General features: G+C 42.0%; 1 protein-coding gene across 2 annotated transcripts; it reads right to left on the bottom strand.

The window, feature by feature from the left end:
* Nucleotides 1–45,380: 45,380 nt before the first annotated feature.
* Nucleotides 45,381–122,981, bottom strand: dnajc10 (DnaJ (Hsp40) homolog, subfamily C, member 10). 2 transcript variants are annotated; one of them, XM_067987681.1, is made up of 23 exons: nucleotides 122,874–122,981; nucleotides 109,071–109,455; nucleotides 106,138–106,300; nucleotides 96,714–96,764; nucleotides 95,418–95,500; nucleotides 95,165–95,296; nucleotides 94,719–94,812; nucleotides 93,993–94,070; nucleotides 93,307–93,350; nucleotides 91,762–91,893; nucleotides 86,343–86,432; nucleotides 86,133–86,246; nucleotides 83,741–83,855; nucleotides 82,854–82,981; nucleotides 67,561–67,677; nucleotides 65,741–65,842; nucleotides 65,496–65,651; nucleotides 63,527–63,660; nucleotides 54,513–54,566; nucleotides 53,116–53,263; nucleotides 50,365–50,487; nucleotides 49,719–49,835; nucleotides 45,381–47,266 (listed from the first exon to the last, which is right to left on the bottom strand). In XM_067987681.1, the coding sequence occupies exons 2-23, from the start codon at nucleotides 109,287–109,289 to the stop codon at nucleotides 47,255–47,257; spliced, it is 2,406 nt and encodes an 801-aa protein (XP_067843782.1). In that variant the 5' UTR covers nucleotides 109,290–109,455; nucleotides 122,874–122,981; the 3' UTR covers nucleotides 45,381–47,254. The 2 variants fall into 2 exon arrangements, with proteins under 2 accessions (XP_067843782.1, XP_067843783.1); XM_067987682.1 differs by lacking the exons at nucleotides 82,854–82,981; nucleotides 83,741–83,855.
* Nucleotides 122,982–144,179: the final 21,198 nt, after the last annotated feature.

Here is a 144,179-nt window from a genome sequence, read left to right as displayed (position 1 = left end):
CATTGAGGAAAAAAAGCCAATACATTGTTTGTAATGTGAAAGAAGGCACAACACTGAACCTTTTCAATTTGTTAAGGCACAATACAAAGTGTAGGATTACTGAGGAGAGTTAACAGAGCTCAGATTAGCCGTAGCCCCCCCATTGATCACTCACTCAAAAGACCAGCAGGGTAGGAAAGAGTGAGATTTAGCATTCTTGCCAGGAAAACAATGACATTACTATATTGCCAATGAATTGTGATGATTTAGTTTCCAACCACTTAAGAACTTTAGCTCCTGAGATAAGGGTTCAAAGTCTGAATACTCATCCACAAAGGCCATTAACAGTAAGGCTAATTAAGAGAATTTTCCAAGGAGCATGTGCCTCCAAAATAAAATGTTATCCAACATTGCTTTCCCTTTGCAAGCCACCTGTCAGCTACAAAACAGGGTTGTGGCTTTTTTTGTGACTATCACAACTAGCTCTGATCAGCTGGCAGTAGGTGAGATTCAAGTAGGATGTGCTGAATATCTGTCAACACCCCCTCCCCCTACCCCCTGCGACTGAACACTACGTTTTGATATAGTGCTCCATCTAGTAGCTTGGCTAAGAACTGATCAAAGCCACCCAACTGAGATTGGCGAATTAAAATTGCAGGCAGCCTAGAACACAACCTATGACCTTTTGTTTGGCAGACAAGTTCTTTGTTGCTTTCTGCAATGATACAAATTTTACAAATTATAGTATAGTGGAACTCAAATATTTTCAATGTTCTTTATTTTCAAAGCTATTTGCTTCACTTCTTTAATTCCTCCTTCATCTCACACCATTCTTTGAATAAAAGGAAGGGCAGAACTGCTCCTGGGTCTCTGACATCTTTTGATCCAGCTGCTAAAGGGTGAGTGAGAACAATGCACCTTTCTCCTAATAATCTCTTGCTCTTTCTGGGATGCATCTAACTTTTCTTTCCTTCCTGATGCCTCTCTAGACAATACGAGTAAAATTCATCTGAAACCAGGAATTCAGTGTCTGGAAAATCACAGTGGAAAACATAATTTCTTGTGACTCAATGGGGTAAATTTCAATCCCCAAGAACAGGTGGGTGGGAGGGTAAAATAACAGCTTTTTGGAGGGGACCGCATCCTGGCTCTAACTCGTTCACTTTTTAACCCAGGCAGGTTTAAATGTGTTTGGGCAGCAGACACCAGGAAGTCCCGTCCCCACTTAAAGCCGGTGGGCCGATACTTAAAAGGGCAATGCACCTCATTGAAATACTTGAGATACTTAATATTTTGTGCATTGGAACATTAAAATGAATTTAATCTTACCTGTTCGGGTTTCCCATCGCTTCCAAATCACATCAGGTGAAAGCAGGTGAGAAGAGCCGGATCCATGAGGTGAGTGCCTTTATTGAATTGCTTGTGGGCCTAGAAGAGCAGGAGTGCTTCATCCAAGCCCAACAAGCTCACCTGGCCGACAGGAACCCTGCAAATGGCCGCCGCCCCCCATGGTGGATCCCCACCTACCTCCGACTCTTCACCTGACCTCCAGCAACCTCCGATCTTCTTCCCGACCCCCCCCCCCCCCCCCCCTGCCAACCAATCTCTTCCCGGCCCACGATCCCTCCCTCCCTCCAATCCCTGGCTGTGGCCTGCTGCCGGAGACCTTCCTGCTCGATAGCTAGCCAGCACGTCAATCAGGCTGGCTGCCGGGTGCGAAACCCGCCAACTTACCTTCCGGATTTCGTACCTGAAAACGGTACCCCCCACCCCCCCGCTCCCTTCCTGGCTGGAAGTGAAAATTCTGCCTATGTATCAGTGTCATTGGGTTACTCTATGGAACCTGCTTATAGTGATCACAGACATGAGCCAAACTCAGTTTAGATTGAAAAGAGGGTCAGTTGGAGAACTCTTGCCTCACCATCACCTCTCTCGACCCCTCCACTCTCTCTCATTTGCTTTCTCACTGCTTGTCCGAAATCCAGTACTGGATGAGCAAAAATTTCCTCCAACTAAATATTTGGTAGACCGGAGCCAAGAACTGTTGGGTTGGGGGCGGGTGGGAGTTGAAAACAGTTCTTTTTTGGGTCGCAACCGCAACCCGGCTTTATTTGAGGGTTTAACATCGGCGCGGAAAAGTACAGGCTTTGCATTGGGAAAGCAAAGTTGGAAAATTTTGTGGTTGTGATCCAAAAAGACAACTATTTTCAACTCTACAACTCAGGACTACATGCATGCTAAACAGCAGAAGCAACAAGAAAAGGGTACGGTAGCATAGTGGTTATGTTACTGGACTAATAATCCAGAAGCCTAAACTACAATCCCGCCACAGCAGCTGGCAAATTTAAATTCAATTAATTAAATAAAAATCTGGAATTAAAATACTAGCATCAGTGATGGTGGCCATGAAACTACCGGATAGTTGTATAAACCCATCTGGTTTAGGGAAGGAAACCTACCGTCCTTACCCGGTCTGGCCAAAATGTGACTCCAGACCCACTGCAATGTGGTTGATTCTTAATTGCCCTCTGAAATGGCCTAGCAAGCCACTCAGTTGTAAAATCTCACAACGAAAAGTCATAATAAGAATAAAACCGGATGGACCACTAGGCACCAGACACGACAACGGCAAACCAAGCCCAGTCAGCCCTGTGAGGTCCTCCTCACTAACATCTGGGGACTTGTGCCAAAATTGGCAGGACAGACCCACCAGAGGTACAGTGATATACAGTCATGGAGGGAGTGGCCCTGGGAGTCCTCAACATTGACTCTGGATCTCATGGCATCAGGTCAAACATGGGCAAGGAAACCTCCTGCTGATTACCAACTACTGTCCTCCTCCATGTTGAGCACCACTTGGAGGAAGCACTGAGGGTAGCAAGGGCACAAAATGTACTCTGGGTGGGGGACTTCAATGTCCATCACCAAAAGTGGCTCGGTAGCACCACTGGTGGCCGAGTCCTGAAGGACATAGCTGCCAGACTGGGCCTGCGGCAGGTGGTGAGTGAACCAAAACGAGGGGAAAAACTTACTTGACCTCGTCCTCACCAATCCACCTGTTGCAAATGCATCTGTCCATGACAGTATTGGTAGGAGTGACTACCGCACAGTCCTTGTGGAGACGAAGTCACATCTTTGCACTGAGGACACCATCCAACGTGTTGTGTGGCACTACCACCGTGCTAAATGAGATAGATTCAGAACAGATCTAGCAGCTCAAAACTGGGCATCCATGAAGCACTGTGGGGAAGCAGCAGAATTGTATTCCAGCCCAATATGTAACCTCATGGCCCGGCATATTCCTCATTCTACCATTACCAACAAGCCAGGGGATCAACCCTGTTTCAATGAGGAGTGTAGAAGAGCATGCCAGGAGCAGCACCAGGCGTACCTAAAAATGAGGTGCCAACATGGTGAAGCTACAACTCAGGACTACATGCATGCTAAACAGCGGAAGCAACATGCTATAGACAGAGCTAAGCAATTCCACAACCAACGGATCAGATCAAAGCTCTGCAGTCCTGCCACATCCAGTCGTGAATGGTGGTGGACAACTAAGGGGGGGAGGAGGAGGCTCTGCAAACATACCCATCCTCAATGATGGCGGAGTCCAGCACGTGAGTGCAAAAGACAAGGCTGAAGCGTTTGCAACCATTTTCAGCCAGAAGTGCCGAGTGGATGATCCATCTCGGCCTCCTCCCGATATCCCCACCATCACAGAAGCCAGTCTTCAGCCAATTCGATTCACTCCACGTGATATCAAGAAACGGCTGAGTGCACTGGATGCAGCAAAGGCTATGGGCCCTGACAACATCCCAGATGTAGTGCTGAAGACTTGTGCTCCAGAACCAGCTGCGCCTCTAGCCAAGCTGTTCCAGTACAGCTACAACACTGGCATCTACCCGACAATGTAGAAAATTGCCCAGGTATGTCCTGTCCACAAAAAGCAGGACAAATCCAATCCGGCCAATTACCGCCCCATCAGTCTACTCTCAATCATCAGCAAAGTGATGGAAGGTGTCATCGACAGTGCTATCAAGTGGCACTTACTCACCAATAACCTGCTCACCGATGCTCAGTTTGGGTTCCGCCAGGACCACTCGGCTCCATACCTCATTACAGCCTTGGTTCAAACATGGACAAAAGAGCTGAATTCCAGAGGTGAGGTGAGAGTGACTGCGCTTGACATCAAGCCAGCATTTGACCGAGTGTGGCACCAAGGAGCCCTAGAAAAATTAAAGTCAATGGGAATGAGGGGGAAAACTCTCCAGTGGCTGGAGTCATACCGAGCACAAAGGAAGATGGTAGTCGTTGTTGGAGGCCAATCATCTCAGCCCCAGGACATTGCTGCAGGAGTTCCTCAGGGTAGTGTCCTAGGCTCAACCGTCTTCAGCTGCTTCATCAATGACCTTCCCTCCATCATAAGGTCAGAAATGGGGATGTTTGCTGATGATTGCACAGTGTTCAGTTCCATTCGCAACCCCTCAAATAATGAAGCAGTCCGAGCCCGCATGCAGCAAGACCTGGACAACATCCAGGCTTGGGCTCATAAGTGGCAAGTAACAATCACGCCAGATAAGTGCCAGGCAATGACCATCTCCAACAAGAGAGAGTCTAACCACCTCCCCTTGATATTCAATGGCATTACCATCGCCGAATCCCCACCATCAACATATTGGGGGTCACCATTGACCAGATACCTAACTGGACCAGCCATATAAATACAGTGGCTACGAGAGCAGGTCAGAGGCTGGGTATTCTGCGGCGAGTGACTCACCTCCTGACTCCCCAAAGCCTTTCCACCATCTACAAGGCACAAGTCAGGAGTGTGATGGAATACTCTCCACTTGCTTGGATGAGTGCAGCTCCAACAACACTCAAGAAGCTCGACACCATCCAAGATAAAGCATCCCGCTTGATTGGCACCCCATCCACCACCCTAAACATTCACCCCCTTCACCACTGGCGCACTGTGGCTGCAGTGTGTACCATCCACAGGATGCACTGCAGCAACTCGCCAAGGCTTCTTCAACAGCACCTCCTAAACCCGCGACCTCTACCACCTAGAAGGACAAGAGCAGCAGGCACATGGGAACAACACCACCTGCACGTTCCCCTCCAAGTCACACACCATCCCGACTTGGAAATATATCGCCGTTCCTTCATTGTCGCTGGGTCAAAATCCTGGAACTCCCTTCCTAACAGCACAGTGGGAGAACCATCACCACACGGACTGCAGCGGTTCAAGAAGGCGGCTCACCATCACCTTCTGAAGGGCAATTAGGGATGGGCAATTAATGCCGGCCTCGCCAGCGACGCCCACATCCCATGAACGAATAAAAAAAATGCTATCGACAGAGCTAAGCGATTCCACAACCAACGGATCAGATCAAAGCTCTGCAGTCCTGCCACATCCAGTCCTGAATGGTGGTGGACAATTGAACAACTAACAGGAGGAGGCTCTGTAAACATCCCCATCCTCAATGGTGGCGGAATCCAGCACATGAGTGCAAAAGACAAGGCTGAAGCATTTGCAACTATCTTCAGCCAGAAGTGCCGAGTGGATGATCCATCTCGGCCTCCTCCTAATATCCCCACCATCACAGAAGCCAGTTTTAAGCCTATTCAATTCACTCCACGTGATTTCAAGAAAGAGCTGAGTGCACTGGATACAGCAAAAGCTATGGGCCCCGACAACATACCGGCTGTAGTGCTGAAGACTTGTGCTCCAGAACTAGCCGCGCCTCTAGCCAAGCTGTTCCAGTACAGCTACAACACTGGCATCTACCCGACAATGTGGAAAATTGCCCAGGTATGTCCTGTCCACAAAAAGCAGGACAAATCCAATCCGGCCAATTACCGCCCCATCAGTCTACTCTCAATCATCAGCAAAGTGATGGAAGGTGTCATCGACAGTGCTATCAAGTGGCACTTACTCACCAATAACCTGCTCACTGATGCTCAGTTTGGGTTCCGCCAGGACCACTCAGCTCCAGACCTCATTACAGCCTTGGTTCAAACATGGACAAAAGAGCTGAATTGCAGAGGTGAGGTGAGAGTGACTGCCCTTGACATCAAGGCAGCATTTGACCGAGTGTGGCACCAAGCAGCCCTAGTAAAATTGAAGTCAATGGGAATGAGGGGGAAAACTCTCCAGTGGCTGGAGTCATACCTGGCACAAAGGAAGATGGTAGTGGTTGTTGGAGGCCAATCATCTCAGCCCCAGGACATTGCTGCAGAAGTTCCTCAGGGCAGTGTCCTAGGCCCAACCATCTTCAGCTGCTTCATCAATGACCTTCCCTCCATCATAAGGTCAGAAATGGGGATGTGTGCTGATGATTGCACAGTGTTCAGTTCCATTCGCAACCCCTCAAATAATGAAGCAGTCCGTGCCCGCATGCAGCAAGACCTGGACAACATCCAGGCTTGGGCTGATAAGTGGCAAGTAACATTCGCGCCAGACAAGTGCCAGGCAATGACCATCTCCATCAAGAGAGAGAGTCTAACCACCTCCGCTTGACATTCAACGGCATTACCATCGCTGAATTCCCCCACCATCAACATCCTGGGGGTCACCATTGACCAGAAACTTAACTGGACCAGCCATATAAAGACTGTGGCTACAAGTGCAGGTCAGAGGCTGGGTATTCTGCGGCGAGTGACTCACCTCCTGACTCCCCATAGCCTTTCCACCATCTACAAGGCACAAGTCAGGAGTGTGATGGAATACTCTCCACTTGCCTGGATGAGTGCAGCTCCAACAACACTCAAGAAGCTCGATACCACCCAGGACAAAGCAGCCCGCTTGATTGACACCCCATCCACCACCCTAAACATTCACTCCCTTCACCACCGGCACGCAGTGGCTGCAGTGTGTACCATCCACAAGATGCACTGCAGCAACTCGCCAAGGTTTCTTCGACAGCATCTCCCAAACCCGCGACCTCTACCACCTAGAAGGACAAGGGCAGCAGGCACCTGGGAACAACCCCACCTGCACATTCCCCTCCAAGTCACACACTATCCCGACTTGGAAATATATCGCCATTCCTTCATCATCGCTGGCTCAAAATCCTGGAACACTCTACCTAACAGCACTGTGGGAGAACCTTCACCATACGGACTGCAGCGGTTCAAGAAAGCGGCTCACCACCACCTTCTGAAGGCCAATTAGGGATGGGCAATAAATGCTGGCCTCACCAGTGATGCCCACATCCTATGAATGAATAAAAAAAAACTCCCACCTGCCCCCAACCCACCTGTTCTTGGGGTTTAAAATCACCCCCATTGTCTTTGGTCCCTGCTACAAACTCCATTCCCTAGCCACCGACTCCATCCCTCTCCCTGGTCACTGTCTGAGGCTGAACCAGGCTGTTCGCAACCATGGCATCCTGTTTGACCCTGAGATGAGCTTCCGACCACATATCTGCTCCATCACCAAGACCGCCTACTTCCATCTCTGTAACGTCCCCCTTCTCTGTCCCTGCCTCAGCTGATCTGTTGCTGAAACCCTCATCCATGCCTTTGTTACCTCTAGACTCCACTAGTCCAAAGCTTTCCTGGCTGGCCTCCCATCTTCCATCCTTCATAAATTTGAGCTCATCGAAATCTCCGTTGCTCGTATCCTAACTCGCACCAAGTCCCGTTTACCAGTTACCCCGTGCTCACTGACCTACATTGGTTCCCAGTGCGGGAGCACCTCGATTTTAAAATTCTCATCCTTGTTTTCAAATCCCTCCATGGTCTCGCCCCTCCCTATCTCTGTAACCTTCTCCAGCCCTACAACCCTCTGAGATCTCTGCACTCCTCCAATTGTTCTCTTGTACGCATCCCCGATTTTAAATCGTTCCACCACTGACAGCCGTGCATTCAGCTGCCTGGGCTCAAAGCTCTAGAATTCCCTCCCTAAACCTCTCTGCCTCTTTCTCCTCCTTTAAGACTCTCCTTAAAACCTACCTCTTTGACCTGTCCTAATATCTCCTTATATGGTTCAATGTCAAATTTTGTTTGTTAATGCTCCTGTGAAGCGCCTTAGGACGTGTAAAACGCGCTATATAAACACAAGCTTTTGCTGCTGTTGTTGAATCAGGAATGTTCCCATTACATTATACCATGCTTTCCCCACAGGTGGATAGCAGGTCTCAGTGCCCCATAATGGCCTGCATTTGATGAATATCCATTTTCTATGGGTGCTGAGAATTTATCAGCCCTCAGACCTATTATCAACAAAAAGGCCAACATAATTCATCCTGTAACTTTTAAACTAAATTAATTCTCAGCAAACCAATAATAATGTCAATCATTTCAAAAGTCTTTTATGGTGAAGGATTTGTTATAACTTTTCATTCTCTGTAATGGAATGAACTCTGGAGGAAAATAAAATTTTTCAGAAGATTAAAGTTTAATTTAAAATTTTGTTGAATCCGTTTCATTGGAATAGTTTAAATGTCTGCTGTTTAAAAATTTTGTGAGCAACTAAAGCACCAGTGCTCACACACTAGAAACTTAGGCCAAAACCATAATTTTAGAAAATAAAGTAACTAGAGAAACTGAAAATACTGTACAACCAAACACATTCCAGATAAATAAATAATTATTTGCTATGTGGATTATAAATTTCTGCATAGTTATTGAATTATGAAAGCTGACACATATATTGCTACATTCTAGCTCCAGAAGAGTCACTTATTCTTCTATTTTTTGAGGATGGAATTCCTTTTTAAAGTATTTTTTCCCCTTATGCTTCTATCAGTTTCCCAGATGCACATACCATTTCTTGACAAGAGGGCAGGTGGGAAAGTTGCTCCCACCATTTGTCAGTGCTACTTAGAAACCAAACTGTACAAGGCGCACAAAGGCTTGAGGCATTTTTCTCTCTTATTTCTCTTATGGGAAAATTCTCAGTCTCTATCTGTCATTTATCTAATGCAATATGTCTGAAATCAGGAAAATATTGTGTGGAGGATCTCAGATCTGAACCTGTGAACTTCCATTTCATGGTGCAGCCACTGGAGTACCACTTCACAACATGCCCCAACACCTCTGGTTAAAATGGTTTTAAGCCAGATGTTAGGCAGCATACAAGAATGGCCTAGGAAGACTCACCCTCCAATTTTCTGTCCTTTGTTGTGAGGAAGTTTTGGGCAAGATTGAAAATTAAATGAGAAACCTACATCATCTAGTACTGAGGGTAAGCAAACAGAGTATCATTATTTTATGCCATAGAACCATAGAAAAGATACAGCACAGAAGGGGGCCATTCGGCCCATCGTGTCCGCGCCGGCTCGAAGAACAGCCAGGTGCCCATTCTAATCCCACCTTCCAGCACCCGGTCAGTAGCCCTGCAGCTTACAGCATGTTAGGTGCAGGTCCAGGTACTTTTTAAAAGAGTTGAGGGTCCCTGCCTCTACCACCAATTCGGGCAATGAATTCCATACCCCCACCACCCTCTGGGTAAAAAAGTTTTTCCTCATGTCCCCTCTAATCCTTCCACTAATCAGCTTAAATTTATGTCCTCTAGTTCTTGAACTCTCCGCTAGGGGAAACAGGTACTTCCTGTCTACTCTATCTGGGCCCCACATAATTTTGTACACCTCAATCAAGTCACCCCTCAGCCTCCTCTGCTCCAAGGAAAAAAAACGCCAGCCTATCCAATCTCTCCTCGTAGCTGTAATTTTCAAGCCCTGGCAACATTCTTGTAAATTTTTTATACACTCTCTCCAGAGCAATTACATCCTTCCTGTAATGTGGTGACCAGAACTGCGCACAATACTCCAGCTGTGGCCCTACCAGCATTTTATACAGTTCCATCATTACATCCCTGCTTTTGTATTCTATACCTCGGCTAATAATGGAGAGCATTCCATATGCCTTCTTCACAACCTTATCTACCTGTACTGCCACTTTCAGGGACCTGTGCACATGCACTTCAAGGTCTCTCACTTCCTCTACCCCTCTCAATATATTCCCGTTTACTGCGTGTTCCCTTTTACTGTTTGCCCTCCCTAAGTGCATTACCTCACACTTTTCTGGGTTGAACTCCATTTGCCACTTTTCCGCCCACTCCACCAACCCATTGATATCTTCTTGGAGTCTATAGCTATCCTCTTCACTATCAACTACACAGCCAATTTTTGTGTCGTCTGCAAATTTGCCAATCATGCCCCCTACATTCAAGTCCAAATCATTAATATATACCACAAACAGCATGGGACCCAACACTGAGCCCTGTGGCACACCACTGGAAACAGATTTCCATTTGCAAAGACATCCATCGACTTTTACCCTTTGTTTCCTCTTACTGAGCCAATTTTGGATCAATTCACCACATTTCCCTGTATCCCATGGGCTTTTACCTTTCTGACCAGTCTGCCATGTAGGACCTTGTCAAATGCCCTACTAAAATCCATGTAGACAACATCCACTGTACTACCCTCATCAATCCTCCTTGTCACTTCCTCAAAGAATTTAATCAGATTTGTTAGGCATGACCTTCCCTGAACAAATCCATGCTGACTATCCCTGATTAAACCATGCCATTGAATCACCCTGACTGATTCATACATACTTCTAAAATCGTCATTTATAGATTAGATACATAAGAGTTTCAAGACAAAATAAGACCAAGGTCCATCTAGTTTGCCTCCTACCATCCTGGTAGTTGCATGGTACAACACTAATGGAGTTGTTGACTAATCATGGCATTCAATATCTAACAATTGGTCTACAATAGATCCAGGAAAGGACAACCCCCAATGATGGAAAGCTTTGGAAACCATAGGTCTAAAGTCATCTATTCCTCCCAGGCATGCTACACTTACATATATGTCTCAAATTACTCATGTCTCGTATCTCAAAATATTATTTTCTGAAAATGTATCTAATTTGCATTTGAATGAATCAATACTATCTGCTTCCACCATCTCCCTGGGGAGTCTGTTCCATAGATTTACTACTTGCTCGCTGAAATAATGTTTCCGCAGATTAGTTTTGAATTTACCTCCTTCAAACACAAGCTACGTTCTCTGGTTCTACTGTTCTGGACAAGGTGAAACAGCTTGTCATAGTCTACAGTTTCTACTCCCTTTAGAATGCTAAAAACAGCAACCAGATCGCCTCTCAATTTTCTCTTTTCTAGTGAGTTCATGCCCAATTTATGTAATCGCTCCTCATAATTCAATCATTCTGGTTGCGTTCTTCTGTATCCTCAATAGCTGCAACATACTTTCTGCACTGCGGCATCAAGAACTGTACAGAGTCATTATTTCGGCTCAATACTGACCTTTTAATACACCCCAATATTTGATTTGCTTTACTCACTGCCACCGAACATTGTTGCTATAGCTTCAATTTATTGTCAATCAGGGCCCCCAGGTCTCTTAATATTTTCCATACACATTACTTTCGGTCCATTTAAGTAATAGACCCTTCCTGGATTGTTTGTCCCCATGTGATGCACCTTGCTTTTCTCTACATTGAATTTTATCTGTCACCTGTCTGCCCAATGCCCAAGTGTAATTTTGTTGAATTAAGCAAAGTAGTCTGTGTTTAGGTATAGTGACTGGTTTGGGTTAAACTTTGAGCCGGAACAGATCTTCAAAAATCAATGGCAAACTTAATTACAATCACTTGTCTCAAAGTTTCCATTCCAAAGTTGTATGAACGCTGCTATGTTAAAATAAATCAGTTTTTTGTTCAAAGTCAAACCAAGCAACTTCAATTTGGCTTGGCCTACTTCAATTGACCAAATGCAGATTTTCTCTTTGATTTTGGCTCAGGTTTGCATTTGTCATTGATTTATTTGTTTGCAATCAGTAATTAGCACTATGCCTGAGACCAGAAAAATCTTCACACAGTAACATTTGGACATAAATATGAAGTGACTATTTCAAATAGTAGTAAAAGTGAAAATCATTCTCCAATTGAAAGATGAACAACTGATTTCACAATTTTTTTTGACAAAATCAAATTGAGCTTTGTTAATAAGTTAGTTCTTTCTGTTGGTGATAAATGTGTACAAAATGAAACTTACTCGAAAACTACATTTCAAAAGAAAAAAATCCATGAGAAATGTATAAAATAATTTATTGTATAAAAAAAGTACTTTACAGATTCCTTAGCAAATTACTTACAGCTACTGGTTATTTAGGAAGTTGGCTTATTTTAGTCAGGTCTACCATCTAATTATGGGATAATTCTCTCATCCCTTATGGTTGCGAATGAGGAAAGTAAGAACTAAGGATAATTACACTAAATGTATCATGACCAAATGGGCCCTATCACTATAAGCAGATTCCAGCTCTTATTTTCTGCTGCAAATCCATATCAGCTTGTATTTGTCAAAATTAAGCTGTAACCTAGTTCAGTTTAAGCTCAGTACATTAACTACCTATACTTCAGACCCACACTTGGGTAAGATAAACAATTTGGTCTTTTCACTGGTGTAGCTAAAGTAATTAAGCCTGTGAAAAATTAAAATTCTTTATACTGACCCATTGCGGGGTTCTAGTTATAGCTTTCTTTACCATCTTTGTTCCACTGACTCAATGCAGAAAGACCAAAACTTGCATAATATAATTTTATTTTAGACGCTAAAGTTAGCAGCTACTAAAAATTTTATTTACTTGAAAATGCTACTGGCAGTAATTCCAGCGAAGTGACAAGGTACCATTTACAAAAAAGTCATATAAAAGTACTTCCAGAAGTGCAATTGAATGGTATCTGTTCTCAGAAATAGATTTCAGCCATACAGAAAATGTGGTATATCTGGCAATGTTTGTGAATAGTGTCATTTTGGATATTACCAAAATGGCTAGTTCTGCAATAAGTGTAGTTGCAGTGGAAAGGCCTAGAATTTAGAATCTAGATGAGGAACCAAAAACTGATAAAAACTATAATTAAAAAGAGAACAGTTATTTAAGGTCAGATCTGACTGTAGTATGTTCTCCCCTATTTGCTATTGGTTTCTGTTTAAGGTCATGTTATATCCTGAATAACTCATGTCCCACCTTGATGGTATGTGTACTCCTGCAGCACCTCAAATTTTCACTTAACTAATTGAAAATTTGAGGTTCATGTTGATCGGCTGGGAATCTAGCTATTGTTTGATTAAAAAAAGAAATTCCTTTAAAATGATGAAATGTATGTTTTCTATCTTCTTGGCTTGTTTTCTTAAGAGCTTGCGTCTGGATTGTTCCCGTATCCATTTGCCACAATATCTGCTACCGAGGAAGGTACTTGCCCTCTCTGTCTCTACCATTTTCTCTGAATCAAACAGGATTGTTCAGGAGCAACCCATTCTGCACCAATTTGGAAAAGAGGCAGAATGTGAGGAAGAATGATCGCTGTAGAATGAAACTTTTTTTTCCCCTCACAGTGAGCTTGCTTACAGACTTAAGAAAAGTCACAGATTTGCTGTGTGAAGTTTTGAAAGTTGTAAACAGAAATATTGCACCTTTGGCACCTTTATCATTGGGATTATGCAAGTTCCAGTTAACTCTTTCATTATTGTGGAGTTAATCCTGCTGAGTTCACAATAAGTTACAAAAAATACAAAATGATGTTGATTTTATAAATATTAAACAATTAATGGCCTAGAAATTGGGCATGTAGTGCCCATTTTTCAGGCACTACATGGCCTACTAAGGCCTCAAAATGGCAGGCAGGAAGTTTGCGCACAATTCCGGCCAGCAATGCGCCGGCTATCATATTGGGTAAGGACAAACAAGAGGCGTCCATTATCTACACCTGAAGCAGGTGATAGTCCCTTTGCATGTGCAAATAAGGGACCTAACGCCTGCTTAAGGTCCTTGCACCAATATTGGTTTGCCCTGAGGCAGCCAGCGCCATCGCACCTCTGAATAAAGGCCTGCGACTAAGGCCACATTTTCTCGGAATAAGTTAACTTCCAATTTATCACATTGATTTCAGGATTTTTTAATAGTATTTTGGGATCACATTCTGCAATTTAATTTATTTTCTTGTGAAAATTGAAACAAAATTGCTTCATGGATGACATACGAAAAGGCATGGTTACAGTGGGAGTGCGGTGGGATATGAATTGGTTACAACTTAAGCTGCATCTGTATGCAATATTCCATTAGTTGTATTATAGGGGGGAAACTGAAGTACACAAAAGTGTAATTCTTGCAGTGGTGGATTTAGAAATTTTTGAAGGTGAAAGTAAGTTTTGATGATGCAAAATTAATTTACGGTGGTGGGGAGGGAAGGATACCCTCCAGGAAATTTTGATTTTTAATGATTTTTGGTGCACTTCCAGCTTTTTGAGGTATAATGTAATGCAGCATTTGAAGCCAAAAATAATTTGCTCTTTAAATGGTTTTATATATATTTTTCAAATATTAAAATAGAAGTAATTGTTATGAGTTACAATTGACCCTTGATTTTTGCACCATTGAGAAGGTAATACTCTGAGTATAACAAAGCAGGCCTACATTTATGCAGGTGTCATAGCGGAATAAAATATTAACATAAATAATAGGGCAGGGCAGGAAAGTAGAGTTGAGGTAGAAGATCAGCCATGATCTCATTGAATGGTAGGGCAGGCTTGAAGGGCTGTATGGCCTACTCCTGCTCCTATTTCTTATGTTCTTAATAATGGTCTGTAGACTTACTTACAGCATGAATAAATTATTGATAGACAAATAATAATTATCACCGTGAAGCCATTAAAAAAATAATCGCGATTAATCTCAATTAAAAATTTTAATCTCAGGTAATCCTGCTTTCAATCACATATTTCATAGAATCATAGAAACATACAGCACAGAAGGAGGCCATTCGGCCCATCATGCCTGTGCCGCTCTTTGAAAGAGCTATCCAATTAGTCCCACTCCCCTGCTGTTTCCCCATAGCCCTGCAAATTTTTTTCCTTTCAAGTATTTATACAATTCCTTTTTGAAAGTTACAATTGAATCTGCTTCCACCAACCTTTCAGACGGTGTATTCCAGATCACAACAACTCGCTGCATAAAACATTTTTTCCTCATGTCACCTCTGGTCCTTTTGCAAATCACCTAAAATCTGTGTCCTCTGGTTAACAACCCTCCTGCCCCTGGAGATAGTTTCACCTTACTTACTGTCGCAGACGCATCAGTCCATGACAGTATTGGTAGGAGTGACCACAGCACAATGCTTATGGAGAAGAAGTCCCATCTTCACACTGAGGACCACCATCCAACGTGTTGTGTGGCACTACCACTGTGCTAAATGGGATAGATTCAGAACAGATCTAGCAGCTCAAAACTGGGCATCCATATGGCGCTGTGAGCCATCAGCAGCAGCAGAATTATATTCCAGCCCAATATGTAACCTCATGGCCCAGCGTATTCCTCACTTTACACATTACCAACAAGCCAGGGGATCAACCCTCGTTCAATGAGGAGTGTAGAAGAGCATGCCAGGAGCAGCACGAGGCATACCTAAAAATGAGGTGCCAACCTGGTGAAGCTACAACTCAGGACTACATGCATACTAAACAGCGGAAGCAACATGCTCTCGACAGAGCTAAGCAATTCCACAACCAACAGATCAGATCAAAGCTCTGCAGTCCTGCCACATCCAGTCGTGAATGGTGGTGGACAATTAAATAACTAACGGGAGGAGGAGGCTCCGTGAACATCCCCATCCTCAATGATGGCAGAGTCCAGCATGTGAGTGCAAAAGACAAGGCTGAAGAGTTTAAAACCATCTTCATCCAAAAGTGCCGAGTGGATGATCCATCTTGGCCTCCTCCTGATATCCCCACCATCACAGAAGCCAGTCTTCAGCCAATTCGATTCCCTCCAGGTGATATCGAGAAACGGCTGTGTGCATTGGATACAGGCCCCGACAACATCCTGGCTGTAGTTCTGAAGACTTGTGCTCCAGAACTAGCCACACCTCTAGCCAAATTGTTCCAGTACAGCTACAACACTGGCATCTACACGATAATGTGGAAAATTGCGCAGGTATGTCCTGTCCGCAAAAAGCAGGACAAATCCAATCCGGCCAATTACTGCCCCATCAGTCTACTCTCAACCATTAGCAAAGTGATGGAAGGTGTCGTTGACAGTGCATTCAAGCGGCACTTACTCACCAATAACCTGCTCACCGATGCTCAGTTTGGGTTCCGCCAGGACCACTTGGCTCCAGACCTCATTACAGCCTTGGTTCAAACATGGACAAAAGAGCTGAATTCCAGAGGTGAGGTGAGAGTGACTGCCCTTGACATCAAGCCAGCATTTGACCGAGTGTGGCACCAAGGAGCCCCAGTAAAATTGAAGTCAATGGGAATCAGGGGGAAAACTCTCCAGTCGCTGGAGTCATACCTAGCACAAAGGAAGATGGTTGTTGGATACCAATCATCTCAGCCCCAGGACACTGCTGCAGGAGTTCCTCAGGGCAGTGTCCTAGGCCCAACCATCTTCAGCTGCTTCATCAATGACCTTCCCTCCATCATACGGGTCAGAAATGGGGATGTTCGCTGATGATTGCACAGTGTTCAGTTCCATTCGCAACCCCTCAAATAATGAAGCAGTCCGAGCCCGCATGCAGCAAGACCTGGACAACATCCAGGCTTGGGCTGATAAGTGGCAAGTAACATTCGTGCCAGACAAGTGCCAGGCAATGACCATCTCCAACAAGAGAGAGTCTAACCACCTCCCCAGGACATTCAACAAATTACCATCACCGAATCCCCCACCATCGACATCCTGGGGGTCACCATTGACCAGAAACTCAACTGGACCAGCCACATAAATACTGTGGTTACTAGAGCAGGTCAGAGGCTGGGTATTCTGCGGCGAGTGACTCACCTCCTGACTCCCCAAAGTCTTTCCACCATCTACAAGGCACAAGTCAGGAGTGTGATGGAATATTCTCCACTTGCCTGGATGAGTGCAGCTCCAACAACACTCAAGAAGCTCAACACCATCCAGGTGCTTGACTGCCACCCCCATCCATCACCCTAAACGTTTACTCCCTTCACCATCAGCGCACCGAGCCTGCAGTGTTTACCATCCACAGGATGCACTGCAGCAACTCGCCAAGGCTTCTTCGACAGTACCTCCCAAACCCGCAACCTCTACCACCTAGAAGGACAAGGGCAGCAGGCACATGGGAACAACATCACCTGCATCAACATCCCCTCCAAGTCACACACCATCCTGACTTGGAAATATATCGCCGTTCCTTCATCGTCACTGGGTCAAAATCCTGGAACTCCCTACCTAATAGCACTGTGGGAGAACCTTCACCACACAGACTGCAGCGGTTCAAGAAGGCAGCTCACCACCACCTTCTCAATGGCAACAAGGGATGGGCAATAAATGCTGTCCTTGCTAGCGACATCCATATCCCATGAACGAATCAAAACAAACCCAATCAAAACCGTTCATTATTTTGAACACCTCTATCAAATCTTCCCTTAATCTTCTCTGCTCTAAGGAGAACAACCCCAGCTTCTCCAGTCTCTCCACATAACTTAAGTCCCTCATCCCTGGTACCCTTCTGGTAAATCTCTTCTGTGCCCTCTCTAAGGCCTTGACATCCTTCCTGAAGTGGAGTGCCCAGATTTGATCACAATACTCCAGCTGAGGCCCAACCAGTGTTTTATAAAGGTTTAGTGTAACTTCCTTGCTTTTGTACTCTATACCTCTAAGGTCCCTTATGCTTTTTTAACAACCTTCTCAACTTGTCCTGTCCCCTTCAAAGATTTGTATATGCACCCCCCATGTCTCTCTGCACCATTTAATTTATATTGCCTCTCCTCATTTTTCCTTCTAAAATGTATTACTTCACACTAATCTGCATTAAAATTCAGCTGCCATGTGTCTACCCATTTCACCAGTCTGTCTTTGTCCTCCTGAAGTCTGTTACTATCCTCCTCATTGTTTACTACATTTCCGAGTTTCGTGTCATTTGCAAACTTTGAAATTACGCCCCCTATACCCATGTCCAAGTCATTAATACATATAAAAAGGAGCACTGGTCCCAATACCGACCCCTGGGGGACACCACTGCACACTTCCCTCAAGTCTGATAAACAACCGTTCACCACCAAATAAAGACAGAAATTTCCCAGTTGTTACAGACAGTATGGGAAGGATACAATGATGAATGAAAATGGAGTTTGGGGAGGAGAAGAACAAACGTATGATCCAGAATGAGGGGATTTCAGATTACGAATCCACTCTAAAGTTATACTGCCAATGCATTTCCATGCTTCTGAATTAGTGGGTATGATTTATTCCAGTGCTCATAACCAGTTTTGGACACCCACAAAATTCATGACAGTACTCTGCTGGTAAATGTCTGTTTGCTGATCATTTTCCCTGATGGTTATTCCTGATAACAGTGCAACTCCAGCAAAGATCACAGTCTAATTTCTAACTACACATTGAAAGTTGCTGCTTTTCAGCAAGCCTGTAAAAGATAATTGTAAGAGATTGTAAGACATTATGAGAAAAGATGAAAGAAAATGGGAAAGAAAAAGAAATAATTAAGATGAAGGAAAGCAGGTTGACAGACTATATTTTGGATAAGGTATCAGACTTTGCTTCGTGCCAACATTATCGCCTAAATTTTCTGATATGTGTACACTTGATAAGTTACCCTCTATATGCTTGTAAGGAAAGTGACGAGAAAAACTTTAACACAACACTTATCGTTGGGTTCAGGTTACCAATTCTCACTGCCTTTTGTTTCCTGCTTCTTTATCACCAAGGAATAATTTTCCAAATACACGTTGGGAGAGCCTTATCTACTGCCAGTGCAAATGGGTAAAAACATGGGCAGCATGCTTGTGATTTTCTGAGTGCACTGCTAGAGGGTGAGGTTCCCTGCTGCTAATGCATACTCGGAAAATTACCTCCCTATTCAAAATACAAATTTAATTGAATTCTACTCCCAACATGATGGCACAAATGGTAAGCATTGTACATTTCTTGTACATGCTGGCTATTTTTTGGGAGGGATTTTTAAAATTCAAAGCATTGTGATGGTTATAAATATATAGAACAGAGAAGCCAGTCTGCTGCTTGATGGGCCTGCCATACAAGGGTCCTATTGTGTCTAATAAAACAAAATGATTCAATACCATGTTATTTGCAGCCAGAGAGTTTTTTTCATGGCTTTTAAAACAACTTTCAGTTAGGAATTCATGGCTGTTTCATCTTTGGTAAATAGAGGTTATGGGAAATACATATAATCTTTGGTTAGGACAGAAGCCTTTTTGGAGAACCTGGGAACTTCTTTGAGGGCATTTTTAAAAGCTCAGAAGAAATAAGTCAGAAGACTGTATACAGCTCTAAAGCATTGTTTGTCCTTTCTTTTCCCTCGAGATCACATTCAGTTCAGGTCAGCATGACTTGAACTGAATGTAATTTCCCCAGAGTTTATAATCAGTTCATGCACTTTGGGTGATTAAATTACCTGCCTGAAACGTGTGCTGAGTTTCAGTCTAAATCTGCGGGATTCTCATGAGACATTTATACTAGCCTAAAGCAAATCTCCTGCATTGCAGACCCATACTAATCCACAGGGAAGAACTGGGAATTTTAACTTTGAAATTTGATCACAGTGAATAATTCCTCACCATTTATACTAGACTAATTGTAAATTCTCAATAAATTAAAATTTGCTGTGTATTAATGGGGTATAACAGTAATAGGAGATAATTTCATTCACAATGTATTATACATTGCTTACACTGGCAATAGGTGGAAAAGCAAACCTGACATCTTCCCAAATCAACCTCTAATTGGCAACATAAATATAGAAAAATGTGTGGTCTATGTCAGTTCTAGCATGAAGCAAACCCATCTGGATAGATTTTATGCCACAATCAATTCAGAAGCAGCACAAAATGCTATGAATATCTGTTAAATCCAAAATTCCAGTGTGGTCTCAAGGCAGCATCAGGATTGTATAAGTGGCATTGCACATTGATATTGCTTTACTTATCTCATCAGTCAAAACTATGAATGAAATGGCTAGTGTTGTGCTTTTATGAAGTATATACATAGTTGCTGAACAACTTCGTATGTTGTTAGCAAAACTCACACAGAGCTATCCTCCACGTTTGCAATGTAAATGGGGTCAGCTGTTGACACAAGGTGGTCATTTGAATTTATCAATGTTGCTTTTAGGTGACCAGTGTAAATGAGGCGAATTGCCGTGAGCTTTATCACCGATAGAGCAGAGGAAATGATAAATGTACAGTACACACAACTTCCATTCCTCTTACAGTATAATAGCTTATTCACTACATCTTGATAATCTCCATCTTGTTTCTTTCAATTCTTTAAAGATACATTTTACTCAAGTCTCTTGCAAATCTAGTCCATCTAACAGCTACAACCTCTTACATTTGATGGCTTTACCCTTAATTGTTCTTCTCTATCATCGTTCATTGTCTCACTATCTCCTTTGATCTCAAATGTAACTCCCACATTTCTTCCATTGCAAAAGATCATAGAATGGTTACAGCACAGAAGGAGGCTGTTCGGCCCATCAAGCCGATGTCGGTCCTTTGTGACAGCAATCCAGTTAGTTCCATTCACCCGCTCTTTCCCTGTAGCCTTGCAAATTTTTTCCCCTTCAAGTATTTATCCAATTCCTTTTTTGAATCCGCTTTCACCATCTTTTCAGGCAGTGCATTCCAGATCATAACTACTTGCTGCATAAAAAAGCTTTTTTTCATATCGCCTTTGGTTCTTTTGCCAATCAGCTTAAATCTGTGTCCTCTGGTTCTTGACCCTTCCGCCAATGGGAACAGTTTCTCTTTATTTACTTTATCTAAACCCTTCATGATTTTGAACACTTCTATCAAATCTCCTCTTAACCTTCTCTGCTCTAAGGAGAGAACAACCCCAGCTTCTCAAATCTATCCATGTAACTGAAGTTCCCTCACCCCTGGAACCATTCTAGTAAATCTTTTCTGCACAATTGGACACAATACTCCAGCTGTGGCCGAACCAGTGTTTTATAAAAGTTCAATGTAACTTCCTTGCTTTTGTACTCATTGCCTCTATTTATAAAGCCCAGGATCCTGTACGCTTTTTTAACTGCTTTCTCAACCTGTCCTGCTACCTTCAAAGATTTGTGCACATATACCCCCAGGTCTCTCTGTTCCTGCACCCCCTTTAGAATTGGACCATTTAATTTATATTGCCTCTCCTCTTTCTTCCTGCCAAAATGTTTCACTTCACACTTCTCTGCGCTAAATTTCATCTGCAATGCGTCCACCCAGTCCACCAGCCTGTCTATGTCCTCTTGAAGTCTCCTCACTGTTTACTGAACTTCCAAGTTTTGTGTCATCTGCAAATTTTGAAATTGTGCCCTGTACACCCAAGTCCAAGACGTTAATATATATCAAAAAAAGCAATGGTCCTAGTATGGACCCCTGGGGAACAGTATTAAAAACCTTCCTCCAGTCTGAAGACCAACAGTTCACCACTACTCTCTATTTCCTGTCACTTAGCCAATTTCGTATCCATGCTGCTACTACCCCTTTTATTCCATGGGCTTTAATTTTGCTGACAAGCCTATTATGTGGCACTTTATCAAATGCCTTTTGGTAGTCCATATACACATCATCAACTGCATTACCATCATCTACCCTCGCTGATACCTCATCAAAAAACTCAATCAAGTTAGTTAAACACGATTTGCCGTTAACAAATTCGTGCTGGCTTTCCTTTATTAATCCACACTTGTTCAACTGACTATTAATTTTGTCCTGGATTATTATTTCTAAAAGCTTTCCACCACTGAGGTTAAACTAACTGCCCTGTAGTTGTTGGGTTTATCCTTACACCTTTTTTAGAACAAGGGTGTAACATTTCCAATTCTCCAGTCCTCTGGCACCACCCCCATATCTAAGAAGAATTGGAAGATTATGGCCAGCACCTCTGCAATTTTCACCCTTACTTCCCTCAGCAACCTAGGATGCATCCCGTCCGGACTGGGTGACTTATCTACTTTAAGTACAGCCAGCCTTTCTAGTACCTCCTCTTGGTCAATTTTTAGCCCATCCAATATCTCAACCACCTCCTCTTTTACTGTGACTTTGACAGCATCTTCTTCCTTGGTAAAGACAGATGCAAAGTATTCATTTAGTACCTTAGCCATGTCCTCTGCCTCCATGTGTAGGTCTTCTTTTTGGTCCCTAACCAGCCCCTCCCCTCCTCTTACTGCCCATTTACTATTTATATGCCTATAGAAGACTTTTGTATGTGAGTTGCCAGTCTATTCTCATACTCTCTCTTTGCACCTCTCATTTCCTTTTTCACTTCTCCTCTGTACTTTCTATATTCAGCCTGATTCTCACTTGTATTATCAACCTGACATGTTGACGTCCACCCAGGATAAGTTCTATGCCGTGTCAAGCTAATGCACCCTTTCTACAGGGAAAGTGATATGTTATGCTTTGCAAAAAAGTCACTTGGCCAACTGATGGATTTGTCATATATTGCTGCTGGTGGCTCAAAAAGGTACTGTGGTTAAAAGATTAATGCAATATTGATCTTCATACACACAGGAAGTGCTGTCCTTGTGCCAGAAGTTGTCTGAAGGTCCATCTCCAAAGCTACACAACAGGTTCCCATTTGAAAAGGTAGTGATGGAAACAAATCTCCTCTGACATGATGAGCAAGGACTGTCTGGATCAGTAAATGCAGGTCCTAGGGTAAGGATGGGTGTGTGCACAACACACAAGGTGTTGTCACACCTGCCTTTCGTGTCTCCTCAAAATTACAACAACAACAACTTGCATTTATATGGCACCTTTAATGTAGTAAAACATCTCAAAGCACTTCACAGGAGCATTATCAAACATAATTTGACACTGAGCCCCATAAGGAGATATTAGGACAAGTGACCGAGGTAGGTTTTAAGGAGTGTCTTAAAAAGGAGGTAAGAGAGGTAGAGAGATTTAGGGAGGGAATTCCAGAGCAGCTGAAGGCATGGCAGCCAATGGTGGAGCAATTAAAATCAGGGATGCACAGGAGGCAAGAACTGGAGGTACACAGATATCTTGGAAGGTTGTAGGGCTGAAGGAGGTTACAGAGATAGGGAGTGGCAAGACCACGGAGGGATTTGAAAACAAGGATGAGAATTTTAAAATCAAGTCGTTCCCGGACCGGGAGCCAATGTAGGTTAGCGAACACAGGGGTGATGAGAGTTTGGGACTTGGTGCAAGTTAGGAAACGGGCAGCAGAGTTTTGGATGAGCTCAAGTTTATGGAAGGTGGAAGATGGGAGACCAGCCAGGAGAGCATTGGAATAATCAAGTCTAGAAGTAACAAAGGCATGGATGAGAGTTTCAGCAGCAGATAAGCTGAGGCAGGGGCGGAGATGGGCGATGATACGGAGATGGAAGTAGGTGGTCTTGGTGATGGAGCGGATATTTAGAATGCCAAAGAAATTTCCGCCCTGATCACTTTGCTTCCCGCAAATGAAATAGCAGCTGGAAGTAAGAGTTTTGTCGGAAAAGGAATAGTAAATAAAAGTCTTGCTGCGCAAAAAAAAATCAGGCTGAAACACAAAAAGTAATTAGAATCATAGAATGGTTACAGCACAGAAAGAGGCCATTCGGCCCGTCGAGCCCGTGCTGGCTCTCCAAGAGCAATCCAACTAGTCCCACTCCCCTGCCCTTTCCCTGTAGCCCTGCAAATTTTCTTCCTTCAAGTACTTATCCAGTTCCCTTTTGAAAGCCACGATTGAATCCGCCTCCACCACCCTTTCAGGCAGTGCATTCCAGACCATAACCACTTGCTGCATAAAAAAGTTTTTCCTCACGTTGCCTTTGGTTCTTTTGCCAATTACCTTAAATTTGTGTCCTCTGGTTCTCGATCCTTCTGCCAATGGGAACAGCTTCTCTATCTACTCTGTCTATTCATCAGTGAAAATGCAGATAAACTCTGAAAAGTGCTACTAACCTTTAAGAAGTCATCTCTTAAAGGCCAGGCCATCCAAACAGCAATGGCCCATTTTATATGGATAAAATTAACTCATGGAGAAGAGGCCTGGTAAAAAACATGTAACCCAGTGTGGGAACAATTTGCAAACGATTCACAGGTGTAATGAGGCTCACATTGGTCTGCAGAATGGCCTGACAAAAATGTAATTGCTTTTGAATTGTGAAATGCAGTGTGCTGTGAATCAGGTGCAAAAATCTGCATGCCTGTGCTGCACCATACATCCTTGATCAGCAAGGCTGTACGTTTGGAGTCTCACCTTGCAAAATTTACTGTTACGTGCCTAGCGCACTGCAGGTCTCACATTTAATGCTTTCTTATGTTCTATGTTTGGTTGAAACTAGAACTGTATGGATATTGTTGGAGTCTGTGCACCCAAAAACTTTGCTCACACATTAGTCACAAAAGGTTTATCTCTAAAGATGACTGGATATTCTTGTCTTGTATCATGCTGAATTTGAATAACAGAAAGTTTCTCTTAAAAGTAGGTGTGCTGGGAATTGAAGTTTGTGCCCCCGGGTTACAGCAGTTCTAAAAAAAACCCATAAGCTTGAATAAGAGCTGTTCTGCAAATTTCCTTCAAATCCAAAATGTTGAAGCAGGATGAGCTTGGTACTGTGACTGAATACTGAGTAACTCATGCTGAGAAAGAGAAGTTTTTTCAAACAGTCTGAATCCTAGTAGTGGTATTATCAATGTACCAATATAAGTAAAGAGGATAATTTTCATCTTTGCAACCTGGGCAGTAATCTGGCAGAGCGGATCACCCACCTATTGTAGAACCCACTCGATTTTCATCCCGTTGATTTCATGGGGTGTAAATTGAACAGGTTCGACAAGGGGTGGGAGAGTCGCTCTGGCAGATTACAGCCCAGGCAGTGGAAGTAAAAAATACCCCCAAAGATACTAAAACAGCAGAGTACAGGTACTGACACCAGTACCAAAGAGTTAGTACACAAACTAACTGTTCATTCCAGTGAATTTTCTTAAAATGGACTAGATCTCAATAATTGGTCAAATTTCACAGTGATATGGAAAGACCATCAGCTCTGTTAGGGATGAATCATTTGGCAGCAAAGGTAGGAATGGCTATATTGGAGATGGTGATTCTCCCTCAGTAAATTAAACTTTGCTGCCAATTGGATTGTGATTGCTAAAAGCAACTATTCAATTATGAGAAAATTATATCCCACTACACTGTTACCATGTATAGTTGGCACATTCTACCTCTCCAGTCTCTATAGCCTATAAATACCATATTAATTTATGTCATCATTATTAAATTAAGTGGCTGCACCATAGACATTTTTAATGAATTCCTCTAATATATTAAAGACCAGATACATCCCCACACTGTGAGGAAACAGTAACTGTATACCAGGGGCACTGACTCCAAAAAAAAACTTGGCTTCATAACCTATTACATGCATAGCTGACAAATAACACATGGAATCTTTGCTAAGTCCTTTGACAACTGGTTCCCATTACTTTGATAAAGTCTGTGGAAAAAAAAAATCAAAGCCAAAAAAAGCAAAAGGAAATCTTATTGCAGGAAAACAAAGCATAAATTAACTTTACCCTGGGTGACCACATGCCTACTAGAATTATGTTATATTAGAAGGTAGCAGCAGCAATAAATCTTTATTTAACTACGTAGTACTTTGCACAACAATTGCTGTTCAATGAAAACAAATTTTTCTATTTTAAGTTAAGTAAATTAAATATATTCTCCAAATTATTTATTTTGTCTAAACATTAATCCTCAGGGTTACACTGAGTTAGTATCATTGTACGTTAAAAATCTACTTACTCTCTTCCTTTATTAATAATATCAGTAAATACATTTCTTCAGGAAGATGCAGCATTGATTGGTTGGGCAGTAATTTAATACGTTCTCTCCTCTGAAGCATCAACACAGGTAGGATCTATGAATTAAAATGAAATGGTGATATTAGGATAGATTTTCTGATCATTTGGGCACAAAGTGGGCATAACCAACTGGAAAAAAGGCAGAGATCAGTTCTGCTGAATGCATGGAAATGAGACCACAGTGATGTAATTTCAACATCAACAAAGTTTGCCTTTTTCACTAGAGCTAAGAAGTGGTTGCCTGGGAGAGGTCTTCAAAATCATGAAGGGTTACGATAAAATAAATCATGATAGATTGTTTCCACTGGTTGGCAAGATGTTAACAAGAGGGCATAAATTTAAGTAATCATCAAAAAAAATTAGAAAAAAAATCTTTATACAGAGGGTGGTGAGAATGTGAAATTATCTGCCATAAAGCACTGTTGAAGTAGAATCCATAAATTATTTTAAAGGGGAATTAAATAGTAGCTTGAAAAGGAGAAATATTAAAAGGTATAGGGAGCAAGCAGAAGAGTAGGGTCGAACTAGATGGCTCATTTAGAGAAAACACTGGCGCAGATTCGATGGAACAAATGGCCTGTTTCCCTGTTGTAACATTTTATGATCCATCACTTTTGGTTGAAGATGCCATTTAAGTAGCACCATACAAAATAATGAGGATTGGAATACTTTTATGGGTTTGCAAAGAAGTGCATGATTTAGATTTAGAAAATAAGTTCATGAAGGGACATCAAATACAGGGGCTACAGCACAGCGTTATTTTCTCTGTACTCGAGGACTCCTTTATAGAGCCCTTTACGTATACCTGGGACACGTCAGAATTTATCCCTGAAATAGGTCAGGGATAAAAGCGTAGGACTAATTTGGCTTACTAACAAGGTTGAGAAAGGCATTAGGGAGAAAGAGAAAGCAAAGAATTTTTAAAAAATATTCAGGAAAGGAACGGATTAGGAAGAACCACATTACCACTTACTGTAGTAAAGTAGGCAAAAGTGGTCTGATTTTGTAGTGCTGGTTGGGGATAAATATTGGCCAGGACAGCAGGAAAACTCCCCAGCTCATCTTCAAATAGTACTACTGGAACTTTTATGTCCCCCAGAGAGAGCAGACGGGGCCTCAATTTAACATTTTATCCCGAAGATGGCACCTCTAGCAGTGCAGCACACCTCCAGTACTACACCGAAGTGTAGGCTAGATTATGTACTCAAGTCTTTGGAATGGGACATGAACCCACAACCTTCTGATTTAGAGCATATAACCACTGAGTCAAGGCTGGAACCTTAGGGTTAAATTTTAACCGGAAGCTGGGAAGAGAGCATGGTTGGGGGTGGGGGGGGGAGGATTTCCTGACAGGAAACCTGGAAGTATGAGTTTTCTGGACGTACTTACACTATTGACGGGGTCTGGGTCATTGGGGGTGTCATTGGGGGGAGGGGTAAATCGGTCATAAGGGGCTCAGTCATGGGGGGGTTCTGGACGTCGGTGGGGGGGGGGGTCCGGACATTTGGGGACGCTTCATTTGTTGGATTTTACAGCATTTTCCAATGTAATGGATTACATTTTTATAGTGTCAATTGTAGAAATGGGTATTGTTCAAAACCTACCAAATGTTGCACTTCTTAAAGGCCAGAGGGAAAACATGTTTAAAGGAATGAACTGAACCCAATGCTATTATGCGTACATAACCAATTTGAGTGCAGCACTGCCACGGCATGTCCACAAGACTGCTGAATACAGGCACCAGGAGGGACAACCCTCCTCCCTTTCTCTTTTCCCAATTTTGAAGTTGGTGATCCCAAAAAGCATGCCGATCTGGAAAAGTAGCAAAAGCTAACCAAGTCGTTACTTCTCAATTACAAGTAATTAAATCTCTAGTGCTCCATACCAAAGTATATAAAACATTATTTAAAGTTATGTCTCCACACTGATCATAATTTCCAGTTTTAACTCATTAAAAAATTCAGACCAATTGCAGAATAGAAATCTAAATATGCATTCATATGGGATAAATTCATGCAGTAATAATACTAATGAATGTGTTAATATACTAATAAAAGAGTCCTCTGCTATTTTAATGAAGGTATTAATCCATTTAAATTAAATGGTTTAACACCTTTGTTAAAATAGTGTACAAAGGAATGCATTAATGCTTTATCACTAATCTTGCACAGTATGGTTTCAACTCAATATTCTACAGATTTAATAAATCCATAAGTAAAGAATATCTCGCTTATGATTGGTGTGTTGCAAGTACAGCAGTTTCCATCTGGTGGTTTGTCAGCCCAAGAAGTTACTTTCACACACTTGTGCATATTTTAAGGTTCGAGACACCTAGTGCAGGAGTGTAGATACAACTGAAGGAGAGATGAGAAATCACATACCAACTTATTTCATTACACATTTATAAAACATTTATACCTAATATTTGCACCTGGTGTTTTGTACTTTAGCCCTACTACTTAACATAATTACAGATGCTCCTCGATACAACGGGGAAGGAGGGGTGCAAGGAAAACCTTGTATTCAGTGGAGAATTGAACGAGAAACTTGTTCATATAGTTTGACTTTTTAGACCTCATTTTTAAACGCTAGGATTTCATATTGATATCCGTGGTCAAAACAAGACCAAATCAGGTACTTGTAAATATATATCCATCCGTAGACACGGTAGATTGGGGGGGGATCAACTGCCACTGACCAGGATGATGTGGGGTCTTGGAGGCTCCACAGAGCTGCAGGCAATACTTATCCCTGCATTAGAGGCAGTTAGAACAGGTATAGCTCAAAATGTTTACGAATGGGATTAAGGAGCAGGGTTGACAGCAGTGGGAGGCGATAAAGAAGCTGTGACTAATTACAATTTTAATAACAAAACAGCTGGAGTCAGAGCAAGAGCGATATAAAAGTGCAAAATCTATTAGTCAAAAGTAACTCAAGGCGCTGTAGTATGATTAATGGCTGATGAATGTGACGTGTCTGAGCAGCTGCAATTTCTAACAAGAAAAACGCAGTGAAGGGCTATTCTGTGTGATGCTCCGCAGAGAGGTGTGTCCAAGATATTAATAACTCTTGATTTTCCTGAATTGGAAATAAACACTTCGAGTAAGTCAGCTGCCAACGAATGCGCCTTTACTAGATTAAAACAGAATATCGATAATCAGAAAACGTGGCGTTTAATTAGAAAATTAATCTTGACAAGAATAACAAATTTTGAATAAATTAGAAACAAAATTCTTCACATTGTATAATACAGAAAAGATTGAAATGCATAATTAGTTGTATCCTCGGCACTTTCTCTCCCATTGATCTTCATTCTATAGATAGGTGGTGCAGGTATGCTCTACCTGAATGTTGCCCCTTAATACGAGATGACCTGTTCCCTGTGCAAACAGTGAAAATAGCTGCTTATGTCACAATAGAACAGTAGTATGGTGAGGTTTTAGCAGTTCAACCATAATTTTAAAATTTGTCTTTCATGGGGTAATAAATTTAATTGGGGTTAACCCTAAAATCAAAAGGCTTTTACATTCGTTGTTTGAAAATCAGTGATCGATTGCAATGAATTAATCGTTTACTGTATTGAATTGCATAATATAAGCTCCAACTTTAAATTGATTATCAATTTCAAAACAGTTGTAGTTTTGAAAATGTAAGCTATGCAAAAATAGCATTGCATTTATAAGCATTGTGATAGGGTATGCTGTATTGAGTGGCAGCTCTAACTTGATCAACAATAAATAATAGAGACATGGACTGGTGCAGTGGATTACCCTCTGATCTTTCAATGGGATGAAAAATCTCCTGTTTGCTAACCTGTATAAAATAAGTTTACATACGAAATTGATAGGCTGGAAAAGACCAGCTGGTCCATCAAGCCTGCTCCAGACCATGATGCCTGGACCATCATGGTTCAATGCTTCTTCCCTCCCCTAACCATCCTTTTCCACTCTCCTTTCCCTCCCCCCAACCACCCAAAAAAAAATCCCATGCAATCTCTTGGGAGTGGCAAAAAACAGATTAAAAAGCTCAGGGCCAATAGGGGGAAAAATACTCTGCAAAATTCCTCTCCGACCCCCTCAGGTGATTGAAACCAGTCCAGGAAATTAGGTTGACCAAGTGTTAATCTATAAAGACACTTACCTTCTTTATAATACAATCTCTGGGCAGTCTCAACCAGTTTTTTTTTATTCGTTCATGGGATGTGGGTGTCCCTGGCAATGCCAGCATTTATTGCCCATCCCTAATTGCCCTTGAGACGGTGGTGGTGAACCGCCTTGAACCGCTGCAGTCCGTGTGGTGAAGGTCCTCCCACACTGCTGTCAGGTAGGGAGTTCCGGGATTTTGACCCAGCGACGATGAAGGAACGGCGATATATTTCCAAGTCGGGATGGTGTGCGACTTGGAGGGGAACGTGCAGGTGGTGTTGTTCCCATGTGCCTGCTGCCCTTGTCCTTCTGGGTGGTAGAGGTCGTGGGTGTGGGAGGTGCTGTCGAAGAAGCCTTGGCGAGTTGCTGCAGTGCATCCTGTGGATGGTGCACACTGCAGCCACTGTGTACCGGTGGTGAAGGGAGTGAATGTTTAGGGTGGTGGATGGGCTGCTTTGTCCTGGATGGTGTCGAGTTTCTTGAGTGTTGTTGGAGCTGCGCTCATCCAGGCAAGTGGAAAGTATTCCATCACACTCTTGACCTGTGCCTTGTAGATGGTGGAAAGACTTTGGGGAGTCAGGAGGTGAGTCACTCACCGCAGAATACCCAGCCTCTGACCTGCTCTTGTAGCCACAGTATTTATGTGGCTGGTCCAGTTAAGGTTCTGGTCAATGGTGACCCCTCAGAGTGTTGATGGTGGGGGATTCAGTGATGGTAATGCCGTTGAATGTCATGGGGAGGTGGTTAGATTTTCTCTTGTTGGTGATGGTCATTGCTTGGCACTTGTCCGGTGCGAATGTGACTTGCCACTTATCAGCCCAAGCCTGGATGTTGTCCAGGTCTTGCTGCATGCGGGCACGGAGTGCTTCATTATCTGAGGGGTTGCGAATGGAACTGAACACTGTGCAATCATCAGCGAACATCCCCATTTCTGACCTTTTGATGGAGGGAAGGTCATTGATGAAGCAGCTGAATATGGTTGGGCCCAGGACACTGCCCTGAGGAACTCCTGCAGCAATGTCCTGGGGCTGAGATGATTGGCCTCCAACAACCACTACTATCTTCCTTTGTGCTAGGTATGACTCCAGCCACTGGAGAGTTTTCCCCGATTCCCATTGACTTCAATTTTACTAGGGCTCCTTGGTGCCACACTCGGTCAAATGCTGCCTTGATGTCAAGAGCAGTTACTCTCACCTCACCTCTGGAGTCCAGTTCCTAAAAGTCTTTTCCCCACAGTCTTAAATTGACAAGATTAGACAGAAGACACAGGATGGCTGATGTGGGATAGAGAAATGGTGTGGCAGGGGATCCTTTCTAAGGCTGGGACAGAATTAAGTGGCTAATGCCAAAAGTGTTCTAAGCTTGAGCACTAGCATCCCTCATTTTGCTGAGCTCAAAATTTAGAAAAAAAAAATTAGAAGTTCATTAGTTTGTACTGCAATTGAAACTTTAAAAAGATACTTGCATGGAAAAAATTATGGCACTGGTAATGACTATCATAAGGCCTCCTGCACCATGCAGGATTTAAAGGGGGAAGAATTACAAGATATCTCCTCTGCTGTTATTAGTATCTTTTGTGACTTTCTGGTTCCACTCCTAATCCTTCCATTGCCATATTTCCCTTCATGACTCTTTTAATATGATTAACGCATTCACAGGCACTGCGCCATTTTCTTTTGATGCTAGATATAGCACTTAAATGGCTAGCAATCATCCTGTATCGTTCTCTCCCTTGCTTTACATTTATTTTACAGTATTACTGCACTGGTTTTGCTTTCCACCGAGGCTGCAGTTTATAGTGTAAATTCCTTACATTACAACAGTGACTACACTTCAAAAGTGCTTCATTGTCTGTGTGGCACTTTGAGATATCCTGAGCTCATGAAAAAATGCAAGTTTGTTAGTTCGTTCATCTTTCAAAATGCAGCCAGAATCTGAAGTTAGCGCACAACCTAATACCAGAGAGGAGCAGCAGGAGACTTGCTGGAGGAGGCAATCTCATTCTGTTTTGCTTCAGTCAGTTTAGTCTTGACATTCAAGTTTAATGTTGGTTCAGCCTTACTAACCTTGCATTGTAAATTACATAGACTTTACAGCACAGAAACAGGTCATTTGGCCCAACTGATCTGTGCCGGTGTTTGCTCAACATTATCCCACTCAGTCAGTGTATAAATCAACACTTCCAAAATCTGATTAACTGGTCATTTATTGCTATTTATGGGACCTTGCTGTGTGCAAATTGATCAGCATGTTTGCCTATAAAACAACAGTGACTATAGTTCAAAAGCAGTTCAATGGCTGTGAAGCATTTTGGGATGTCCTGAGATGTGAAAGGCATTATAAAAATGCAAGTTCATTCTTCTTTCTTAATGCTCATATGCATGCAGCGATCCAGTTAGTTTTAATTGGTTAGTGTTGACTTCATGAAAATACTCACTTCCTTTAACTCTTTGTAATATGTTACAAGAGTTCCTTACAGCATTTTAAATACTTTTTTTTCCTATGCTAAGAAATACTTTTCTGTAAATATTTAATATTGAAATTCCAAAGTGTCCTAAAGCACATAAAAGTACTGTTAGAGGTAGAAAGCTACATAAACACTTTGCACTGGTGAATGGACCACTGTTGTAATAAACTAAGGTTCTCTTTAATTTGATGGAGGAAAAAGTCGTCCTGAAAAACCCGAACAGCCTTTGACATTTGGGTGTATTCACAGTACAACTGTAGTGTCAATGCAAAATGGCTTTGCATTCCACCAATGCAGCAGTTATAGTGTAAATGCAGTCAGAATCCGTAATCCGTCAGTCTTTCAGATCGGTTAGTTGTACTATCTCGACAAATAGACAAGATCAAGTTGTAATATATAAAGCCAACTATTAAATGAATAACAATGTCCAAATGTCTGACTGAGCCATAACTATCAGGGACCAGAACAACAAGGAGGCGTTTGGGTAATCTCAACTATCCTAAAAAGATTTGAAAATACACTATACGCAATTCTTAGAAACATGACCCACTCCTCTTGCTCTTTCTCCCTATCCCTGGCTTAATTACTATAACCAATTATCACTACCATGAAATCTATTTAGCACACAGTCCAAAAATAATAAATGTACCACAAATATTGCATCACAATTCATTGGACAACAAATGGAAAATAACATAGCAGTGCCAACGAGCACCTATGACCCCTTAACAAAAAGAAAAACTTTGCAAATGCTGGAAATCTGAAGTAAAAATGGAAAATGCTGGAAATACGCAGCAGGTCAGTCAGCATCTATAACAAAAAGACATGATAAGGTTAATTCTTAAAGTTCTCCATTTCAAAATGGATGGTGGAAACAGGGAGGTGGAAACTAAAAGATAAGTAAATTATTTTAAAGTTGGGAGAAAAAAGAGCAAAGTAAAAGTTTTGTTTAAAAAAAGGATAAAGAAAGAAGGAAAAACAATAGAATATGCACTAGTAGTAATTGTGTTTTAGTAGTTTAGGCTTAATATTACAGTAATGTTCCTGATATTCGAGTAGTTTATTACCATAATGCAAATTACTGCTTTTTTCAGCATTACAGTGTACAAACTGAAAATTTACAAAACTGTTGAGGCATAGGAGAGAGGAGTATTCCTAATCCTATTGGTAGTGTAAAGGTTAATATAACAGTTAAATCAAATTCGAATTATCAGCCAGAAGGACTCATTTAAAGGTATATATAAACGTTAAATATATAGTCTTCGTTTAAACTGAACTTTTAAAGAAACCATTTAGAAAACACCAACACGTTAAAAAAATAATTTTGTGCACTGACCTATATCTTTAAGGGGAAGGAAAGTCATGGGAAATACTTTCTCTTCACACTTCAGTACTCACCAACTTTAATGAAAAAAAGTATGCAGTACTTAAAAAAAAATTTCAATTTTCTGAGCCGCAGGGAAGTCTGTTAAATCAGGCTTTCCTACCTGCTGGGCTGTTCCATAACATCGATGGGGAGCATCCCTGTGCATCTCGTAGTGATTCAGTCAGTAATGTGGTTTCCCGTGTTCTGGTAACAGGTTGTGAAGTGGTTTTCAGTTGTAAAATCGCAGTCTGTGTTGTTTCCAGTGGAACCACTGCAGGACGCTCTCCATCCATGATGTTACGGAGTGGCCCAGCAGGGATGGAATCTAACCTTGAGTGAATCCTGAGCTCAAAAAATTGATATTTAGAGAATTTAAACAAAATCATTGCATGTACCTGTGTAATGTGTTTTCCTCTATAAGATGGGGGAAGGGTGCTTTAAACAAACTTTACCTTAGATGTTCCTTCCCCTTTAAGGCTAAAAGTTTAATGTTTGCATAAACAACAGTGATATTCAAAACACAGTACAATACACTGACACTAGGGAATTGAATAGTACAAAAAAATCTTTATTGTTTCCACGTCATCGATACTTAATCAACATATTTCTTTAATGGCGAGAGACTAGGAACTCATTGTATCATAATATCATAGTAGGAATAGCACAGGAGCAGGCCATTCGGCCCATCGTGCCTGTGCTGGCTCTTTGACAGAGCTATCCTATTAGTTCCATTCCCTTGCTCTTCCTCCATAGTCCTGTAACTTTTTTCCCCTTCGAGTATTTATCCAATTCCCTTTTGAAAGTCACGATTGAATCTGCTTGCTCCATCCTTTCAGGCAATGCATTCCAAACCATTACAACTTACTGCGTAAAAAATGTTTCCTCATATCTCCTCTAGCCCTTACCGATCACTTTAAATCTGTGTTCTTTGGTTACCGGCCCTTCTGCCATTGGAAACAGTTTCTCCTTATTTACTCTATCAAAACCGTTCCTGATTTTGAACTCCTCCATCAAATCTCCACTTAACCTTCTCCGTTTTAAGGAGAACAACCCCAGCTTCTCCAGTCTCTCCACATAACTGAAGTCCCTCATCCTTGGCACCATTCTAGTAAATCTCTTCTGCACCCTCGCTAAGGTCTTGACATCCTTCCTAAAGTGTGGTGCCCAGAATTGAACACATTACTCCAGATGAGGCCTAACCAATGTTTTATAAAGGTTTAGCATAACATCCTTGCTTTTATACTCTATGCCTCTAATAATAAAGCCCAGTATGCCAAATGTTTTTTTAAACAGCCTTCTCAACTTGTCCTTCCATCTTCAAAGATTTGTGCATGTGCACCCCCAGATCTCTCTGTTCCTGCACTCCCTTTAAAATTGTGCCATTTAGTTTATATTGCCTCCCCTCATTCTTCCTACCAAATGCATCACTTCACACTTCTCTTCATTAAATTTCATCTGCCATGTGTCTGCTCATTTACCCAGCCTGTCTATGTCCTCCTGAAGTCTGTTACTACCTTCCACATTGTTTACTATGTTTGAGTTTCGTGTCATCTGCAAACTTTGAAATTATACCCTCTATACCCAAGTCCAGGTCATTAATATATATCAAAAAGAGCAGTGGTCCTAATACCTACCCCTGGGAAACACCACTGTATACTTCACTCCAATCTGAAAAACAACCAATCACCACTACTCTCTGCTTTCTGTCCCTTAGCCAATTTTGTATCCACGCTGCCATTGACCCTTTAATTCCATGGGTTTAATGTTGCTAATAAGTCTATTATGTGGTACTTTATCAAATGCCTTTTGAAAGTCCGTATACACAAAATCAAACGCACTACCCTCATCAACCCTTTCCATTACTTCATCAAAGAATTCAATCAAGTTAGTCAAACACGATTTTCCTTTAACAAATCTGTGCTGACTTTCATTTATTAGTCCATACTTTTCCAAGTGCCGATTAATTTTGTCCCGGATTATCGTGACTCAAAGTTTCCCCACCACCGACGTTAGGCTGACTGGCCTGTAATTGCCGGGTTTATCCCTCTCCCTTTTTTTGAATAGGGATATAATGTTTCCAATCCTCCAGTCCTCTGGCACCATCCCCATATCTAAGGAGGATTGGAAGATTGTGGCCAGACCCTCTGCAATTTCCACCCGTACTTCCCTCAGTAACCGAGGATACATCCTATCTGGACCGGGTGACTTTTCTACTTTGAGTACTGCCAATCTTTTAAGTACCTCCTCATTATTTTTATCCTATCCAATATTGCTACTACCTCCTCCTTTACTGCTACAATGGTAGCATTCTTTTCTCTAGTGAAGACAAATGTGAAGTATTCATTTAGTGCCATCGTTATGCCTTCTGCCTATGAAGATTTTTTTTTATCCCTAATCGATCCCAAGCTTCCTTTGACTACCCTTTTTTTTATTCGTTCATGGGATGTGGGCATCGCTGGCAACGCCAACATGTATTGCCCATCCCTAATTGCCCTTGAGAAGGTGGTGGTGAGCCACCTTGAACCGCTGCAGTCCGTGATGTGAAGGTTCTCCCACAGTGCAGTTAGGTAGGGAGTTCCAGGATTTTGACCCAGTGACGATGAAGGAACGGCGATATATTTCCAAGTCGGGATGGTGTGTGACGTGGAGGGGAACGTGCAGGTGGTGTTGTTCCCATGTGCCTGCTGCTCTTGTCCTTCTAGGTGGCAGAGGTCGCGGGTTTGGGATGTGCTGTCGAAGAAGCCTTGGCGAGTTGCTGCAGTGCATCTTGTAGACAGGACAGACTGCAGCCACGGTGCACTGGTGGTGAAGGGAGTGAATGTTTAGGTGGTGAATGAGGTGCCAATCAAGCAGGCTGCTTTGTCCTGGATGGTGTTGAGCTTTTTGAGTGTTGTTGGAGCTGCGCTCATCCAGGCAAGTGGAGAGTATTCCATCACACCCCTGACTTGTGCCTTGTAGATGCTGGAAAGGCTTTGGGGAGTCAGGAGGTGAGTCACTCGCCGCAGAATACCCAGCCTCTGACCTGCTCATGTAGCCACGGTATTTATGTCGCAGGCAAAGTTAAGTTTCTGGTTGATAGTGGGGGATTCGGTGATGGTAATGCCGTTGAATATCAAGGGGAGGTGGTTGGATTCTCTCTTGTTGGAGATGGTCATTGCCTGGCACTTGTCCGGTGCAAATGTTACTTGCCACTTATCAGCCCAAGCCTGGATGTTGTCCAGGTCTTGCTGCATGCGGGCACGGACTGCTTCATTATCTGAGGGGTTGCGAATGGAACTGAACACTGTGCAATCATCAGCGCACATCCCCATTTCTGACCTTATGATGGAGGGAAGGTCATTGATGAAGCAGCTGAAGATGGTTGAGCCTAGGACACTGCCCTGAGGAACTTCTGCAGCAATGTCCTGGGGCTGAGATGATTAGCCTCAAACAACCACTACCATCTTCCTTTGTGCTAGGTATGACTCCAGCGACTGGAAAGTTTTTCCCCTGATTCCCATTGACTTCAATTTTACTGGGGCTCCTTGGTGCCACACTCGGTCAAATGCTGCCTTGATGTCAAGGGCAGTCACTCTCACCTCACCTCTGGAATTCAGCTCTTTTGTCCATGTTTGGACCAAGGCTGTAATGAGGTCTGGAGCCGAGTGGTCCTGGCAGAACCTAAACTGAGCTTTGGTGAGCAGGTTATTGGTGAGTAAGTGCCGCTTGATAGCACTGTCAACGCCACCTTCCATCACTTTGCTGATAATTGAGAGAAGACTGATGGGGCGGTAATTGGCCGGATTGGATTTGTTTTGCTTTTTGTGGACAGGACATACCTGGACAATTTTCCACATTGTCGGGTAGATGCCAGTGTTGTAGCTGTACTGGAACAATTTGGCTAGAGGTGCGGCTAGTTCTGGAGCACGAGTCTTCAGCACTACAGCCGGTATGTTATCGGGGCCCATAGCCTTTGCTATATCCAGTGCACTCAGCAGTTTCTTGATATCACGTGGAGTGAATCAAATTGGCTGAAGACTGGCTTCTATGATGGTGGGGATATCGGGAGGAGGTCGAGATGGATCATCCACTCGACACTTCTGGCTGAAGATGGTTGCAAACGTTTCACAGCCTTGTCTTTTGCACTCATGTGTTGGGGCTCTGCCATCATTAAGGATGGAAATGTTCACTGAGCTTCCTCCTCCCGTTAGTTGTTTAATTGTCCACTACCATTCACCATGTGGCAGGACTGCAGCACTTTGATCTGATCCGTTGGTTGTGGAATCGCATAGCTCTGTCTATAGCTTCCGCTGTTTAGCATGCATGTAGTCCTGTGTTGTAGCTTCACCAGGTTGGCACCTCATATTTAGGTACGCCTGGTGCTACTCCTGGCATGCTCTTCTACACTCCTTATTGAACTAGGGTTGATCCCCTGGCTTGTTGGTAATGGTGGAGTGAGGAATATGCCGGGCTATGAAGTTACAGATTGTGCTGGAATACAATTCTGCTGCTGCTGATGGCCCACAGCGCTTCATGGATGCCCAGTTTTGAGCTGCTAGATCTGATCAGAATCTATCCCATTTAGCACGGTGATAGTGCCACACAACATGTTGGATGGTTCTTCAGTGTGAAAACGGGACTTTGTCTCCACAAGGACTGTGCGGTGGTCACTCCTACCAATACTGTTATGGACAGATGCCTCTGCAACAGGTAGATTGGTGAGGATGAGGTCAAGTAGGTATACTCTGGATTATTAATCCAAGCCTCTAGATTACCAGTCCAGTAACATAACCACTATGCTACCGTACCATTTTGCTATTTATATGTTTATAAAAGACTTTTGGGTTCCCTTTTATGTTAGCCACTAATCTATTCTCATTCTCTCCTTGCCCCTCTTATTCCCTTTTTTAGATCTCTGTACTTTCTGTCGTCAGCCTGGTTCTCTACTGTTTTATGAACCTTACATTTAGCATAAGCCTCCCTTTTCTGTTTCATTTTTATCTCTATATCTTCAGTCATCCAGGGAGCTCTAGCTTTGGATGCCCTTCCTTTCCCCCTTGTAGGGATGCGTCTACTCTGTACCTGAACCAACTCTTCCTTGAAGGCCTTGCATTGCTCAATTACTGTTTTGCTTATCAATTTTTGATTCCAATCCACCTGGGCAAGATCCTTTTTTAACTCACTGAAATTTGCCCTCCTCCAGTTAAGCATTTTCACATTTGATTGTTCCTTGTCCATAACTATTCTAAACCTAATGATATTATGATCACTGTTCCCAAATGCTGCCCCACTGAAACATGTTCCACCTGCCCCACTTCATTCCCCAGAAGCACTCTTTCCTTCCTGGTTGGGCTGGAAACACACTGTTACAGAAAGTTCTCGAACACATTTCACAAATTCTTCCCCCTCTTTGCCCTTTACACTGTTACTGTCCCAGTCTATATTGGGATAATTGAAGTCCCCCATTATCACTACTCTATAGTTATTGCATCTTTCTGAAATTTGCATGCAAATTTGCTCCTCTATCTCCTTCCCACTATTTGGTGGTCTATCGTATACACCCAGTAGTGTAATATCTCCTCTATTGTTCCTTGATTCTAACGAAATAGATTCTCTCTTTGACCCCTCAACTACATCATCCCTTTCCAGTGCTATAATAGTTTCTTTGATCAATACTGCCACCTCCCTTCCTTCTGTTTTCTTTCCTATCTTGCCTGAATACCTTATAACCAGGAATATTACATAACCAGTCTTCCCCTTCTTTGAGCCGGTCTCTGTTATTGCCACTATATCATAGTCCCATGTGGCGACTTGAGCCTGCAACTCACCGACCTTATAAACTATGCTATGTGCATTTACGCTCATGCACTTCAATCTCATATATTAGACTGCTTCGCATTCGACCCCTGTCTGATCCCTCCCATTTCTGAACTACTCTTTACTCTAGTGCCACTTGTCCCTCCCAGTTCTTTGTGCACCTTGTTTCTCCTCTCCTCTCCTCCTGGTGCCCATTCCCCCTGCCAAATCAGTTTAAACCCTCCCCCACAGCACTAGTTAACCTCCCTGTGAGGACATTGGTCCCAGCTCTGTTGAGATGCAACCCATCCATCTTGAACAGATCCCTCCTGCCCTAGAACTGGTCCCAATGCCCCAGGAATCTGAAGCCCTCCCTCTTGCACCATTGCTCCAGCCACACATTAACCTGACTTATCCTACTATTCCTATACTCACTAGCGCGTCACTGGGAGTAATCCAGAGATTACTACCTTTTCAGGTCCTCCTCTTTAACTTCCTCCCTACCTCCTGAAACTCTGACTGCCGGACCTCGACACTTTTCCTTCCTATGTCACTGGTTCCCACATGGACCACGACTTCTGGCTGTTCCCCTTCCCCCCTCAAAGTGTTCTGCACCCTCTCAGTGATGTCTTTTACCCTGGCACCAGGGAGGCAACACACCATGTGGAACTCACGTCGATAGTTGCAAAAACATCTGTAACTATCGAATCCCCTATAACAACTACATTTCTTTCTCCCCACCCCCCCCCCACCCCGTGCAGGCGAGTCTCCCACGGTGCTGTGGATTTGCTCCTGACTGCACTCCCCCGAGGCGTCAACACCCTCACTGGTATTCAACATTGAGTGTCACACTCCCAGGGGACTCATGCAATGCCTGCCTGTTCCTCCTATTCTGTCTGGTGGTCACCCACGCCCTCTCTGCCTGAACTCTCTGTAGCTGCAGGGTGACCACCTCCTGAAACATGCTTTCCATGAAACTCTCAGCTTCCCGTATGCACTGTAGTGATGCCAGCCACCCCTCAAGCTCAGAAACTCTGAGCTCGAGCAATTGGCATCACTTCTTGCACATGTGGTTTTCCAGGACACACACAGTGTTCTGGAATTTCCACATGGCACAAGATGTGCATGCGACGGACCCCAGCTGTCCTGCCATGTTTGCTAACAGTTATTTAAACTTTGTTTAGCTTTAAGGCACTTTACCGTTTATCTGTCACTAAATCACTAACCAATGAACTAAATACTTACTGACTTACCCTCGGCACTCCACCTTGCCTTGTTTTGATTCCTCATGCTGCTCCCTTTATGCTCCGCTCAGTCTTACTCTATAGTGCTTTGGTTTAAATCACTTAGCACCTCCTTCTCTTCCCCCACCCCCCCCCCCCCCCCACCCCCCACCCCCACCTAATTCTCACACTCACCAAATTCCCAGTTGAATGTCCTCATTCTGTTAGCGGTTCACTCTCTGTCTTTCCCAATCTCTATGCTCCAACTCTGGAGGAACAAAGGGATTTGGGTATCCAAGTACACAAATCACTAAAAGCTAATGCACAGGCCCAAAAAGTAATTGTTTTGTAGGAGTGAATTCAATATCTATGGGTTTAAAATACAGCATACGAACAGAAATAATTGTTCTAATCACATATCAGGAAACAAAGTTACCCATTAGAAAGTCTGGATGCAACTGGACTGCCATCTGCTGGCATACTGTGCTCCAGCTCAATATATTTAAATGTCAGGACATTTTTGTGGATATTGGATGCCATTACAGGATGCAGCAAAGAAACTGTAACAAGAACAATTGCCATGGTGTTTGATGGGAGAACAACGTGGCTTGGAGAAATTATTGAGAGTTACCAACAGGCACACTATTGATTTCCCTATCATAGGCTAATGTATGCTCCAACAATACTGATTTAGGAACTGATGGTTAACTCCACATTTAAACATCTTTACACAAGGAACAGAATTTCAAGCAACGGCACTGTTTGGGAGAGCGTCATGGGAAAGATAATGTTCTCTGCTTTTCTTTGTTTTTAGTTTAGATATAAAATCTTATATTCCTGCTATGACTATGGAAGTTAAACTTAAGTGCCAGAATACTTATGGTACTGGTCTGGTTATGACTTTGTAAAGTTTAAACAGTACAGCAACATATCTGTAATGATATAGAAGGTAGAGTTTGCAATATAGTAGCTATGCAGATCAAGTCTCAGCTTTTACAGAGGAAGGTGAAAGTTGGTCTGTAGCAGTACCCGAGAAGGATGTGGAAGAGCTGCTATTGGAGATAAGTTTTCAAAAGGAAACTGTATTACAAAGGTTAATGTGATTAAAAGTAGAAAAGTCACATGGACTGGACGGTGTGCATCCCAAAATCATGGAGGTTGCTGGAGGAGATAGTGGGAATGGGAATTGTGCCAAGGGACTGGAGGGTGCCAAATCTTACACTCTATTCAAGAAGGAGGAAATGGATAAGCTGGATAATAATAGGTCCATTAGTTTTTTCTTGATTGATGGTAATTTCTAGGTCTTGAAATTCTGGTGGAATGGCAGAGTTAAACCTGGCTGATCAGATTGGAATTTGGAAAGCAAGAGGATCTGCCAGTTTTACTCCATTTAAGTTCTGCCTTAACTTCTGCCAAAAGCGAAGGAGGATGTGCCAACCCTAGCAAGATTGCAGGTATAAAATGTGGATTTAGGGACAAGATGTCAAGTCTTGAATTACATTATTTCTATCCAAAGAATCACCCATTTAATATGCCACAATATAACATAGGTTCAAGAGTAGGCCATTCAGCCCCTCAAGCCTGTTCCGCCATTCAACTAGATCACGGCTGATCTGACCTCAACTCCATTTACTCGCCTTTGATCAACATCCTTTGATACCCTTACCCAACATAAATTTATTGATCTCGGTCTTGAAAATTTCAATTGTCCCAGATCCACATCTCTCGACCAATTTTCAATCCATATCACAAGGTTTCCTCTAATTCCTTGCCCTTTTATTTTTGCTAATAATCTTTTGTGTGGAATCTTATCAAATGATTTCTGGAAGTCCATATAGACAACATCCATAGACACTCCCCTATCCACCATGTTAGTGATATTCTGAATCATTCAACAATGAAAGGAGTGTGCTGTGCATGCCTAATATCTAGTTAATTGTAGTGAATCAGGGTCAAACAGAAACTCATGACTGTATTTCATGCTACTGAGCGTATCACATATCTGCATATGATTAACTTGACTTTAGAAGGTGGTAGCACAAACATTCATGGATTGGGCTATAAACGACCAGATTTATTAACAGCATATAGATAAGTAAATAGAAGCAAAGGGAAATAGAGACTCAACTTTAGAATATGGAAAATGGATTATCTCCTGTGATAAAACTCTATGCAAAACTGGGCTTGAAGCAAAATCCCTGACCATACCCTTACGTGGGGGTCCGCTGTTAACCTTCAATGGAGCGCCCCTCTCTTTCTCTGATGGGTTTAAAAGGACTTCTGAATTGGGGCAATCCAATGCAAAATAAACTTTCTAACTCCTTTGAAATAAAACCAGTGAACAAAGGAAATTAAATATGTAAATCTCCTGGTTGCATCAAGTTGCCAAACATACACCATCATGAATAATCACTGAGTTCCCCAGAAACTATCTCCATGACAACAACTCTGGAAACTTCCCATATTCCTTAGTCTGCATGGAAACAGCTAACTGGAAATCTATGCAAATATATCTGATCAAAAAGACCAGGAAAGACCATTGTTCATCTAATTACTTTTAATTATTTGTAGCTTTGTGGTGCAAGACATCAACACCTATACAGATAGATAGCAGGGTGCTTCTGGACAGAACAACACTAATGGCTTTGCATTTGTCAGGGAATAGCATATTAAAACCACTTTTTGTTGCTCATCAACCTCTCTTGTACTGATGTATCAGCTAGATTGGGTCATTTCTTTAAATTAATTTGGTTCTAACCCTTTATGTACCATAAACAAGAAAAATAAGTCAATAATACATAATGGACAAAAATATTTTAAATTTTTGTCACATCTGACCTTTTGCAAATCACTTCACCCTCTGTAGGAGGGTAAGGACAATCCCAAACTCCTCTTCGCCACAACCCAGCTACTTTGACATCCCCACCCACCCTGCCCACCACCTGAACCTTCCAGCTACTTAGTCCAGTGTTTGCTGACATCATAAACAAGATAAATAGAAAATTGGTAAGCAATCTAAAGTATGTCAATGATACCACAGCGATTGCAGGTACAAGAGATTATAAAAGATACTTGAGAAGGCAATTCAAACAAGTTTGTAATATTGATTGAAAATAAATGCAAAGATGAAGTTAATGCTAATCACAAAGAAAGACTATATACCGAAAAAGATATTTCCCATTACTAACAATATTTCCTGCAAATTCTTCAATATGTGGAGTATACTCCACTGCAGGGCTTCCGTAATCGGTGGGCACCGCAGGACATAAATTGTATAACTTTCATGACAATGAGATCCTGATATTTTATTTTGTGCTTCTTTTAGTTTGATTGGACCATGTGTAAGACTGTTTTATTAGTAGTGCCCTCCTCAGTTTGAGGTGTCACTTGTGGTGCTGATTTCTGCCCCGATGATACTGGGTTACCTAGTGCCACCCCTTTTGGTCCAATTCAAATAATACTCCACTGCAGGGCCTCTGTAGGTTTTTTATTGTATGTTACAATACTTCTATAAGTCCATGAAAAGAAGATAGCCCACCTTCTCAATTAAGAAAAATCTCTTCACATAAGAAAATGACCCACAATTCAAGATGGGGGCCAAGGTGAAGGGATCAGGTATTCCTGGAGCCTGCAATGAGGATTGGTATCAGCCAGTAGAAACATAAAAAAGGGGGGGGGGGGTACTAAGGATTTATTTTCCCCTCAAATGCCTAATCTTTCCCAGAAGATAGCTGCTGATCAATGTGAGCATTATTTTGGTACCAACAGATGATGAATGTTTTCTAGCACCAGCCTGTGTTGAGGGCTTCCTGATAGTAAAGAAGATGGAAAGAATTTGGTTTAAACATTAATTTAATTTGAATTCAAGCTTGATATGTGGCTTAAGTAAATGCATGGACGCTGCCACACAAAATGTTGTTCATTGTGCTCAAGATCAAACAGCACTAATGCAATAGCTCAAGTCTCTATATCAGCAAGTGCCAAGGATGTCCAACCAGAGCAGGAATGATGGCATTAGTAGGGACTGATCGATTCTATCAGGATACTGGCATATTGTATCTAGATTCCTGGAACCTTAATAATTATTTTGTGCAGGATGGCCTTCCAACCTGTTACATGGTCGTGTGTGGTGTGGGTTTTGGTGGCCAAATATAAATTAAGCAGCACCATGCCATGTAGTGCTTGGAATACAAGTATTGCTGATATCATTCACGGCCATCAGCCACCACAAAAACATAATACAGGGCTAGAGTTTTAATAGCTTCCAAATTCAAAGTCAAAGAAAAGTTTCAAACAAACAAAACATTAGAAAACCAAACCAAATATTGTACTGCCATAAGAAAATAGGTCTTCTGAGCACAACAGCAAGGTGGTTGCATACAAGGCTGCAACAGGAAAAAAACACTAAATAGGAGAAACTTTTTTTTAGTACAGGAACCTTCAGTGCCATAAGGACATCACCACTAAAAATCTCTTGCAGGGACTGCAATCCCTAATGATTCTACTTATTAGCAACTTGGCAGTCGTCTTGTAATATGGAGAATACTCAATGAGGAAGGATCAATAGCATTTATGAACCATATTCCAATTTTATTAAACTGTAACAATTATAGAAACCATTGCAAATGCAAAAATTACATAAAATACCCTGACTCTTAGTATTATGCTATCTGAACTTGCATGTAAATGGATAAAGAGTTTATATACCTTCTAGAAAAAAGCAATGCAGAATTTTCACTGGAGTTTCCATTTGGTTGTATGTACATTTATTTTCTTTACTGTGACATGAAGAACATCTTAAATGCATCGAAGTATAAAAAGTTAAAATTTAGGATAATTTTATTTCAGTGCCTTGAATGCTGCTAGGAGTTAGTAACCCTATACTGAAGTGATTTAAGGCAGGTGTGAAACATTCAATTGGGAAAAAAATGCTTCTTCAGCATGTCAACTAAACAAGAACCACAAAGTATAACAAAAATTGCACAAACACTTAAAATGCAATTCACAAAATTGTTAACAATTAATTCTGGTCAGTGTTTGCCCAATACAAAATAAGAGTGGCTTTTTCCTGAAGTCCAGATGCGATACATCAAAATAAACAACCAGGTTTATTTTTTGAATTGCTTTAGCAGTTTGTTAGTGAAATGCAACAGATTTCCAAAGATTGACCGCCTCATTTTGAAGAGTGCAACAGCCCTAAAATCTACATTTTTTCCATGGATAACATTACAAAATTCAAGTTACCACATATACCAAGAGCATTTCATTGATAGTAGAAGATTTTCCTGCACAGCAAGAAATAAGGGTTCAATTGAAGAATAACTATGCCTTCTATTACACAAGTCTCAAAACTATGTCAGAACGTCCAAAACTGCAGTAGATTTGCAATTTAAAAATTCATTATTATGCATTAGCTGCCTTTCAATTGTCAAACCTTGGGCCAGATTAAATAGAATATATGAAGTACAGACAATACATTGCAATAAAATATACTTAGAATTTATTGGAAATAGCCACAGTTAAGAATGTATTGTTTATTCAATTTGTAAGGAGTGTTTACTAATTTTACTCTGGCCTCAAAGTAAAGCTATTTCACAAACATTAAATAGGAAAACCATATACTGAATATGATTCAACAAAACCTACAGTACACTTCGAAAGCTGGCACAAATTTAACTGGGTTTCACCAGCACCAGCCAAATTATGCACTAATGTGCAATTCTCAAACTCTCAACTATTTTATTAAAATAGTCTACTAAAAGCTGAAAAATTTGGGACTCTCCAAAACAATGAAGGACACCTATGTAGGACCTCCCATATCACTTTTATTTTGTAAATCAGACCCCATGCTCTTGTTTTGGAATTCATGCACAAGTCAAAGTTCATTTGCATACAAATCAGTCTTTTCCACATAATTTAGATCAGTGCATAATATTACCAGTGATCCTTCAACTTGCTACAGTCAGCAAAACAAATTACAGAGGAGACAACTGGTAGTGAGAAGTTCCAGTTTCTCAATTCACTTATCATGTTAGCTGAATGGAGTGATGCTCCTTATATAGCGGAAATACTAAATAATCAAAAGATAGTTCAAAAATATTTTAATTTGGGATAGCAGGCCAATAAGATTTATCCTACAATCTTAAAATGATAAAATATGGAGTATCTGGGAATATATATATATATATATCCTTCACTAGCTTGACAAAGAGGAATTTACTTGTGCATATCATTCTATAGTTGTTCATCTAGTTTTATTTAAGGGTGGATAACCTAGTTTACAGAATGAGTTTAATTTCATATTCCATGAGCAAAACAGAATACAGTCTGCTGTAAAAATAAATCTATTATTTGCTTCATATATTCCGGTATTGTAATGATTTTTGTTGCCGATGTGGTTATTGGAGATTTCCAGCTGACTGTTGCACCTCTGGAAAGTAACATCCATCAATTTTATAGTTCATCCTGAAATAGGAAAAAATAATTATATTCAATGCAAGAAAAACAACATTATATGATAACAACATGTATAGATCAAATGCAATTAAAAATGGAGTGTATGTTCTTCAACAGAGGAGGAAGTGTGTGATAAATATCTTAAAATGTATGTTGAAAGGTCTCTTTGACTAGCCCTAAACCAAAGTGAACCCATCAGCTTCATAACTTGTAGGTTACTTACAATCAAACACAATATATTGGTTTTCACTTGGATCTGGTTGGAGCTGAACCCCCCCAAAAAATCTACTGGAATTATGCGGTTTTAGAAATGTGGCCTTGCCAGCTTTGCCCATATCCTGAAAACAAGTAATAAAAAAAACTAGACCTGAGCTTGTGTACTCAATTGTAAACAATTTTACAACACCAAGTTATAGTCCAGCAATTTTATTTTAAATTCACAAGCTTTCGGAGGCTTCCTCCTTCCTCAGGTGAACGTTTGTTGGAAACATTGGAAACGTTTCCAACAAACGTTCACCTGAGGAAGGAGGAAGCCTCCGAAAGCTTGTGAATTTAAAATAAAATTGCTGGACTATAACTTGGTGTTGTAAAATTGTTTACAATTGTCAACCCCAGTCCATCACTGGCATCTCCACATCATGTGTACTCAATAGAATTGTTGTCTGGTAGGTCCATTATTCTTAAAGATTTTCTCTGTTCCACAGGAAGGTGGAAATGAGAATCAAGTAATCTCCTGCTTAGAAGATTCCAACTGGGTTGATCACCCTTGCTGCAATGTAAACAGGTACTTGTAGTATCATAGTCACGCTAGCATTCATGTCAAAAAGAGAGACTTGTTCTCTACCAGAACCAGCTGGAACTTAGAGTATCTGACTTTCAATGCCCTGCCATCTCAAAGGCCAAAGTCTTATGGTAATTGAAGTACAGATACAACTGATTATGAACCAAAGTGGGTACTGCTGGACCACAACCACCTCCACCTTTCTCATTGTCAAGAGCATTTAATCTTTGGTGCTCACAATGGGAATGATCATTGTAATCTGTCCTACAGATAGTATCAGACAGAGTTTTCTTGATGGATCAGTGACATTGAGCCATACAGACCAGGAAAGTCTCAGGTTCCTGCAGCATTCTTTTGATTATGCTTCTGTGAAGTGCTTGAAATATTTTTCCATGTTAAAGGCATTATATAAATGCAAGTTGTTGTTCGATCTCTGGTCTGCATAAAGTGAACTAATCTCACCCAAGGCAGCAATCAAGCATCAGCAGCTCCTGGATAGGGAGCAATAAAAAATATGAAATCTCAAGGAACATCACTCTTCATCACTGTCTAGTCACTCCTGTTGAAATACGTGCAGGTGTGGATGTTGGGTAAGGACACCATCTCGTTCAGTTTTGATTCCTCCCATGGTCAGACAAGGTACCAACACTCACAGATACGCACCTGAATAATGGCTACTTGGGCAAGGTACTGGAGGGCTCTGGGCAAGAGAGATTGAAATCCTTTATAAGTCACTACCTTCATGAGAGGAAGAAGAGGTTGCAATTGGAGAGAGGCAGGAGGTAAACAGTATTAAATCCTGTGGGGTACAATCTTTAATCTTTTGTTTAAACTGATTTTATTAACATTTACAACTTCAAGCAATAACAATAGGTACATTAATTTAAGGTAAGAGGAGTCATTGGTACAATACTGAAAAATGTCAACATTGAACCCTGGAATCAAGGCTGTACCACTTTTTCACAACCTACACAATACCCTTGTGATCTAATTCAGTTCATTTTTATACTGTACATATATTATTGACCAAATATAAAAATGTTATTCCCATCTTGTCTGAACAATTCAATTCACTTCAGGAGTCAGGATGAAATTCCATAAACTTTGTCTTGAAAATCTTACTTATGCTTTTTCAGGAGACAAAATAAATTGGGAAGATTGTGAAAGTCTAAATTGTACGTGATTTGAAGGGAGAAGCGAGTCAATGGGCTGAATGACCTATTCTCATTCCAAAGGTTCTTAGTTATATACAAGTTCCTGTGTGCGATGACTTTACAGTAACATTACAGATAAGGTTATATTTTACCCACACACATACACCTGTTTAGAACAAGCAATGTTTGTTTGCACATCCTAATCCATTATATACAACCGGGATCCAATGATAGCTGGTTTCTTTGTAAATATCAATGTGGATAAGTGACCAAAGACTGCATTATAAAATCAAATATTTTTAAATTTGATTATCTCGCCACAATTTAGTGTGGGTTTATTTTATCAATTGTTTTTAAAAATGAAAGAGGAAATCTGCATTATTGGTAAACAATGGAGAGTTTAACTCTAATAGAATGTCCATATAAAGGTTTCTCCACTCCAAAGAATTTAAAATACTGTTCAGTTGTGGCATGACATGCCAAACTAATCTGCCATTTTTAAAAATACAGACAATACCATAATTACCTTTTTAGCTGAAAATGTGTCTTGTAACTTTGATTGAAGTTCCTCTAACCGCTTTCTCAGTAGCTGGGATATCACTTTGGCCTCTCTGCTGTTTATATATTCTCCTGCAGCATTTTTCTGTAAGGAAAACATATTACATATTTTGCTAAGCAAAATGATATATATTTGAAAAAAATGAGTTGAAAATATATTTAAGATGACAAAGTGGTGCTTGTAAGCGCCGTGGCATGCAATGACAGAACAGAAATTTGAGCCATAATTCCTCACAAAGCAAATTCTCATGTCCATCAAGCCACGCAGGGGAAGCACTCACAGGCTAGGTGTTTGCCCAAATGGAAGAAGGGAGGGAGGCAATTTTTATATTTTTTTAAAAAATAAGTTAAAACCAGATGCTCCTGTATACCTACTCCTGCTGGCTGAAATGAAGCATTGGTAGAGGTTTATGAATAGGTCACTTGTGTGCCTTTGGGTGGCAATAGTGTAGGAGGTACAGGTAAGAAACAGTTAAATAGGCTCAATGAAAAACTGAATGAGCTATCTTTCCCCATCTAGTTTGGGGTTTTGACAGGGTCAGGTGTTGAGAAATAAAGCAAAATTAAAAATGAAAACTTTCTGGATTTTTTAATAAGTTCTCTTTAATGTTTACCTTCTTTTCTCCTTGGAAGGGATAGAATTTAACCGTAGGGTATGCTCTGATGCCAGCAGTTTGACAAGTGTGTGGGTTACTCTGACAGTCCATCTTTCCTGCTTTTACTTTACCTTTGAATGACTTTAAAAAAAAAATGACAATTGTATTAAATGTACAGCCTACAATCATTTCCTTTATTTCTAGCACCAACAAAGCTGGCTGTGTAATTAGGCATATGGTTTTAAAAAAAACATATAATTTTACACATTCCAAAGGAAACCTTGCACTCTATATACCCTTGAGTATACTCGTTAGTAATTGTCCCTATTGTATTGTTAAATTGAGTGCTTGGTGATACCTTAAGTGTCAGATCACAAAATATGAAAGTAGTTACCAGATTTTTACATGAACAATTTACTTGCACATGAAGTACTAATAAACACTCATGGCTAAACAAAATTCACTTTTAATAGAAAGTTGAGTATTCATAATTGCAATTTAGGAAGTGTGAGATTTATTCCCAGCAGCCACAAAGCCTGTTCACTAATTATACTTTTAGTAATGTTTAAGGGCAAGAGGGGAAAAAAAGGCAATTGATTGGACTGGAAAAAATCCACAAATGCAGTCCAGCTGTATGGAAATGAACAGTGTATGCAACACACCATTTAATTACAAGCAAAAAAACTACTGTGGACCAATATTTGTGATTTTCACATGTGAAATTACTACAAAAATGTTACTTGGAAATTTGTATTGCAGTAATTTTTATTTCAACAACACCTCCCATATGTAGTTGATGTGAAGTGCAGAGATTAATAATGGATGGATAAACAGCTCTTAAGGTGCTTTTATAATTGTGGATATCACTGCATCCTATTTTGGGACAGTAACCTTTGTTTTTACACTTAAAGTAAGAAGTCAGTTTCTGCATAAAAGCTACATTCAGATCAATAATAGACTGACAAGGGCCAAGCATGCAGGACCAACTTCCTGTATTTACAAAACTGAAACCAGCTCCCTTGTCTAAATGGCAGAATTATAAACTCATATTTTTACTGGTCTATAATACTGCTAGTTCCTGGAACGTGAGCTTGTTTAATATCATGGGGTGCAATATACGGAAGGAGACCCACGTGCTTGCAGGCCTATGCGTAAAAGCAAATTCAAACAGAAATACTGAACACAATTTTTTTCTCATTTTTAAGGCATTAACCCTTTACTTTAAACAGATCAACCATCTTCTGTTAAAACAGTCTTTAGGAGTACACAAAGTCTTAAAGGAGTTCTGGGGAAAGGGGAGAAACAATGCTGTACTGTGATGGGGTTAAAAACTTAACTTCAGATAGATGTACTTAACACTTAAATATAATTAAGTACCTTCTAATTCCCTCTTCCAGTTTTATCAAACTGAACAACCACTTATTTGTTTAAAATGAGCGCCTCTCAATATTACAAATATAAACTGAAAGACTCAGCAATCCGTGAAGGAAAATTTGCAGGGTTCCTTACTGCAGATTTTTAATATATATATATCCACATTCAGATAAAAGTAAGGGGGTAAGTACAACATCACCCCTACCACCTGACTTTGGGGTCGATTTTGACTTTTGGGCAGCTGACCAGCCCACCTATTTGGTGGCGAAGAGGCAGCTGCGATTTTGAGGCACTGGCCTCATTTGAATTTGGCAGGGGAGCTGTGGATGCCAAACAGGCTTCCCAGCGCAGCTCGTTGCTCTTTGACCTCACTGAGGAGGGGGCGGGGGGTGGGCCGGAAATAGCCCGCAGTATTTTTGTGTATTCTGGCCATTTCCTGATCGCCTGTACACATGGGTGGAGCATTCTTGTCGCAAGCTCCACCCATATGTCCCTCAAAATTGCAATTGGGATCCTAACAATGTCATTAGGACGCCGATTTGCATGGGAATGTGGCCGACCACTTGATTCAGGCAGGTGCTTCGGTCGCCCAGCAGTGGGCCTCTGTGAAAGTTCCAGCGGGCCAATCGTCGGCATTAATGGGGCAGTAAGGCAACCAACCCCATTTTTAAGCCTCCACTGCTTCGTTAACGCCAATTTTCTCTAAGTGAAAATCAGCCCCATTATGTTCAGAATTCACTCTGAGATTGCTGAAATGCTCCAAATGACCAATTGCAAGTACGTGGCAAAATCAGAATCATAGAAAATTTACGGACCAGGAGGAGGTCATTCGGCCCACTGTGTCCGCACCGGCCGAAAATGAACCACCCAGCCTAATCCCAAAAATTGAGAGAAGTGTGCCTATTCTGAATAGCTCCACCTGCTGGATTTTGAAATTTACTTCTTTAGAAGCTTCCCTCCCAAATAGAAGAATAAAATGATATTTATTTAAACAAAGTGAACGGCCTCCAGTGCTGCACAGTTACTGAAGTGAAACAAATATGTTCACAGCAAGACTAACAATGTAGTTCTGTACAGATACAAAGCATGCCAATCAGAACTTCCAACTAACTTAATTTTCAAAATATGATCCAAATGCAAGTCACTTATCAAATCTGATAATTCTACATGATTTTGAAAAGTGTAACCCATCCTTACAATTTCATGAACCATCCTTTGCTGTATCAACTGAACAACAGAGATATAAACCAGAGACATCTCTGCAGCATACTTACCTCATTTTAGCAAAAGAATGGTGTGGAAAGACCAAAGGCTTTACCAGTCGTAATACTGTTTTGCAAAAATGTTAAGCAAAAGGAAACGCACCTTTCTAAATTTCTACTACAAGATATTTACCTTAGCTAGTAGTTCAAACTCGGGAGCAAAGTTCTGGCAAGGGCCACACCAAGGTGCATAGAAATCAATCACCCAGTGGTCCTTTCCTTTTAATACGTGGTTTGTAAAGTCTTCTGATGATAATTCTACAGAGGTTTGAGGAAGAAATCTGGACAAAGATAAAGAAAAGTTAACAATGAAAGATGTTAGTCAATTAATATGCATCATGTGGGTAAAACAAATGAATGTTTTCAACAGTTTACCCTTAATGACACTTTTCCTGTCACTTCATTGCAAGCGGAGGTACATGGGAACTTAGGAACAGGAGTAAGCCATTCAGCACCATGAGTCTGTTCTGCCATTCAACCATTTACCCGCCTTTGCTCCGTATCCCTTGATACCCTTACCTAACAAACATCTATTGATCTGTCTTGAAAATATTAATTGACCCCCAGCATCCACAGGTTTCTGAGGAAGAAAGATCCAGTTTGAAAAATTGCTTCCTTATTTCGCTCGTAAATGGCCTACCTCTAATTTTAAGGTTGTGCCCCTTGCTTTGGATTCTCACCAAAAGAAATAGTTTCTCTAAATCTACCCTATCCAATCTCTTAATCATTTTAAACACCTTGATTGGATCACGCTTCAGCCCTCTAAACTCAAGAGAATATAAACAACATTTATGCAAATTGTGCTCATAATTAAACCTTTTGGCTCCGGTATCATTCTGGGTTGTATCAATCTGCGCTGTACCCCCTCCAAGGCCAATATATCCTTCTTGAGGTGTGTTGCCGTAAACTGAATGCAGTACTCCAGGTGGGGTCTGACCAGAGCTCTGTACAACTGAAGCATCACTTCCTCCCCGTTGAGATAAAGGCCAACATTCCATTAGCCTTTATTCATGAGTTGAAAAATATTGAGTCTTCCCCAGAGTATTGTGCAGTTAACCACTTCTGAAGGATCCCGCCTGGACCAGTATTACAAACTGACCTTCTCTACAACATAGGATCACAACTCAGAATGCCGCATGTTTTTGATTTACAGAAAATAGATGTGCAAAGTTTTCCCCATACCTCAATTTGTTTAGCATTGTGTAGTCACCATACTTTAAAATAAAATGGCTACTCGCAACCATTTTGCTGGCCAAAATTACTGCATACTATGGAACACATTTCATTAAAAGCATGATAGTTTTTGAATGCAGAAATTAATTTAAAAGTACCTGTGTTATCAATAATTTAAAAACAATTCCTCCCTTTAGGATAATTGTGAGCATAGCCCATTCCTATTGTTGTTTTGAAGCACTACGGTACTAAGTTCCCACCTTCTATGGTGAATGTTTTAACTGTATTTTCAAATTATCCTATATTTCTTAACATTTAACCAAACATAGAAACATTTAACCAAACATGGAAACTTACCCTAACGCCCAAGACCCAAGTGACTGTGCATTCCTGGACCAACCACTATAGCTACTGTGGAAAGAAATAAGAAACTATTAGAAACTGTAACCTTAACCAAAAAATGGAAATAAGGTGGTGTACATTAACTGAAGTTCATACTACTTTAATTATTCAGTTACCAGAAATTGTTTCACTATTAGGTGCTGGACAGTTTATGTCTGACATCATAAACTGAACATTTTTTTTCCCAAAAAGAAAAGTTTCTGCCCAAAGTTTACTTGTGTCATGAGCTTTCCCAAATAAGGAAATGCTCCTAGGTATCCACCAGTGCCTGCTAAATCTGGTCTTTTAAAATTTGCTCAACTTTATCCCAAAGAGATCTGCCTTCATATTTCATCTTATTCCACCCATCCCTCCTTCTATATTAGGAACGTCTTGCAGGCCACAGACCTTCTCCAAACCCCTGCAGGCAACAGTTCTTCTCCCTCCCACTCTCCAAGCCAACCTCTGATTTTTTCAAACTTAAATCACAGATCCTGGACCTTCTCCGGCCTCCTCGCAGACGCAGGACTATCTCACTTTCTAACACTAGACTTCTCAGAACACAGCTTCCTCTACTCTCAAGGCCTGTCTACGTTACTTACTGGGCCCTCAGACCAACTTCTGGAGCGTCCCCAATGCCAGCTGGCACCTGGTCTCGCACCCACAGTCAGACTTCAAACCCCTGCATACCTGGATCTGGTTGTTTTGACGAAAAATTTATTGTCTGACATCCACAATGGACAAACTCCATCCACCTTTCTCTGGACTTCTTTCAAATGCACTTCCCCTCCCTTCTGCAACTGGAATCCAGTTATTGATAACGCTATAATCGTGCTATATTCCTGATCCATTGCATGCATGTAATGGCTATTGCCCTAGAACCGTGCACTCTTGCTCCCCTTCCCACCTCCTTTCAGCCCTGTCCTTGTGTCCCTCATCACTTTCCTTCCTTCCCGCACATACCCAACTCACCACTTCATGTCCTTCATGCCCTGCAGCCTCACCCTCTGCCACTCCTTCAATGAACTAATTTCAAGCTCTAATAGACCAGCTCACCGCTTCACCTCAGTAATCACCCTTACTTCTTCATTCGACACGGAGTACACCCCCCATCCGTTTAGTGTCCCAGAGCCATTTTCTAAATCTCTTCCCAATCCCACCCTCCAGCATCCTCACCCTTTCTGAGCCGCCACTGAAACTTTCTTCTCTTATTCTGCCCACCCACTGTCCCATACAATGATTCTCCAGTCATACTCTCCTGCAAAATGTCTGCTAACTCGTGAACAAGTCTCTCCCCAGCCACAATCTCATCCTGGAAGAACATTTTGATATCCTGACTCCAACTGAAATCTGGCTCACCATTTGTGATCCCCTTTCCCCTTACCAAGGCCACTCTGCTTGGCTTCATGTCACACCACGTTCCCCAGCTAAACTGCTGCAGTGGTATTCATTTCATGGTCCCACTTCAGCTTTCCCCCTCATCCTCCAGCTTTTTTTCCTCATTACAGGCATTTCATTCTCTACAACCCATTCCATCTGTCCTTCAAGGTCCTCCTTGTGTATTAGGCTCCTCCCAGAGGTCTCCAGGCACCTCCCTCACCAAAAATCTCCTCCTTTCTGTCTGTGCACTGAGTAACTCTTCATCCTGGGTGATTTCAATCTTCATTTGACCTCGCCTTCTCTTCCTCGGTCAGCTCTCTTGCCTTGCTCACCTCAACTTTACCATCCAAATTAATTCCTCCACCCACACTCTCAGATACCCGCTCAATATAGTCATCACAAGAGGTCTCTTGCTGACTAGGCTCTCTACAACCACTTCCTTATCTTCAATCTCCTATAGCCTCTCTAACTGTGACCTGCTAGCTGCAATGACATAACATAAGAAATAGGAGCAGGAGGAGGCCACATGGTCCCTCACGCCTGCTCCGCCATTCAATCAGATCATGGCTGATCTTCGACCTCAACTCCACTTTCCTGCCCGATCCCCATATCCCTTGATTCCCATAGAGTCCAGAAATCTGTCTATCTCAGCCTTGAATATATTCAATGACTCAGCGTCCACAGCCCTCTAGGGTAGAGAATTCCAAAGATTCACAACCCTGAGTGAAGAAATTTCTTCTCATCTCAGTCTTAAAAGGCCGACCCCCTTATCCTGCGACTATGCCCCCTAGTTCTAGACTCTCCAGCCAGGGGAAACAGCCTCTCAGCATCTACCACGTTAAGCCCCCTCATATTCTTATACGTTTGACATTGATGCCTCTGTTGATGTTCTCCACAATTGTCTTGCCTCCACCTTCACTGCCTTTGGCTCCCTTAGGAAGATCTTTTGCGGTCTCCCAACCTCACCACTCATTTGGTACACATCTAGCTGCACAGCCTTAAGTCAGCATTCTGTAACCTTAAATTTACATACGTGTTCATCTGACCACTAGCAGCTCTGCTTATACTGTTCATTTGTCTCTCTGATCAAAACCATTTACTACTCCAAGATCTTCATGGAGAGCAAAAAAGGTTACAAACTTCTTTTTTCCGCCTCCAGAGACCTCTCCCCACCTCCACCCTGGACTCAAAAAATGCAAGGAACTCTTAAAGGTTTTTGTGTCTGCATGTGGCTTCTGCATTTTCTGACTGGTCTCGACCGACAAACTCTCAGTCAGCCCTTCCACCCTCCATGTAACTGTGCCCTCCCTTTCCCATTATTTGCAGTTTCTTCCTCTCAGTTTACTTATCTCAACGAAACTGAATACCCAATATCATCTCCTCATTCCCATGCTTTCAGACATCTATGTCTCTTTCATCGGGTGAGTCCAATGTCTTCAAAACTAGCACCGTCACCCTCACCCCCTCCAGAAAGCCACCTTAAAGCTCTCCAACTACTGTCCCATCTCAAATCTTCATTTCTTTCCAAAGTTCTGGAACAAACAGTTGCCTTAAAACTAGACCCCTCATGCCCTCTCTGAGCTCATCTTGACCATGAGACCCACCTCCTGCTCCCTCGACCCTATTCCCACCAAACTGCTGACCACCCAACTTCCCTTCCTGGCCCCCATGTTAGCTGATATTGTTAACGGTTCCCTCTCCTCAGGTACTGCCCCCTCCCTTTCAAATCTGCCGTCATACGAACATACGAATTAAAAGCAGGAGTAGGCCATTCGGCCCCTCGAGCCTGCTCTGCCATTTGATAAGATCATGGCTGATCTGATTGCGACTTCAACCCTACTTTTCCGTCAACCTACTTTAACCTTTGACTCCCCTGTTAATCAGGAATCTATCTAACTCAGCCTTTAAAATATTCAATGATCCGGCCTCCATCGCTATCTGGGGAAAGGAGTTCCACAGACGCACGACCCTCTGCGAGAGAAGAAATTTCTCCTCATCTCCGACTTAAATGGGAGACCCCTTATCTTTACACTGTGGCCCCTAGTTCTAGTCTCTCCCACAAGGGGAAACATCCCCTCAGCATCTACCCCTTCTAGTCCCCTCAGGATCTTATATGTTTCAATAAGATCACCTCTCATTTTTCTAAACTCCAGTGTACACAGGCCCAACTTGTCCAACCTCTCCTCATAAGATAACCCCCTGATCCCAGGAATCAGTCGAGTGAACCTTCTCTGAACCGCCTCCAAAGCAATTATGTCCTTTCTTAAATAAGGAGAACAAAACTGCACACAGTATTCTAGATGTGGTCTCACCAATGCCCTGTACAACTGTAGCAAAACATCTCTACTTTTATATTCCATTCCCCTTGCAATAAATGACAACATTCCATTTGCCTTCCTAAACACTTGCTGTACCTGCATACTAACTTCTTGTGATTCATGCACTAGGACACCCAGATCTCTCTGTACCTCAGAGTTCTGCAATCTCTCTCCATTTAAATATACTGCTTTTCTATTCCTCCTGCCAAAGTGGACAAGTTCACATTTTCCCACATTATACTCCATCTGCCAAATTTTTGCCCACTCACTTAACCTATCTATATCCCTTTGCAGACTCCTTATGTCCTCTTCATAACTTACTTTCCTACCTAGCTTTGTCTCATCAGCAAATTTAGCAACCATACATTTGGTCCCTTCATCCAAGTCATTGATATAGATTGTAAATAGTTAAGGCCCAAGCACTGATCCCTGTGGCACTCCACTCGTTACATCTTGACAACCTAAAAATGACCCATTTATGCCTACTCTCTGTTTCCTGTTAGCTAACCAATCCTTTATCCATGCTAATATGTTACCCCCTACACCATGAGTTCTTATTTTGTATAGTAGCCTTTGATGTGACACCTTGTCAAAAGCCTTCTGGAAATCCAAATACACCACATCCACAGGATCCCCTTTATCCATGTTGCTTGTTACTTCCTCAAAGAACTCTAATGTCATCACATCTGTCCTCAAAAAACACTCCTTGACCCCTCTGTCCTTGCAAACTACTGGCCCATTTTCAACCTCCCTTTCCTCCCAAAGTCCTTGAACATGTTGTTGCCTCCCAAATCCGTGCCCATCTTTCCTGCAACTCCATGTTTGAATCTCTCCAATCAGGTTTCCGGCCATGCCACAGTACTGAAAGGGCCCTTATCAAAGTCACAAATGACAGCCCATGTGACTGTGACCGTGGTAAACTATCCCTCCTCATCCTTCTCGACCGGTCTGCAGCCTTTGACACGTGGACCACATCGCCTCTCCTCCGTCGTCCAGCTGGGTGGGACTGCGCTCGCCTGGTTCCATTCTTATCTATCCAGTCGTAGCCAGAGAATCACCTGCAACTCCCGCTCCTGCACTGTTAACTCTGGAGTCCCCCAAGAATGTATCCTTGGCCCCCCTCCTGTTTCTCATCTGCACACTGCCCCTCGGCGACATCATCTGAAAACAGAATGTCAGATTCCACACGTACGCTGACGACACCCAGCTCTACCTCACAACCACCTCCCTCGACCCCTCCACTGTCTTTCATTTCTCACATTGCTTGTCCGACATCCAGTACTGGATAAGAAAACTTTCCTCCAACTAAATGTTGGGAAGACTGAAACCATTGTTTTTGGTCTCCGCTGCAAACTCCGTTCCCTCACCACCAACTCCATCTCTCTCCCTGACCACTATCTGAGGCTGAACCAGACTGTTCGCAATCTTGGCGTCCTATTTGACTCTGAGATGAGCTTCCGACCACATATCCGCTCCATCGCCAATGACCACCTATTTCCACCTCCGTAACATCGTCTGTCTCCGCCCCTGCCTCAGCTCATCTGCTGCTGAAACCTTCATTCATGCCTTTGTTACCTCCAGACTGGACTATTCCAATTCTTTCCTGGCTGTCCTCCCATCTTCCACCCTCCATAAACTTGAGCTCATCCAAACTCTGCTACCGTATTCTAACTCACACCAAGTCTCGTTCTCCCACCACCCCTGTGTTCGCTGACCTACATTGGCTCCCGGTCTGGGAACGCCTCGATTTTAAAATTCTCATCCTCGTTTTCAAATCCCTCCATGGCCTCGCCCCTCCCTATCTCTGGAACCTCCTCCAGCCCTAAAATCCTCCAAGATCTCTGCCCTCCTCCAATTCTAGCCTCTAGCGCATTCCCGATTTTAATTGCTCCACCATTGGCGGCTGTGCCTTCAGCTGCCTAGGTCCTAAGCTCTGGAATTCCCTCGCTAAACTTCTCCGCCTCTCTCCCCCTTTTAAGATGTTCCTTAAAACCTACCTCTTTGACCAAGCTTTTGGTCACCTGTCCTAAAACCTCCTTACATGGCTCGGTGTCAAATTTTGTTTGATGACGCTCCTGTGAAGCGCCTTGGGATGTTTTACTACGTTAAAGGCGCTATATAAATGCAAGTTATTGTTGTTATACTGTCATCTCCCTCACTGCTGTTCACTCGTGTCCCACCAATCTGGCTACTGTCCTGTCCACAGTATGGAGACTGCATTAATCAAATTCACAGACAATATCGTGTGTGACTGCGAGTCCCTATCCCTCCTGAACCTCTCTATCATCTTTGACCGTCAGCCACACCATTCTCCTTCAACCTCTCTCTTCTGCAGTCTACCTCTGGAGCACTGCTCTCTTTTGAATCTTACCTCAATGTAGACACTATATTGCTGTTAATGGCTATGCTCGTACGGTCACCTTTACTATTTCCCAGGGGTCCATCCTTGGCCCTGTCCTCTTCACTAATTACATGCTACCCCATAATGACAATATCTGGAAGCATGGGGTCAACTTCTACATGTATGCTGATGACATCCAGTTATATGTTGTTGCCTCCTCCATTGACTCAAAGTTTGTCACATTCAACAACAATTTGCATCCATATAGTGCCTTTAACGTAGGAAAATGCCTCAAGGTGCTTCATAGGAGTGTAATCAGACGAAAATTGATATTGAGCCAAAGGATGAGATATTAGGATGGATGGCCAAAAGCTTGGTCAAAGAGATGGGTTTTAAAAGAGGAGAGGTGGAGAGGTAGAGAGGTTTAGAAAGAGAATTCCAGAGCTTAGAGCCTAGCCAGCTGAAGGCACAGCTGCCAATGGTGGGTCGAAGGGAGTGGGGGGATGCACAAGAAGCTAGAGTTGGAGGTATACAGAATTCTTGGAGGGTTGTAGAATTGGAAGAGTTTACAGAAATAGGGAGGGGCGAGGCCATTGAAGGATTTGAACACAAGGATGAGTATTTTAAAACTGAGGTGTTGGTGAACTGGGAGCCAATGTAGTTTAGTGAGCACAGGGATGATGAGTGAGCGGGATTTGGTGTGGGTTAGGATATGGGCAACAGAATTTACGGAAGGTGGAAGAGGCTGGCCAGGAGAGCATTGCAATAGTCGAGTTTGAAGCTAACAAAAGCAGGGATGAGGGTTTCAGCAGCAGATGAGCTAAGGCACAGGTGGAGATGGGAAATGTTATGGAGGTGGCAGTCGGTGGCCTTTGTGATGGGAGCGAATATAGGGTCAGAAGCTCAGCTCAGGGTCAAATAGGATGCCGAGGTTGCAAACTGTCTGGTTCAGCCTGAGACAGTGGTCAGAGAGGGGGATGGGATTGGTGGCTAGTGAATAGAATTTGTGGCAGGGGCTGAAGATGATGGCTTTGATCATCCCAATGTTTAACTAGAGGAAATTACAGCTCGTCCAGCCTTGTCTGACAACACAGAGGCAATGGAAAGGTCGAGAGGGGTGGTGGTGAGATAGGGCTGGGCAGTGTACATGTGGAACCTGACGTCATGCCTTTGGATGATGTTGCTGAGGGGCAGTGTATAGATGAGAAATAGGAGGGGGCTGAGGATAGATCCTTGGGGGACTCCAGGGGCAGGAGGAGAAGACATTGCAGGAGATTCTCTAGCTACAACTGGATAGGCAAGAGTGGAACCAGGCAAGGGCAGTCCCACACAGCTGGACAATGGAGGAGTTGCGTTGAAGGATGATGGTGTGGTCAATCGTGTCAAAGGCTGCAGAGGTTGAGAAGGATGAGGTGGGATAGTGCACCACAGTCACAGTCACACAGGATGTCATTTGTGACTTTAATTGACATTCCACATTGTCTGTAATATCAGTATCTGGAGGAGCCAAAACTTCCTCCAGCTGAATGTTGCCAAAACTGAGGGTATGCTCTTCAGCTTCTATCAGCATCTCCAAGTACCTGGCCTCAACTGCCCGGCAACCATCTCAAAGTGACTCAGGCACGGTGTCTTGCTCAACCCTGAGTTCAATTTTCTTTCCCACATTCGCTCCATTATCAAAACTGCTTTCTCCTACTTCTAAAATATTCCCTGCCTCTGCTAAATTTCTTTTTACTGATGAAATCCTAGTCCATACTTTAATTACTCCAAGGTATGACTTTTCCAGTGTCTCTCCAGCTGGCATCCCCATAGCAGCCCTCCACAATCTTCAATTCATCTGAAGTGCTGTAGCCCATAGTCATCACTTGCACTAAGTCCTATATGCCCATCATCCCATCTTCTTTAAACTCCAATGGGTCCTGGCTTCTGGAAAGCTCTATCCAATTCTCCCTGGCCACCTTCCCCCAATATTTTCAGAACTATCTTCTTGACCCTGCCTTCAATTCCCCATACTAGGTAAACGTTTACAGGCCAGTAAAGCTCCTACTCTGCCCCAATTTCAGAAGAACAAAAAATACTGCATCAGCACAGCATCTCTATTTCCAACAGCAACCATTCTTATTGTCCCTGAGTGAGAAAAAGAACTTTGTGCTGAAATTATGGGCAGTTGTGTGTTCTGGATTTGCACTCACTAGAAGATAGATTAGGACAGTCCTAAACTCAATTCACTTAGACACTTACAACCACCACTGAAGCGGAGAGGCTGTTTCCCCTGGCTGGAGAATCTAGAACTAGGGGGCATAGTCTCAGAATAAGGGGTTAGCCATTTAGGACTGAGATGAGGAGAAATTTCTTCATGCAGAGGTTGTGAATCTTTGGAATTCTTTACCCCAGAAGGCTGTGGATGCTCAGTCGTTGAGTATATTAAAGGCTGAGATCGATAGATTTTTGGACTCTAGGGGAATCAAGGGATATGGAGATTGGGTGGGAAAGTGGAGTTGAGGTCGAAGATCAGCCATAATCTTATTGAATGGCGGAGCAGGCTCGAGGGGCCGTATGGCCTACTCCTGCTCCTATTTCTTATGTTCACAACTAGTATATCTTCATACACCACTGAGTAAAAACTCTAAAACTGAATGTATAAGACGACTGGATAGTACAGTGTTAACCCACGTACTACCCAATCACCTTATACATTCAATATTATTTTGGGCAGGTAATTAGATATGTAAACATGTTCAGCACATGCCTGAAGTTAGCAGGAATCTAGAGTTAGGGAGAACAGTTTTGGGAAACTGGAAATAAATAAGGATTACCTATTGATTTGGGATTGCAATCCTCAAGCAAGCCATCACTTAGCAATGAGAGTCTCAATAAGAAGTTAAAAAATAACTATGAATTAAAGTTTTTAAAAATACACACAGATGAAAAAAAGTTTTTATAATACATACTAGTACTTGTAAGCATTATTTGTGTTCAGTGGGTAGAGTCTGATCTCTGGATAGGCCTGCACATTTTCTTTCTGACACAGAGAATAGTACTTCTGACAGTCCATGCTGCCAACATTGACTGTTCCACTCAGCATCTAAAGAGAGAAGCCATCTGCATTAGTACCTGAAAAATTTGGGAAAATTGAGTGCAGTGAGATCCAATGGATGCGTCAGTTTGAGGTAGTTGAAATTATAAGTACTTATCAAAATATACAACTCCACTAACAATCGCAATTTAAATCCAATTTTCTTGGAGGTATTGAAGTAGAACGTTTAATGTCTTCAATTTATGGTGCTCTCAAAGCCTTTCAAACAAATATGTCATCTTGCATTGAAATCGACAGACTAGATCACACCCCCCCCCCCCCCCCCCCGCCGAGTTTAATTTTTTTCCCCGGATCTCCACATGTAAGCTTATGTTGCCATATAGGAATGCCAGTTCTTCAGAATTTTCCACATGCTACAGGAGGATTTGGTTCACTATCCTATTAGTCCTGTGGAGTCATCTGTTAAACATTGTTTATGGTGATGTCATAAGCGTCACTGTCAGCACAGGCAGAATGTCTGAGCATCATATCCTTTGCTACCTGTAATCATTTGAATTACTTCAGATTCTGGACATTGCTACAGAATGTCCTGTGTTCATCAGACTATTATTTTTTTTTGAGCAAGAAAAAAAAGAGATAAAATAACGAACTGCAACTTTAACAAGGTGAAGTGGTCAGCCAGTAAAACTGACAAGACTGACTGTGTCAACCTCCATCAGGGGTTTAAATGTGTAAAGACTACCAAAGCTGACGGACAGGCACGATTTTTAAATCAAATGCCTGCTTCTGGATCATATTAACAATTGCTGACCCTGTCTTGTGTGATCTACAATGCAGAAACAGGGTCAGTTCCAACTCTTTGGCAAATTTATTCACCTTTTCGAGCATGATGAGGTTAGATAGCCCAGGAAGGTTAGCTGCTCGTGTCTGCTTGAACCATGTTGAATTCAGCTTAAACAGCAAATTTTGGTGGTCAGAACCCACGAGGTGGGAATTTAAATTTCTATTAACCAATTAATTCAAATCAAGAGGTTTGAATAAAGTGGCAAATTTTCAATGCCTATTAAAGAGACATTTTTGACATAAATTCAATTGAATTAACAGATAATTTAAATTAAGCAACTAAGAGTACACTGTATGCTTTATCTTAACTCCTCCCCATATCTTCCAAAGTCTCTCCAACTCACTAACAGTTTAAATAGCTCTATCTGCTTTGTGCCAGGATATTTTAATGAACTTGTTTGTTGCTTTTAAATCAATATGATAGTTGAGCCAATGAAGTGCAAATGTGACATAGACTTTGCATGCGTGACGCTTTCAAGTGTGACACTAAACACTGACGTAAATGTGTGTGTATATATAGTGAATGAAAGAATATTAGCAATGTTGCCATTAATGTCACATTTGCAATACAACTCATTTAATACAAAGTTACATGACTATTAATGCTCCTCAAAATAATTTAGAGGTAAAGTGTGAAATAAAAAGCAATTAAGCACTTAGTCATTCTTTGAATGAAGGTTTACTCAATGTAGTCAAATCGAAATGAACATATCCAGGTCAAATTTGGCTTTCATCATGAAATTGCATTATACCACTTCCATTTGCTTACAACGTAATTCTGGTCCAAGCATGCAATGAAATTCAAAATCAGTTTTCAAATGATTAGAATATCATTTTAATACATTTTTCCAATAAGGTTGTACCATTAACTATTAAATAGAAAGCTCATGCAAGTGATAATCAATTTACTTTGGTTTGGGAGGGAACAAGTAGTTTGAAGCAAAGTCATTCTGCAGGATTCCTCGATTGAATTGAAAATGAGATCGTAACACTCTCGAGTTACTCTTTGGGTGGGAGCAAAATGAAAAAGTTTTTCTTACCCTAGCCATCCTCTTCCATTCTGGCATCAAAGCTTGGCAAGGACCACACCATGGAGCATAGAAATCCACCATCCAAATTTCACCTTGTGCTCTTTTTGTAACTAATCCTTCGAAGTTCTCTGGCGTCAGTGCAATTACCGAGGGATTTATGAGATCCTACGCAAACAGTAAACAAAAAAAAATTAAATCAGTGGCAAAAATAAATGTTTATTAAAACAAATCACTGTTGTATAAAAATTTCATACCTGAATAAACTCCAAAAGTTCATCAGCTGTGTGATGGCCCTCATATTCGTGAACATTGGACTGGTTGAATATTAATGTTGTTGGATAAGCTCGGATACCATGCTTGAACAGCAATACAAGAATTATTAATCCTGAACTTTAAAAAAATGTTTTAATCAAGCAAAACCTCTTAAGAACCTCCTCCCCTGCCCTAGCCCTGAACCCCTATCTCTCTCTATCTCCCCACCCCCAACTCATGCATCTCCAAGCTCATTTTGTCCACATAACTCATCTCCTGTTTTCTCAAACCTGGTCCCACTAAACTGCTAACCACCCAACCTTCCTTTCTGGCCCCAATGTCAGCTGACATTGTAAATGGTTCCCTCTCCTCAGGTACTGTCTCTCTTTCAAAATTACCGTCATCACCTCCCTCCTGAAAAAACTCACCCTCGACCCTTCTGTCCTTCAAAACAACTGCACCATCTCCAACCTTTCCTCTCCAAAGTCCTTAAACGTGTTGTCACCTCCCAGATCCATGCCCATCTCTCCTGCAACTCCAATCAGATTTCTCCAATCAGCTTTAAGCACCTCCTACAGCAGGGAAACAACCCTAATCAAAATCAAGAATTACATTCTCTGTGACTAGTGTATTTTCCCTCCTCATCCTCCTTGAAGCCTTGACACAGTTGACCATGTCATCTCCCTCCAACACCTCTCCTCCATTGTCCAGCTCAGTGGGACAACCACTTTTGCCTGTTTGATTTTAGCCACAGCATCTCCAGCAATGGCTTCTCTTCCTGCTCCATTACCTCTACAGTCCTCCAAGGATCTAACCATGCGCCCCCCCCACTCTTCCTCATCTATGTGCTGCCCCTTGGCAACATCATCCAGAGACATGGAGCCAGCTTACACACGTATAATGAAGACACCTGTTCTACTTCTTTACTATCTCTCTCAACCCCTCCACTGCCTTTGAACTGTTTGTCCAACATCTAGTTTTAGATGACCTGTAATTTCCTCCAACTAAAGATTGGGAAGTCTGAAGCCATTGTCTTTGGCCCCTGCCACCAACTCCATTCTCTTGCCACCAACTCCAGTCCCCTCCTCAGCCTCTGCCTCTGTCTCTGGCTGAACCAGCTTGTTCGCAACCTTGGCTTTCTATTAAACCCTTGCTGATCTTCCTACCGCCATAACCTCTCGATCACAAAAAACGCCTACTTCCACCCCCATAACATCGACCGCCTCCGTCCCTGCCTCAGCCCATCTGCTGCTGAAACCCTCATCCATACCTTTGTCACCTCCAAACTTGACTAGTCCAATGCTCTCTTGGTCAATCTCCAATCCTCCATCAGCTCATCTAAAACTGTGCTGCCTATATTCTATTCTGCACCAAGTCCCACTCGCCCATCTCCACTGTCCTCACAGGCCTACACTGGCTCCCAGTCCTTTAATGCCTCAAATTAAAAATTCTCACTTCTCGTTTAAATCTCTACAGAAATAGGGAGGGGTAAGTCCATGAAATCTCCTCAGCCCTACAATACCCAGCCCTACCAAACTCTCTGTTCCTGACTGGCATCTCTCTCTCCCCACCATTAACTGCTGTGCCTTTAGCTGCCTTGGTCCTACACTGAGGAATTCCCTTTACAGACCCCTCTGCCTCTCCATCTCCCTCTCCTCTTTAAAACCCACCTCTTTGACCAAACTTGTGGTCACCCCTCCAAATTTCTCTTTTAATTACAACTCTGTAAAGCACTTTTGTGGACATTTTTGTATGTTAAATTCGCTATTTAAATATAATTTGTTGCTGTTAAGCAATGGTATGAAAAAATGTTCATACTTACTGTGTTACACAAACCCTCATGGATTGTACAATCCAATGTTCCAAACTTAAGCTGACCAACCAACTGTTTGGAAGCTTTTCGCAGTTCAGGCAAAAGGGCACGACAGGGAGGACACCACTGAAAATGATGAAGAAATACATTCCAGCTTTCAATCACAGATAAACATTAATATACTACAATGTGAAATATCTTACTTTGGTTGTACAACTTATTACAACTTCATGCATACAACATATATAGATGGGATCCATTAAGGTTAATTGACATTTGTGGTTTGTCAGCACATCTTTAGTGAATCTTTAATGAATTTCCTTAGCAGAATCAAAGCAAGTACATGCAAAAGTTTGCTCCATATAAATAACTGGCCTCAGAAAGGGTAACATTCTTTTTTTGTGGATTCATTCCTAGGAAAATAGATTGAAACTCTGCGTTTAGTCTAAACGCATTTTAATGGAATCCTTGACAAAGATTAGATTGAAAATATTTCTATTCTGTTTGGTCTGGGCTCAAATCCAGGTCTGGGGGCTAAAAGGACAGTTTTTTTTAAAATATAGAATTACATAGAATGTACTGCACAGAAACAGGCCATTTGGCCCAACATGTCCATGCTGGTGTTTATGCTCCACACAAGCCTCCTCCTTCCCTACTTCATCTAACCCTATCAGCATATCCTTCTATTCCTTTTGAACCTCATGTGTTTATCTAGCTCCCCCTTAAATGCATCTATGCTAGTCACTTCAACTATTCCTTGTGGTAGCGAGATCCACATTCTAACCACTCTCTGGGTAAAGAAGTTTCTCCTGAATTCCCTATTGGATTTATTAGTGACTGTCTTATATTTATGGCCCCTAGTTCTGGTCTCCCTCGCACGTGGAAACATCTCTACGTCTATCCTATTAAAGCCTTTCATAATCTTAAAGACCTCTATCAGGTCACCCCTCAGTCTTCTCTTTTCTAGAAAAAAAGAGCCACAGCCTGCTCAATCTTTCCTGATAGGTATAACCTCTCAGTTCTGGTATCTTCCTAGTAAATCTTTTTTGCACCTTCTCCAGTGCCTCTATATCCTTTTTATAACATGGAGACCAGAACTGTGCACGGTACTCCAAGTGTGATCTAAACAAGGTTCTGTACAAGTTTAACATAACTTCTCTGCTTGTCAATTCTATCTCTCTAGAAATGAACCCCAGTGCTTGGTTTGCTTTTAAAAAAAAATGGCCTTGTTAACCTGTGTCGCTACTTTTAGTGATTTGTGTATCTGTACTCCCAGATCCTTCTGCTCCTTTACCCCATTTAGACTCTTATTATCCAAGCAGTATGTGGCCCCCTATTCTTCCTACCAAAATGTAATATCTCACACTTATCTATATTCATAGAATCATAGAATGGTTACAGCACAGGAGGTGGCCATTCGGACTGTCGAGCACGAGCCAGCTCACTGCAAGAGCAATCCAGCTAGTCCCACTCCACCGCCCTTTCCTCGTAGCCTTGCAAATTTTTTTCCATCGAGTACTTATCCAATTCCCTTTTGAAAGCCACGAATGAATCCGCCTACACTACCCTTTCAGGCAGTGAATTCCAGATCCTAACCTCTCGCTGCGTAAAAAAGGTTTTCTTCATGTCACCTTTGCTTCTTTTGCCAATTGCCTTAAATCTGTGTCCTCTGGTTCTCGACCTTTCTGCCAATGGGAACAGTTTCTCTCCATCTACTCTGTCTACACCCCTCATGATTTTGAACACCTCTATCAAATCTCCTCTCAACCTTCTCGGCTTTAAGGAGAAAAACCCCAGCTTCACAAGTCTATCCATGTAACTGAAGTCTCTCATCCCTGGAACCATTCTAGTAAATCTTTTCTGCACCTCTCTAAGGTCTTCACATCCTTCCTAAAGTGCGGTGCCCAGAACTGGATGCAATACACCAGTTATGGCCGAACCAGTGTTTTCTAAAGGTTCAACATAACTTCCTTGCTTTTGCACTCTATGCCTCTATTTATAAAGCCCAGGATCCCGTATGTTTCTTTAACACTTTCTCAACCTGCCTTGCCACCTTCACCGATTTGTGCACATATTCAGCCAGGTCTCTCTGTTCCAGCACCCCCTTTAGAATTCTACCCTTTAGTTTATATTGCCTCTCCTCGTTCTTTCTACTAAAATGCATCACTTCGCACTTCTCTGCATTATATTTCATCTGCCACGTGTCCGTCCATTCCACCAGCCTGTTTATGTCCTCTTGAAGTCTATAGCTGTCCTCACTGTTCACTACGCTTCCAAGTTTTGTGTCATCTGCAAATTTTGAAATTGTGCCCTGTACACCCAAGTCCAAGTCATTAATATACATCAAGAAACCAGTGGTCCTAGTACCGACCCCTGGGGAACACCACTGTATATCTTCGTCCAGTCCGAGAAACAACCGTTCACCACTACTCTGTTTCCTGTCACTTAGCCAATTTTGTATCCATGCTGCTACTGCCCCTTTTATTCCATGGGCGTCAACTTTGCTGACAAGCCCATTATGTAGCACTTTTTCAAACGCCTTTTGGAAGTCCATATACACATCAACCGCATTGCCCTCATCACACCTCTCTGTTACCTCTTCAAAAAATTCAATCAGGTTAGTTAAACACAATTTGCCTTTACCAAATCTGTGCTGGCTTTCCTTAATTAATCCACATTTGTCCAAGTGACTGTTAATATTGTCCCCGATTATTGTTTCTAAAAGTTTCCCCACCACCGAGGTTAAACTGACTGGACTGTAGTTGCTGAGTTTATCCTTGCATCCTTTTTTGAACAAGGGTGTAACATTTGCAACTCTCCAGTCCTCTGGCACCACACCCGTATCTAAGGATGATTGGAAGATTATAACCAGTACCTTCACAATTTCCACCCTTACTTCCCTCAGCAGCCAAGGATGCATCCCATCCGGATGTGGTGACTTATCTACTTTAAGTTCTGCCAGCCTTTCTAGTACCTCCTCTTTATCAATTTTTAGCCCATCCAGTATCTCAACTACCTCCTCTTTTACTGTGACTTTGGCAGCATCTTCTTCCTTGATAAAGACAGATGCAAAGTACTCATTTAGAACCTCAGCCATCCCTTCTGCTTCCATGCATAGGTCTCCTGTTTTGTCCCTGATCAGCCTCACCCCTCCTCTTACTGCTCGTTTACTATTTATATGCCAATAGAAGACTGTTGGATTCCCTTTTATGTTAGTTGCCAGTCTATTCTCATACTCTCTCTTTGCTGCTCTTATTTCCTTTTTCACTTCCCCTCTGAACTTTCTATATTCAGCCTGGTTTTCACTGATATTATCAACCTGACATCTGTCATACGCCTCCTTTTTCTGCATCATCTTACTCTCTCTCTTTCGTCATCCAGGAAGGTCTGGCTTTGGTTGCCCTACCTTTCCCCCTCGTGGGAGTGTACCTAGACTGCACCCGAACCATCTCCTCTTTAAAGGCTGCCCATTGTTCGATTACAGTTTTGCCTGCCAATCTTTGAATCCAATTTACCCGGGCCAGATCCATTCTCAACACAGTGAAATTGGCCCTCCTCCAATTAAGTATTTTTACTCTAGATTGCTACTTGTCCTTTTCCATAGCTAATCTAAACCTTATGATACTATGATCACTGTTCCCTAAATGTTCCCCTACTGACACTTGCTCCACTTGACCCACCTCATTCCCCAGAACCAGATCCAGTAATGCCTCCATCCTCGTTGGGCTGGAAACGTACTGATCAAAAAAGTTCTCCTGAACACACTTCAGAAATTCTGCCCCCTCTCTGCCCTTTACACTTTTACTATCCCAGTCTATATTATCATAATTGAAGTCCCCCATTATCACTGCTCCGTGGCTCTTGCACCTCTCTGTAATTTCCCTGCAAATTTGCAGCTCTATATCCTTCCCACTAGTTGGTGGGCTATAGAATACACCCAGTAGTATAATGGAACCTCTATTGCTTCTTAACTCTAACCAATTAGATTCTGTCCTTGACCCCTCCAGGACATCATCTCTCTCCAGCACTGCAATATTCTCCGTACCAATACTGTCACACTCACCCCTTTCTTTCCTTCCTTTCCCTTCCCTATCTTTCCTGATCACTTTGTATCCAGGATTATTTAGTACCCAATCCTGCCCTTTTTTGAGCCAGGTCTCCGTTATCACCATGTCATCCTATTCCCATGTGGCTGTTTGTGCCTGCAGCTCACGAACCTTATTTACCATGCTTCGTACGTTTACACACATACACTGTAGACCTATCTTAGACCTTGTATTCTCTCTTAGTCTGATCCCACCTAATACCGTACTATTTCTTACTCTAGTGCTATGTGTCTCTCCCAATCCTTTGTGCACCTAGTTTCCCCTTACCAATGCTACATCCTGGTCCCCATTCCCCTGTCAAATTAGTTTAAACCCTCCCCCACAGAACAAGTGAACCTCCCCGTGAGGACACTGGTCCCAGCTCTGTTGAGTTACAACCCATCCGGCCTGTATGGGTCCCACCTCCCCCAGAACATGTCCCAATGCCCAGGAATCTATAGCCCTCCCTCCTGCACCATCTCTCCAGAAATGTATTCATCAGCTCTATCCTATTTCTATACTCACTAGCGCGTGGCACCGGGAGTAATCCGGAGATCACTACCTTTGAGGTCCTGCTTAGGAATCTCTTTCCTAGCTCCCTAAAAACTGCCTGCAGGACCTCATCCCTTTTTCTACCGATGTCGTTGGTGCCGATATGGACCACAATCTCTGGCTGTTCACCCTCCCCCTTCAGAATGTCCTGCAGCCGTTCAGTGACATCCTGGACCCTGGCACCAGGGAGGCAACGTACCATCTTGGACTCACGTCTGTGGCCACAGAAATGCCTGTCTGTTCCCCTAACTATTGAATCTCCTATCACTATTGCTTTCCCGATCATCCTCCCCATCCTCCCCACCCCCCCCCCCAAACAGTATGGAAATTCATTTGACAATTACACGCCCATTCTGCAAGTTTATTAATGTCTTCCTGTATTTTGTCTCACTCCTCCTTGGTATTAACTACACCCCCCAATTTGGTGTCGTCCACAAATTTTGAAATTGTACTTCCGATTCCCGAGTCCAACTTGTTTATGTAAATGGTGATCAACAGCAGTTCCAGCACCGATCCTTGTGGAACACCACTTCCCACCTTTTGCCAGTCTGAGTAACTACCTTTAGCCCATAATCTCTGTTTTTTGTTTTGTGTTTTGTAGCCAGCTTGCTATCCATTCTGCTACTTGTCCCCTGACTCCACATGCTCTAACCTTAGTCATGAGTCCACTATGCGGTACCTTATCGAGGGCCTTTTGAAAATCCAAATATATTACATCTACTGCATTACCCTCATCTTCCCTTAGTTACTTCTTCAAATAATTCAGTAAGCTTGGTGAAGCTTGACTTTTCCTTTTGAAATACATGCTGACTATTCTTTATTATATGATCAGTTTCTAGATGTTTTTCTGTTACATCTTTGAGTAAAGATTCCATTATCTTTCCTACCACCGACGATAAGCTAATTGGTCTATAATTCCCTGGACTGGTTCTGTCTCCCTTTTTAAATATAGAAATCACATTAGCTGTCTGCCAGTCCTCTGGCACTATTTCCTGTTCTAATGAATTTTCATCTATATGTAATAGTGCCTCTGCTATCTCTTCGCTTACTTCTTTTTATATACATGGATGCAATCCATCCGGACCAAGGGTTTTATCCTTTCTAAGTTTAAATGTCTTCAGATCTTATTTGATCATCTTCTTCTAATGTCACGCCCACCATATTAGTCTCCCTTGTAAATAGTGAGGCAAAGTAATTATTTACTATTTCTGCCATTTTGCAGTCATGACCTTCGAGTTTATCATGTGTATCCCTCAGTGGCCCAATCCCTATCCTGATTTTTCTTCTGTTATTTATGTGTCTGTAGAATACTTTACTATTTCTTTTTATATTCTTTGATAATTTAATTTCGTAGTTTCTCTTTGCCTTCCTAAATGTATTTTAAAAACTTCTTTCCTAACCTTTTCGTATTCCCTTTTGTCCTCCTCTCTTTTGTTGTCTATGTACTTAGTGTATGCCTTTTTCTTTAGTTTCAATTTTGCCCTTATTTCTTTATTCATCCATGCTGTATCATTACTGGCTAGTTTGTTCTTGCTTTTTAGTGGGATATATTTCTCCTGGACCCTTCTGATCACCGTTTTAAGTGTTTTCCACTGCTGTTCTATTTCTTTCTTTATCAGTAAATTTTCCAGTTTATTTTCCCTAGTTCCATTCTCATCCCCTGAAAATCAGCTTTTTTCCAATTTATTACTTTGGTCTTTGTCTTACTTAAGTCCTTCTCAATCTTTGTTGAGATTGCTATTGCCTAGATGTTCCTCTACGCTTACTTCTCTTATCTGTTCTGGTTCATTTCCCATTACTAGATCCAGCAGTGATTCCTCTCTTGTTGGGTTTTTTAACATATTGGATAAGAAAAGATTCCTGCACACATTGCATAAATTCCATTCCCTGTACCCCTTTACCTACCTCTTCCTACCAGTTTACTTGGGGATAGTTAAAATCTTCCATGATTATTCTATGTCCTTTACTCATTTCACATATTTGCTTACATATTTCTTCCTCCACCTCCTTTCCACTATTTGGTGGTCTGCAGTATAACCCTGTTAGCGTGATCAATCCCTTGTCTTTTATTTCAATTCAGATGGATTTTGTTTCTATCCTTCCATTAGCTATGTCCCTTTTTGCTACTGCCATTATGTTATCTCTAATTAGTACAGCTACTCCACCCCCTTCTTCCTTCCCTATTCTTTCTGATTATGTTATAGCCTGCAATATTTAGTTGCCAGTCCTGTTCTTTATGTAGCCATGTTTCAGTTATTCCTACTACATCTGGTTCCTCACTACAGATTATTGCCTCCAGTTCCCTCCGTTTTATTTTGGACACTGTGTACATTGCTGTACAGGCAGTTTAGTTCATCTTTAATAGTTGTTCCATTTACCTTAATATTAACAGTCCTTTTATACTTCTGTTTTATAACTGTATTTATTCCTTGAACATTTGTTATCTTTATTCCTTACCCTGGTCTGACCTTTACACTCATCTCCTGTTTCTTTTATCTTTAAGCTTTAGTTATTGCTCCCTCCTCCCATCTTGCTAGTTTAAAGCCTTATGCACCACCCTATTTATCCTTTCCGCTAGAACTCTGGTCCCATTCCGGTTCAGGTGGAGCTGTCCCAGCGGTACAGCTCCTTCGTGTTCTAGTACTGGTGCCAGTGTCCCATGAAATGGAACCTCTGCTTCCCACACTACTCTTTCAGTCACACATTCACCTGTGATCTGCCCATCCCTATGCCAATTAGCACATGGCTCGGGTAGTAATCCGGAGATCAGCACCCGTGAGGTCCTGTTTTTTAAAATTTAGTTCCTAACTTCTGATATTCCCTTAGCAGGACCTCCTCCTTGTTCTTCCTTATGTGATTGGTGCTGACATGGACCACGACAATTGGATCCTACCCTCCCTTTCCAACTTCCTCTCCAGTTACTCTGAGATATCTTTTACTCTTGCACCAGGTAGGCAACACGCTCTCCTGGATTCTTGGGGTCTTCTCATGCACACATTTCCCTCAAAATGTAGTACTGAATTATACCAGAAACACTCCTATTATGCATTATGGTCATACCCAGAAGGTTTAAAAAAATAACATTTTCTCGCACAGTGACTCTTAGCAAGTGGTAACAGAGAAGCCTGCTCTATTAGTACATGGCAGAAGGAGCTTAAAGACCAATCTTGCTATAAAATATTGGAGAAGAATTCAGCGTTTAATTATGTAGAGAGTAAAAATAAACATAGTAACAGTTAATGTCTCAGTTGAGTATATTGCACCTAAACAGCACCAACTATATATGTATATCTTTTTAAATACATACATATAAACAAATAAAATATGTACTTAAAAATCCCTGGACAGTCCTAGAACATTCCATTTGGTATAGAAATAAATAAAATATGGATGGTCAAAAGCAAAACGATGCTACTTTCCACACCAGTGCTTCCAACGTGCCTTCCTTTTTACTTAACTGAGGATTCCCCTCCACTGTAGTTGACAGGGTCCTCGACCGTCTCCGTTCTATTTCCCGCACTTCTGCCCTCACCCCTTCCCTTCCCTCCCAGAACCATGATAGGGTCCCCCTTGTCCTCACCTTCCACCCCACTAGTCTCCACATTCAACGTATCATCCTCCACCATCTCCACCACCAAACACATCTTCCCCTCCCCTCCCCTTTCAGTATTCCGATGGGACTGCTCCCTCTGCGACACCCTGGTCCACTCTTCCATCACCTCCAACACCCGCTCTCCTCCCCACTGCCCCTTCACCTCCTCCCTTCCTACTGTCCAGGGTCCCAAACACTCCTTCCAGGTGAAACAGCGATTCAGTTACACTTATTTCAATTTAGTATACAGTATTCGCTGCTCACAATGCGGTTTCCTCTACATTGGGTTGACCAAACGCAGACTGGGTGATCGCTTTGCTGAACACCTCCGCTCTGTTCACAAGCATGACACTGATCTGCTGGTCGCTTGCCATTTTAATTCCCCGTCCCACTCACACTCCGACCTCTTTGTCTCGGCCTCTTGCACCGTTTTGATGAAGTTCAATGTAAGCTCGAGGAACAGCATCTCATCTTCTGTTTAGGCACTTTACAACCTTCCGGACTCAACACTGATTTCAATAATTTCAGATCATAACCACTGCTCCTATTTTTCAGTCAGCCAGTGCTGGTAATGGTTCTGCTGCTGCCATTTACAGCTACTCCTGACCAATCTTATGTTTCTTAACCTGTCCCATTACCACCCTCCTTGCCTTGCACCATCATCCCTTTTGTCATTTAATCGCTCTTGCCCTCTACCCTATCACAGACCTTCCCTTTTGTTCTTTCCTCTCCTCCCCTCTTTCTCTAACTCTGTACTTGCTTAAGAACTTGAATTCTTTTAACGACTTCCAGTTCTGACGAAATTTCTTCGACCTGAAATGTTAACTCTGCTTCTTTCTCCACAGATGCTGCCTGACTTGCTGAGCTTCTCCAGCATTTTCTGTTTTTATTTCAAAATATGGATGGTGCTTTATTTATTACTATTCTAAATGAGTCCTTGAAAAATAATAGTACTGTACATCCTTCATTGAATTTTTCCACTTTTCATAAATATGACTTAAAATCCAGTGGGTTGGGGACAAAAGAGGAACCTCCCATCCCCAAATTGGAAATGCTATTTCTCATTTTTCCACAATGGAACTATGCCATCTTTCTGTTTCCTGTGATGCCATCAGTAGCGTTGTTCACACTCAAGCTGCTCACTCTAACATGAAATCTAATTTCCAAGACTACCATGTTCCTTGTTGACCCATGAACCAAAATGTAATTTATTAATAAAATTTACATGAATCATGAATTAATACATAAATGTACAAAGTCATTCGCCTGAAGAAGGCAGAAGTCTTCTATTAGTTTTAGTTCTTTATAAACTTCGAAATGTTCAAGTCGAAAACCGCCCATGAAGAGCAAGTTTTTACATTTTCTTGGGCCTAATCTCTCTGTTGAATGTACATTTCTGATTCTGCAAGCCAGGCAAAAGGATCACAGGGCATGGTTGATGGCCATCTTTACAAATACCAGGTTCTAGACTTTTCTTTAGACCTTTGTAATTAAAGAGTTTTGAAATATGGTCTTCAAATTCCTGTCACACTTCAGAAAGTGAGGATGGATATTTGGCCTGCTGGAAGCCTTATAATGGAGGAATGGCTGCAAACATTTTGTTTTATTATTTGTTATTAGAACGTGGTGGATATTGATAAGGCCACATTTAGTACCCATCGACAGTTACCCCGAGAAGGTGCTGGTGGGCCTTCTATCTCACACATAACTGAGTACTACAGCAATCACCTTCTTGACACCCTACAGGACAGCATAGCTCAATAACAGGTGGCCACAAGACATTTGATTCTACCCGTAGGTTTGGTGAACAAACTAGAATTAAAATCCAGGTGGTCTGACTATATTCCAGATTTAGGCTCAGTTCTATTCTTGACAGATAACTCCAAAAGGGTGAAGTGTGTACAGAAACGGAGTAAGACAAGGTCCCCAATCCTTTAGGAGGGTGTTCCAGAAATTGGCAGTAGTACAGGAGATAAAAGTATCTCTACTGGCTAATACCTGCCAGGAACTTAGAACATTGTATTGCACCTGATCAGAGGTAGGATTCACCCCTCCCCTTATGAGTGAACAAGTAAGTGATAAGCATATTATTTTGAATATACATCCAGTGTTCCTAATTATTTGAGGGAAATTATAATCCACATGCACTAGATTTCTGTTATCCATGGTATGTTGGGGATTGGGGTATGTCAAAAGTAATTTAACTTTGTTACTGTTTGTGGCCATCACTGGAATTTTTGAATTTCTCACTAGGGTGGCGATTAAGTGTAATGGAAATATTAATTAACTGCATGTGATTTTTCAGGGGAGGTTTTGGAAGGAATTTAGGTATGGTTTATGTTAGAAATCATATATGAACTTGGAATAGAGTGGGTTTGATGGGCCAAATTACCTTTTTTCACTCGACACTTTGCATTAGGGTTAGGGTTCAGTAATTGTAAATTATCAAATATTAAAATATTTTCTTCTTTTGGGGCATGAGGGCATAAAGAATGTTATTAGCATATAGAAGGTAGCACTAATAAGTTTTGCAAATTATTGTTAAAATTAGTACTGTTTTAGCAGGTTTTTTTTTCCAAATGTAAAAGAATGGTCACAGACAACGTCCATATGTAGTCATAGATTGCTGGTATTTAGTAAAAACTACTTTTGGAAACCAAGCATGTACTTAAATTGGCTAGCTTAGCAGGGGTTGGGAATCTGAGTGTAGATTCAATGCCCTTGACATCAAGGCAGCATTTGACCGAGTGTGGCGCCAAGGAGCCCCAGTAAAATTGAAATCAATGGGAATCAGGGGGAAAACTCTCCAGTGGCTGGAGTCATACCTAGCACAAAGGAAGATAGTAGTGGTTGTTGGAGGCCAATCATCTCAGCCCCAGGACATTGCTGCAGGAGTTCCTCAGGGCAGTGTCCTAGGCCCAACCATCTTCAGCTGCTTCATCAATGACCCTTCCCTCCATCATAAGGTCAGATATGGGGATGTCCGTTGATGATTGCAGTGTTCAGTTCCATTCGCAACTCCTCAGATAACAAAGCAGACCGTGCCCGCATGCAGCAAGACCTGGACAACATCCAGGCTTGGGCTGATAAGTGGCAAGTAACATTTGCGCCAGACAAGTGTCAGGCAATGACCATCTCCAACAAGAGAGAATCCAACCACCTCCCCTTGGACATTCAATGGCATTACCATCGCCAAAACTCCCACTATCAATATCCTGGGGGTCACCATCAACCAGAAACTTAACTGGACCAGCCACATAAATACTGTGACTACAAGAGCAGGTCACAAACTGGGTATTCTGCAGCAAGTGACTCACCTCCTGACTCCCCGAAGCCTTTCCAGCATCTCCAAGCACAAGTCAGGAGTGTGATGGAATACTCTCCACTTGCCTGGATGAGTGCAGCTCCAACAACACTCAAGAAGCTCGACACCATCCAGGACAAACAGCCTGCTTGATTGGCACCCCATCCACCACCCTAAACATTCATTCCCTCCACCACCTCCGCACAGTGGCTGCAGTGCATACCATCCACAGGATGCACTGCAGCAACTCGCCAAGGCTTCTTCGACAGCACCTCCCAAACCCACGACCTCTACCACCTAGAAGGACTAGGGCAGCAGGCACATGGGAACACCACCATCTGCACATTCCCCTCCAAGTCACACACCATCCCGACTTGGGGATTGCCGTTCCTTCATCATCACTGGGTCAAAATCCTGGAACTCCCTACCTAACAGCACTGTGGGAGAACCTTCACCACACGGACTGCAGCGGTTCAAGAAAGTGGCTCACCACCACCTTCTCAAGGGCAATTAGGGATGGGCAATAAATGCTGGCCTTGCCAGCGACGCCCATATCCCATGAATGAATTTTTTAAAAATTCAGATGGGACAGAATCAGAACTGGAGATCGAAGGCAGAAAATTAGTAACTGACTTAGGAAGGCAGAGGAAACAAAGGTTAGAAAGTACACAGCAAGGGAGCTTGGCAGTGCTTAAAGGTATATACCTCATGCAAGGAGTATAGTGAATAAAGCAAATGAGCTGAGGGCACAGATAGACACGTGGCAGTACGATAGCTTAGCTATTACAGAAACATGGCTTAAAGAGGAGCAGGAATGGCAGCTCAACGTTCCTGGTTACAGGGTTTTCAGACGAGATAGAGAAGGGGATAAAAAAGGAGGGGGTTGCAATTTTGGTTAAAGAAACAATTACAGCTGTGAGGAGGGATGACATCTTTGACAGATCATCAAATGAGGCCATATGGGTTGAGCTAAGGAACAAAAAAGCGGCAGTCACACTACTGGGAGTGTACTACAGACCCCCAAACAGTCAGCGGGAGATAGAAGAGCAAATATGTAGGCAAATTTCTGAGAAGTGCAAAAACAATAGGGCAGTAATAGTAGGGGATTTCAACTACCCTAATATTAACTGGGACATAAACAGTGTGAAGGGTATAGAGGACGCAAAATTCTTAAATTGCATTCAGGAGAATTTTTTTAGTCAGTACATAGCAAGCCAAACAAGAGAGGGGGCAGTTCTGGATTTAGTTTTAGGAAATGAGGCTGAGCAGATGGAAGGAGTATCAGTGGGAGAGCATTTTAGTGGAAGTGATCATAATTCAGTTAGTTTTAGCGTAGTTATGAAAAAGGATAAAGATAGAACAGGAGTTAAAGTTCTCAACTGGGGAAAGACCAATTTTACTAAGCTAAGAAGCGATTTAGCAAAAGTGGACTAGAAACAGCTTCCTGAAGGTAAATCAATGTTGGAGCAGTGGGAGGCATTCAAGGGGAAGATTCAAGGGGTGCAAAGTAAACATGTTCCAACAAGAAAAAGGGTGGGGCTGCCAAATCTAGAGCCCCTTGGATTAGGGTTAGGGTTAGGCACACAGGGTAAGATAAGGCAGAAAAGGAAAGCTTATGTCAAACACCGAGAACTCAATACTACAGAAAGCCTAGAGGAGTATAAAAAGTGCAGGGGTGAAATTAAAAGAGCAAAGAGAGGGCATGAAAAAATATTGGCAAGTAAAATCAAGGAAAACCCAAAGATATTTTATAAATACATTAAGAGCAAGAGGATAACTAAGGAAAGAGTACAGCCTATTAGAAATCAAAAAGGTAACCTATGCATGGAGGCGGAAGATGTTGGTATGGTTCTTAATGAATACTTTGCGTCAGTCTTTACAAAAGAGAGGAACGATGCAGACATTGTAGTTAAGGAGGAGTGTGAAATTTTGGATGGGATAAACTTAGTGAGAGAGGAAGTATTAAGGGGATTACATCTTTGAAAGTAGATAAATCACCAGGGCTGGATGAAATGTTCCCCAGGCTGTTTAAAAGAAGCAAGGGTGGAAATAGCGGAGGCTCTGACCATCATTTTCCAGTCCTCACTGGATACAGGCGAGGTGCCGGAGGATTGGAGGACTGCTAACATTGTACCATTGTTTAAAAAGGGAGCGAGGGATAGACCAAGTAATTACAGGCCAGTCAGTCTAACCTCGGTGGTGGGAAAATTATTGGAACGAATTCTGAGGGACAGGATAAACTGTTACTTAGAAAGGCACGGAGTAATCAAGGACAGTCAGCGTGGATTTGTTAAGGGGAGGTCGTGTCTGACTAACTTGATTGAATTTTTTGAGGAGGTTAACAAGGAGGACCGATGAGGGTAGTGCATTTGATGTAGTCTACATGGATTTTAAGCAAGGCTTTTGACAAGGTCCCACATGGCAGACTGGTCAAAGAAGTAGAAGCCCATGGGATCCAAGGGAGAGTGGCAAGTTGGATCCAAAATTGGCTCAATGGCAGGGATCAAAGGGTAATGGTTGACGGGTGTTTTTGTGACTGGAAGGCTGTTTCCAGTGGGGTTCCGCAGGGCTCAGTACTAGGTCCCTTGCTTTTTGTGATATATATTAATGATTTGGACTTAAATGTGGGGGCAAGATTAAGAAGTTTGCAGATGATACAAAAATTGGCCGTGTGACTGATAGTGCGGAGGAATGGTGTAGACTGCAGGAAGATATCAATGGACTGGTTAGATGGGCAGAAAAGTAGCAAATGGAATTCAATCCAGAGAAGTGTGAGGTAATGTATTTGAGGAGGGCAAACAAGGCAAAGGAGTACACAATAAGTGGGAGAATACTGAAAGGTGTAGAGGAAGTGAGGGGCCTTGGAGTACATGTCCACAGATCTCTGAAGGTAGCAGGACAGGTAGATAAGGTGGTTAAGATGGCATATGGAATACTTTCCTTTATTAGCTGAGGCACAGAATATAAGAGCAGGGAGGTTATGCTGTACTGTCTAAAACACTGGTTAGGCCAGGGCGTGAGTATTGAGTGTTCTGGTTACCACATTACAGGTAGGATGTAATTGCACTAGAGAGGGTACAGAGGAGATTGACGAGGATGTTGCCAGGACTGGAGTATTTTAGTTATGAGGAAAGATTGGATAGGCTGGTATAGTTCTCTTTGGAATAGAGGAGGTTGAGGTGTACAAAATTATGAGGGGCCTGGATAAAGTGGATAGAAAGGACTTATTTCCCTTAGCAGAGAGGTCAATAACCAGGGGGCATAGATTTAAAGTGATTAGTAGAAGGATTAGAGGGGAGCTGAGGAAAATTTTTTTCACCCAGAAGGTGGTAGAGGTCTGGAACTCACTGCCTGAAAGGATGGTAGAGGCAGAAACCCTCAACTCATTTAAAAAGTACCTGGATCTGCACCTGAAGTGCCGTGACCTACAAGGCTACGGACCAAGTGCTGGAAAGTGGGATTAGGCTGGGTGGCTCATTTTCGGCAGGCACAGACACAATGGGCCGAATGGCCTCCTTCAGTGTCGTAAATTTTCTATGATTTCTATGATTCCATGATTGAATGACGATAAAGGTAATGCAGAGATAAGGCTTGCTATACTATGGTCTTACCTGTAACTACTTCTTACAGACAATCTACTCTGTATTTACCTTGTACTACCAACCCCCCTAACACCCCGCTCCAATTTGGACCAGTACACCAGTTACAAGTACGCTTTAGATATGAGCTTATTTTCTATATTTAAAATATATTTCAAGAAAGAGCTTACTGGTGCAAAAAAATCCACAAGCCAAGGTTCTTTTTCTTTCGTTGGAAAATTCTTCGGACTAAGTGTGATAACAGGTGCATTGATGCTCTCTCTGGCAAAGGACACAATGTCGTACAGAACCTTCTTACCTTTTAGAATAAAATGCATCATGAAATAGTGTTTATCATATGAATGCAATAACATTCTATAAAACAATTACAATTTTCATATTCAGTCTTGAGAGAGGACAGTCTGGGCAGAGTACTTCTTTGTAGAAGATGTAAATGCTACACGACATGAAAAGAAAGAACTTCTTTTCAAGTCCTCAGGACATCCCAAAGTGCGACACAGCCAATGAATTACTTTTGAAGTGTAGTCACTGTTATTCTGTAGGCAAACGCAGCAGCCAATTTGCACCCAGCAGGATTCCACAAACAGCAATGAGATAAATGACCAATCTTTTTTGGTGGTATTGGTTAACAAATAAATGTTGGCCAGGATACCGAGCGAACTCTTCAAGTCACCTTCAAACAGTGCCATAGGATCTTTTCCATCCACCTGAAAGGGCACTCGGGGCCGCGGTTAAACATCTGATCCGAAAGACGGCATCTCTACAGCACGGCACTCCTTCAGTACTGCAATGAAGTGTCAGCCTGCATTATGTGCTCAAGTCCTGGACTGGGGCTTCAACCCACAACCTCCTGATATAGAGGCGAGTGTACTACCACTGAGCCAAGCTGGCACAATGCAGACCAACAAAAGGCACATTTCCTGTTGCCTATCCCAGAAATGATCTTTTACAAGTAAACTGGCCAGAACAAGAATAACTCATAGATAAAGGACAGCCAAGATGTTAAGGACATTTTGTTTTCATAGCTGCCAAGGTAACATGAGAACAGAGTCCTTACCATGATGTATTTCAAAGGCACGTGTTCCACTGCCTTTGAATATCACAATGCAAGGCTGGTGGAAATAGAGGTTTTTGCAGACGCGTGATCCTACATGGCAGTCAAAAGTTCCAACCTAAAAAAACACTACCATTAGTGTTGAGAAAGTATTCATTTTACTGTCATTTCACAATTTTAGGAATATTACTTGAATTTTGCTGGTGTCACTTTAACAAATCATATAAATCTCCAGCTTACATATAATTAAAAAATTATGTATTAACAGAAATTTTAGGCTTTTAATTATATTGCCTTTTGGACAAGGAAGCAGACAAAAATATGGCTGTGGCAACATCAACTCCACAAACAAGCAGGGAAGTTAAGTAACCCTAACTTCCCCCTCCCAACACCAATGTTCTCCCCACTTGAAGGTGTTGACTCCTTGCTAGGGTATGATTCACCAGGCGATGACAGTCATCTGGTATCTTGGTTCTTACATGCACTTCCAGTAGGGATCACTAGATATAATCACAAATGCGATTCCTGGCATTTTATCCCTCCTCAACCCATGGCCACTGAGGACCAACGTAATGCCACAACTGTAGCCCAGCTGAATTCAGTTAATTCTGCAAATACCAGGGATTGAACTTGGGTTTGGGAGCTGTACAGAAGATAGTTTACTGGATAAACCTAATAAGCCATTAAGGGAATGTTCAATCTTCCTAACTTTAGACAATTACTACTGAACATCTCAGCTATAGAAGCCAGTTGTTTGGAAGCTCTGGAAAGTCACAGGGAAGGGTGTTGCTCTTCCACTTCCATCCCCTCCCCCACCTCTTTGCCTTCAGAGAATGCCAGAAAAGGCTAGTGGAAGGCTAGAAACACCCTGCAGCATGACTGACCTGGGCAGTCTGAATAAAGGCCTGCTGTTAGCCCTTTTTCCCCCCCACTTGATGGAACAGCAATTTCCTAGAAGTCCTTGCTGCAAGTGTTTTCAAGGACAACATGAGAAGCGCATCATTGAAATAGGCAAGGGCCAGATCATAACCTTGCTGCAACTCATCAAGATCCATGTCATGCAAGAGTTTTTTTTCATTTCTCCCAGATTCGACACCAACTCCAGGACTTCTTAAAAAAAGAAACCCAGCATCTCCCCTTAGCTCAGAGCTCCATGCAGAATCATCTCCTTACCCTAATCCATCATGACAAAAAAAAACACAGCCTGTGTAGCTCATTGGCAGTAAGATCTGTCTCATACAGTGAAGGAATTGGAAAGAGGCATGGAGGCTGATTCCCATGACCTTTGCATGCAGCAGATGAAAAATCCTTCAATGAACATCCAAACTGCAAATCTGATAGTAGGTTACAGAGGCTACTGAAACCATAAATGGCCTTGCCATCTCCACCACCCCCCCCCCTTCAAAACTGACCTCATGCATACTTAGCCTACTTCCAATGGGCAAAAGGTTTATTCAGATTTTGCTTCTATCAGCAAAAAAATGTATTCTTCAGATATGGCACAATGTGACACCTCTCACAAGAAACATGTGTACTAAGTACACATCAATCTGAGTGATACACAAGCTGTTCATGGGGTGTGGTCTTCCCTTTGCAGTCCTGCTCCAGAACCCTATCCTACAGCCCAGTAGGATGAGATCCTGGGATCAGCACACCAGGGAAATACCAGTTCCCCACTGCCCAAATTAACACCCCCAGAGAATTTATTTGGTCACAAACCTCAATGACACCTAGCAGACCATTGATCCCCTTTCTGTTTGCCTTAAGCTCCCCTGTACTAAGAAACAACCCTAGCCTCATCAACCTTCAATAATGTAGCACTACCAAAATGTATAGAAAAATGCAAGATTCTCAATGTATTCATGTACTATATAATGTGCTTTATGCAGTCCAGTACAAACAAAATCAGAGTAAATAAGTCTATAAAAACATTTCACTGCAACATACTTTTAGGGTGAAAACAAATAGGGAGCTGCATTAAAGAAAGTGAATACTGTGCCCATTTGTAAAACGGTGCAATATGATTATCCTTAGATAACTGAATTTAAACATATCCTTTTCTTATTTCATTCTTCAGATATAAGCTTGTACAGCGAGTGCTGGCAATCTTTTAATTTCATTCAACATCACAACTGAGCTTGATCCTGTCCTCAGCCCATGCAGGGGTCACATAAAATGACTAGGTATGAGAACGAGTACTAATTTTATCCTCCCAAACCCAGGAGTACTGAGGCCATGCTAGCTAGAATCAAAAAACTCACCACAGATCAGGGATTGAACCTGGGACCTCATTGGTTTGTATAGCTCAGTTATTCATTGCCGTAACAGCATTGACATCAGAAAAGCAGTTTAATCATGCGTTTAATAACTATTTAACAGACTTAAGCAGCTGTACCTGGATATTGTCACTTTGTAGAAGAACCGTACTCTTTTTAAACTCATAATCACCAGGCTCTGTTCTGTCACCAAATTTAAAGAAAACCAGCCAGCGATGGTGTGCTAACTTGCTCTGGAAAAAGAAGAGCATGAAGTTGCTTTTGTTCTTTCTTTGCTACGATGAGTACATTTCTGTTCCATTATTATTCCAATTTTCGTTTGGTCATACCTGGAATGAATGTTCAGTGAGCTTCTCCAGGTCTGGTAAATACTGCATTACATCAACATAAATTTCTCTAGCATCCAGGCTATTTAGAAACTGTGGAAAAATTAACATATATGTTTAAAAAATTTTTTAAAATAGGCTGCAGAGGAGTTGTAAAAAGACAATTTACATAGGACATGACATGTAAGACAAAAATAATTGTCCCTATCCGTTAGGGACTTCTTCATTCTTCAAATGATATACACCATAGAAGTATAACCTAGATTAACAGATTCTGAAGAAACCACATGCTGAGCACACACATGAAAATGTTGTCACGACTTTGCAAATAGGTGGTGCTGCATGCAGTGAACTATTCCTGCACCATCTGCATCCTTCTGTCATCTCAAATCATCCACACATACCGTGTGAGCGTACCGAAATAATACAAATTTAGGAGGGCACTCTCTGTATAGGAGTCATAATTCCAGCTATCAGGACCATTCTGTCAAAGGGGTTGTGATGCAGTTAAGTCTGGACAATTACCTTTGGTAAATATGTAATGATTGCTTCAAGTTGTAACTTTGCATATGCTATCAATTGAAACTCAACTTGGAGATGCCCAGGAAGCATGTGTGAAAAAAGCCTCAACCTGCCACTGGGCTTCTTCACTATAAGATGGTAACAGAGTAGAATCCCTTGACAGTGTATAATCCACTCAACTATCTGCTTGGTCGTCAATTCTTAGTTACTGGTTTGTCTTGGGTACTTGCACCACAGCAAATGAATAACTGTTGAGCCTGCCAAGACTACTCTGTGCAAGAGACATTAGGCTCTAAATTGGGCCGCGTAGCGCCCGTTGTGTAGGCACTACGTGGACTCCTAAGGACCCAAAATTGCGTCTGGAATGCGTGCGCACACTTCTAGCATGACATGCGCCAGATGCCATCTTGGTAAAGGCATTTGCGCATGCGCAGATAATGAACCCTGGCAGCATGTAAAGTAGGGAGAATATGCGTTAGATCAGTGTGCAACGCTGATTTAAAGGGACAGATGCGATTTTGGAACTCAACGCTCCAGCCAATGCATTGTTTTAACCTCGCACAGCTGAACAAGTCTTAAACAGCATGGAGGAACTCCCCCCCGCACCCCCCCAACCCACCAGCGCTATTTAAAGGGATCATGCAGGAGTTACAAATTAGTTGCTGGATTATTGCTTCTGGCTGCTGATGCATTTGTAACTGTTTTTGGAGGTCTCCTGTACTCTAGGACTAGGGGAAACAGCCTAAAAGTTAGAGCCAGGACTTGAAGAAGTGAAGTTAGGAAAAGCTTCCACATGCAAAGGGAGGTAGAAGTTTGGAATGCTGTTCCACAAATGTCAATTGTTAATTTTAAATCTGAACTTGATAGATTTTAGTTAACCAAAAGTATTAAAGGATATGGGCTAAGGCGGGTATATAGAGTTAGGTCACAGATCAACCATGATCTCAATGAATGGCAGAACAGGCACGAGGGGCTAAATGGCCTACTCCTGTTCCTTTCTTTCTATGTTCCTATAATAAAGTTTCAATATTCTACAGGGAGTGGGCTGGCTAGCTGACAGGCAATAGCAAGGGCACTGGCAGAGTGACAGGAATGTTATCATCCTGAGAGAGGACAGCAGGTTCATGTTTCATGGAGCCACTGCCACTTGCTGCCTCTTGTTATGTGCTACCTTCCCCTTCAAGAAAGCGGGACGTGTGTTGGTGAATGTCCTGGTGATGTGGCTGTCATAGTTGACTAACTGCCAGTGTGTGTGACCGGTGAGTTGTGGGTGTGCGGCTTGCAACAGTGGTAATGTGTGAGGGTGAAAGGAAGCATCTGATGCGGCTAGTGGTGCAGTTGATAGGAGGTGCCACTTGACAGTTGACCTCACTCACCTTCACCACTCACATCAAAGCATTGAACTTCTTCCTGCACTGCATCCATGTTCGTGGTGCTACGCGCTTAGCATTGACCTCGTCCCCTACTGCCTTGGGAGCATATGTCTGGAGAGCCTCTTGTCCCCCCTGCAGATATAGGATGCCCTTCCTTCTGTCCACCTCTTGCACCAAGGCTTCTAGTGAATCACCAAATGGTGCACGCTCTCTCGCAAGTCCTGCACAAACTAAGATCGGTAGATTGGTGGGGTCTGACATGCAGATTGGAGGGTGTGGGATTTAGTAGTGCGCAACCTTTATTCAATGTTTTAAAATAATTCAACAGTTTGTAAACATAGGGACGGGACCCACATCTGTGTTTTACGTGTGCGATGTCCAATCTCTGCTCACTCCGTGCGGACCCATATCTTATATTTTGCAAATGTCAGAGTCCCACAAACGTTGAGCAGCTCAGTTGTTGCTCATTAAAAATTCCAGAGGTCCCATCATCACCATGTTGCACTATATTGCAGCACAGATTCACTTCCCAATTGACTTCCACCTTCCTGCAGCCACCCTGCACCTCCCCTTTAAGAAGTGCAGGCTGCCTTTAAGTGGTGCTAGCCACTCGTAATATCTGGGCCTCCTGCTGGTGAGCAGCCACTCAACAATGATGCTGGCTGGATGGATGCAGCAATCGGGTAAATCACCAGGCAGCAACGAATGTTGTGTTGCCTGCATCTCAATGACCGGGCGCGGGTTAATCGCGCACCGCGAGCCCCTGCACCTGGTTTTGGGGATCATCCAATTTAACCCCCATTGTATATTAAATCTCTGAACAGCTACACTGTGGAAATGACATTCCAGTTGAAACTTGTGCCACACATTAAAAAGAAAGGGATAATTTCTTAACACAAATTAAAGCAGGAAGTGCACTATCCCGCCACATCCTTCTTGATCTTTCTGCAGCCTTTGACATGGTTGACCATACCATCCTCCTCCAACACCTCTCTTTCATTGTCCAAATAAGTGGGACTGCCCTTGTATGTTCCACCCTATCCAGTCGTAGTCAGAGAATCTCTTGCAATGGCTTCTCTTCCCGTCCCCACACCGTTACGTTTTTTACTCCAAGGATCTATCCATGACCCCATCCTATTTCTTTTCTACAAGCTGCCCCCTCGGCGACATCATGACATCAGGTACCACATGTACGCCGATGACACCTAACTCCACCTCACCACCACCTCTCTCGACCCCTCCACTGCCTCGGTGTTATTATGATGTGTTATCAGACTGCTTGTCCTTCATCTAGTCCTGGATGAGCCACAATTTCCTCCAATTAAACATTGGGAAGACCAAAGCCATCATCTTCGGCCCCCGCCACAAACTCTGTTCCCTCGACACTGATTCCATCCCTCTCTCTGCTACTGTCTCAGGTTGATTCTGGAGGACCACTTTCTCTTCAACCAATTACATCCCAGAATGAGCAAGCAATTAGATCTCCGAATCATCTGTGCTTTTTCATTTCAGATGCAAAAACTGACCAATCACATTCGAACAAAACAATTTTCTTCAAAATATATCTGCCAAGACAGTTCCTTATCTATCCTTCTAAATACCACTAAAAGTTAAACTTATAATAAACACACAAAAACAAAGCAATAACTCAGAAAAGTTTACACCACCAGGGTTTATGAACACCCTTGACCTCAAATACACCCACCCTGCTGGAACTTCACCCCAAAGAGGAGAATTCCCCACCCCATATAGTCCCTTTCAACTTAGAAAAAGAAATGTCCCAAGCATCAAGCCAAAGAGAGGGATTACAAAGCTCTTCCAAAGAGCCGGCACGGGCTCGATGAGCCAAATGGCCTCCTTCTGTGCTGAAAACATTCTGTGATTCCATGATTATGAGGGGAGACCAAAGAGGTGGGTTTTAAAGAGGGATGTAAAGAAGGGGCGGGAGGTGAAGTGGTTTGAGGAAGGAACTCTAGAGAGTAGGACCCAGGTAACTAAGAACAGCTGCCAAAAGGTATAGCAAAGGAAGCGGGGATGCACAAGATCAGAGGAACAGAAAGTTTGGAGTGGTTGTAAGGCAGGATAAGGGTGCAGAGATAGGATGAGGCAAGGCCATGGAGGGACCTAAAAATAAGGACAAGAAGTTTGAGACATTGGCAAGAACGAGGGTGACGAGTGTGCAGGGAAGGATAAGAGCAGTGAAGTTTTGGATAAGCTGCAGTTTGTGGAGAGAGCAGCCTGATAGGCCAGCAAGGGGAGAATTAAAGTAGTTGTGTCTGGAGGTGGCAAAGGCATGAATGAGGGTTTCAACAGTAGATGGGGGGAGGTTGAAAACGGTAAGGAGGTGGAAAATGGTAAGGAGGTGAAAGTAAGCCGTCTTTATGATACAGCGGACAGGGGTATAAAAACTCAGCTTGGAGTGGAACAGGATTCTGAGCTTGCAAACACTCTGGATAAGGCCGAGTGTGTGATTGGGCAAGTTGATAGAGAATCAATGGCGAGGGAGCAGAGTTTATGGCAGGGGCCGAAAATGATGGCTATAGCCTTTAAAATAGTTACCTGCAGGATGTTATTGCTCATTCAGAAAAGAGGCAAGAGCAGTATTGAAGGAGGTGGTGGAGAAGTAGAGCTGGGTGTCATTGGCATACATGTGAAAACTGACCTGGGATAATCCCAGAATGGTGCGTAGTTTTGGTAGTGGAGAGCGAGGTCTGTCAGAACTTAATATGGTCAAGCTAAAACTGGCAGTGAATGGATAAGCCAGTTGAGCACCAGGTTTGCTCAAGTTTACACTCCTGTGATTTGAAGGAGCAGAGATGTAGACCATATCTGGGGGAATGGGAGGAATGGACGACAGCAAAGGTTTTGCAGAGAATTAAAGCATCAAAAGTGGAAATAAGGAAATGTTGAGGCGCTCAAAGGAGAAGGTGCCAGAGAAATAGGGGAGAGGCCAAAGTGGGACCTAGCTACATGGGCCATGCCACTGCTGTGTTAATTTGAACATGGAGATGGTGCAAAGTGAAGCCGGGTGGGGAGGTTTTGGAGTGGGAAAGTGTTGCCATCCACGAACAAAGTTTGGTCAATATCATAATGTTAATGCAATCATTCACAATAAGGTTGTGGATGGCAAGGGCCTCGTTAGAAAACCAACATTTGTGGAGGGGGCAGTGATTGTGGATCCCCATCACCACCAACATGTAATTCCGTAGCACCTTATATATAACAGAATGTTTCAAAATGCTTCAGAGAGGCAGATCAGACACAGCAGGAATTGGGACAAGATGATGGAGTGACTGAAGGCTTGGTTGAAGACTCTTCTAACAGGTGGCGAGATTAACGAGTAGTTTTTAAATCAAATACAAAGATCAGGTTCTGAAAATCAAAGTATTAATCTGCATTCTTCTTGAATAGTCAATTGAATAGTGCGATAGAAGTGGATTTATGTTACTAATAATGGTCAAGTCTCAAGATCTGAACACTGTCAACAGTTTTTATATATGTTTTGCAATATACATATAAATACATACCAAGATCCCATCTTTCTGTTTTATGGTCGAACCAGGTGGAAAATAAACTGTAGTACTAGTAGTTATCTCTAATTCTGTGCAAAGTTGAGCCTGAGTTGTGCAATCCATCCAGCCCACATGAACAAGTCCTTCCTAAGAATGAAACAAACACATGTTGGGTTTAATGCAGAATATGAAAAGGTTTTTAATAATCAAATGCAAAGATCAGACACTTTAAGGATTTGTTTTCTTTCTAGTTCTAGGGTTGTTCAAAATTAAACATAAATTACAAAATTCTCTGGAGTGTTTTATCAGTAAGAAACAGCAAAGTCAAAGCAGTTGAGAGCATTAACAGAACTATTTCCACCTCAGTGAGGAATTACCTTGCCTTTCTGATGATACAGCAAAGATGGGAATTAATCAACACAAATCCACATCTTACCACTTCATGCACATCACATTGGAAAGCCAACATACTGCCGAACCACACCACCTTTATTGAGGATTCTTATATTTTGTTCACCAAAGGGATGGATATCAGAACTAGATAGTACATCTCTACTTTTTGTCACAGTATAAACATGAACCAAATGCAGTAAGATTTCTGCAACTCTGTCCAACGTGTCCTAGCCGCCATCTCAGAAAAGCACCTCCCATTTGCAATGTGATATTCTACAATTTCATATCACATTAACAAGGGAGGGGGTGAACAAGTGCACGCACCAAGACTAAATCGGTTTCCAACAAAGATTGTCATTTTTAAGTACAGAAGATTCCCAATACTCACACCAGCCATTCTTACAGCCTCTACTGGATTTCATATGATCATTTAAAAGTATTTAGATAAAATATAAGATGAGGGAAATGAAAGAAGATGTGCTAGACTCTATATATTTGTAAACCAGAGGTCGAAGCTGGAAACCATGGAGAGTGAAAATACTATACTGATCCGTGCATCAGTCAGAGAACAAATTAGACAAAGTTGGTAGCTGAGATAAATTTCTCTCTGAGAACTGTGAGTCCAACAAATATAAACTTTAGATTCACATTTCTCTACAAATATTTTTGCTAATTATCTCACCTAAATTTCTGAAGGTGTTGATTGCCACTGGCTACAGTTTCACAGGCACTAGGTGTATTTCAGTACTTCACATGCAAGTCTAAAACAATGAGTGTTGGTAGGCTATTCAACTATGGGTTGCATTTCAGCAAAACCAGATTCTGTCTTCACCCAACATTCATACAAATGTGCTTTTCAACGGCAGTCAGAAGTGGGAACTGACAATTTTCTCTAGCTGAGGAGTGCTGAGACCAACTATAGAGCTCTTACCACCACCCAGCTGAGAACAGTTAAGTCAACAAGGACCAGGAATCAATCTTGCTCCACAAATTTATGTGGTTCATGCTGTCAAGATATTTTAAATCAACCTGTCTCTATCAGTGCATCAAAGAGTCAATCATGGATGGTATACTTTCAGTGAATGGAAAAACAAAACAATATTACAGAATAATAGCAAGCGCCTTAGCAAGCACATCAAGTTTTAATTTCACAAGCACTGGACTTACCAGCATTCCAGCTAACTTAAGTTGTGTCTGTGAAGACAAGCAATCTACAAAACAAAAATAGGGCATGAAAATTTCCTATATTGTTCCAAGCAACTTTTTCATGAAAAATTCATTCAGACTAAGAGATCAGTGGCAGAAGTGGTGCCAATATCAAGTTTAATATTAAGTTTAATATTTTGCTTCCCAATACCCATCTGCACATTTCTGCTTAACTCAAATTATTGCAATCACTCATCACTGGTCTCTTTCCTCCAAAATCAACTGTTTCAGACTATTCTGTTGCATTCCTACACCCAATAATTCTCATCCATGTTTCTTCTCCTCTCGCACCCGATTGTAATATCATCTCCCTCTGTTCCTGATTCATCATTTATTCAGTTCCAGATTTCACTTCCCTTATTTATTCATGTAGCTATTTAGTTAGGTTGTAATTCAATATCAGAACTGTGCACAGCTCATTGGTTTATAGCTAAGATCCGATTCCATCTGACTCAGTCAGCAGTATGGTTCAGTTAATTGCCAGAGGGCAGATATTGGACTTAAGGGAGCACAGAAAAATGGGAAAGAAGTGAAGGAAGAAGAAACTGAAAGTTTCTAACTCTATTATTCAATACCAACAACACTCATATTTGAGATTAGCTTATTCTCTCATCAGAAACATCTAGCAAAACCACTTTAGTTATTACCTCCTGTTTCAGCACAGAAAGTGACCAGCCATCCAATCCCAGAAGAGTACGCTGTATTGAAAGCACTTGCAAAATTTCCTAGCAATAAAAAATCATGGTTAAGATATATGCAACATGTAATCTTCCTGAATGATTACATTAATGTTAGTTTGGTTGCCAAATTTTGTTAAAGCAGCAATCCAGTGGTGTACCAACATGCTGGCCTACATGTAACTCTTACACTGCCCCTACAAACATTTTCATTTCCATTTTTTCTTGGACGATTTTCTCAGTCAGTGTTCTCCCATCTCCTTTCTTTACTGAGATAAGGCTCAGTAATGTTGGTTGGTCTCTAATACCCTGTCTAAGTGGTTATTATTCATATGTGACAGCAAGTGTCATCAAATTGAGCCTGATCCCATCCTTACCTGGGACTGGGGACCAAACCTGGGACTTCCCCAATCTTATGTCTAGGAGAATAGAATTTCTCAGCTTTAAGAAAGAAACAAATAAAAATGTAAATAGCTAAAGCACAGAGGTAAGGAAAGTCCCTGTTTCAATTCCTAGTCTGTGCTAAATTAGCTAACCTCAGCCACGGCAGAGATAGAGTTGCATACAATAGATCTCAGCTTCTCTCAGTTGAGGGTGAGGAAAATCAATTCTACATACACACAGTTTTTGTTATGAGCTTAAAAACCTGAAGTGTTTTTTTTATATATGCCTCATCTCAAGAGGCACAGTGATTACCTGCCCATAATTCTGTCACCTGACTTGTGACATACTTCATAGCAAATCTGACAAGTTCCTCCTTTGATCGATCTCCAAAATATTTCACTGGGTTCTACAAAAATAAAAACATTTTAGCAATTAGATTATTTAATGATTAAAGAATAGGCTATGAATATGTCTATACCATTGTTATGCAACTTTAAGTTCAGTTAAAAACTTATCACAATCATAATGTTGCAGCGTATGAATCGCAAGTTACTTCTCGTGGCAATTACACTTTCATCATACAAGTTGTTAAAAAATTACTATTTTTCTTTCTGCTAGTCTCTCGAAATTACCATGATTCACGATTGTATTGATAGTGGACAAAAACAGCTGTTTCAGTTATCTGATGTTTCACATATATGCTGGTAGAACACTATCATTTGTGGAAAAACAAGTCCAGACTCTTGTTTGATGCCTACCCCTCCTGTTTTAAAGATGTAAAGACTTGGGTAACTGGTGATTCCTTTGGAACGACACAACATCCTGTTATCCCCACAGTTGACTGCTCCAATGCGGATTACTCCATCCATCTCTTTGGCAAATTCTCTCCACTGGAGAGCAAAAACAATGCCAGTTTAAATATTTATTCTCACTGAGAAAAATGGACCATGTTAAAATGATGATTCAAAGCATTAGCTTTAACAGGTCAAATCCCATTGGCACTAAACATACCGTAGGAGCCAGATCATGGCAGTGTGAGCACCGAGGGAAGTAGAAGTTTACAAACCACAATTCTCCAGAGGTAACTGCAGCATCTATTATCAAAAGCAAAACAGCACACTTGGGTGTAACTGCATGGAAATAATGACAGCAAATTTGGTTGACAGTTTAAAAAAAGCATCCGTCAAATCTCAGCATACGAGAACTTGTTACTGGATGATTAATCGCTTTGTCCTGGACAGACCTCTTGCAGGTAATTTCCGGTTGATTTTTCAGGGTGGGGAAAAGGGAGAAGTAAACATTTTTCATCTTTTCACAAGGTAAAAAGAAAAAGGTAACTTTTGCAGAATTGAATAATATTTTAACACACCACAGAGTAGTGTTGTTATTAACAGCTCACATCTGGGTTTGTGAGAATTGATAAACCCACAATTAATAAATATCTATTACACCTCATAATTCACTAACAGAAATTCGGGAAGAAAAAAACATGTTTGGGTTCAAGACATAAAAATAATGGTCTGGATGTTTTTCCTCCGAGAGTAATTTAGAGGGCAAGTCACCCTGATCTGATATGCTGTATCTCCTAATGGCCATTAATAGAGCAGCATTAATGGAGAGCGAGGGACAGGTTACCTGCCTGCTTTCTCAGCTACGTGGTACAGGGTTTAGTGAGTAAAATCTACTGGGGAAGAAATTCAATATGAATGAGTAAAAGTAGGCCAGTCAGCATCTGTGAAGAGGACAAACAAGTTAGGGTTTCAGTCTGTGTCCTTTTGCAGGAGAGCTGGAGTCTGAAACGTTAACTTGTCTGTTCTCTTCACAGATGCTGATTGACCTGCTGCTGCTGTGTGCTTTCAGCATTTTCTGTTTTTGTTTCAGATTATCAGGATTTAGGTTTTTTGGTTTGATTTGTGAAGAAATACGGACTTTGTTCTCGGTATTTGTCATCATTTTGGATATCTCCAGTAGCAGTTTTAAAAATTAGAGGTGTATGCTGTATTCATCCAGTTTGCAAACATTTAATCACATCATTTACACAGATAAGTATAAAAATTTGACAAAAGCTGTCTTCAATATTTAAAATAACTATGATTGCAAACAAAACTGAAGTAGTGTCAGATAATTAATTCAGAAAGTTTGTTGAATGGAATAGACACACATTTAACTTGATGCACAGCATGTCCCAGTAGATGCTATAATATTTACAGCAGTTATTCAAACGTAACTAATTCCATCCAGTAGGACTGCAAATGTTCTAAAGAACGTATATATGTTTTCAGAATGAAATTCTAAAACCAAACTTACCAAAGTCTCCTTTATCCAATGTTATAATTTCAACATCTTCATCGTAAATGCCTGGGGGAGGAAAAAATAAAAAGTATGAGTAGGACCATTCAAACTCTCTTTGTTTTTGTATTTATTGATCTAAACTAAAACATATCCAGTCCATTTAGTGCTTATTTCTATAACTATATCTATTAATATTTTTAAACTGAAAAACATAAGAATATTTCATTGTTCTATAAATATTAAATATGCAGTGTTAGCATGTAAGTAGAGGATGCACAATGAGGGAGATAAATCTTTTGTACCATTTGTTACAAGAGTAAAATAGCCTCATGAAGAAAAGTTCTTAAATGTAACTTGGAAAAAACACACACACATTAAAAACAGGTAGAGAAAAACATTTCCATAGTGATGTAGATGGTCATAATTCCTACCTATATTACAATTTAGATTCCATCAAATAATTAAAAGATTATACTGAATGAGGGTCATACTGTAAGGGTGCAATTACACCATAACTGCAGCATCAGTGAGAAGTGGTTTTACTTCGTACCAACACTGCAGTTAGTGTAAATGCAGCCTGAATCCAGATTCAAGGTTCAACCTAACACTGGAGTAAAGCAAAGTGAAACTCCCTGGGGAAGGGGGTTTCAGTCCACTTCACTTTGAATTGGCTTAAGGCCTGGACACCGATTTACACTTCACACTTCACAAGTTTAGCATTGCTGCAAAGCCAAAACTATTTTGCAGTAATACTAAACCTGTGTAATGAATGTAACATAGGAGCTTGAATCCCTTTTGCTTATTTGCTATATTTTACATAAATAAAATCTGAATCATAAAAATCAAACAAAAGCTCCACCTTTCATTATATTTTTAATGTTGAACCGTTAGATACTGTATGCTTATTCAAAGACATTAGGAAGCCAGAGCAAAGGAAAATTATGCATGTTTCATCCCTAAGTTCTGTATTTTTCTTCTACATTTCTAGCAGGTGTAAGTCTAAGGCTGCTGTTTTACGAGAGGTACTAGTCCCAGACTGGCATCTATATAGCGCGATGCACAGGCAGGAGACCCAAATTATATGGTTAGCTATATTATACTGAGCTCAACGATAAAGGAACATTGCTCATGCGTGTTTGGATGTACATACAGGCCACTCCCCAGGCAGCTCATCTTTTAATGTTATGACAGCAGGTGGGAGTATCACGTCTCTCATAATGATAAAAAAGTTAGAATTTTGTAAAGTTCCCAGGCGCTCTGGTTTTGCACGGGGCTGTACGCATTTGGTGCTGTGTGCAGCCCAAGTGATGCAAGATTACCTATTGATCTCACCCCTTTTGTTTTAGTACACTCAGGAATTAGGTTGATGACCTGACTCAAATTATACTACCACTTTCACGTCAATGTGCATCCGAAACACGAAGCAAAGGCTTGAAAACTACCACCATGTTCAAAATATCTGTCAAATATTCTTGCACAATAAAATGAGTGTTTCTAGAGCAATGATTTTTATCTCAAGTTTTTTTGAAATAGCAACTATTATAAACTATCCTGCTTTCCTACTAACAGCTAGTTACTAACATAGTAGCAGTGGGTAAACTTAGACAATACAATGTCTAAGGATATATGCATCTGTTATGGGAATGTAACCAGCTGCCGGTTACATTCCCATAATGGATGGACATACCCATGTTTTCAATACATTGTGGAAGTGGCATTTGTGGCCACCTGCTATTACCATACTGCATCATTAGACAAGAATTTCATTATGTCCATATTTTACTTGGTGAATTTTAGTTCTTGCATGCTTTACGGAGAAGGTATGGCCGTGATTTGGAAACACTGGTAAAGTCACCAGGGTTTCTTCAAAATGGCCAGCTGTAGTTGTTACTTGCAAACGGATCAGTCCTGCCACATCCAGTCATGAATGGTGGTGGACAATTAAAAAACTACCGGGAGGAGGAAGCTCCGTGAACATCCCCATCCTCAATGATGGCGGAGTCCAGCATGAGAGTGCAAAAGACAAGGCTTAAGTGTTTGCAAACATCTTCAGCCAGAAGTGCCGAGCAGATGATCCATTTCGGCCTCCTCCCAAGATCCCCACCATCACAGAAGTCAGTCTTCAGCCAATTCGATTCACTCCACGTGATATCAAGAAACAGCTGAGTGCACTGGATACAGCAAAGGCTATGGGCCCCGACAACATCCCGGCTGTAGTGCTGAAGTCTTGTGTTCCAGAACTAGCTGCGCCGCTAGCCAAGCTGTTCCAGTACAGCTACAACACTAGCATCTACCCGACAAAGTGAACAATTGCCCAGGTATGCACTGTCCACAAAAAGCAAGACAAATCCAATCTGGCCAATTACCGCCCCCTCAGTCTACTCTCAATCATCAGCAAAGTGATGAAAGGTGTCGTCGACAGTGCTATCAAGCGGCACTTACTCACCAATAACCTGCTCACCGATGCTCAGTTTGGGTTCCGCCAGGACCACTCGGCTCCAGACCTCATCACAGCCTTGGTCCAAACATGGACAAAAGAGCAGAATTCCAGAGGTGAGGTGAGAATGACTGCCCTTGACATCAAGGCAGCATTTGACCAAGTGTGGCACCAAGGAGCCCTAGTAAAATTGAAGTTAATGGGAATCAGGGGGAAAACACTCCAGTGGCTGGTGTCATACCTGGCACAAACGAAGATTGTAGTGGTTGTTGGAGGCCAATTAGCTCAGCCCTAGGACATTGCTGCAGGAGTTCCTCAGGGCAGTGTCCTAGGCCCAACCATCTTCAGCTGCTTTATCAATGACCTTCCCTCCATCATAAGGTCAGCAAGTGGATGTTCGCTGATGATTGCACAGTGTTCATTTCCATTCGTAACCCCTCAGATAATGAAGCAGTCCGTGCCCGCATGCAGCAAGACCTGGACAACATCCAGGCTTAAGTGGCAAGTAACATCCGCGCCAAACAAGTGCCAGGCAATGACCATCTCCAAAAAGAGAGTCTAACCACCTCCCTTTGATATTCAATGGCATTACCATCACCGAATCCCCCACCATCAACATCCTGGGGGTCACCATTGACCAAAAACTTAACTGGACCAGCCACATAAATGCTGTGGCTACAAGAGCAGGTCAGAGACTGGGTATTCTGTGGCGAGTGACTCACCACCTGATTCCCCAAAGCCTTTCCAGCATCCACAAGGCACAAGTCAGGAGTGTGATGGAATACACTCCTCTTGTCTGAATTAGTGCAGCTCCAACAACATTCAAGAAGCTCGACACCAACCAGGACAAAGCAGCCCGCTTGATTGGCACCCCATCCACCACCTCGAACATTCACTCCCTCCAACACTGGTGCACAACAGCTGCAGTGTGTACCATCCACAGGATGCACTGCAGCAACTCGCCAAGGCTTCTTCGACAGCACCTCCCAAACCCACGACCTCTACCACCTAGAAGGACAAGGGCCGCAGGCACATGGGAACAACACCACCTGCACGTTCCCCTCCAAGTCACACACCATCCCGACTTGGAAATATATCAGCAGTCCTTCATCGTCGCTGGGTCAAAATCCTGGAACTCCCTTCCTAACAGCACTGTGGGAGAACCTTCACCACACGGAATGCAGCGGTTCAAGGCAGTGGGTCACCACCACCTTCTCAAGGGCAATTAAGGATGGGCAATAAATGCTGGCCTTTCTAGCGATGTCCACATCCCATGGATGAATTAAAAAAAATGACCACCGACCATTACCCCTGTGTAAAACGTGACATTATGTATATATTATTCTATTAATCAAAATCGCATCATAGAATAAAAAATATTTAATTTAGTTATCAATGGATATTTCATCATATGAATTTTTAGGATTCCAACATCCAAAATATTTCCCTCTCGAAATAAAATGATCACCAGGTTGCAAAGCAAATTTTAAGCTTTCCATTGTACATTTGCCAATGCTGAAAGCTGACACAATCAGAAGAAAGGAAACTGAACACCTTAGCAATGAAGTTAATGCTGCAGAAAGACTATTTAGTCCAACAATAGAATTGCCACTGGATATACCAGTAAGACCAAGACAAGAGTACAAACTAAACTCTGACCTCAATGAAAGGGAAGACATTTTATGGCTCAGGGATTTGATTGTGGAGTGCAGTGGAAGCATAATGTGCAGAAGCACCTGAAGCAAATAACAAGAACAATTTTTGATTATGGCCTATTCAGCACACAGTACATTTGTACATGCATTAATATGTACACAGCATTTCCTCACATGATGAAGGTGAACTGCTTCCCTTCCTTCCCCATGCCCACCAAGCTAAACTTCTCCCAAGGTTCCCCCCTGCCCTAGTCCTGAACTCGCATCTTTCTCTAGTTTCTCTCCTATCTCCCCTCATGCCCTCTCCGAGCTCATCTTGACCATGAGACCCACCTCCCGTTCCCTCAACCCTATTCCCCACCAAACTGCTGACCATCCAGCTTCCCTTCCTGGCCCCCATGTTAGCTGATATTGTTAATGGTGCCCTCTCCTCAAGTACTGTCCCCTCCCCTTCAAATCTGCCATCATCACCCCCTCCTAAAAAAAACCACCCTTGACCCCCGTGTCTTTGCAAACCACTGCCCCATCTCCAACCTCCCTTTCCTATCCAAAGTCCTTGAATGTGTTGTCGCCTCCCAAATCAGTGCCCACCTTTACCGCAACTCCATGTTTGAATCCTTCCAATCAGGTTTCCGCCCCTGCCACAGTACTGAAACTGCCCTTATCAAAGTCACAAATGACATCCTATGTGATTGTGACCATGGTAAACTATCCCTCCTCATCTTTCTCAACCTGTCTGCAGCCTTTGACACAAAAGTTGACCACACCATCCTACTCCAACGCCTCGCCTCCGTTGTCCAGCTGGGTGGGACTGCGCTTGCCTGGTTCCATTCTTATCTATCCAGTCATAGCCAGAGAATCACTTGCAAATGGCTTCTCTTCCCGCTCCTGCACCATTACGTCTGGAGTCCCCCAAGGATTTATCCTTGGCCCCCTCCTATATCTTATCAACATGCTGTGACCTCATCCGAAAACACAACGTCAGATTCCACATTCACACTGACGACACCCAGCTCTACCTCACCACCACCTCTCGCGACCTCTCCTTTGTCTCTCATTTGTCACATTACTTGTCCAACATGGATGAGTAAAAATTTCCCCCAACTAAATATTGGGAAGACTGAAGCTATTGTCTTTGATCCCCGCCGCAAATTCCGTTCCCTAGCCACAGACTCCATCTCTCTCCCTGGCCACTGTATGAGCCTGAACCAGACTATTCGTAACCTTGGTGTCCTATTTGACCCCGAGATGAGCGTCCAACCACATATCCGCTCCATCACCAAGACTGTCTACTTCCACCTCCATAACATCGCCCGTCTCTGCCCCTGCCTCAGCTCATCGGCTGCTGAAACCCTCATACATGCCCTTTTTTACCTTTGGACTTGACCATTCCAATATGCAGCTGGTTGGCCTCCCATCTTCCCATCTTCCACCCTCTGTAAACTTGAGCTCATCCAAAACTCTGCTGCCCGTATCCTAACTTGCACTATGTCTCGTTCCCTCATCACTCCTGTGCTCACTGATCTACATTGGCTCCTGGTCCAGGAACGCTTTGATTTTAAAATTCTCATCCTTGTTTTCAAATCCCTCCATAGCCTCACCCCTTCCTATCTCTGTAATCTCCTCCAGCCCTACAACCCTCCGAGATCTCTGTGTTCCTCCAATTCTTGCTTATTGCGCTTTCCCGACAAAGCTTTTGGTCACCTGAGCTAATAGCTCCTTATGTGGCTTGGTGTCAAATTTTGTTTGATAACGCTCCTGTGAAGCGCCGTGAGACATTTTACTACATTAAAGGCGCTACATAAATTCAAGTAGTTGTTGTTGTTTAAAGATATGATTCTAATTCTTAGTTTATGATAGAAATTGACCCTAAAATTTTTACGAAAATGATTTTAAGAGCAGCTTATCTCTGCATTAAGAAACGTTCTCAAGTTTTGCTTCTACATTTTATCACTCTGAGGAATTAGGCCCTACAGTTCTGACATACTGCAGGATATGGAGAAATATCCTGTCAAATCACATCATAAATGGGAAACAGTTAACTTGTTACTTTCAATGTCCAATATGCCAAAGCAATTTAAAAAGGGCCAAAACAGTAAAATACAAGTCTAAAGATTTAGACCACAGCTTTACAAAGCACTTGTGAGACCACTTAGAAAATTGTGCTCACTTTTGACCACCACACCATAAAAAATATGTAGTTGCAGTAGGTTATCAGAAGAGTAACAAGATTGTGTAAAATGAATAAGCTATGAGGAAAGATTAAAGAAGTTTAACTTTGAGTCTAGAAAGAGAGCATTTAGGGAGGTGAGGCAACAGAGACCATGGCAACATTTCAGAATAGGTTTGACAGGTGGTGGAAGGAAAGAGGGATAAAAGGATATGGGAACAGCGTGGGCACATGGGATTGGGAGTAATGTTGGTATGGAGAATAAACAGCAGCATGGACTGGCTGGGCTGAGCGGTCTGTGCCTGTGTTGTAATTTGTCAGTAATTCTAGGTAACACTGCAGAGCTGCCTACCACACCACCAAGAGTAATCTCCTTTACTTTTTTGTGTTCTTATTTTTTATACTGGGGGTTGGGGTGTAAAAAGAGAACAATGTTCAGTTCACTACTTTACAGTATTGGCAAACAATCCTATTTCAATATTGTGTTAGTGAATCATCTTCCTGCATGAATTTACCCAACTGTTATTTCATTTATTGACACACAAGTAATTAAAATAGTCACACGAAAAAGTCAAGCATGTCTTATAATGAAGTCAGATCTGGAAATGTAACTTATGCACCAGTACATTAGTTACATCTCCATACCTGAGTTTTATTCAAACAAATGATCTATTTAGAAAATAGAACTCAGTGTTGAAGGAGGTCTAAGCTATGAACTGTAATGCCAGACTCCGATCAAGAACAAAAAACCATACAAGCACATTATACGTTTTAACTGTATCAGACTACAGTGAAGACAGCCCAATAGGATTTAAACATAGAAGTTACAACATGGAAACAGGCCCTTCGGCCCAACATGTCCATGTCGCCCAGTTTATACCACTAAGCTAGTCCCAATTGCCTGCATGACTTACTTCCAGGTTTACTACAGCATTTTCTACAGAACCTGCCACCATTCAAGTAAGGTCAGAGTCACGCACACAGTAATACACAAAAACATACACCTTATAAAGACATCACCTTATAAAGGCGTCTCAAATATTCCGAGGTATCAAATGAAAAGTATAATGTGGGGGTGAGGTAACAACATAGCAATCACAATGTAATATTGTGATCTTTTGGGAGGAAAATAGCTCCATGGTAACTAAACAAGTTTATACAATGGATTCCTTTGATCAGCCCCATTTAGTAAAGATAAAACTATCATCTTGACTATCTGAGTGTAGCTGGTATAAATGATACCATGCGAGATATTTAAAGTCTGTTTTCCCAAGCTTTGGGATTTCAAGCATCTGATAAATGTCAGGTTATTACCACTAGTGTTGTCTTGTAAGTTGTACAGAGTAAAAACATCAAGAAATTAATTTTGAGCAACACCAAGTAACGGTGGGCACCAAGAAATGATTGAGGGTGGAGACAGGAAAGGGAAGTTGCTAAAAAGAAAGAAACTGCCGCTTAGTAATAGAGTTTGTAAATGAAATAGACCAAGAAATGAAGATTCTGTTTAATGGTAAGTATAGCTGTATCGTCCACCAAGTCATCCTCGACCCTGAGGGACTGCCAGAGGGAGAGAGAAGTATAGCCTTAGAAATCTTTAAAATCACAAGAGAGGAAATAGTGAGGAAGTTGTAGAAGCTCAAGGTAAGTAAAGCCCCAGGATCTGAACTTTAATTTCAAGATTCTGAAGGAGTTGGCTCCAGAGATTTTGAAACCCCTCACAGATATTTTCCAGAGCTCAGTGGAATCAGGTCCTAAAGGGTTGACAAGTAGCAAATGTGATACCTAATAGCAGCAAAGGACAAACTGTCAAGTTAAAGACTTGTAAGCCCTACACTGATTGTGGGGAAACTGGTTGTAACTATGATGAACGATAGTATAAGGAATAATTTTTCTATTTTCTATGTTTCTATGGGATATGGGGAAAAAGCGGGAACAGAGTACTGAGTTAGACGATCAGCATGATCATTTTGAATGGCGGTCCAGGCCCGAAGGGCCGAATGGCCTACTCTTGCTCCTATTTTCTATGTTTCTATGAATCATCTTGAGGGGCAGGAATTAGAGACAGCCAATGCAATTTTAGGAGCAGTATGTTGTATGTAACCAATTTATTGAATTTCTTTGAGAAGATTACGTATCTAATGAATATGGATAAGGCAGTGGATGTTGTATACCTGAATTTCAGAAAGACATTTGATATTGTCCTGCCTAATTGTCTACTGTATAAGGCTTGAGCCCTTGGGTTAGATGGCAATATATTGGATTGGATTAGACTAGACAGTAGAGAGTTGTTGTGCTTGGGGAATATATCTGGGGAGCAACCAGCCCTTAGTGGGTGCCAGAGCGGTTGGTGTTGGAACTGCTAGTGTTTATAATTTTTTATAAATAATTTGGAGGATGAAGTTGTGTCCAAGGTCCCTAAATTTGCAGATGACACCAAAGTAGTAGTGGCAAATGATCATCAAGATCCACAAGTCGAAAAGGATCTACAGACGTTAGGTTTGTGGGCAGAGAAGTGGCAAATACAATTTAATATGGAAAAGTTATGCAATTTGGCAGTAGAAAGGGTTGTGTGAATTATGTGCCAACTGGAGCTTGTGGTGTCCCAACAGGAAATATATCTTAGGGGTTTCAGTATAAATATCAATAAAACCATTGGTACAGTTTCCAGTTAGAAAAACAAACAGAATGCTGCTATTTATAGCTAGAGCTGTAACAAGTCATTCTAAAACTCTGTCCGGCCTTGGTGAGACTGCATCTGAAGTACCATGTACAGTTTTGGTCTCCTTATTTTAAAAAGGATATTAAGTTATTGGAGGGAGTACAAAAGAGGTCTATTGGGTTAATTCGAGATCTAAGGGGGCAGCTATGAGTATAATAGTGAATGATGATTTGATTGAAGAATTTAAGATTATGAGTTTTGGAGAATACGGATTCAGGTAAGTAAATTCAAGAACAAAGGATCACAGTTTCAAATTATGGACAACAAAATAAAATGGGATTTATTTTTCAGTAAAAGAATGATAAACATGTGAAATAGAACACCTGCAAGGGTGGTGGAACAATGACTGGGTTCAAATAGTGCCTAGAATTCAAGGTTATTAGATTTCTGTGACATGAAATGTATTTACACAAAATAGCTTCTATTGGCAGTATTATGCAAAAAAAAAATTTTCTTACCAAAATCGTAACGATAGAAGTTCCAGCTTTCGTATTGCCCACCCTGGTGATCCTGAAGGCCTTTCTCACCATATTTATCATACTTTTTTCGAAGATCCTCATCTTTTAAAACTTCATAAGCTCTATTTATTTTCAGAAAATTGTTATGTGCTTCTGGATCATTCTATTAAGACAAAAGAGTGACAAATACTCAAATTAGTCAACAATATTGGTTAACTTTGGTTGAGGAAGTTTGATGCTTAATTTTTTCTTTGTTGAATATGTTTATTCTGGAAATTGCAAACATTTGATATTATTAGATGACTGGGGTGTCTTAGACCAATGAAATCATTAATAGAAATATTCTAGTATCTATTGTACCCACCTTGATCTTTCATCAGGTTTAATGATGATAAAATAACTAATTAAGCTTCTACTAATAAGCACAGAGTAAAAACAATCAATACATTAATTCTGTGCATTACTACGATTATTGCAATTCTATACGTATTCCCAAATAGCAGTTTTCAAAACTTAAAATGTGACGGAAATGTGACATGCCTTTGACTAAATTAGCCTTACTTAAAGGATGAATTAGCTACTTTCATGAGAATTTTCTAATGGTATGCAGCAGTTGTGCATGTGCACACCCAGTGCAGGGGAAAAGGGTCTGAAAATCCTGGGATGTGGCAGTGCCCATGTGTGCCAGGACCGCGCTGCCAATTCTTTTTATATATGTGGCCATGCTACGCTGGTTTTGTAGGAGGCCATGGCACATGGACCTCATTAAGGGTTTGAAAATTATGTTAATGATGGTAGACCTTCTTTACCCTACATTTTTCCCCAGAAATGTGACATCACTCAGCCTCTGCAATTAACTCCACTCCCTTACCAGTAATTCCATTCCCTCTCTGCCAATTTGCTCAGGCTGAACCAGTCCATGTAAAACCCGTACATCCTGTTTGACCAGTGTTGAATTTCAAACTGCACATTGCAAAGATTCTGTCTCTTATGTTTTCCTTGCCTCCATTAACTACAATTCACTCAAAACTCGGCTGCCCATATATCCTATCCTGCACGAAGTCCCACTCGCCCATTACCTCTATCCTCACAGACCTACTCAGACTTGTTCTCCAGTGCACTGAATTTAAAATCATCATTTTCAAATCCCTCCATGGTTACATCCCATCCTACTTTTGCAATCTCCTCCAGCCTTAGATCCCCTCCAGCACCCATTAACCCTCCCTTCATCCCACCATTGGTGGCAGAGTTTTTAAACTGCCTCAGCCCCACTCTCTGGAACTTCCTCCCTAAACCCTTTCAGCTGTCTGCCCTTTCTATCTTAAAAGGTTTTCTTAAAATCCATCTTTTCAACCATCCTGACTCTCCCAACTTGGCTCAATGTCCATTACTTTTTATTTTCCCTTATATAAAGCACCTTGGGTCATTTTTCTCCATAAAGTCATTATGTAAATGCAATTTATTATCCTGGGGGAATGTCCTATAGTACAAGCCTGCAAAGGTATCTTAAATGATAGTGGTGTGCTGCTGTTCTGAGAAGAGGAGTCACCATGCAGTAGGCAGGGGGCTCAGACAGGTCCTGAAGAGGGCAGTGAGCCTGAGGTTGAAGAGTTGCCAACTGCACTTGAGCTTCAGTGAGGAAGGCAAATCAGATATTTAAAGCCATTTCAATTAAAGATCAAAGTTAGTACAGCACAAGCCATGTTCCAAATGGCCTGGTGTACCAAACCCGATACACATTAGTCTTTACTTGAGCTCAATCACCATACATGCAACAGAAATTTGCCCCAGTACAAATAAATTCACTGTACCAAGTGAAACATAATTCCAATAATGTATTACTCTAAATTGCTCTGTGCACTTTTTTCTCCTGATGCTTCCCCTTTGTAAGAGTGCATGGTGAATGTACTGGTTAGGCCTCAGCTGGAGTATTGTGTTGAATTCTGGGCACCACACTTTAGGCAGGATGTTCAGGCCTTAGAGGGTGCAGAAGATATTTACTAGACTGGTACCAGGGATGTAGGATTTCAGCTATATAGAGAGACTGGAGAAGCTGGGATTGATTTCCTTACAGCAGAGAAGGCTAAGAGGATATTTGCGAGAGGTGTTTAAAATCATGAACGGTTTTGATAGAGTAAATAAAGAGAAACTGATTCCAGTGGCAAAAAGGTCAGTAACCAGAGGACACAGATTTAAGGTAATTTGCAAAAGAACCAGAGACGACATGAGGAAACATTTTTTTTTATGCAGTTGTTATGATCTGGAATGCACTGCCTGAAAGGGTGGTGGAAGCAGATTCAGTAATAACTTTCAAAAGGGAATTGGATAAATACTTGAAAGGGAAAATATACAGGGCTGTGGGAAAAGAATAGGGGAGTGGGACTAATTGGATAGCTCTTTCAAAGAGCCAGCACAGGCACAATGGGCCAAATGGCCTTCTCCTGTGGCGTACCATACTATGATACTAATCCAGTGCTCCTTCGAGGTACTATCCTAGTGAGAGAAAGAAGTGAGTTGACTGGCTAGTGAGTGTCATTAAGTGGCTCCTAGGATAGAGGTGGCTCTCTATCAGCTTCAGTCAAATTCAAAATGCACAAAAAATGAAATTGGCCTCAGAAATTGGCCTGGATCATCATCCTCCAATTTTTGTAAACATGCTGACAAAAGGCACTTTAAAATATGACCACAATAATTTCATTTTTTTAATTATAGTTGAGCTATAACTTTACAAAAGAGCATTTAATTTTAGAATCTACTGTACAAATAGAGACTTTTGGGGGGAAATTTCATATCCTGCATCAGACTGCATTTTATTTTGGTGCTGAAAGGTTCTGCAAGATTTTCTTATACAGTACTTGTTAAAATTTGCAGTAATCTACCATGTATAGATGAACACTGCATTTGAAAACATGGGTCAAAATTATTCCACTTACCGGATTTTTATCAGGATGCATTGTGAGTGCAAGTTTCTTAAAGGCTTGCCTTATCTGACGATTACTTGCACTTTTCGATAAGCCAAGCAATTTATAGTAGTCCTCGTCAGTGCAAACTAGAACTGATAAATATGTTATAACAAAAAGACATAAAACTATTTTTTTTGAAGACTGTTTACAGTTCTTTGAAGCATGAAAAATGAAACTGAAATGTTCCATTTTGTAGAAGAGAATTCCAATCAACTTTGCGTGTGTCCGTTGTCTAATTACGGCACTGTGCGCATACAGTTAAATTAGTCGCACGGCTCTTGATCTTTGTTTACAAAGATATCCTTATTCTTGAGATAATTTCAGCGACAGGTTTTCATGTCTTCCAAATAACAATCTGCAAACAAAAAAATAACTTCAGTATTTACTTTATTCACCTACTTTTTGGGAAAAAAAATAGAAACACAGAAACAATCACCTGGATTTTGTACAATAAGTTGACTATACATGGTCTTATCTATTCATAAGGTTTTGGACCTCATATGTGAAAGTCCAGGACAAGTGCATTAAGCCATTCCTGCCTGCCTCTACATAACCATGGGAGGTGGGACTTAATCCAGAAGATTGATTTTGCATTCAGGAAATAACTGGTCTGATTTATTGCTTACCCTCTCCCCAATATTCAGGCAGTTATCTTAACCAGCATCAAAAGTAAAAGTTACTGGGTCGCCCAATAATTCGGTGGTAGAGGCAACAAGTAACTGAACCACATGGACTAGAAAATGTCCAGTTCAAATCCTAGGCTATACTTAGCTGATCGCAGTTCGAGTGGTAGTAAGGATACTGATTCTGGTCTCATCACCTGAGTGAGGGACCAGAAAAATAATTAGCCACGGTTCTTACTCTTGATTGCTATCCAGCAGAGCCAGAGATGCCTCAACAATATCCCCATTGTAGATAGGCTTCTGAATATTACACTCAGTCTCGGATTGTGGCAGGTCAACTGTCTGGGTAGGATCCTGAAGTATGGAGGGTAGAGAAGCAAAGGGGTGCACTTTGAGTCCAAGATTATCAGAAGCCCGGCAGGATACATGGTGCTGCCCCTTGTTGGGGCGGGCGGGGGGTGTGGTTGCAGTGAGCAATGAGAGTTGAGAGTCAAAACTATTGCTGGATTTATATCTTTGTTCTATATTGTTAAGTCTTTATGTGTTTCTTATACAAATTTTAATTTAGGATTATAGTGAATTGGTAAAGAACTATCATAACAGCTGTGTGCCACAGGAATTATTTTTGTAGACTGTAATTGAATCAGTCACAAAATTGGCCAGACCAATTAGAATTAACACTAGAGGCGGTTCTGTGATCAAACGTGGTTCTAGGATTTGAATGATTGAAAGGACAGGCTGAAGGAATAGTGGTGTCTTGTTCAATTTGGGAGGATCCTACATTAAAAAATATTATAAAAAGTGCTGTATATCATACATTTGCCACCGCCATATTTCAGTCCATTGTCCTTTAATGAAATTGGAATTATTCTCATCATTTAAATGCTTTATATTATGCACTTCATAGCGAGTAAACAATTGAGGAAATTGACGGAAAACGCTCCACACAGATGTACCAGAATTTGACAAGCCCAGGTTAATTCCAGAGTAAATACATGGCGCTCCAACACTGTGGGTAGTCTGGTGCTCACCATCCTTGATTCACTTCATAGTCATCCTCTGAAAAAGGTGCTCTTTCAGAAACATCAGAAAGTGCTTCTCAGTAAGTAATATCAGTATTTTCAGAAAATCCTTTACACTGAAGAAGAGCTGCCGATGGCGAGAGTGTGGTACTCCCCACGGTCAAAGCAGGGAGCTTACGTATCTCCGATGGCATAAGAGACCCGTATTTTCACAAGTCTCGCAAGCTGCTGTCAGATCTCCATTTATCTAGATGTGCATACAGCTGGATTCTATGGCCATATAACATTTAGGAGAACAAAATAATCAATTATACTAATATTGTTCCATATATTTTTATTTCAAAGTGTTACAGCAGGGTTAAAATATAAACTGCAGTTGGTCTTTTCTGGCTATACATAGCAACAAGCAACTGTGTAAGTATGAATCCAACTTATCCTCTAACCAATTAACTTGTTCATTTCTGTAACCGGCATAAAATCAGACTATGTCATATTCATATGTCAAAGCTTAATTTATTGATCAGATTCTCTAACAGGCCTCAACTTAAGCTGCAGCAAGAAAGATAAACTGGCGGTTGCAGTTCTTCTTTTCAGGGTCATTCTCCCAGGACTCAAATTCAAAAGTGCATGGAGTTGCTCTGCAGCGTAAATAGGCAAAAGTGAAAGAAAGCAATGACTCTGCTTATGAAAACTGAGCTATTGGATTAGAACTAGGATGAAACTCTATATACATTAGAGGCCCATAAACTGGGGATAAAGCCTGCCTGCACTTTAGTTTTGGAGTCCACATCTAAAAGTTAAGGAAAGTGTGGAACAAGACAAGACCATTTGGGCACCTGCTTCCACAGACCATCAGTAATCCACTCTATCATGGTCTTTATCTCTTCCCTTCCCCCCAGGGAACATTCTGCATAAATATTCACTGCTGCCCAAAGATTATTAAGCAAAACGTGTAACCATCCTCCTACCTCCACTATTTAGTCGTGGCTTACTGTCCTTCACAGATATCACTCCTGTGTCTCGGCAGTACAGAAAACATCACCATTTGGAGTATTTGAGAAGATTACTCTTAAATAAATAAGTCATTGAGAACAAAAAGCAAATTAACTATTCTTCAAGGACATTTGTAATCCTCCCCCAAAAAAATACACACACACATTCCTTTACAGCCTATTGTCCAGTTTTTTGATTGATCATTTACAGCACTGCACTTATTTCTTATTTGTGATTTTTATTTTAAAAAGATCAAATAAAGAAAGAACATACATTTGTATAGTGTCTTTCACAGCCTCAGGACACCCCAAAGCACATCTCAGCCATTGGAATACTTTTGAAGTACTGTCATTGTCCTTTAGTAGGCAAATGCAACAACTATTTTTCACACTGCAAGGTCCCACAAACAGCAATGAGGTAAATGACCAGATGATCTGTTTTGGTGTTGTTGGCTGAGGGACAAGTGTTGACCAGGATTCTGGAAGAATTCCCTTGCTCGTCTTCGAAAGTGTCATAAGATCTTTTACAACCACCTAAGCAGACAAGTTTAACATTTCATGCTGAAGATGGAACCTCTGGCAATGCAGCACTCCCTTAGTATTGCATTGAATTGTCAGACCAGATCACACACTGAAGTCCTGAATTGAACTGACCCTCTGTCTCAGAAGCAGGAGTACTGCCGTGGAGTCAAGGCTCTGTTGGAAACCAATTACAACATTCTCGTTTTTTAAACTGGGTGGAGAGAATGGGATTACTTCTCAAACAGCATGAAATTCTCACTTTCTATCCATTTTACATTAATCAAGTTCATACTTAACTGAACTAAGTTTAGATACTGCTGAACTGCACTCTCAGGAGGCACATCATTATGGCTGGGTATGTCACTGACATTGCTGTAGTTAGTTTACTCAGCACACAGGTGCTTTGAAACTCAGTCCAACCATGCGTTCAGATTATGTGCTGGTATCTACAATTAGCAGACCCTCAAAGAATGTGTGTTACACCGGAACAGTGCTTATAATAACAGAAGAAACGTACAGTGTTGCTTAAACTCATTAAGCCGAGACCGTGTAGGGGGGCATTAAACAGAATCTGCAGATTAACCTTGATCTCAGATCTGAGAAAATTTGTGAAGACATATTTGCAGTTGCCAACCTGAGACCATACTATCCAGTGATGTCACTGAGCATAGCTGTACAAATATTATATATGAAAAATAACAAATCAATCTGCTTTAATATTGTGCAGAATTACTTTTTGCCAGATACTCAGTACATTGTCTCAAATAAGTGCCACCAATAGTATTTTACCTTAATATTTAAAGTCCTCAAAAAATACTTTCTCTGGATATTTCCTAAATTTGGAAGGATAAAATCCAGCTCTGTGTTTTTCGGATTAAGTGGACATACTGTGAATTTGAAAATGTCTCCTGCCAACCATTACACTTTACTAAAACCTCAGTGAAACATGCAGACTAGATATACAATTTGTTAAACTGAAGCACACAGGCAAACTGTTGACAGGCAACTCACTAAATTTACATTGATGTTTTGCTGCCAAAAGCAGCCGGTCTTTGGTGGCAAGCCAGCAACCTAAAGAAGCTGTCACCTTCAGATCAACCTGAAACGTTAACACTGTTTTTCACTCTCCACAGCTGCTGCCTGACCTGCTGAGTGTTTTCCAGAATTTTGTTTTTATTTCAAATTTCCAGCATCCGCAGTATTTTACTTTTGTTTTACCATATATGGAGAGCTTTTTTTGGATGCCTGCAGAGCCAGTGCCATTCCCGAAAGCATACAAACAGATTTGACTTACCATTGCAAGCTGCCATGCTCTCTAGCTGCCGAGAGGCAGTTTGGCTTTCAGTCGCCTGTAAGTTAGCTGGAGGATCTCAAGTTCCGGGTTTCGGAGCTTGAGCATGGGCTGGCGTCACTGCAGTGCATCTGCGATACTGAGAGCTACGTGGATAGAACGTGTCAGGAGGTAGTCACCAAGCAGCTTAAGAGAGTGCAGGCAGACAGGGAATGGGTGACCTCCAGACAGACAAGCAGGACCAGGCAGGTAATGCATTAGTTCCCGGAGTGCATCTCGTTCTCTAACCAGTATTTAGGGTGAGGGCAATGGTTCCTCTGGGGAGTACAGCCAGAGTCAAGTCCACAACACCAAGGGTGGCTCAGCTGTACAGCAGGGGGGGGGGGGGGGGAGGGGAGGAGAGGAGAAGGAAGATCACAAAAGCAATAATGATAGGGGATTCAATAGTTAAGGGAGCAGACAGGCATTTCTGCAGCTACAGACATGAGTCCAGGATGGTATGTTGCCTCCCAGATGCCAGGATCCAGGATGTCACTGAGCGGCTGCAGAAGAGTATGAAGGGGGAGGGTGAACAGCCAGAGGTCGTGGTCCATATCGGTACCAATAACATAGGCAGAAAGAGGAATGAGGTCCTGTAGGCAGATTTTACGGAGCTAGGAAAGAGATTAACAAGCAGGACCTCAAAGGAAGTAATCTCCGGATTACTCCCGATGCCACACGCTAGTGAGTATAGAAATAGGAGGAAAGAGCAGATGAATGTGTGGCCGGAGAGATGGTGCAGGAGGGAGGGCTTTAAATTCCTGGGGCATTGGAACCAGTTCTGGGGGAGGTGGGACCTGAACAGGTTGCACCTCAACAGAGCTGGGACCAATGTCCTCGTGGGGAGGTTCACTAGTGCTGTGGGAGTGGGTTTAAACTCATTTGGCAGGGGGATGGGCACCAGGATGTAGCATTGGAAAGGGGAAACTAGGTGCACGAAGGATTGGGAGAGACACATAGCACTAGAGTAAGAAATAGTACAGTATTAGGTGGGATCAGAATAAGAGAGAATACGAGAAGGTCTAAGATAGGTCTACAGTGCATGTGAGTAAATGCACAAAGTAGGGTAATAAGGTTGGTGAACTGCAGGTGCAAATAGCCACATGGAAATATGATGTGGTGATAACGGAGACCTGGCTCAAAAAAGGGCAGGACTGGTACTAAATATTCCTGGATTCAAAGTGTTCAGGAAAGTTAGGGAGGGAAGGTGACAGTATTGATTAAGAAGAAAATTGCAGTGCTGGAGGGAAGGGATGTCTTGGGGTGGGGGGGGGGGGGGTCAAGGACAGAATCTATTTGGTTAGAGATAAGAAACAATAGAGTTGCCATTACACTACTGGATCTATTCTATAGCCCACCTACTAGTGGGAAGGATATAGAGGAGTGAATTTGCAGAGAAATTACAGAGAGATATACAAGAGCCATAGGGTAGTGATATTGGGGACTTCAATTATCCTAATATAGACTGGGATAGTAATAGTGTAAATGGCAGAGAGGGGGAAGAATTTCTGAAGTGTGTTCAGGAGAACTTTCTTGATCAGCATGAGAAAGGAGATATTGCTGGATCTGGTTCTGGGGAATGAGGTGGATCAAGTGGAACAAGTGTCAGTGGGGGAACATTTAGGGAACAGTGATCATAGTATCATAAGGTTTAGATTAGCTATGGAAAAGGACAAGTAGCAATCTAGAGTAAAAATACTTAATTGGAGGAGGGCCAATTTCACTGGGTTGAGAATAGATCTGGCCCAGGTAAATTGGATTCAAAGATTGGCAGGCAAAACTGTAATCGAACAATGGGCAGCCTTTAAAGAGGAGATGGTTCGGGTGCAGTCTAGGTACACTCCCACGAGGGGGAAAGGTAGGGCAACAAAAGCCAGAGCTCCCTGGATGATGAAAGAGATAGAGAGTAAGATGATGCAGAAAAAGGAGGCGTATGACAGATGTCAGGTTGATAATATCAGTGAAAACCAGGCTGAATATAGAAAGTTCAGAGGGGAAGTGAAAAAGGAAATAAGAGCAGTAAAGAGAGAGTATGAGAATAGGCTGGCAACTAACATAAAAGGGAATCCAAAAGTTTTCTATTGGCATGTAAATAGTAAACGGGTAGTAAGGAGGGGCGAGGCCGATTAAGGATCAAAAAGGAGATCTATGCATGGAGGCAGAGGGCATGGCTGAGGTACTAAATGAGTACTTTGCATCTGTCTTTACCAAGGAAGAAGATGCTGCCAAAGTCACAGTAGAAGGAGTTAATTGAGATACTGGATCGGCTAAAAATTGATAAAAAGAGGAGGTACTAGGAAGATTAGCTGTACTTAAAGTAGATAAGTCACCAGGATGGGATACATCGTAGGTTGCTGAAGGAAGTAAGGGTGGAAATTGCAGAGGTACTGGCCATAATCTTCCAATCATCCTTAGATACAGGCGTGGTGCCAGAGGACTGGAGAACTGCAAGGTTACACCCTTGTTCAAAAAAGGGTGTAAGGATAAACCCAGCAACTACAGGCCTGTCAGTTTAACCTTGGTGGTGGGGAAACTTTTAGAAACGATAATCTGGGATAAAATTAACAGTCACTTGGACAAGTGTGGATACATACGACCATACATATGAACATACGAATTATGAGCAGGATTAGGCGATTCAGCCCCTCGAGCCTGCTCTGCCATTTGATAAGATCCTGATCTGATTGTGACCTCAACCCTACTTTCTCGTCTACCTACTATAACCTTTGACTCCCTTGTTAATCAGGAATCTATCTAACTCAGCCTTAAAAATATTCAATGACCCTGCCTCCACCGCTCTCTGGGGAAGGAAGTTCCACAGACTCACGACCCTCAGAGAAAAAATTTCTCCTCATCTCTGCCTTAAATGGGAGACCCCTTATTTTTAAAACTGTGGCCCCCAGTTCTCGTCTTCCCACAAGGGGAAACATCCCCTCAGCATCTACCCCTTCTAGTCCCCTCAGGATCTTATATTCTTCTAAACTCCAGTGTATACAGGCCCAACTTGTCCAACCTTTCCTCATAAGATAACCCCCTCATCCCAGGAATCAGTTGAGTGAACCTTCTCTGAACCGCTTCCAAAGCAATTATGTCCTTTCTTAAATAAAGAGACCAAAATTGCGCAGTTTTCTAGATGTGGTCTCACCGATGCCCTGTACAACTGTAGCAAAACATCTCTACTTTTATATTCCATTCCCCTTGCAATAAATGATAACATTCCATTTGCCTTCCTAATCACTTGCTGTAGCTACATACTAACTTTTTGTGATTTATGTACTAGTACACCCAGATCCCTCTGTACCTCAAAGTTCTGCAATCTCTCTTCATTTAAATAATATATTGCTTTTCTATTTCTCTTGCCAAAGTGGACAAGTTCACATTTTCCCACATTATAATCTATCTGCCAAATTTTTGCCCACTCACTTAACCTATCTATATCCCTTTGCAGACTCCTTATGTCCGCTTGACAACTTACTTTCCTACCTACCTTTGTATCATCAGCAAATTTAGCAACCATTAATTAAGGAAAGCCAGCACAGATTTATTAAAGGCAAATCATGTTTAACTAACCTGATTGAGTTTTTTGATGAGGTAAGAGAGAGGGTTGGTGAGGGCAGTGCGGTTGATGTGGTGTATATGAACTTTCAAAAGGGGTTTGATAATGTGCCGCACAATGGGCTTGTCAGTAAAGTTGAAGTCCATGGAATAAAATGGGCAGTGGTAGCATGGATACGAAATTGGCTGAGTGACAGGAAACGGTTGTTTTTCGGACTGGAGGAAGGTACATAGTGGTATTGCCCAGGGGTCGGTACTAGGACCACTGCTTTTCTTGATATATATTAATGACTTGGACTTGGGTATACAGGGCACAATTTCAAAATCTGCAGATGACACAAAACTTGGAAGAGTAGTGAACAGTGAGGAGGATAGTGACAGACTTCAAGACAACATAGAAAGGTTGGTGGAATGGGTGGACACATGGCAGATGAAATTTAAAGCAGAAAAGTGCGAAATGATACATTTTGGTAGGAAGAATGAGGAGAGGCAATATAAACTAAAAGGGTACAATTCTAAAGGGGGTGCAGGAACAGAGAGATCTGGGGGTATATATGCACAAATCGCTGAAGGTGGTGTTTAAAAAAGCATACGGGATCCTGGGCATTATAAATAGAAGCATAGAGTACAAAAGCAAGGAAGTTATGTTGAACCTTTAGAAACACTGGTTCGACCACAACTGGAGTATTGTGTCCAATTCTAGGCACCGCACTTAGGAAGGATGTGAAGGCCTTAGAGAGGGTGCAGAAAATATTTCCTAGAATGGTTCCAGGGATGTGGGACTTCAGTTATACGGATAGACTGGAGAAGCTGGGGTTGTTCTCCTTAGAGCAGAGAAGGTTGAGAGGAGTTTTGATAGAGGAGTTCAAAATCATGAGGAGTCTAGACAGAGTAGATGTAGAGAGAAGCTGTTCCCATTGGCAGAAGGGTCTAGAACCAGCGGACACAGATTTAAGGTAATTGGCAAAAAGAACCAAAGGTGACATAAGGAAAAACCTTTTTACGCAGCGTGTGGTTATGATCTGGAATGCGCTGCCTGAAAAGGTGGTGCAGGCGGATTCAATCTTGGCCTTCAAAAAGGAATTGGATAATGTACTTGAAGGAAAAAATTTTGCAGGGCTACGGGGAAAGGGCGGGGGAGTGGGAATAGCTGGATTGCTCTTGCAGAGAGCCGGCACGGACTAGACGGGCCGAATTACCTCCTCCTGTACTGTAACCATTCTATGATTCTAAGTACCTTCCCTAACTATTGGAGAGGAACTGAAGCCAGATACATAGTTGCAAATCACTACTTTAAAAAGTGCAGTTGTTTTAAATAGTTCCACCTGCTGTTGAAGCCATCTTAAATTATAAATGTAGTAGTTTCTATAGTACCTGGGATCTGAGCCTGGATTGCAGGATCAATTCTTAAAACAATTCTGCTTTGCAATTACAATCTGCTATTGAGCATATGATTTGGTTCTCTCTTCTATGTTAAGCCACAAGCTGTAACAGCCATTCCAAGTTCTTTCCTCTGGTTTTAGTGGAGCTGCTCCATGTATACTGCAAGGCAGCTCAACCAGAGAAAAAGACCTGTATCTAATGCCACCGTTTTACTGTAACTGAATAAATACAATTCCATATTACATAGTATTCCAATATTCTTATGGTGATCATATTCTGTGATTGTATTTTACTTTACATGAAAACTGCAAAGCAGTAGCCTTGCAGATGGCTTTGGAAACAGTGCTGCCCACAACAGCATTATAAACATTATCAGTCAGCCTTGATTTCTTACTACTGATGGGCTAAGCAGTTTAGCCAGGTTAGACAAGCCAAAGAAGTGGTTTCAGGTTCACTAGCTTGTGCAAGTGCAGTTGTTTTTCTGCTTTTCCATCTTGTGCGACGTCCACCTATACTGTAAAGGTGATGGGTTCTATAGCACCAGGTGCAATTGCAAAACTGCTTCTTGACAGAGTTGCCGGCTCATGCGGTGGACGCCGATTCGCTGAATTCCTTCAAGCAAGAGCTGGACCCATTCCTGGCTGGGCCGGAATCACCTCTTACTAAAAGTAGGTAGTGTAATATAATACATACAATTATCAGAGCCAGAGCGATCTCCTGAACTAGCTTCTTTTTTTAATTCATTCATGGGACGTGGGAGTCGCTGGCAAGGCCAGCATTTATTGCCCATCCCTAATTGCCCTTGAGAAGGGGTCGGAGAGGAATTTTCCAGATTTTGTTGCCCCAAGTTGGCCTGGGTTTTTACCTGTTTTTTTGTCTCTGCCAGGAGATCAGGTGGTGGGGGGGGGGGGGGTTGGGGAGTGTATATAATGTGGTACAGAAGGTATCACGATTGTGTGGGACAGGCTGGATGGACCACAGGGACTTTTCCCGTCCATCATTGTTTGTATGTTCGTAGATAAAAATATCAGCCTGCACTGTTCCTTCTGGAACTCCCAGTTTCACATAAAATTAAAAATCAAGCATATATATTGTGCATACCCACAAGCAGATTTTTTTTTTATTAACAACAGTTAACAGAATAACTGCTGGACTAGTGAATGTGTGAATCAGCTGTTAATTTATATTGGAGATTCTCCAAGCTGATCCTGGGATGAGTACTATTCCTGGAGACAATTTACTGCAGAGTTATAAAATAATTTTGGAATTTCAGGACATCCAGATTATTCTCCCTATGGCTTCCCCACCAGCCAACTATAAAAAAACTTCAGGACACCACAGCAATCAGAAATCAGAACTGTCCCTGTTAAACTGGTATAGATAGTTCAGAAGAGGAGTTGAACAATCTAACATTTCATAAATGACTGAATAATCAACATATGCTATGTGGGTTCATCATATATCAAAAATTAACAGGTCAGATTTTTTACAAAATGTGAATGCAGGAAATCTGAAATATAAAACAGAAAATGCTATTACCCAGCATCTAAAAGGTTAATGTATCAGGTGGCAATCCTCTGTCAGAACAAATCTGGAAGATAAACAAGCCTCTTTATAGACTCATCAAAACGAGAGGAAGGAAAAACAGGTCAGGTACACTATTATTACAAAAAAGCCGCTAATGGTTTAATGCCTTGTAAGCGGATCAGCTAGGAGCCATAGCAACAACTTTATTTGGATAAGAGGAGGTTAAAACAAGTTGTTGAGGGAGTTCAGAAAAATAGTGTCTCATCTGGCACTTTTGCAGCCTCAGGTCTAACAATGACTTTGGCAATGTCAAACCTCAACAATCTCCATTTCATTCCCTTCAATTTCTGATTTTTGTTTTACTCCAACTTTTTTTTTCTAATTCCTTTTCACTGCCTGGGGGAGATAAATCTTTGCGGTGGACAATTAAACAATTAACGGGAGGAGGAGGCTCTGCAAACATCCCCATCCTCAATGATGGCGGAGTCCAGCACGTGAGTGCAAAAGACAAGGCTGAAGCGTTTGCAACCATCTTCAGCCAGAAGTGTCGAGTAGATGATCCATCTCGGCCTCCCCTAGAGATCCCCACCATCACAGAAGCCAGTCTTCAGCCAATTCGATTCACTCCACGTGATATCAAGAAACGGCTGAGTGCACTGGATACAGCAAAGGCTATGGGCACCGACAACATCTCAGCTGTAGTGCTGCAGACTTGAGCTCCAGAACTAGCCACGCCTCTAGCCAAGCTGTTCCTGTACAGCTACAACACTGGCATCTACCCGGCAATGTGGAAGATTGCCCAGGTATGTCCTGTCCACAAAAAGGACAAATCCAATCCGGCCAATTACCACCCCATCAGCCTACTCTCAATCATCAGCAAAGTGATGGAAGGTGTCGTCGACAGTGCTATCAAGCGGCACTTACTCACCACTAATCTGCTCACCGATGCTCAGTTTGGGTTCCGCCAGGACCACTCGGCTCCAGACCTCATTACAGCCTTGGTCCAAACATGGACAAAAGAGCAGAATTCCAGAGGTGAGGTGAGAGTGACTGCCCTTGACATCAAGGCAGCATTTGACCGAGTGTGGCACCAAGGAGCCCTAGTAAAATTGAAGTCAATGGGAATCAGGGGGAAAACTCTCCAGTGGCTGGAGTCATACAGAGCACAAAGGAAGATGGTAGTGGTTGTTGGAGGCCAATCATCTCAGCCCCAGGGCATTGCTGCAGGAGTTCCTCAGGGCAGTGCTCTAGGCCCAACCATCTTCAGCTGCTTCATCAATGACCTTCCCTCCATCATAAGGTCAGAAATGGGGATGTTCGCTGATGATTGCACAGCGTTCAGTTCCACTCGCAACCCCTCAAATAATGAAGCAGTCCGAGCCCGCATGCAGCAAGACCCGGACAACATCCAGGCTTGGGCTCATAAGCGACAAGTAACATTCGTGCCAGATAAGTGCCAGGCAATGACCATCTCCAACAAGAGAGAGTCTAACCACCTCCCCTTGACAGTCAACGGCATTACCATCGCCGAATCCCCCACCATCAACCAGAAAGAGGGGAGGGGGAAAGAACAAAAGGGAAGGCCTGTGATAGAGTAGAGGGCACGAGTGATTGAATGACAAAAGGGATGATGGTGCAAGGCAAGGAAGATGGTAATGGGACAAAAGGTGGATCTAGAGTAGCTGTAAATGGCAACAGCAGAACCATTACCAGCACTTGCTGACTGAAAAATGGGAGCAGTGGTTATGATCTGAAGTAATTGAAATCAACATTGAGTCCAGAAGGTTGTAAAGTGCCTAAACAAAAAATGAGGTGCTGTGAAGGGGCAAGTGAAAGATAAGGTGCTGTTTCAGCACGATGCCACTACCAAACACATCTTCCCCTCCCCTTTCAGCATTCCAAAGGGACCGCTCCCTGTGCGACACCCTAGTCCATTCTTCCATCACCCTCTATACCCACTCTCCTCCCCACGGCACCTTCCCGTGCGAGCGCAGGAGGTGCAACACCTGCCCCTTCACCTCCTCCCTTCCCTCCATCCAGGGTCCCAAACAGTCCTTCCAGGTGAAACAGCGATTTACATGTAATTCTTTCAATTTAGTATACTGTATACACTGCTCACAATGCGGTCTCCTCTACATTGGGGAGACCAAACGCAGACTGGGTGATCACTTTGGTGAACACCTCCGCTTTGTCCGCAAGCATGACCATGACCTGCGGGTCACTTGCCATTTTCATTCCCCTTCCCATTCCCACCCTGACCTCGACCTCTTGCACTCTTCCAATGAAGCTCAACGTAAGCTCGAGGAACAGAACCTCATCTTTTGTTTAGGCACTTTACAACCTTCCGGACTCAACACTGATTTCAATAACTTCAGATCATAACCACTGCTCCCATTTTTTCCAGACAGCAGGTGCTGGTAATGGTTCCAATCCCTTGTTTCTTAACCTGTCCCATTACCACCTTCCTTGCCTCGCACCATCATCCCTTTTGTCATTTAATCACTCTTGCCCTCTACTCTATCCCTTTTATCCCTCCCCCTCACTCTGTACTTGCTCAAAAACTTTAACTCTTTTAATATCTTCCTTGTTCTGATGAAAGGTCTTTGACCTGAAACGTTAACTCTGCTTCTTTCTCCACAGACGCTGCCTGACTTGCTGAGCTTCTCCAGCATTTTCTGTTTTTATTATCACTGGACCCCACCGATCGATAACAGAAACCGACGATCAAACGCCACAAGTTTAACAGTAAAACAGCCGGAAATTACAGGATCGGCGATGCCGGGCCAGGCCGGGCCTGCCTCGCTCACTCACTCACTCACCCGCCGACTACTGCGCTTCCAGCTGGGATCCTGTTTTAACAGCCACTCAGCCGCTCCGGACACATCTACCCGACGCACTTGGAACCAGAGGCAGACGCCCCCCCCGGACCCATTTCCAGGACACGCACACAATGGGGCAGTGACGTCAGGCCGCCACTGAGCGCCACGTGGAGCCGGCTTGCTGCGCTCGGGCCAATGGTTGAGTGACAGCCCCGCAAACAGGATGTGCAGCGCCGCCTGCACTCACACAACAGCTGCAACAATAAACAAAGGCTTGGCAGTGTCCCAGAACACTTTACTGTACTGAGATATCACTATTAAAAGTTATTGAATCATGCATGACACATCACACTGCAGCTACTTAAGGAACTTGTAAAAGTTTGAGGGTGCTAAACTTGGGGGAAAGGCGAGGGTCCAAAACTGTTCTTTGAGTTTCTATCTAAAGCTAAGAAAACATCAGTAAATTACTGGTGCCACATATCATACGATGTCAAGGTGTTGCCAATCATGTCAAACACTGTCATTTTAAAGCTCCATTAATCTTGATTGATTATAAAACGCTGAAGGTCTTTCATAAACCTGCTATTCTGAGGAATTTCAATATCCCAAGTATTAATTCAGCATTTCCTATTCCGAGAATGAAAGGTCACCCTGTTTCTCTTGCATCTAAAAACAGAAAATGCTGGAAATATTCAGCAGGTAAGGCAGCATCTGTGGAGAAAGACAGAGTTGACGTTTCGGATCGATACGTGGATCATTCTTTGTTCCAGTTCTCAGGTCCCCTCATTCACCACTTTTTCCGGTACATTGATAATTGTGTCGGTGGCGCTTGCTACTCATGCCCTGAACTGGAAAACTTTATCAACTTTGCTTCCAATTTCCACCCCTCCCTTTTCTTCACATGGTCCATCTCAAACTCTTCCCTCCCTTGACTTCTCTATCTCCATTTCAGGGGATAGGCTATCCACCAATATCTATTATAAGCCCACCAACTCCCATAGCTACCTTGATTACACTTTCTCCCACCCACTTCCTGTAAGGATTCTATTCCATTCTCCCAGTTTCTCCGTCACATCTGTTTTGATGATGCCATCTTCCATACCAGTGCTTCCAATATGTCTTCCTATTTCCTCAACTGAGGATTCCCCTCCACTGTGGTTGACAGAGCCCTCAACTGTGTCCATCCCATTTCCCATACTCCTGCCCTCACCCCTTCCCCTCACTCCCAGAACCATAATATGGTCCCCCTTGTCCTCAACTTCCACCCCACAAGCCCCCACGGATCATCCTCCAACATTTCCGCCACCTCCAGCGCGACGTTACCACCAAACACATCTTCCTCTTGCCTTCCCTTTTGGCATTTCAAAGAGACCATTCCCTCCACAACACCCTGTTCTACTCTTCCATCACCTCCAACACCCGCTCTCCTTCCCATGGCACCTTCCCATGCGAGCGCAGGAGATGCAACACCTGCCCCTTCACCTCCTCCCTTTCCACCGTCCAGGGCCCCAAACATTCCTTCCGGGTGAAAAAGTGATTTACTTGTATACTGTAATCGCTGCTCACAATGCAGTTTCCTCTAGATTGAGGAGACCAAACCCAGATTGGGTGATCGCTTTGCTGAACACCTCCGTTCAGTCCGCAAGCGTGTCCCTGAGCTTACCATTCTAATTCTCCGTCCCACTCCCATTCTGACCTCCCTGTCCTCGGCCTCCTACGCTGTTCCAATGAAGATCGAGGAACAGCACCTTATCTTTCGTTTAGGTACTTTACAACCTTCCGGACTCAACATTGATTTCAAAAACTTCAAATCATAACCACTGCTCCCATTTTTTCAGACAGTAGGTGCTGGTAACGCTGTTAACATTTACAGCTCCTCTAGACTTATCTTTTGTTTCTTTACTTGTCCCATTACCACCCTCCTTGCCTTGCACCACCATCCCTTTTGTCATTTAATCACTCCTGCCCTCCACCCTATCACAGACCTTTGGTTTTGTTCTTTCCTCCCCTTCTTTCCCTGGCTCTGTACTTGCTTATAAACTCTTTAACTTCTTTCAGTTCTGACAAAAGGTCATCGAACTGAAATGTCTACTCTATTTCTCTCTCCACAGATGCTGCCTGACCTACTGTGTATTTCCAGCATTTTTCTGTTTTTATTTCAGATTTCCAGCATCCGCAGTATTTTGCTTTTTTCTTACATTTACTCTGTCCGGTAAGCTTACAAAATGCAGCCCTGGCTATGCGAAGCTATTCTATGTTTTTTTTTTGAATATGCACTGGAGGTTCCAATGCTCCTCCAGGCCAAGCTAGAAAACTAGGAAAAGTTGACCATCAACTTCAAAATGGCTGACACAGTTCCTTAAATGCTGGCAACAGCCCTGGTGATAAGCCTATATGTTAAAACAAGTATTTACAAAGGCTTTTTAACTTAAGCTGTAGCTATACCTAACATACCACTTTGCTCAGCATTGGTGCCTGTGTGAAGTATTGGGCTCCACACTATAGGGAGGATATTGAGGCTTTAGCGAGGGTGTAATGCAGATTCACTAGGATGCTGCTTGGTATGAGGAAATATAAATATGAAGAAAGACTTGAAAAATTGGGGCAATATTTTAGGAGTGTTTAAATTTCTGAAAGGATGGGACAGGTTAGAACGGAGTGAGTAAATGTGATTAGAATTGTTTGCTTATATGAAGGGTAAATGCCAATGCTGGGCTAAATGGCCTATTTCCATGTTGTAATTTCTATGTTTTCTATATTAAACACTAATATTTAAATAATTTCTTACCTAAATGTATTATTTTTAGCTAGACAGTTGCACTTTGTTCATTAAGTCAACTGCACATTTTGGCAAGAATGTTTTCCACGCATTGCTACCTTTGTAATAAATATTTTCTATTTTGTAATAAATCTCTCAGGGAGTTTTTTCAGGGTAGGCAGTACTGTTCCAACTAAATTAAACGTTGATTTAAAAAAAGTTAAAGGAAATGATGCACCTCATATAATCTGTTGTAGTAATGGTAACTGCGTAAAAATGTACACCGGACACTTTTCTAACTTTTTCTTTCAAAATATCTGTTTCCTGTTCCTCCTCTGATGTCATGCACTATACCTTGGCTGAGAGGTCAGGCAGACAATCTACTCCAGGCCTTAGCAAATGCTCCTCTGTAATTGTCCTTCAGGAGCTTCACAAGAGTGACCTACAGTAACTAACACTTCATGTTTTCTCTTCTGCAATAGCTTTGTTAAGATAAGAAGCCTACTATCTGGGGGAAATTACAGGTGTGAATCTTGTAGTGATGAACTACACTAATATGTTGGGCAAGCTGTTTTAATAGTGTTTAAATAATGGTAAAGTTGGGGATGATAGCACTACTATCATACATATCACATATAATTTCTTGTATTTACTTCCTTTCGGATAGTTGACTTTAAGTAATGTTAATTTAAATTAAATACAATTTACTAGCGGTCAACATGTTTACCAAATTTAATTAATAAAAAGGGAATATTTCCAATTCAGTTTTAAAAATTAATTTGACTGATCCATGTGAACAATTGAGTTGACAGTGTTACTGTCTGTGAATGTACATAAAATTCTTGTAAAACTTTACCCAGTGCATATGGAAAAAAAGTCACCTCCAGTTTTAAACTGTTTATCTGTGGCATGCATTGGGTAAAGTTTTTGTGGTGAAGTAACATCTTTATATACTGCACAGGAATAAACATATACTTGGCTTGCTCTCTTCTGCGGTTTTGTCCGTGCCCGGGTGGCTCTGGAGAAAGAGCACGCGTGTCCAATGGTACTCTTGAGGCTTTCTGCGGCCAGTGGGCACTGCACGGGCTAGAATGTTAGGAACATAGGAACAGGAGTAGGCCATTCAGCCTCTCGTGCCTGATCGCCATACAATGAGACCATGGCTGATCTGTATCCATCCACCCATGTTGGCTCCATATCTCTTAATACCCTTGGCTAGCAAAATCTATTGATCTCAGATTTAAAATTATTAATTGAGCTAGCATCTACTGCTTTTTGTGGGGGAGAGTTGCACACTTCTACCACCCTTTGCTTGAAGAAGTGTTTCCTAACTTCTCTGCTGAATGGCCCTCCTGATTTCAAGGTTACGTCCCCTTGTCCTAGGCTCCCCCACTAGCACACTAAGTTTTCTTCTATCTATCCTATCATTTCCTTTCAAAATCCTAAAAACCACAATTTAATCACCCCTTAACCATGTATATTCCAGGGAATACAAGCCTACTTTATGTAATCTCTCCACATTTTGGTGAATCTGTGCTGCACTCCGTCCATGGCCAATATATCAATTCTAAGGTGCGATGCCCAGAATTGTACACAGTACTCCAGATGTGGTCTAACCAGAGCTTTGTATAGCTGTAGCAAAACTTCCTCCCCTTTATATTATAGCCCTCTAGTTACAAAGGCCAACATTCCATTAGCCTTTTTGATTATTTTTTGTACCTGACGACTACATTTTAGTCATCTGCGTACAAGACCCCAAAATCTCTTTGGACCTCCACTGTTTCTGGCTTTTCACCATTTAAGAAGTACTCAGATCTATCCTTTTTTTGGTGCAAAATGGATGATCTCACACTTACCTGCATTGAAATCCATCTGCCCACAGTTTTGCCCACTCACTTAATCTATCAATGTCGCTTTCTAATTTTATGCTCCCCTCTACAATACTTACTCTGCCACAAATATTTGTGTCATTGGCAAACTTGGATATATGGCTCTCTATTGTGTTATCTAAGTTATTAATAAATATAGTGAATAGTTGAGGCCCCAGCACAGACCCTTGTGGGACACCAGTAGTCACTTCTTTCCAATTTGAGTACATACCCATTATCCCTATTCTCTGTCTTCTACCACCTATCCAGGTCAACAATTTGCCTTCAATTCCAAAAGCTTTAATTTTAGCTAACAATCACTTATGTGGAATCTCATCAAATACCTTCTGGAAGTCCATATAGACTACATCCAAAGATATTCCCGTGTACCGATTTAGTTACTTCTTCAAAAAATTCAATTAGGTTCGTTAGACATGACCTACCTTTTACAAATGTTTGGTGGACACAGGCAATAATATTATTATTTAAGTTATAAGTTTCCTTTGTTTTATGATTTAATTTTCTATTAGTTACACCCCTTTAAAAGGAGGTACTTTTATTTGTTTTTGTTTGATGACACTGGTGTGTTTGATGACCTGTGTGCCCAATGCTGTTTGCTGCCTCTGTGAAGTGAAATTTCAGGGAGGATGGAAATTGTCGATTGACTTTTTGCTCGCTGGACACCCTATTTCACCTACAGCTGCAAGAGGCAAGGCACGCTGGGTCAGCCATGGGCGTCTCTGAATGTGCTTGGGTAACAAAAGCAATTGTTGTATTTCCCGGTGCAAAGTGTCTCCTATATTGGTGGATCTTTCAAAGAGAGCACCACGTGGAGTTATATTTGACCCAGCCATGGCTCAGTGGTAGCGCTAATGCCTCTGAGTCAGATGGTCGTGGGTTCAAGTCTCACTCCAGAGAATTGAGCACAAAATCTAGGCTAACACTCCAGTACAGTGCTGCACTGTTGGAGGTGCTGTCTTTCACATGTGATGTTAAACTGAGGCCCTGTCTGTAAAAGATCCCATGGTGCTATTTCGAAGAAGAGCAGGGGAGTTCTGCCACTGTCCTGGCCAATGTTTATCTCCCAACCAACACCTAAAAATAGATTATCTGGTCATTATCACATTACTGTTTGTGAGATCTTGCTATGCGCAAATTGGCTGCCACATTTCCTACAGCAACTATACTTCATCGGCTGTAAAGCACCTTGGGACCTAAGATACCATATAAATGCAAGTCTATCTTTCTTTTCTTTGATGCTCAAAGAAGTAAATGTGGATGCCTCACAGGAATAATTGATATATTCTTGCATTGGAGTCATGTGTTAGTTTGCTGCTAACTCAGGCCTGCTGCTGATAGGAAAAAGTGGAGACACATTTATTACCAGACCGTCTGACAGTGCCTGGTCAGCGTGTCTGCTCTTCTCCCCTCCCTCGAAATGTTACAAGCAAGTTTGAACACTGTGTGTGATGAAAATATGTTATATAACATGGTATACATTGTACCATTAGCAAGTTGAGAGGTACAAAAACACTGAATGACACAGAATAAATTTATCCCAGGCTGCTTGTAATTTCTGCAGTCAGGACGAGTCTGTTGTCCATGTGTATACTGAGTGTGAGAGGTTGCAGCCCCTATTTCAATATTTAAAGGAGTTGCTCCTCAAGTTCTGGTTGCACTTCAGTCCCACGTTCCTGATCTTTGACCTGTTGAGGAGGGGGGTGGGCAAGTCGGAGAATATCCTCATGGGTCTGCTCCTGGGCCTGGCCAAGGTGACCATCTACAGATCCAGGCAAGACGGAGCCGCTCGGCTGCCTGCCTCTCTTCCATGGCATTCTCTGCGCTCAGGTGGCCCTGGAGAAGGGGCACACGGTGTCTGCCAATGCGTTTGAGGCTTTCTGTGACCAGTGGGCACTGCAGGGACAGGAGTGCATAATAGACACTGACAAAATTGAAATCTAATTTGATTTTATAATTATGCAAATAGAGCAAATTTATACCTAATGCTCTTCCCCCTCCCCCACTTTTATAGGGGCATAACTAAAAACAGAGATTAGCAGAGATTATTTAGCAATAGGCTAAACCGAGGAATAATTCAATAATAAGAGAGAATTGATTGCAGTTTCATTTCCCATCGGAGCATGTGTTGAGGCGGTCAGTGTAAGAGATGCCAGGACTACATGTTACTGAATCTGTGTCTGATACCGGAGTCTCTCCACATGGGCACTGTCTCGTCCGTTCGCTCCAGACCGTTTCCAGGTGAAGAAAACGTCCCGTCGAAACGCCAGGGGCCGCAGAAAGGCGGAAAAGCAAACGGCTGTCGGAGTCAGTCTGGGAAGGGAAGAGCCGCCTGCTCCCGGGATGCTGATCCAAATCGTGGAGCTGCAGTCAGTCAGCGAACAGGTAGGGAAATCTTCCACCCCACTGTCGGTGGATTTGGTGCTGAGATGAGAGAGAGGAGCAGAGCCCGAGGAGAGAGAGTTTGATTTGAGTTTCTGATAAGCAGAGTGTTTATCACAGTGACATGTCCAAAGTCAACTGATTCTGTAAGTGGACACTATTTGGAAAATCTATTTCCCCGCAGCTTCTTGTCATTTCTCTAGTTAGGCAAAGCTCATTGAAAACTAGTTTTCATACCATTAACATTCTCTAGGTCATCTTTCGCTATCTATATGTTTCCTTCAGGGGCTTTTGACGTTATTCGTTTTTTTCGGTACCAAAAGCTCCTGGAGCAGTTTAGTTATCCTGGCTCAATAGAAATAAAGCTCGACCAAGTGAAGAAATCAAATTCCCGAAAGAGATGCATCATCTGGAAGAGATCAGTACAAAACTCTTAACTGAATTGATTCAATTTTGCTTAAACTAAGTAATTGGATGGAATTTGGAATGAGGAGACAAATTATAACCCACCATACACCAGTCAACTGAGTCATTAAAACACAAGGGGCAAAATAGCATTAATTGAGGTGAATAAATGTGTTTAGACCAGTCATGCCTTTGGAACAATGTACCCTTACTTGCATGAAGTTTTGCCATATTTACTTTGGTGGGATTGGTCTAACTGCATTCCTACATTTTCTAAATCATCATCAGCAAACAAGTTAGTAAGGAGTTCGCTTTTGATATTTTCTCTCTCAAAACAACCAAATTTCCATGATTCAGATAGTGCTGGGAACCTATGACCTTAAAAACTGCCATTGATTCTGCCCCCATCTGCTTTCTAATTGTGTAGAGCCAGTTTCAGTACGTAGATCTGTGCGTATTCCTGTTTATATCAGAGGGCGTCATCAATAGTACCCTGAGCCTGCCATCAACGGCACAGGTGACTTTGGACCTATGGTTCCCAAAGCTCTCCACCACTGTGGTTTTCCTTGCATCATATCTGGGTCTGTTGTAGACTAATTGATAGGGATTGATTGCCATGATTAGTCAACAACTCCATTATTGTATTGTGCAACTACTAGGATGTTAGAAGGCAAACTAGATGGACCTTGGCCTTTTTCCATCTAGGAATTCCTAAGTGCTAAAAAAAAATCATTGCAATAGCCAGAAAAAAATCCAGAAGTTTAACAATTCCTTTTAAATCTAAACAGGTACTTGTTGTTCTAATGCCCCTTCTCAACAAATTCCAGTTTAGAAAAAGTGTACTAAAAATGCCATTGAAGACATAATATTGCACTTATGTTAGCGACTGGATGGACAGTGCCACATATTTGTTTTGTTTCTGGCACTAAGCCCATAAGTTCTCATGGGTCTGCGTGTAGCATGATGTGCAAATTGCACAATGATGTGATTATTTTCAGGCTCCACCTGACCTTGACCTGGGATAGAATCATAGAAAATTTACGGCACAGAAGGAGGCCATTTGGCCCATCGTGTCCGCGCGGCTGTGAAATGAGCCACCCAGCCTAATCCCACTTTCCCGCGTTTGATCCATAGCCCTGCAGGTCACGGCTCTTGAGGTGCACATCCAGGTATTTTTTAAATGAATTGAGGGTTTCTGCCTCGACCACCCTTTCAGGCAGTGAGTTCCAGACGTCCATCACCCTCTGGGTAAAATCATTTTTCCTAATTTCCGCTCTAATCTTTCTACCAATCACTTTAAATCTATGCCCCCTGGTTATTGACCCCTCTGCTAAGGGAAATAGGTCCTTCCTATCTACTCTATCTAGGCCCCTCATAATTTTGTACACCTCAATCAAATCACCCCTCAGCCTCCTCTGTTCCAAGGAAAACAACCCCAGCCTATCCAATCTGTCATCATAGCTAAAATTCTCCAGTCCTGGCAACATGCTTGTAAAGTTCCTCTGCACCCTCTCTAGTGCAATTACCTCCTTCCTGTAATGTCATGACCAGAACTGTGCGCTGTACTCAAGCTGTGGCCTAACTAGTGTTTTATACAGTTCCAGCATAACATCCCTGCTTTTATATCCTATGCCTCGGCTAATAAAAGAAAGTATTCCATATGCCTTCTTAACCACCTTTATAAGACCATAAGAGCATAAGAGATAGGAGCAGGAGTAAGCCATTCGGCCCCTCGAGTCTGCTCCGCCATTTAATGAGATCACGGCTGATCTGATTTTTACCTCAACTCCACTTTCCCGCCTTTTCCCCATATCCTTTGACTCCCTTGCTGATCAAAAATTTGTCTAATGCAGCCTTGAATGTATTCAATGACCCAGCCTCCACAACTTTTTGGGGTAAAGAATTCCAAAGATTCACGACTCTCTGGGAGAAGAAATTCCTCCTAATTTCCGTCTTAAACGGGCAACCCCTTATTCTGAGACTAAGCCCCCATGAGGGGTAACATCCTCTCAGCATCTACCCTATCGAATCAGAATCTTGTATGTTTCAATAAGGACTTCTCTCATTCTTCTAAACCCCGAATATAGACCCGACCTGTTTAATCTTTCCTCATAAGACAACCCTTCCGTACCCGGAATCAACCTAGTGAATGCAAGGACATACTTGCCTCCAATGCAAGTATGTCCTTCCTTCAATAAGGGCACCAGAACTGTATGCAGTACTCCAGGTGTGGTCTCACCAGCACCCTGTACAATTGTAGCATGACTTCCCTGCTTTTATACTCCATCCCCCTAGAAATAAAGGCCAATATTCCATTTGCCTTCCGGATTACCTGCTGCACCTGTATGTTGACTTTTTGTGTTTCATGTACGAGGACACCCAGATCCCTCTGTACCGCAGCGTTTTGTAGTATTTCTCCATTCAAATAATATTTTGCTTTTTTATTTTTCCTCCCAAAGTGGATGACTTCAGATTTTCCCACATTATATTCCATCTGCCAAATTTTTGCCCATTCGCTTAACCTGTCAATATTCCTTTGCAGACACTTTGTGTTCTCATCGTAACTTGCTTTTCCACCTATCTTTGTACCATCAGCAAATTTGGCCACAAGACACTCTGTTCCTTCATCCAAGTCATTGATATGTGTTGTAATTAGTTGAGGCCCCAGCATTGATCCCTGTGGCACCCCACTAGTTACAGATTGCCATTTTGAAAATGACCCTTTTATCCCGACTCTTTGTTTTCTGTTTGTTAGCCAATCCTCTATCCATGACGGTATATTACCCCCAACACCATGAGCTCTTATCTTGTGCAGTAACCTTTTATGTGGCACCTTATCGAATGCCTTTTGGAAATCCAAACATACTGCATCCATTGGTTCCCCTTTATCCACCCTGCCCGTTACTTCCTCAAAGAACTCTAATAAATTTGTCAGACATGATTTCCCTTTCATAAAACCATGTTGACTCTCCTTGATTGTATTATGAGTCTCCAAATGTCCTGCTACTACTTCCTTAATAATGGATTCTAGCATTTTCCCAATGACAGATGTTAGGCTAACTGGTCTATAGTTACCTGCTTTCTGTCTCACTCCCTTCTTGAATAGGGGTGTTACGTTTGCGGTTTTCCAATCCGCTGGGACCTTTCCAGCATCTAGTGAATTCTGGAAGATTACAACCAATGCATCCACCATCCCTGTAGCCACTTCCTTTAAGACCCTCGGATGCAAGCCATCAGGTCCAGGGGACTTGTCAACCTTTAGACCCATTAGTTTACCTAGTACTTTTTCTCTAGTGATAGTGATTGTTTTTAGTTCCTCCCTCCCCTTTGCCCCTTGATTTTCTACTATTATTGGTATATTATTAGTGTCTTCTACTGTGAAGACAGATACCTACCTGTCCTGCTACCTTCAGGGATCTGTGGACATGCACTTCAAGGTCCCTCACTTCCTCCACACCTCTCAGTATCCTCCCATTTATTGTGTATTCCCTTGGCCTTGTTTGCTCTTCCCAAATGCATTACCTCACACTTCTCCAGATTGAACTCCATTTGCCATTTTTCTGCCCATCTGACCAGTCCATTGATATCTTCCTGCAGTCTACGGCTTTCCTCCTCACTATCAACCACACGGCCTATCTTTGTGTCATCCGCAAATTTCTTAATCATGCACCCTACGTTTAAGTCCAAGTCGTTAATGTATACCACAAAAAGCAAAGGATCTAGTACCGAGCCCTGTGGCACCCCACTGGAAACAGCCTTCCAGTAGCAAAAACTCCCATCGACCATTACCCTTTGTTTCCTGCCACTGAGCCAATTTTGGATCCAATTTGCCACATTCCCTTGGATCCCATGGGCCTTTATTTTTTTGACCAATCTGCCATGTGGGACCTTGTCAAAAGCCTTGCTAAAATCGATGTAGACGAGATCAATTGCGCTACCCTCATCGATCCTTCTGGTCATCTCCTCAAAACTCAATCAAGTTAGTCAGACACGACCTCCCCTTACCAAATCCGTGCTGACTGTCCTTGATCAGTCCATGCCTTTCTAAGTGACAATTTATCCTGTCTCTCAGAATTGATTCCAATAATTTGCCCACCACTGAGGTTAGGCTGACTGGCCTGTAATTACTCGGTCCAACCCTCGCTCCCTTTTTAAATAACGGATGCAACATCATATGTAATAATGTGGCTACATCATGGTCCCTGTTCTTGAATGTATAGACTGTCACATAGATTGTGGACATATGCAAACTACTCAATGGATTCTAATGGGCCTACAATTAGAACAGTGGCAGATCCGAAGGTAAATCGGGTAATTATGAGGTTGCAGGTTTTAGTTTGTGTATTGCTCTTGATATAAAAGTGTCTAATCACAAACAGGAAAACATTCGTTGTTACTCTTTTAGAAAGCTTCTCTTTGGTTAAAATTTAAAAGTTATTCTTAGTTTTGTCGTTTCCCTTGTAATGTTTCACTTTTGATCCTTGGATTATAAATTTTAATGAAATCTGGCTGATCAAATTATCACAACTTTAAGTAAAAACTGGGTTAACAAAACCATGAGCACAATGAACATTAAGTGCGACACTTTGCCACACCATATAGATTGCCTGCCATGTTAGTCAGTGTGTTACGTTCCACAAATCACTTTACACAAACTGTTATCCTGGCCACTTTTGATATTTATACAGCATTGTACTTCTACACCAATTAAAACCCCCAACATCTACATTTCTCAATCCAGTTTATTGAACCATCTGCACAGGCCCTGCATCTGGCAACCCTGATACCTTGTTCCAACCATGATCCCATGTATTGTGCAGCAGAGTCTGCTAATGCACACTGGTTTGCAATGAAACGTTAGCACAGCCCCTGCAGCCAAACCATTGTGTACTGCCAGCTTTATCGCAAGGTTGTAGCTGGGTGCTGCTCAGTAGTTTTGCCACTGGTTGTCCGCACCAATTTATCCGCTATTTGGCTGCAGCAGTCGCACCTGGTGAACGGCTTGTTCTGCTCAAGGCTGGGTTACGTAACCTGTGACCTCCCACATCTTTCCCTTGAGCAGGCAAAACACATCAGGCTGCCTGATCCTTAATAAAGGTATGATGTGGAACTACTCTCTGGCCATGTTGGGCCCCTCTGTAAATACATTCTCTAGATAAAGCCCCTTTTTAAATTAAGACTATGTAGTCTATGAGGAAAGATTGGATAGGCTGGGGTTGTTCTCTTTGGAACAGAGGAGGCTGAGGGGTGATTTAATTGAGGTGTACAAAATTATGAAGGGCCTAAATAGGGTGGATAGGAAGGACCTATTTCCCTTAGCAGAGAGGTCAATAACAAGGGGCATAGATTTAAAGTGATTGGTAGAAGGATTAGAAGGGAGCTGAGGAGAAATTTTTTTCACGGGTCTGGAACTCACTGCCTGAAAGGGTGGTAGAGGCAGAAACTCTCAACTCATTTAAAAAGTACCCGTTTGTGCTCCTGAAGTGATGTGACCTACAAGGCTATGGACCAAGTGCTGGAAAGTGGGATTAGGCTGGGTAGTTCATTTTTGGCCGGCATGGACACGACGGGCTGAATGGACTCCTTCTGGGTCGTAAATTTTCTATGATTCTTTGTAGTGAATTGTGAGCTCTTGCTCTGTCTTTCTTTGGCTAGTTGCACCTCCCCCAATTCCTTCTTGGCTTGCACTACCCAGATGCCCAAGTCAAAGTCATGAGATAATTTGTCACGCGGTGAATAATCTGCACACATCCGTGTGCTTGGAGCCAACCTGACCAGTCTTCCGCTTGAAATTGTATTGGACCCCTGATGCTGTTCAGGTGGGGGATGCCAGGATCTTGCTCCACCCTGTTGACAATGCTTGCATCTGACTGCTCTGGACTAACAAAGCCTACTCTTCTTTGCATCACCTTGGCCTCCTTTTCTCTAAGCTGTATGGCCATAGCTGCTATGATGAATAGAGAAAATGCTGGAAATGCTCAGTAGATCAGAGCAGAATCTGTGGAGAGAGAAACAGAGTTAACATTTCAGGTTGATGAACTGATGAAAGGTCATCGACCTGAAATGGTAACTCTGTTTCTCTCTCCAGACGCTGCCCTGATCTACTGATTGTTTCCAGAGTTTTCTGTTTTTATTTCAAATGTCCAGCATCTGTTGTCTTTTGCTTTTGCTTTTGTATATACATCATTCCCAATCCAAACATTGAATGGCATTGATGAATAGATCCCCATTTCTCTCTTCCCCTATGTGGTTCTCCAATGATTCTAAACGTGAGCAACATTACCCTACACATAATGCTGATGCTGCACCAGGTAAGGATGTACAATCATGAAGGAACACCCAGTGCCCCATAGTCCCTTTGTCTGCACCCCATTCACTGTAATTGCATGAAGGTAAGGAGATTTTTTTCTATTTGTGGTCAGTGCTTCGGTTTAGTTGCTTGAGAGTTTTACATCCCTGATCAAATAACCACATTATTAAATCACCTGGAACTATTTCCAAAAATCTGTTTCTTAATATCGGCTGACAAAGACCCTGTAGTCTATTACATTTTTGTTCTTTAACCAAAGTTTTCAAATGTTTTCTTGATCAATAGCCAATTATCTATGTACCAAGCAGATATTTCCTTAGTTTCTACAACTTCTGCCTGTACGTTTCAGGTGTTAAAATCATAAACATCAAGAGTAGCACGCTTTACAATATCATAGTTCATATGTCTGCTGGATCAACAGGAGAAAACGCCACAAGTACTTTACTACTCAGTGATGTTACAAGATTGATTGTAGAGATTGGGGCTCTTTTCTGTAGAAAAGAGAAGGCTGACGGGTGACCTGATAGAGGTCTTTAAGATTATGAAAGAGTTTGATATGGTAGACATAGAGAAGATATTTCCACTTTTGGGGGGTCAAGGGGAGACCAGATCTAGGGACCATAAATATAAGATAGTCACTAATAAATCCAATAGGGGATTCAGGTGAAATTTCTTTAACCAAAGAGTGGTTAAATCATGGAATGTGCTACCACAAGGAGTGGTTGAGATGAATAGAATAGATGCATTTAAGGGGATGATAAATAAACACAAGGAAGAAAGGAATAGAAGGCTATGCTGATGGGGTTAAATGAAGAGGGGTGGGAGGAGGCTTTTCTGGAGCATAAACACCGGCATGGACCAGTTGGGCTGAATGGCCTGTTTCTGTGCTGTACAATCCATATAAAGCGACACCTTGCCCATGTATCTTTGTTTTAATTTTGGTGACAAGCTAACAATTTTTGTTAAGAGTACTCTTTCCTACTTTTTAAAATCATGTCATAAGTTTTTTGTTGGCAAATTCATGATGCAGACATAGATAAAATTTAAGGAAAAAATGTGGTTATGTAACAGTAAAACTATGTTTTGTGGAAGTCCTTTTTTAGAATCACACTTTTCATTGTACATGAAAGGAATACAATTTATAAAAATGGAGATCTATAAATTTCTGATTGTTGTGACTCTTTCCCAATCCACACTCCCGACAATTCTTATGAAGAGAAGACCAAAAAATCTAATTTAGTCCATTTCATATGGTTTGTGAACGCAACAACAATAGTCATTGTTGGATTTCATTTTTTCAGTTGATAATTATTTGGAATGAACTAAATTGTATAATATTTTTCAAGAAAACTGAAACATTAGGGATTAAAAACAACTTCAATAAACCATTTTGATTAACTAAATATAGGTAGCCTATCATTTTGGACTCTTCAGCATGTGAGTGGGTCTCTTCATGAGAGAAAGATAAAAAGCATAGTACAAGTGGTAGGCACTTAATTCCTTGTATAATATTCATGAGCCCACTCATCAGGCCCATCAGATGCACTGTTGCCATGTGCAATTGACAGTTCACCTATAATCTACTGCATTTGTATGCAAATCCCACATCTAGAACTCATTTACTTCTCGAGCAATCACCATATACAAAACACACATACATAGGGCATAGTACTAAAATGGAGTATATTGGCCTCAGGGTACAGAACTACTTATTATTTACCTGATGATTCCAGACAACACATTTGAATAGTGATCTATTGTGCCATTGCAGGTTTGGTTTATCAGCAGCCACAACAGACCACCATGCATCCAGTGGTATCATCATTACTGTCAAGTAACTGCCATATGTGAATGTCTGCATTGTGGACATTAAACAACATGGCAGCCGTTGTTCTTTGTTTCTGGCATTGTGGAGAAACAGCTTAAGTAGTAGACAGAATTCAATGTTTTTAGTTTGAATGCACGGCTTAGGCCTAATTTTAAAAAAAATGGAGCAGTAATGAGGTCCTCTTGTTGGACTCGACTCCACTGCTATTATAGTAACCCTTTTAAACTTGGCTTTGTTTATACAGAAAATTAACTCGTGTATTCAATATTTTACTGTGTCATTTTAGTAATCCGTTAATAATCAATTTAAGTTGCAACTAATTAATTATCAAATGAATTTAAGGCTCTATCGTACTTGTCAGTTAAGAAATCTTGTCTTAGTTTAAAAAAACAAACTTCACTCATTTTTGAGTAGTTCATAATTTATCAGTGTTTCATTGGCCTGGAACTTCCTGGATTGCATTTACGAAAAATTCTGTCATGAGTTGCGTCGGTTTCCATGCCATTCTTGCTGTTGGGAACTCACGTTGAAATTTCCTGCGAATCCCATTTGACTAGGCCGGAACATAAAACACGCAAATTCTGCGTAACAAATTAGGGCCTGGGTGTAGCACCATAAAAGCGGCACGGAACAAAGGCCATTATTCAGAGTGAGGTTGGGGAGTGGAAGGTAAGTGGCAGACTGGTTTATCCTTGTAATTTTTAATTTAAAAGAAACTCGAGTTCCAGTGTCTCAATAGCATTTCCATTTTCAGAGAAATGAGCAGCCAATAGAAAAAACAGTTTAGCAGGAGGATGCTACAGACGAATTCTGGTGCCTTACAAAAGAGGGCATCTATTACCTGGCAAATGCAGGCCCATGCAGCTCCTGGCTGACTGGAAGGATCCGGAGCCATGGTGATCTTCATCTTGACAGATAATGTCCTGCTTGAAGTAGACTTTGGCTTGAGGTCATCCTGCAGAATTTCATCTAGATGGCTGATGGCTCTCTTTGTGAAGCACAGTCTGTGAATGCGTAACTCTTCTGACAGGTCCTGGAATGACGTGCACTCCCTATACACACTCTGGGGAGTAATAGCAAGTGGGGTGGTCAAGTAACATATTCTAACCATCCAATCCCACTTAAGAATTCTAAAATAACAAGTAACTGGAAAGGTAATTTTGCCTTTGACATTGCCCGCCTCCCCCCTCACTGAAACCCCTCTGTCACTGAAACCCCTCTGTCACTGAAACTCCTATTTGTGTTTTTGTCACCTCTGGACTTGATAATTCCAATGCCCTTCTTTCTGGCAAGTCATCCTTCAAACACCCTTTACAAACTCCAACTTGTGCAACATGTAGCTGCTCTTATCCTTGCTGATCTACACTGCCTCTGAGCACAGCAATTTAAACTACCACTCTATCTGCAAATCCTTCCACAGCCTTGCCCCACCTAACTCTGCAGCCTCTGCCCACCTTATGCCCCACCAATGTACCCTTCATTTCTTTGATTGTGGCCTTTTGAACATTCCCCTCTCCCTTCGTCTCACCATTGATGGTAGAGCATATAGTTGCCTCGCCCCCCTCTCTTTAAAACACAGTCCCTCAATCCTTCTGCCTCTCCAGTACCTTTTCAACCAAGTTTTCAGTCACTCCTCTTAATTTCTCTCCATGGCTCAGCATCCATTTCCCTGTCTATTTTGATTTGCTGGCTTTGGGATATTTTGTATGTTAAAGGTGCTTTATAATAGCAAATTCTTGTAATAGGATACATTCTACAATTAATATTGTCCATGGTTTAATTAAAAAATGCGTAGCGTTAAATATTGAGCATTACCAAATAAGTATTAAGTTACTGTTCTAATTGGCTAGCTAGCATCGAATCAGATTTTATATATACCACATTTATGTATCATGAACATTTTTTCACAATTTTAATGTTGATGTTGATTGGTCCATTATCCATTTCACAAGTAGATATACTAAATCATTGTTTGTATCTTTCAGTTTTAGTGTGTTTCTTTTAATTCTGTGATCAGAACCTTGAATTACATTGAATACTGAATTGCAAAAATGGCAGTTATCAATTCTGTGTGTAGTTTTTTGATTATCTTGCCTCAGTCATGTTGGTCTCTCAACTCATCAGAATATTTCTGGACACACATCATTACATTTTAACCTTTCTTATAACACTAATTTTAGTTTTATTGGGATGACTATTAGTGCAATAAAAATGAAAGGACATCACTATTGTTTCTAAATCTTGTTAGTGTTGTACCTTTAGTGCCCTCTAGTGGAAATGTATCTTTGTGAAACCGGAGAGTCTGCTGTACATCTGTTGTAAAATCATGTCTGAAAGTGGAATTTATGACTGACTAGTGCTGCTTTTTAATGATCTCTGATAGCTCTGCCAGTTTTTAAAGTGAGTAATTGAGCACTGTAGGTCAGAAAGGGTTCAGGTTCAACCCCTTTCTATGCTGAGTTAGTTGACCTAAGTCTGGGCTGTGCTATCTGATGCCGAGCTCAGCTTCTGACCCCATATCCTTTCCATCAAAAAGACCACCTACTTCCACCTCTTAAGACTAACAGGCCTATAATATCCTCGCTATCTTTGGCTCATTTTTTGAAAAGGAGTGTCACATTTGCCATTGTTGTGGAAAATATAAGAACTGCCCACTTTTAAATAGTGTTAAGTTTGGCTGTGGAACATGGAAGCAAAATGATGGCACTATGCCTATGTAAATCCTGGAAAGATTGCATCCTGTTAGTTGGTTAAGGAATCAACTTAATCAAGGAATCAAACTACCTGTTCTCTCTGCCATAATTTCATCCCACATTCTGCAAGGAAGCTGTTCATTGGATCTCAGCTGGCTAGTTTGTCTAATTAACCTTTCACGAATCTACTTTTATAAAATATATAGTAAAGTTATGTATTTTAAAAATAGGAGCAATGACAAACATGGGCAATCATTGTTAAATATAATTTTGCAATACAGCAAGACTCCCTTTCAAAACTCAGCTTTTTTCCAAATTTTAAAATAAAACCAAATACATTCAATCCACTTTTCACTTCATGTTAAGCAGCAATACCAAGATCAGGCACAACAGATATCCTTGCTGCAACCCTTATAAGGTCATGGTGGTTACATAACGAAGGACATATTTACTGAGTTGTGACTGGATGATGGATAGCAGAATGAACAATATGAATACTACATATAAAACAAGAGGGTGAATTGAATAACTGAGTTGGAGGATGTACTTAAAAGTCAGAAAATAAGAACATGGAAAGATATAGAATATTCTTAATTCAGTTTAAAATTTGAATATATGTTATGTAAAGGGGATAAACTATGAATCTAGTTAAACTGTATAAAGAACTTACATTTATATAGTACCTTTCACATTTTTAGGACATGCCAAACCACTTTACAGCATAGTCACTGTTAATTTGTAGGCAAATGCAGCAGCCAGTTTGTGCACAGCAAAATCCCACAAACAGCAACGGGTAACCAGTTAGTCTGTTTTGTTGGAGGACAACTCTGCAGCTGTTTGAATGGGATTTTTTTATATATACCCAAGAAGGTTGAAGATCTTGCCTGAAAGACAGAACCTCCAATAATACAGCATTCCTTCAGCGCTACACTGAAGTGTCATCCTAGATTATGTGCTCAAGTCCCTGGTGTGGGTCTTGAACCCACAACCTTCCGACTCTGAGGCAAGAGTGCTGCAACTGAGCCAAGGCTTACACGTAAACAGATCTGTTGGTGTGAATAGGTTCTATGGTCTGTACTGCTCCTTTAACGGGAATCTAATTAATAATTTGTCATGTTGTAACACATGGGACCCACTGGGAGAGATTTGGGTTGGCCAACACAGGAGTTGAATAGATGCTCTCTATCTTGGTGACTAAGAAATCTAATGAGCTCTTGGCATGGGTGGTTTTGGCAGAGGAGAGCAAGGTCTGTTAATGCTTGATCTGGTCCAACCAACTATGGTGATGGATAGCTAAGCCAGTTGAGTGTCAGGTATGCTTAAGTTTGTGTCCTTTGGACTTGAAGCAAAGTTGGGAGAGGGAAACTAAAGTAAATGGTAAAATTTTAAAGGGTGTGCAAGAACAGAGAGACCTGGGGGTTCACTTACACAAAATTTTGAAAGTAGCAGGACATGTTGATAAGGCTGTTGGAAAAGGGATCCCTGGCTTTATAAATAGAGGGCTAAAGTACAAAAGCAAGGAAGTTATGCTAATCCTTTTATAAATCACTGGTTAGGCCTCAGCTGGAGTATTATGTCCAATTCTGGGCATCACAGTTTATGAAGGATATCAGGGCCTTATAGAGGATGCAGAGGAGATTTACTAGAATGGTACCAGGGATGATGGACTTCAGTTATGTGGAGAGACTGGAGAAGTTGGGGTTGTTCTCCTTAGAGCAGAACAGGTTAAGGGAAGATTTAGTAGAGGTATTCAAAATTATGAAGCGTTTTGATAGAGTAGATAGGGAGAAACTGTTTCCACTGGAAAGAGGCATGATAACCAGAGGACACAGATTTAAGATAATTGGCAAAAGAACCCGGGGGAGATGAGGAGAATTTTTTTTTTTTGTGCAATGCATTGATATGATCTGGAATGCACTGCCTTAAAGTTTGGTGGAAGCAGATTGAATAGTAACTTTCAAAAGGGAATTGGATATATACTTGAAAAGCAAAAAGGGTTATGGGGAAAGAGTAGGGTGGTGGGATTAAATGGATAGCTCTTTCAAAGAGCTGGCACAGGTACGGTGGGCTGAATGGCCTCCTTCTGTGCTCTGATTCTAAGGAATGGCTGAGATGGGAGACAGTGAAGGTTTTTCAGTTGCTGTATATTTCTGGCATTATCTGTTCTTACATCAGTGTTTCTGTTATTTGTCATCTCTTCTGGTCTCAGTTAATTCCATACATGCCATCTATTGTGTTTTTCCTTTGGCTGCCATCAATCTATGTAATTAAGTCTTGTATCTAGAACGTACCCATAGTGCGTCTGAAATGTATGACACACATACAAAGCCTCTGTCACATTTACCTGATTAGCTCAAATAGCTGCATATCTGTTAACTATGCTGATTTAAGTGCTGTTGGGTATGAAAAACTACCAATCATGATCTACCAATCCATACAAAATCAACCACAGAGGTTGTATGTTTTAAAAAAATACAATTTATAGCACACTTGAAAACTTAATGCACAAACACGTTTAAATGCATGCTCACGAGCTGTCAGAAATCCATCCATTAAGATTTGTTTCAAGGGGCCTGCCCTATCTCAGGTGGGCTGGGGTTTGGGATTTGCTGCCTTCCTGGAGCTTGTTTTCGTATGCTGTGCTTTCTGTTCTGATATTTTCTAGATGTCTATGCATGTGCAACGTCCGTGCCTGGCGACATCACTGCTCACCCTTCCTGGCTCCAATTCAGTCCCCCTGGCCAGTTTTTTTTATTCGTTCATGGGATGTGGGCGTCGCTGGCGAAGCCGGCATTTATTGCCCATCCCTAATTGCCCTTGAGAAGGTGGTGGTGAGCCGCCTTATGAACCGCTGCAATCCGTGTGGTGAAGGTTCTCCCACAGTGCTGTTAGGAAGGGAGTTCCAGGATTTTGACCCAGCGACGATGAAGGAACGGCGATATATTTCCAAGTCAGGATGGTGTGTAACTTGGAGGGGAACGTGCAGGTGGTGCTATTCCCATGTGCCTGCTGCTCTTGTCTTTCTAGGTGGTAGAGGTCGCGGG

This window comes from Heptranchias perlo, chromosome 7 (genome assembly GCF_035084215.1).
Source record: "Heptranchias perlo isolate sHepPer1 chromosome 7, sHepPer1.hap1, whole genome shotgun sequence".
Classification (NCBI taxonomy): Eukaryota; Metazoa; Chordata; class Chondrichthyes; order Hexanchiformes; family Hexanchidae; genus Heptranchias; species Heptranchias perlo.
This window is presented reverse-complemented; position numbering and strand designations above follow the sequence as displayed.

Excerpts from the sequence above, each read along its gene's own strand:
- dnajc10 (XM_067987681.1), bottom strand. The coding sequence starts at position 109,289 with ATGGAACATTTCAGTTTCATTTTTCATGCTTCAAAGAACTGTAAACAG. Across the intron at positions 86,433-91,761 it reads AACAGAAAGATGGGATCTTG|TTTCTAAATAGCCTGGATGC; the intron begins GTATGTATTTAT and ends ATTTTTCCACAG. Across the intron at positions 82,982-83,740 it reads TGCCTTTGAAATACATCATG|GTAAGAAGGTTCTGTACGAC; the intron begins GTAAGGACTCTG and ends TTATTCTAAAAG.